At 51.7% G+C, this 128,629-nt stretch overlaps 3 protein-coding genes across 8 annotated transcripts; 1 reads left to right on the forward strand and 2 right to left on the reverse strand.

Moving 5' to 3' along the window:
* The first annotated feature begins 1,834 nt into the window (after positions 1 to 1,834).
* PIK3IP1 (phosphoinositide-3-kinase interacting protein 1) lies at positions 1,835 to 14,470 on the forward strand. Its single transcript, XM_036734285.1, has 6 exons — positions 1,835 to 2,097; positions 3,011 to 3,127; positions 3,928 to 4,071; positions 6,125 to 6,316; positions 6,440 to 6,518; positions 12,966 to 14,470. The coding sequence occupies exons 1-6, from the start codon at positions 1,989 to 1,991 to the stop codon at positions 13,171 to 13,173; spliced, it is 849 nt and encodes a 282-aa protein (XP_036590180.1). The 5' UTR covers positions 1,835 to 1,988; the 3' UTR covers positions 13,174 to 14,470.
* A 2,263-nt stretch (positions 14,471 to 16,733) lies between these two features.
* Positions 16,734 to 80,536, reverse strand: LIMK2 (LIM domain kinase 2). 3 transcript variants are annotated; one of them, XM_036741359.1, is made up of 16 exons: positions 80,378 to 80,536; positions 68,994 to 69,093; positions 38,920 to 39,055; positions 35,197 to 35,306; positions 34,668 to 34,856; positions 34,221 to 34,326; positions 33,527 to 33,726; positions 31,878 to 32,064; positions 30,712 to 30,798; positions 27,174 to 27,305; positions 26,616 to 26,672; positions 23,129 to 23,194; positions 22,308 to 22,482; positions 21,153 to 21,208; positions 18,692 to 18,849; positions 16,734 to 18,272 (listed from the first exon to the last, which is right to left on the reverse strand). In XM_036741359.1, the coding sequence occupies exons 1-16, from the start codon at positions 80,391 to 80,393 to the stop codon at positions 18,128 to 18,130; spliced, it is 1,920 nt and encodes a 639-aa protein (XP_036597254.1). In that variant the 5' UTR covers positions 80,394 to 80,536; the 3' UTR covers positions 16,734 to 18,127. The 3 variants fall into 3 exon arrangements, with proteins under 3 accessions (XP_036597254.1, XP_036597256.1, XP_036597255.1); XM_036741361.1 differs by lacking the exons at positions 68,994 to 69,093; positions 80,378 to 80,536 and adding an exon at positions 46,842 to 46,909; XM_036741360.1 differs by lacking the exons at positions 16,734 to 18,272; positions 21,153 to 21,208 and having other exon boundaries at positions 18,735 to 18,849; positions 80,378 to 80,461.
* A 5,980-nt stretch (positions 80,537 to 86,516) lies between these two features.
* RNF185 (ring finger protein 185) lies at positions 86,517 to 119,244 on the reverse strand. 4 transcript variants are annotated; one of them, XM_036760549.1, is made up of 8 exons: positions 105,716 to 106,021; positions 105,134 to 105,232; positions 99,585 to 99,814; positions 94,557 to 94,575; positions 92,831 to 92,943; positions 92,477 to 92,531; positions 90,545 to 90,662; positions 86,517 to 88,976 (listed from the first exon to the last, which is right to left on the reverse strand). In XM_036760549.1, the coding sequence occupies exons 3-8, from the start codon at positions 99,761 to 99,763 to the stop codon at positions 88,879 to 88,881; spliced, it is 582 nt and encodes a 193-aa protein (XP_036616444.1). In that variant the 5' UTR covers positions 99,764 to 99,814; positions 105,134 to 105,232; positions 105,716 to 106,021; the 3' UTR covers positions 86,517 to 88,878. The 4 variants fall into 4 exon arrangements, with proteins under 4 accessions (XP_036616444.1, XP_036616438.1, XP_036616448.1 ...); XM_036760543.1 differs by lacking the exons at positions 105,134 to 105,232; positions 105,716 to 106,021 and adding an exon at positions 119,112 to 119,244; XM_036760553.1 differs by lacking the exons at positions 105,134 to 105,232; positions 105,716 to 106,021 and adding an exon at positions 117,740 to 117,757.
* Between the last annotated feature and the right edge of the window lie 9,385 nt (positions 119,245 to 128,629).

Genomic DNA, 128,629 nt, shown 5'->3' on the forward strand with positions numbered 1-128,629 from the left:
GCTGTGTGGCCCAGGGCTGGGAGGAGGGATTCCCTGCTCTGTTTTAGCATGAGTCACAAGGTAGTTTGGGGTCAATCATTCATCTGTCTCAGGGAGAGAGGGCTTAGCTATGTGAATAACTGCTGGCCAACCTGGAGCCAAACCAGAAACAGAAGCTTGACCCCCAAATGCCAAAGTGAGGGACAGATGTCAGTCCCTGGAATCCCAGTGTCTAAGGGGGCTGGGGGGAAGCCAAAGGCTGGGACACATCCCTGGAATCCTAATATCTATGGGGGCTGGGGGGATGCTGAGGCAGGGACAGATCTCTGGAATCCCAGTATCTGTGGGGGCTGGGAGGATGCCAAGGCAGGGACAGATCCCTGGAATCCCAGTATCTGTGGGGGCTGGGAGGATGCCAAGGCAGGGACAGATCCCAGGAATCCCATTGTCTAGGGGTGCTTGGAGGACTCACGAGAATTGTGCCTTCCTTCCTTCACATGAATTCAAGACTTCCAGGAAAAGGTTTTTGGATATGCAATATACAGGAGTGGTTGCCAATGTGTATTTCGTAAGTATACTCCAGTCAAGGACCCCTTTTTCCTTTGTGCTCCAACCAGAGTCATCACTAGAACCCTGGGGTTAGCAGAGGGATACAGCTGAGCAGGATCACTATTTTTAAGACATGTGTCTCTGTGGGCACTGAAATAGGCCTGCAGTCAGTCAGAAAGCATTTATTAAGCGCCCACTATGTGCCAGGCACTGCACTAAATGCTGGAGATACGAGGAAAGGCAAAACACAGTCCCTGCTCCCAGTCGGGGGTGGGGGGGGGACACAACAGGCCAACCCCTACGCCCGGACAAGGCATAGATGGGACGTAGGGAGTGATCTCGGAGGGAACGCAGGAGGGATGAAGGAGGGCTGGGGCAGACTTCGTGCCGGAAGGGAGTAGTTTCCTCTTGGACAGGGAAACTCTCCATCCCCGACGCCTTCCCACCTTCCCGGCTTTCTGCTCCCAGACTCCCCTCCTTGCAGTCTCTGGGCCCAAGTGGAACATGATGCTGCCTCTCCGGACACCGAACCTTTGCCCTGGCGGTACTCCATGTTTGGAATATTCTGCCTCCCGGCTTTCCTGGCTTCCGTCAAGCCTCAACTCACATTCTGCCAACTGCAGAAGACCTTCGCTGCTCCCCTCAGCTGCTGGCGCCTTCTCCCTTCAGATTGCTTCTCACTTACTATGAATATAGCTTATAAACGTCATTATTCTCTCCTTGTCTCCTCCATTAGCCCTGAGAGCAGGGACTGTCTTGGGCGTCTCTTTGTCTCCCCAGAGCTCAGCACGCGTACACAGTAAGGGCTTAATAAGTGTCCGTTGACTGACTTTCTCCCTCGAGATGGCAGGGAGCTAATACTGATTCCTTATCGATCTTCTGTCCATCCCACCCCCACCCCAGTCCACGCACTGAACAGAATTGGCAGTTAATAAATGCCTGTTGTTGCTGAATCAGACCCTGTTGAGGACCTGAGTCCCCAGGGCGGGGATGTGGGGCTCAGGCTCCTTGGAGTCGGGGCACCAGTGGGCACTGCTCCCCAAGCCCCCGTTATTCTCCCACTTTAGCTGCGGAAGGCCGGGAGGAAGCGCCCTGAGAATGGGGCCGGCTAAGGCTGGACCAGAGCGCGTCTCTGGGGAGGGGGGAGGATGTTGGAGGAGGGGCGCAGGGCTGGCACCTGTAGGCCTCCTTGCGCCCCAGGCGGGGCAAGCTGGAGAAGCTAGCGCGCCTTAGGACCCAGAAGCTGCCCGGCTGCTGCTGCTGCTGCTGCTGCTGCAAACGCCCTCCCCTCCCCGGCTAGGGGGGAGGCTGTTTACCAGGAGAGAACAGCCCGGGCGAGCCTCGGACCGACCCGCAGCCAGTCCGCCGGCCGGCCCGCCAGGGAGCCGGGTAGCGAGCGGCCAAGCGCTTGGCCGAGGCAGCGTCAGGATCAGCGGCCAGGGCGCCCAGCCCGTCCGAGGATGCGCTCCGGTTCAACCCGGCGCCCCGGGATGCAGCCGCCCCTGCCCTGGGGGCCCGCGCTGCTTCTGGGCACCGCGCTCCTGGGCGCAGCCTCGGGCTCCCGGGGAGGTGAGCCCCAGTCCGTCCCAGCAACTTGCCGGGGAGTTAGGGGGAGGGCAGGAGGCAGGGTGGGGGGCGGCGGTGGCGCAAGCAAGCTCTGCGCTCTGCCTCTGCCCAGCCGTGGGCACGCTGTCTGCAGTGAGCGAGAGCAGCTCTAGCTTGGGGCAGTGGGCTAGGGGGGCTTGGAGGACCACCTTGGGTAGCCGGGGAGCAGCCTCGGGCTTGCTCGGGATTCCGAGCTGGGGCCGTGCCCCCTCGCTGCGAGCATCCTCCGTCTTGGCTCTCCCTGGCCTCCCCGGGGCACGGCTTGGAGATGCTGCCGCTGGGCTGGGAGCGGGTCAGGCAGACCTACGCCTCCCGATGTCAGCCCAGCAGCGGCCGCTTGGAGCCCTGGGCCGTCCGAGCCCAGGCGGCTGCCCCCAGCTCTCCGTCAGTCCATTCCCTCTTTCTCATTTCCTGCTGCGTTCAAAGGGGGGCGGGGGGGGGGGGGTTCCAGCTGAAGACTTTAGATGGGAGGGGGGTGGATTTGGAGTCATGCCTAGTTTACATAACAGGAACAACTCTGTCCCAGGCACTAAGGGCAGGGCGGGAGTGGGGATGGGGGTGGCTGGGAGCTGGATGCCCACCCGCTGACCAATATCCTCTAGGCTGCATAGACTGCTGAGAGATAGTCCACAGGCGCACAGTAGGCTTAGAGCAGCCAGGGCCGTCTTACATTTTCTATTTAGGACATATTACAGATGTGGAAATTGAGGCCCAGAGGGGTGCAGAACTGGACTAGTCCTATCCAGGTTTTCTGCCTCCAAAGTCGAGGTGCTTTACCCCTTGCTCTGCTGCCTCCGTCCCTGACCTGGGCACCATGGGGGTGCATCAGCTATTGGCTTATGCCTTCTGTAGATACCAAGGCTGTTCTTCTTAACAGGCTGCTTCTGGGACGAGGGGCATCTGTACCAGGCTGACCAGAGCTTCTCTGCAGAGGGACTGCCCTGCCTCAATTGGCAGGAAGTGCAAAATCAGGGGACAGAAACTCTCACCACTGGTGAGTAGGAGAGGGATGAGGAGGGAGGGTCAGTGGGGGAGGGATGAGTGAGTAAGGGGGTGGGCAAGGGGAGGGAATGGGAAGTGAGGGGCAGGCTGGTAGGTGAAGGGAGTGAAGTAGCTGGTGGAGGTCAAGGAGGGCCTGGAGGGGTGGAATGGGAAGTGGTTAGAGGAGTCATGAGGGTGGGGATGAATTGGGGAATTGTGGGGGGTAGAGTGTATGAATGAGGGAGATGAGCAGGCGAGCTGGGAGAGTGAGGGAAAAGAGGCAGTGAAGGGATGCAGGAGGTGAGAGAAGAGAATAAGGAGGTGAGATGGGTTCTGAGAAGAGAGAGAATATAAGAAAATGGGGGGAGTAGAGAGTGAAGAGCTGAAGGTGGGGGAGGAGGTGAGGAGTGAAGACTTGAGGGAGGGAAGGAAGTGAGTGAGCAAACTAGGGAGAAGAGGGAGGAGGTGAAGGAGAGAGGTGAAAGAGATGAGGGAGGAGGTGAGGAAGGAGGTGAGGGAGGTGAGTGAGGAGGAGATGAGGGAGGTGAGGCAGGAGATGAATGAGGAGATGAGGGAGGAGGAGAGGAAGGAGATGAGGGAAGTAAGGGAGGTGGGTGAGGAGGTGAGGCAGGAGGTGAGGGAGGTGAGTGAGGAGGAGATGAGGGAGGTGAGGCAGGAGATGAATGAGGAGATGAGGGAGGAGGAGAGGAAGGAGGTGAGGGAGGATGCGGAGGGAGGTGAGGGCAGCCCTGGGGGGGGGCATACAGTGCACAGGTGGGGGTCGGGCTCACCGCCCCTTCCCCCCCTCCCCAGGGGAGGCCCCAGGTCGGACAACCACGGGGGAGAACCACAGCTTCTGCCGGAACCCTGACTCGGACGCAGCGGGGCCCTGGTGCTACGTGAGCGGCTCCTCAGGAGCTCCGGAGAAGCGGCGCTGTGAGCCTGTCCCGTGCGCAGGTACCGCCGCCGCCCTGGGGCCGCCTCGGCCCCGCCCCACCTCCCACCATTGGCCAAGGTGTCTGGCCCCACCCCCTATGCCCGCCCTCGGGGAACTGCCCCGCCCCTCACCCTCCCCTTTGGCCCCTGCTCTGGTCCCGCCCCACCTCTGGCCCCGCCTCGGAACCCGCCCCCTCCGCTTCGCCATTGGCCACGGCTGTCTCTGGGCCTCGGCGCTGACAGCCCATTGGCGGCCGGGGCCACTCCCCATGAGCTCATCCTCCGCTAGCTGCTGGTAAACAAGTGTTTTCAAGGAACCTGAGCGGGCCTGGGACGTGGTGGGGAAACTGAGGCGGGGAGGGGCAAGGAAGGCCCCAGCTAGGAGGGAACCCGGAGCGAGGAATCCCAGATCTGGAGCTGGAGGGGCCCCAGAGACCCTCGAGACCAACCACTGTTACAGACGGGGAAACTGAGGCTCAGAAAGGGAAAAGGACTTGGGCGAAGTGGCAGAGCCAGGGTCCGTGACGCCACATTTTTACTCCACCAGGCTGCAATCGGAGCTGGGAGGGGCCTGAGAATGATCGTTCCCTTTACATATGGGGAAACTGAGGCTCAGAGAGGGGAAGCAACTTTCCCGGAAATGATGGTGTTGATGTTCGCTGTCTCCCAAACCATCCCCTCTGTGACCTCTAAGATGGTCCGCCCCGATGGGGAAGGAAGTCTTTGCTCTGACTGGACCCCGGCTGAGCCAGCTGGTGCTCTGGTCCTCACACTCCCAGCAAGCGAGCCCCGCCCCGCCCGTAGTCAGACAGTCTGGTGCCTTCTGAGCCTGGTTCACAGGGACCAGCTCCAAATGAGCGCCCGCCTGAGACATAAAGGGCGATGTGGTCAGTGAGTGGGGGAGCACGGGAAAACCGACTTGTGCCATCTACGGACTAGGAAGAGTGTGCCAGCAGAGAGAGACATAGACATGGTGGGAGGCACAACGGAGAACAAAGCCTGGCATAGCCCAGCGAGCTGGGAAAGGAGAACCAGGGGCCCTGGGTTTAGTGCCACCTCGCCCTCCCCCGCCTGGCTCCGGTTGGGCACCAACCCTTCAGGGGCTGTATCCGGCCCCAGATCTAAGCTGCAGACGTCCCCAGGGGCCGTCACATGGAGGAACCTCACCCTGGGAGGGGGCAGCAAGTGTCCAGAGTGAGGCCAATCACGTGGGATCACGGATTCAACCCACTCATTTGCAGTGGGGAAGCCTGAGGCCCAGGGGGCCGGCCTTGCCCCAGGGGCACACAGCTACTAAGAGGCAAAACCAGGATTTGAGCCCTGGTCCTGTAACCTACTACTCACCAAGGCAGCGAGTCACAGAATGAGTCGGCAGCATTTCCTAAGCACCTACTATGTGCCAAGCATGGTGCCAAGTGCTGGGGAAACCAAAGAAAGGCAAAAACATGGTATCTGGTAGCCTGTTGTGATCCCAGGCGAAGTGGCGCTTGGGAATGGCCGATTGTGCCGTTGGGTGGGAAGTGGGGAGGGTTGGCAGTAATGAGAAGAGCTAGCGTTTATATAACATGTCTAAATTTGCAAAACACTTTACAGACGGGATCCCAATAGAGGCCTGGGGGGCAGGTGCCGGTATTACCCCCGTTTTATGGGTGAGGAAACTGAGGCTTGCCCAGGGTCACATAGCTAGTAGGTGTCTAATGGGAACTGCACGAGGGATGCGATTTCAGAGCTCAGCTCTGATAGCTTCATGGAGCTGGGTAGGGTACATCCTCTGGAAATCCTCCTTTGAGATCAGGGACAGCTCTGACCGGTGGCATTCGTGTGTGTGTGTGTGTGTGTGTGTGTGTGTGTGTGTGTGTGTGTGTGTATGTGTGTCTAGGACATGGAGAATCCCCATGCAGCCATATCCCTTCCATCCCTCACATGTAGTGCCCTCTCGGAGGGGGTGCCTCCCATCCCCCTTTGCCCCTACCCTTCCCCTGTCTGCTCTGTTCCCCTCTGTAGGAGGGTTCCTGAGGCAGCCTCATCACTTGGGACATTCCCCTGATGCCCATTCTTCCTTCTTCCTCTCCAGGGACCCCTACTCAGGAAACGTTGCCCTTCACCACTGATGCAGGGGCATCTCAGGAAGGCCGAGGGGCCGAAGGGGAAGTCTTCGAGGTGGCAGACTCTCTGCCCTCTAACAGTGAGTCGGCAGCTGTGCAGCCCGTGATTGGGGTCAGCCAGAGAGTGAGGATGTCAGAGAAGAAAGACCTTGGCATGATAGGTACGCCCTGCCCCTCTTCTCCACCCTCCCAGGGTTCCCACCTCACCCCTTTCTGGCTGATGATTCCACTGCCCCTCTTAACTCGACAGAGGTGCTTATGAATGTCGCCCCCTTCCTTGGCAGGCTACGTGCTGGGCATCACCATGACGGTGATCATCGTTGCCATCGGTGCTGGCATCGTCCTGGGCTACGTCTACAAGAGGTCAGTATTTTATCGCCTGCCCCTCCCTACATGCATCTCTTCAGACAGGCTTGCAGGGTCATACGCAGAGTGGCAAATGACCACGGATCACAGGACCTGGGTTCAAATCCTGGCCCTGCTGCCTACTCCCTGCATGACCTTGGGGGGGGGAGCGGGGGTCTCTTCTGTTTCCTTCTCTTTAAGATGAGGACAATGGATTAAATTTGTACTAGGTACCTCCAAGGTCTCTTGCTGGAGGATTAAGGAAGATATCCCTGATAGAGGGACACACAAGTGTGTGTCCTCATGGCTGCTCGTCTGGGCACTCTGAAGTCTCCCTGGGGCAGCTGGAGAAGGTGGCCCCACCAGGCTGCCTAAGGAGGCCTGAACCAGCCCAGGTCAGAGATGGAGCCGGTTAGAGCCCCCGGCCAATCAGCAGTGGGGTTGGGTACGTGAGGGGGCACTGAATTTCCAGGCTGGATGATATAGGGAGACCCAGTCCTAGAGAAAAGCAGGGGGACATAATGTGAGCTCCCTGAGGGCAGGATTTTATTTTAAATTTATGTCCCAGAGAACGTGGCATACAGTAAATGCCTAATGAGTGCTCATTGACTTTAGGCAAAAAAACTGGCAGCTAGGAACATTGCACATTGCCCTTCACCGTAGAAGAACCGTAGAAACTGCATCTGTCTGGCCAGAGGGTCCATCCCAAGTGCAGATGGCTCCTTGCCCGCTTTTGGCATTTGAGGTTTGAATTTCTTCAGGGATAAGCTTCTGTTGGGCAGGGCCATTTGTAGTGTACAGGGTCGGGACACATCCCTTTTCCGTTCCCCAGTATGTTCAGATGAGATCTGGTTAAAATGACCGTCAAGGGCAGCCTGGAAAGGGGAGAACTTCCATGAGGGTGGGTGTGATGCCTGAAGGAGGTCCCTGCCCCGTGTGTCTCCGTGAACAGCTCTGTGCAGGAAAGCCTTCTCTGCCTCGAAGCCAGGGCCCCCACGGGTCCCTGCCCTGTCCTCCACCACAGGGCGCTGGAGAAGGGTGGTCATTGCATGAGGGGAGTAGACAGTAATAGGAGATCTGTCTGGGGGATGTAGTCCAGCCTTCATCGGTCTCCCTGTGGCCCTATTTGATGCATGATTATTGAGACAACAGGGCCTGCCCTGTACTAGGCACTGTGGGGGGAAACAGGAAAGAATAAATACCTGACGATTGCCTACAGGGTCCCTTGCCTCATCACAGCTTTTGCTGACCTCAGGGGCAGGATGCACAGGGGGTGAGGGGGCCACCTCAGCTCCCCCAGGCCTTGAACAGTGCCTGGCCCATAGTAAAAGCTTAATAAATGCTAGTTGAGTGCTTGAGCCAAGACGCCCCCTCCCCCACCCTTGACCTCTCTTCCTCCTGGGAATAGGATCTCCAGTGCCCTGGGGAAGGCAGTTGGCACCATCTCTGGGCTCAGTGCCTGCCTCCATTTTGTGCTTGCCACACCTTCATCCCCAGAAAGCTCTCTGTGTAGCCTTTAAGAGCCGTAGAACAGGAAATGAATTAAGAGTTCAGACACAAGCTCCTCCTGGGGCCGATTTGAACCCTTTCAAAGAGAGGGAAGCCAGGCTGCCCAGCCCACAAAGGTCACAAGCTCTAAGACCATCTGCTCTCTGCACATCCAGGGTCTGAAGGGCTGTCAATGGATGAGGGATTGGGCCGGTTCTGCTGGGCCCCAGAGGGCAGGAGGGGAGGCTTCCGGAGGACAAGAGCTGTCCCAAACTGGACCGGCTGGCTTGGGAGGCTGGGGGCTCCCTGACTTTGAGGGGCTTTCAGGCAGGAGCAGGAAGACCATTTGGGCAGGATTTCTGTTCAGGGACCGGAGGTACTGGGTCTCATGAGATAGCCTCAGGACTCCCACCCACAACAATCTGCTAAATGTGCTTTTTGCTCGATGGAAGTGGAGGGTCACTGGATACCAGAAACGATGATCGATCCTTGTTTTGGTTACTTTGTCCAAGTAACTGACCCCACTGGTTTGTTCCACTAAGTGTTCAGTCTTCCTGATTGGCTGTGTGTGTTTGGGGTCAGATGTTTTAGCGTGACAAAGCCATCTGGTCCAACTGACTTGTTTTACCGAGGAGGACACTGAAGCCAGGGAGGGGACAGCAGCAGGCTCCCTGACCCTGGGCTTGGTTTATCTAGCTTGGCGGTCTTTGAAGCTGGGGTTGGCTTAATGAGGTTCTTCTGCACGCTCTTCGGCCCAGGAAGGGGAAGTGAGGCTTGAGACCAGCAGGTTGGCTCCTTTGGCGTCTCTCCCTGCCCTGTGTGCTGCCTGGCTCCTGTTTCTGGCCCTTTGGCAAGGCAGGAATCAGGTTACTGCAGATCTGTGGGATGCAGCCTTCCACTAATTGGGAGGGTGTGGGCAGGCGGAGAGAGCCTTCCTCTTGAGACTGTGACCCTGGAAGAAGGGGGCAGGTGGCGGCAGGGGTCTGAGCCTCCCCCTGCCCATTTGTCCTGGGGTGGCCAGGGGGCAGTGTGCCTGGTAGAGGCTGTGGGAGTCAGCAGGTTGGCCTGGGTGCCAGTGCCTCCCCCGCCTCGCAGCATTCACCCAGCTGGGCAGACCTCCAGTATAGCTCTGGTTCACTGATAAGAGGCAAGGAAAAAGTGTAAGCTTACAGAGCTCCACCCCCTGAGGAAAGGAGGGAAGAGTCAGTGAATACAATATTTGTTTCTCCTTGGCCACAAGGGACTTTTGTTGCCCCCTGAGCCAGGCTATGACAAAGGAGGTTAGAGAGGCAGGGAGAAGCCAGGGGTCCTGTTATTTTTCTCATCAGGAGCTGCCTCAATTTCTCCACGTGAAACAGAGTTGGCTGTGCTAGGAAGCCTCTAAATGGAGGGCCCTGTCACTGAGGGTGTGACCCCCAGCACCTGGAGAGTGTGTCCGTGCCCCCTTGGGCTCCCCTATTTCTCCTGAGCATCACAGGCCAGCTCCAATGCTCCTGGGAGTGGGACAGGCCTGCCTCCCGTGAGGCATCCCTTTCAGAGCACAGGCAGGGGAGGAAACCTGCAGAGACTAGCAGGGGCAGAGATTACCGGCCGGCATTTGCTGTGTCTTTTCTGATTATTCCCAGTAGAGCCACCATACTCCAGGAACCAGGCAGAGGCTGTTCCAAAGGGCCAGCTGCCGTGAGGGAGGTAGCCTGGTGTAGGGAAGGAAATTAGATGGAGACAGGAGACTCTGGTGTGAATCTGCCCTCTGTCTTTTACCTGCAACCCCAGGCAAATCGCGCCCCCTTCTCTGGGCTTCAGTTTCTCAAGGGGTCAGACGTGATGATTCCTAGGGCCCTTTAAGTCTTGTGACTGAAAAACCAAAGCCTGGGTCCTTGTGGCAGAGCTTCTTGTAGGTGGGACTGACTGTGCCTTCCCTAACCAAGTCCCCAGTTCCTGCCATTGTAGCTAAGAAGGGAACTTGGAGGCCCTCCGAGCCCAGGGCCCTCCTTCTGCAGAAGGGTAAACTGAGGCCCAGAGAGCTGAAGAGACTTGTCTAAGGTTATACAGCTAGTCCTCGGACCCTCAATCCAGAGCGTCAGCTGCCGGCTGCTTCAGGCAGGCTCTCCCTGGGCATCTGCTCTTGGGAGTGGCTTAGCTTTGCATGCTTAGAGACAATTTTAACAGTCACTTCCACAGGGGGCTGTGGGACTTGGGGAGCTAATCCATGAAAGCCAGACCCATACAAGCCTGAGCAGCAACTGATGTCAGTAAAGAAATGTAGTCTCCAACAGTAGTGAAGATGGGCTGGCCCCATAGCAAGAGGGAGGGAAGCACCGTGGGGAGCCTTCCTGCCTCGGCCAGTGGATGGGCAAATTTAAAGAGGCCGTGGGCCAGAGGACATGACAGAGGAAAGATCCAGAAGAGGAAAGGTCCAGATCGGAGAGGTCACAGATCCTCTGGGAGTTATCAGAGTACACTAGACACTGATCTGCCACGAGGATGGGGAGGCTGAGGCCAGCACATTCTCTTCCTGGGAGGTCAGCCTGCTTGGCAAACCAAGCTACCACGGGGGAGGGGGGGGGGGGTTAGAAGCAGAAGGAACCTTAGAGAGCCCTTGGTCATAAGGATCCTAGCTCTGGCTCTGGAAGGGACCCCAGAGGCCACCTGGTGCAACCCCTCAATTTACAGCTGAGGAAACTGAGGCACAGAGGGACTGAGTGATTTGCCCAGGATCGCACAGTTCGTATGAGCTTCAGAGGCAAGACGTGACTCTCACTCCTTTTTCTGTTCCAGTCAGCCATCATTTATTAAGCACCTACTATGTGCCAAGCCCGATAATAAGTGCTGAGGAGGTACAAAGACAGGCAAAAACAGGGCCCTAAGTACAAAGACAGGCAGAAACAGGGTCGCCACTCTCAAGGAGCTCCCAGTCTAACGAGGGAGCTGACATGTAAAATAATTCAGACATATGAGATACATACAGAGATGACGAAGGCAATCTGAAAGGGAAGGCATTGGCAACGAGGAGAGCTGGGAACGGGTCTGCAGAAAGCAGACTGCTGCAAGTACTGAAGGGGGCCAGGGAAACTGAGGCGGAAGAGAGGGAGTGGAAGATCCCAGGCATGGGCAAGGGTGGGGGAGGGGGGACATACAGCCAGGACAGAGGCACAGAGTTGGGAGATGAAAATGTCACTGGGGCAGTGCAACATGTGGATGGGAACAAAGTGTAATAAAGCTGGCAAGCGGGGCGGGACGGGGGGGCGGGGCAGGTTAAATGCCAGAGGACTTTGATGGTGGAGGTGGTAGGGAGCTGACAGAACTCACTGAGATGCGTGTGTGCGTGTGTGTGTGTGTGTGTGTGTGTGTGTGTGTGTGTGTGTGTGTGTGTGTGTGTGTGTGTGTGTGAGAGAGAGAGAGAGAGAGAGAGAGAGAGAGAGAGACACACAGAGAGACAGAGAGATGGTTGGATCTACACTTTAAGAAAATCACCTTGGCAACCTAGAGAAGCGGGAAGGGAGGAGTCGGAGAGAAAGTGATTGCAACAGTATATCTAGCCTGGAGCTGGAGCTGAGTGAGAGTCCCACAGTCATCTCCAAAGAGCTCTTGGCCATCTTGAACTGGACATCCCAGACTCATTCCAGATGTCCCTGTGACTGTCCAAGGCACCACCGTCCCAACAGAAGGTGACTGCATTGAGGGCCTGAATGAGCACTGTGCCTGTGCGGTGAAGAGAAGGGGATGTAAATGAAATGCTGGGAAGGTAGAAACCGTAGTATTGACTGTGTAGGGGGGCTGCAAGGTGGGTGAGTGGGAGAAGGTCAGCAGATAGGGACAGCCTGACAATTAGAGGTGGATTGATTGAGAGGATGCAGAAGTCAGAAGGGGTTAGCCAGGCTCAAGGGCCATGGCAAGCTGAAGGACTGATACCAGAACGGAGGAGGAGAGAGCAGAGTGGTGGAGACGTGAATGATATGAGACGAAGCAAGAAACCTGTAGCTGATACGGAGCTAGGAGGGCAAAGTCCTTATGTTGGAGGACAGTTGGGAAGATCTTGAGAAACTGTTGGGTTGAATCTAAGATGAAACTGAATAGGGATCAACGTAAAGTCTTTGAATCGGAGTATATTCCAAAGAGTTGGTTTCCCAAGCACCAGACCAGAGACAGCTGGGATTTCTAGTGGACTGGAAACTTGGAATGAGCCCACTGTTTGTGGCAGCCATGGAAACTGAGATCCCGTGAGGCTAATGTCCGGGACTAGAGATCCCAGGGCCTGCATTCAGGGAAACACATTGAATTCTGGCTGGCACACTTTAAAGACGCTGAAGGCTGGAGAGAATCTAGAGGAAGGCAAACAGGACATGAAAGGCCTGGAGATTACGGCTTATTGAAGAATGGCTGGTCAAGTGCGCTGTTTTCTGGGAGAAATAAAAAAGGGGTTCTGTTTAGACCTGGAGGGAAGACTAGTCATGTCTGGATGTTGCAGTGAGCCATAGTGGAGCTTAAGAGAAAGAAAATTCCCAAGAATTCAGGCTCTCCAGAAGGGGAACAGCTGCCTCAAGAGATGGTGGGTTTTTGAGCAATGCCTGGAATGGGTGTGGAATACAGGGTAGAGCATTAGGCTTCCTTTTGCCCCCTTCTTTTCTTCTTTATTATAAGGATGGCTTCCCTTCCAGGCTGGGCCTTAAGGTTGTATCTGCTGTCTGTTTTGAGGTAGCAAGGCTTTCTTTACCATCACTCCTGTCTAGGAAGAGGTCCGGGGAGAGACCGTGGGATGGAGAGGTGACTCAGGGAACAGTGCTTTGAGCTCGAGGATGGGGACTGTTTGTGTCCCACACACTGACCACAAGGCCACCACACCCGGTTCTGTTTGTTGAGCTGGCTGGATGGGATGGCAGTGCCAGCCTCTGTGACTCTTGAGATAAGAAGTGAAAGAAGGAATCCGGGCAGGAAGCATGACTTGATGGTGTTTTTCATTTTCATTCTTTCTATCAGGGGGAAGGACTTCAAAGAGCATCGAGAACAGAAAACCTACGAGCGGGAGATGCAGCGTATCACCTTGCCCTTGTCTGCCTTCACGAACCCTACGTGTGAGATCGTGGATGAGAAAACCATTGTGATTCACACCCACCGGACTCCAGGGGAGGACACAAAGGATGGCAGTGCCCCCCTCATGGGCCAGGCTGGCACGCCTGGGGCCTGAGTTGGTGGCCAGTGGGTAGGAGTCCACACTGACGCTGACTTCCCAGGACAGCCCCGCCCTCCCAGAGACAAAGGACTAGAGGGGGCCCCTACTTCCCCAGTAGGGTCATCCCTTGGGGCAGGACTTTACTCATGGAGATGGCTGTGGCAACAGCTGTAGGGGTGCTGTCTGCTGGGACTTCCCCCAGAACTCAAACCGGGGACAGGGTGGTCTTTGTCCCAGTCTCCCCTTTTCCCTTTGTGCTCTAGAATTCCACATGGCCTTGGCTTCCTCCCTGTCCCCACCTCTAGAGGTGTGAATGGCACGTATAGACTGTTAACTTTGTATTCAGGAAAAACAGGAGCTTCGTTCGCATCAGGGTCAGTTGGTGAGTTGGGGCCTCTCAGCTGCATTTGTGGCCCCTTGAGGACAAGAGCTCAGTTTATTGCTTAGAGACACAGGCTAAGAGCGCTAGAGATGGAGGGAGGGTCAGGTCTGTTCTAGCGTAACTGCAGCCCAGGGCCAATTCCAGGCCCAAACGAAAAGAGAAGAAAATTTACTGAACATTCCGTGTAGCCTGAGGCCTGAGCCAGGTGCCTTAGGCCAACACAAGGGAGTCAGGCCTGGAATCTCTGGACTGAGAGATGACGTCAGGAAAAAAAGGACAGTATTTTAGGGATTGCAATTGTCCAAGGAACCAGAAATGTCAGTCAGCAATTCCATGGCTGGATCCTTTAAACATCCCCCAGGAGGTTACTGCAGAAGCTTGAGGGTCAGAGGAAAAGGAAATGCAGACGGGGGCTTACACAGCAGGGCTCTTTGGGGCTCGCCAAACTGTGCCCCCTTGCCCCGATAGCCTCTGAAAGTCCACGGCTGCACAGGACAGTGGGGGGAGAGATAGGCTCACTCCCACAGGGTCCGGGTCTCCAATCCTTCCTCCAAGTCTTTTGCGGCTTCTCATAAGGCCTTGGGAGGGAGGGACTTCAACGAACCTGCACCTGCTCTCTATTCCCTGAAATGCAAGCGGCTGTGCGTGTGTGTGCGCGCGCGCGCGTCTATGTGGGTGTGTATGTGTGTGTGTGTGAGAATGCACCAGCCCTGGAGTGGTGGGTGGCTCCAGTGGAAGGAACGACCTTGGCATCCATACGCCTGGCTTGCATGTGCATTGCACACCAGGACACTGCCATGTTAGTGGTTCTGACTTTTTTTTTAACCATTTCTGTGTGTTTTATATACCTCATTTTAACACCTGCACACATAGGCAGGAAGCCACTCTGGATTCAACTTGGTAAAAACACATTAAACAGGACAAAACTCACTTGTGAGCACTGTCAGCCTTTGGGTGGAACGCCCCGCCCCAGTGAGCTCATCCTTGGGAGGCGGCTCTCTGGTGACCTCAGAAGCACCTGCCTGACCTCAGGCTGTGGCCCAGAGTTGGAGTGCACCCCTAAGCAATGCTGTGGAGGAGCAGGCTGGTGCTTGAGCTCTGCTCATGGAGGGGAGGCCTGCTCACAAGGAACATTGAGGGTGTTGTCATAGGGGAGTGGCATGAACGCTATAGGAATGTGGTTCTGTTCATTGCTATGGGACTTGGGCCCTTCCAGCTCCACCTAGTGATCCCCTAGGACTCAGGGAGGGAGGGGCAAAGCTTCCAAGGATGGAGGGTCTGGGTCCGCAGGGGGCTGGAAAAGGACATTCTTCCCAGGGAAGCAAAGGTTCCACCTCCCCTTCTCCAGAGGCCTGGATTCTGGGGCATTGGCGCACCTAGGCACCTGGGAAGGAACTTTCCAAGGATTAGGCCCTGAACTCTGAGCTGAGCACTGCTCCCTGCATGGAAGAAAGGGGCAGGGGTTCTTCTCTAGACTAAGAGCTGTGGGACTTCCCATTCCTCTAAGGAGACCACCCAGTGAGTCTGCACTGTGTGGAGGCCATATTCCTTCACATTTGTGGATTGGGGCAGAGACAAGGGAACAAGCCTCTGTTGAGGGCCTGCTAGGCAGTGGTTACTGTGCAAAGTGCTTTCCAACTATCGTCTTGTTTGATCTTCTCAACAACCCTGGAACTGAGTAAAACATGAATGGATTTTATGTGACTCAGGTTCCAAGACCAAGACTGAGAACAGCTTTACAGAAATGGAGAAAAGGCTTCCTTCTAGGTGAGGCTGGGTGAGATGTGTTTATTTCATTCCATAACTGAGTGGCCACCATAGAATGTCAAAACTGGAAGGGGCCTTAGGAGAGATGTCACAGCTGGGAGGGGCCTGAGAACAGGGGCTGCCAGGACTGGGAGGGACCTGAGAACAGGAGATGTCAGGGCTGGGAGGGGCCTGAGAACAGATGTCAGAGCTGGGAGGGGCCTGAGAACAGGGGATGTCAGGGTTGGGAGGGGCCTGAGAACAGGAGATGTCAGGGTTGGGAGGGGCCTGAGAACAGGGGATGTCAGAGCTGGGAGGGACCTGAGAACAGGGGATGTCAGGGTTGGGAGGGGCCTGAGAACAGGGGCTGCCAGGGCTGGGAGGGACCTGAGAACAGGGGATGTCAGAGCTGGGAGGGGCCTGAGAACAGGGGATGTCAGGGTTGGGAGGGCCTGAGAACAGGGGATGTCAGGGTTGGGAGGGGCCTGAGAACAGGAGATGTCAGGGTTGGGAGGGGCCTGAGAACAGGGGATGTCAGAACTGGGAGGGCCCTTAGAACAGGGGATGTCAGGGCTGGGAGGGGCCTGAGAACAGGGATGTCAGGGCTGGGAGGGTCCTCAGAACAGGGAATGTCAGAGCTGGGAGGGCCCTTAGAACAGGGAATGTCAGAGCTGGGAGGGGCCTGAGAACAGGGGATGTCAGAGCTGGGAGGGACCTGAGAACAGGGGATGTCAGGGTTGGGAGGGGCCTGAGAACAGGGGCTGCCAGGGCTGGGAGGGACCTGAGAACAGGGGATGTCAGGGCTGGGAGGGGCCTGAGAACAGATGTCAGAGCTGGGAGGGGCCTGAGAACAGGGGATGTCAGAACTGGGAGGGCCCTTAGAACAGGGGATGTCAGGGCTGGGAGGGGCCTGAGAACAGATGTCAGAGCTGGGAGGGGCCTGAGAACAGGGGATGTCAGAACTGGGAGGGCCCTTAGAACAGGGGATGTCAGGGCTGGGAGGGGCCTGAGAACAGGGATGTCAGGGCTGGGAGGGTCCTCAGAACAGGGAATGTCAGAGCTGGGAGGGCCCTTAGAACAGGGAATGTCAGAGCTGGGAGGGACCTGAGAACAGGGGATGTCAGGGCTGGGAGGGGCCTGAGAACAGATGTCAGAGCTGGGAGGGGCCTGAGAACAGGGGATGTCAGAACTGGGAGGGCCCTCAGAACGGGGATGTCAGGGCTGGGAGGGGCCTGAGAACAGGGGATGTCAGAGCTAGGCTGCAGATCGCGTAACCCAAACTCCTCCTCGTGCTATAGGTGAGAGAAAGCCTGGTCCAAGGCCACACTCTGGTGGGTAGCTGGTGGCAGACGGATCTTTGTGGTCAGCAGGACCATCTCCAAGATTGTTTCTTGGTTCCCAATTGCCCAACCAAAGCATTTTCCAACAAGGAAAGCATACCCGTGTCTTTCTGATCCACAGCCCAAATAATTTTAATATTGGTTCCATCAGCTACATTTATTACTTCATTTATTGAAGTCGACCCAAGTGCCTGGCTTGGCCCTCCTTTTTTCACACTGGTTCTTGCCCTCTCGGGGGAAGGAGACAGTTCAGGCCCGTTTCCTCTCTTACCTGACTGACTTTCCTGGTCCCCACGCCACCCCCGGCCCACCACATCCTGCCACCAAGGAGTCCCCGGAGGCCTGCAGCCAATTACACAGCTCATTAGAAAAGTAAACTTTAGTCAAGAGATGAGAACCAGTTCCACAACTGATCAGGCCGAGAATCACTATTTCACATATTTCTGTCAACAGAGCTGACCCAAGAATATTAAGCGCATCCCTTCCCCCACCTCTCAGTACCCCAGCACCGCTTCCCTGACTGTTGGATATGGTGTCTGCGGGGGAGGTGCTCGGCTGCTCCTTCCGATTCATTTCTGGGAAAACCAGCCTTGGGCAGCAGTCACCATTGTGAGCTAGGGCGCGTGCCCTCCAGGCTGGCCGGGGACAGGGCACTGTGAGTTTGAGAGAGCAAGTAGGCCATGCTTAGGGGGCTCATTTCCCTCGCTAAGTTTAGGTGGGGAATTCGCCTTCTCTCAGCAGAGAAAATTCTAGGTGCACCCCCTCACCAACCCTGAAGAGTGTGGCAACAGCATCCATCATGCCCAGTAACAGGAATGTCCACCCTGGCAAGAGGCCATTATCTGCTAGCAGCTGGCACTAACCCTTGCTACCACCATAAAGGATTTTCTAAGTTCCCTCCTGCAGGCCTGCCTCGGGGGAGGGGGCAGCAACCACGAGTGAAGTTCGCAGGGCAAGGCCTGGTCTTCTCTCCAATGCCCGAGAGGCCGCCCTGCCCTCCCCGGGACAATGAAGGCTTTGGAGACTCTGGTTCTGCAACCAGACTTGCACACAAGGCAGTAAAGTCATAGAGATGAGCCCTTCCTACAGTCTGGGAAGTTCCCTGGAGAGCAGGGGCGGATGGAGCGGTGCCACAGCTGGCCACGCTTGCTCCCACACGTCCAACACGGCAGAGACCCGATCAAGGCACATGAGGGGGCCCCACGAGGAGACAGCAGGCTTCTGGGTGCCAGGAGCAGGGGCACTTCTTCACAGCTTGCAGTTGAGGGTTGAGTTTGGAGATGGTGAGGGGGCACCCTGCATGCCCCAGAGATCTATCTCCTGAGCAGTAGTGTTGGGCACGTTTTCCTCCTGAGGAGGGAGCAGACAATGGCTTCTTCCCTTCTCTCAAAGGGAGCCACAGATCCACAGGAAACCTCAGCTTGGCCAGTGCCTTGGAATGCCCTGTGGGTGGCTGGGGTGCCGTGGTTCTCTCGCCACACAGCCAGTGGCCTGGGGAAGCTTAGGAAAGGGAGTCTCGGCTCAGCCCGTACTGCACACTCACATCGTGGTCCAGCTCCTCCAGTTCCGAGGGCAGGGGGATCCCCAGCTCTCCCAGATAGAGGGAAAGTGCTTCAAAGGAATCTTCCAGTTTTGAGAATGGGGGTCTGGAAAAGAAAACAAATAGCAGCTCAGGGCCAGGAATCCTCCATGGTTGCCACAGAAGGCCTAGAAGACCAGAGTGTGACCATTTAAAGCTGCTTGGGTGAGTGGGGAGCTCCTAGTCTCATGGAACCCCAGCTCTTCCCATCTGCCTAGGAAAGGCCTGAGTTCCCTCGGATGCATCAGACCAGCCCACGATGTGATGGCCAAGCACATTTCTCAGAACAAATCTAGGAGGCTGTCCCCAATGTACAGGTGAGAAAGCAGGTTTGGCCAAGGTTATGAACCCTGGACTCCAAGAGCAGGGCACTCCCGCTCCCGACCTTGAGAGCCCAACAGGGCCTTCCAGATGAATGGGCTCTTTTTGGTAGTGAGTGCACTGAGGGGGCTCAGACTCTCAGCCCCCCTCCCCATCACCACTCACCTGCTTTCAGGCTCCAGTTTGCAGCAGATGGAAGCAAGGGGAAAGAAAGCTGGGGGACAGTCTGTGGGCACAAACTTCTCCCAGAAAAGCTTCACGTTGAGGCCAAAGTCCAGTGTGCGGGGGAGACAGTCAGGGTCAGCATACACCTGCCCGATGATCTGTGGGGAGACCCAGGGGAAGTCCCCAGCAGCAGGATTAAAGGGCAAGTTTTTTGGTGGATGGAAGTGCAAGATGGGAAGACTAGTGACACAAGCAGAGTCCCAAAGAAGTCTCTGTCCCCCTCTGGCCCATGTGTGATGCTGCTCCTCCCTGACACAGCCCAGCACTTACTCCTTGTGTGATGGACACACCATGGCTCTCAATTGTAGTACGAATCTCAAAGCCAATTCAGCCTTTAGGCCTAACTCTCTGATGTGACAGGTGCTGTGCTAGGTGGTGGCTAAAAATACAACAGTCGCTGCCCTCCAGAAGCTTACCTTCCACTGTGACAAGTACACAATACAAATGCTGTACCAAGAAATACCAAGCGATAAGTGGAAGGGGGTGTACCTGAGCTATGCTGGGAAGGAAGCAAGGAGTGCATTCCAGGCATGGGGGACCAGCTAAGCAACAGCTCGGAACCCCAAAGAGGGAGCAGCCAGCAGGGAGAAGGACTGGAGAGTGTGTGGAGTGCACACGTCTGGGAATCAAGACTGGAATGACTGGTAGGTGGGGGCTAGATGGTGGAAGACTGAGGAATCTGTGTTGGATCCTGAGAGGCAATGGGGAGCCAGTAAAGATTTCTGAGGAGGGCTGGGTAGAGGAGGCAATGGGGGTGGGGTGGGGTCCATAGGCTCAAAGGTTGAGAACTGAAAGGAGCCTGAGGGGCCTCTGAGTCCAATTCCTCCATTTGACACATCACAGCTTAGAGCTGAGAGGCACCTCAGGTGCCTCAGGTAGTAAGTGGCACAGAGGGATCGGTAGCCAGGCCCTCTGACTTCACACCCGGGGTTCTTCCATGTATCACACTGACTCCCAGAAGAGTAGAGAGACAACTCCAGTGCCAGCCAAGAGAAAGGAACACAAGAGGTGATGGGGAACAGAGATGGACTGGCCTTAGAAATGGAAAGAGAAGGAAGAGTCAAGGTGGCACACCTGGCTGCCTAGGAGGGCAGTGCCCCGGACAGAAATGGGGCCATTTGGAGGCAGCCAGTCAGCTCTTGGGGAGAATCGTAATGAGTTCCATTTTAGACGTGTTCAGTTCAAGATGCTTCCAGGACACTGAGGTGGAAAAGTGCAGGAAGCAGCTGATGATACAGGACTGGAGATCAGGAAAGATTTGGAAATGACTGGGATCTATGGAATCCAATGAGATCACCAAGAAGGGAGAGAACAGGGCCTAAAGCTAAGTCTTGGTGAACATCCAAGGTAACTCCAAAGGAGACTGAGCAGGAGAAGTCAGACTGGAATCAGTATGTGCCTGCACCAAAGCTGCTTGGAGGTCTGAGGATAACTGAGGACAGGCTATGGATTGGGCAGTTCAGAGATCGTGGCTAACATCGGAGACAATGATTTCCGTTGAGTGACTGATTCTGAAATTTGATTTCTAGGGGCTGAGAAGTGAGTGGGACATGTGAGGAAGGGAGAGGCAAGGGAAGCAGACACCCTTTCCAGGAGTTCTGTTATGAGCTGGAAAGGAAATATTGGATCATAACCTGAGGGAGATACAAAGGGGAAGGTCAAGAAGGGTGAGGAAGGCTTGAGAAGGCTTGTAGGTATCAGGGAAGGAGCTAGTGGTTGAGGAGAGACTAAAGATGAGAAACAGAGAGGGGGTGATGGAGGTGGCCAGCTCCCAGAGAAAGTGTTAGCTCTAGAAAGCTTAGCTCACCTCTGTATCACAGACTCAAGTCAAGGAGGAATGTAGAGAGGTTTGGAGGGGTGGAGGAGAGGGAGGGAGGGAGAAGGAAGTGTGGCTAAGCTGCAATGGAGACTGTCACCCAGGGGAGAACAGAGAGGCTGCCCTGGGGTGGTGAGCCCAGCCTTTGGAAGGTGGCTGGGGCAGAGCTTGGCCAGGTGTACCTGGCAATAGGACAAGGCGGCCTGGATTTTAGGGCAGCTGATAGTGCAGAGACAATGAGGGAGCATGGGAATCCAGGCCTCCCTGATTCCAAGGCTGGCAGTCCCATATCTACTGGGACACCCTCACTGCCTCCCATACTCTTCATCTTGGCTTCCCTAGCATTTAGCATAGGCTTTCCTTGTAATAAGAACTGTGGGCTGCAATCTGCCCCGGCAAAGAGAATGGCCATGTTGATGAAAGTGTGTTATTGGTGTCTGCTTCCACTACCTACATCTTGTCTGTCTCAGCAGACTCTAACCTCCTTGAGGGCAGGGAGTCTGTCTTATTCGGCTGCCCCAAGGAAGGTGCCCAAGCCAGAGTGTGCCCCTCACTGCGTCAAGCTGAGCTGGGGTGTGAACTCACCTCACAAAGAACTATTCCAAAGGAGAAGACATCCACAGTCTCATCATAGCTCTTTCCTAGGGGAACATGAAAGAGGAGGGGTGAGTGCTTCTTTCCTGTCTTCTGCAGCTAGGGCTGGGCCTGGGTTCAAAATAAGGGCCTGAACTCAGGGAGGCAGTGATGGCTGAGTGGCAGGGGCAAGGATGCCACAGCAGGCACCAAGTGACCTTGGTCTTGACCTTCAGACTAGGCTGAGGGGTGCTCACCAGGGCAGCAGAAGTCCTACACAACTTTCTTTAACAGCGGCCCCAAAGTGGCAAGGGCTTCTCAGAAGGGATGGAAATAATTGTTTCTACAACCTTGCCCATGGTGGGCAGCCCAGGTTTACACAGCCCTAAATCTTCTAATCCCAAGAGAATATTCTATAGGGACCAGGACTGCCTATTTAGGATTCTACCCTGGATGTGTCCCAGCCAGGGAGAAGCTCTAGGGCCCGGAAAAGTCGAAAGGAGACTCGGCTCAGAAAGACTCAGCCCTGGCCTGCCTGCCCCTGAGGGGCTTCCACAAGCAGGATAACGGGGCTGAGAATGTTTGCACTCCCTCCTCTCAAAGGGTTGGGACTGCTTAGAAATCTGCTGAGCCAGAGCTCACCTCCTTGGAATAGGCAGAGAGCCAGGCAGGCAGGCCGGCGGACAGAGATGGACAGACAGGCAGGCAGGCTGGCAGACTGACAGACAGGCAGGAAGGCAAACAGACAGACAGGCAGGCAGGCAGAAACAGACAGACAGGCCAGCAGACAGAGACAGACAGACAGACAGGCAGGCAGGCAGCAGACAGAGACAAACAGATGGACAGGCAGGCAGGCAGACAAATAGGTACTCTCTCTACCAGGCACTGGCAGAATGTAATGGAAAACAAACAGGATAGGGCTAAAGGTTTGAGGGTGGCAGTGGCTCGCCTGCCCATTCGGCTGCTAGAAGCTGGTCCATGATGGGGAGCCACATTCCAGTTTTTAGGGAGGTGAGGTGGGAAGGAATGCCAAGGATGCTTTGAGGGTGCTGTGGGTACAAAACCCATGTGGGCACAAGCTTCGGTTGCCAGGCGTGGAGGCCTCAGTCTGCCTGCCGTCTACAGCTCCAGGCCCTCCCATGGTGCTTGCCTGGTAGCCCATCTTACCGTTGAGCATCTCGGGGGCCATCCAGTAGGGGTTCCCCACCACCGTGTAGCGCTTTTTGCGGTCACTCTTGCGCAGGGTGCGCTTCTTGGTGGAAGCCTTCTCTGAGGAGGGCTTCTTCCTCTCCTCCACGATGAGCCTCGAGAGGCCAAAATCGGCCACCACGACGGTCTTGTCCTGTCCAAAGACACAAAGCAGGTCTGTGACTGAGCCTTCTTGGCAGCAGGTTTCCTAACCACAACAGCTCGGGTTCAGAGAGCACTGAAAGCACTTACAAAGCCCTCTTGGGGAGGTGGGCAGCGTCATCATTACACTACATTATTACTACTACAGATGAAGTGCTGGAGGCCGAGAGGCCGAGCTCACCCAAATCTAAGTGCTAAAGTCTGCTGTTCTTCCCACCCTATCTCACTGGCTGCCAGGGAACTCTCCAAAACAATGTGAGGGCTTTCTGCACGTGGCTATGGGCATGTAAAGAGGGCCCAGGATGATGCCACATCCGATGGGGGTTGGTGAAGGAGACCCAGGGGTGGAAATGGAGATGAGGGCAGAATCTGGGGAGCTCGAGTAAGTTTGGGAGAGAAAGGAGGAGAATGCAGGAGAGATGAGCATCTTAGTGGGGCCAAAAAGCAGGGTGGACACTAGAGGACGGCAGAGAAGGGAGCCGAGCAGGCCTGGCACACAGAGCCAGGGGTCACAGGGCTTGGCCTCTAGCTGAGAAGGGAGAGTGTCACATTTCCCCGCTGGAGCTGCACCCCCACCATGTCCCCCAGGGTGAGGTAGATGCCCACCAGGCAGGGTGGCTCACCCCCAGGGCACTCACCAGCTTGATGAGACAGTTGTGGGAGTTCAGATCTCGGTGAATGATGCACATGGAGTGCAGATAGGCCTAGAAGGGGAAGGAGCAGTGAGGAATGTCAGCGGAGGCCAGGCCCTTCTGGTCAGAGCTTGTCAGAGGCCGGCTCTCAAAGGCACGCCGGCCTTGTTTCCCGAGTGCCTGAAGTCTGCTTCTCTGATCCCCAGCCCTGCTCCCCCACAGTTACTGGACCGTGGCCTCCTGTGTCCAGCCAGTGGGAGGCAGGCCCCCATGCCCTCCCTGCTTTCCTGCTCCATCAGCTGCCTCTTGGGGATATGCTTCCTTCAGAGCCTTGGTTCCTTTGGGGGTATCCCACTCCTATTTGGGGGGATGCATGGCCAGACCTTGTGGAACAGTCACCCATTGGGCTGCTGGGGCTTGAGCGTCTTCTTCCAGGGTTTGAGCACTGCCAGCCCAGTCTCGTCCTCCCTCTGGGCAGACAACCTCACCAGCTCTTTGGCTGAGAAGATCCACAGGAGCTCTCTCAGCTTGCCCACCCCTTCTCAGGATAAAAAGGATGTCGAGTCTTTTTTTCAGACATGACATCCATCTCTTCTGAATATTTAAATGTTTTTAAAATTCTCAACTTAAATACCAAAAAAGAACATCTCCATACACATAGAAATAAAGGAAATGAAAGCTCCATTTCACCCCACTTGTTTAAAAAAATAATAATAAAATAATAATAATAATAATAAAATAATAAAATAATAATAAAAGCTACATGTCCCTTTCAAAGCTGTTTTGGCTGTCAGGACTCCCTTCGGTTTTCTGTTGTGAATTTTAAAACCTGTTCCAATGGGGCCTCACGTCAATAGCTTCCTTCTTCCCACTCTCCTCCAATGCCCCTCTAGAACAGGAGGGCTTCACGTGTGGAGCAATTTCAAAGGGTACAGGAATTTGGTTTTTTAAAAAATATTTTGATAAAGGTATTTCAGCAGTGGTTTCTTTAGGTGATACATTTAAAACCTTTCTTTTGAAAGAGGTCCACAGGCTTCCTCAGACGGCCCCAAAAAGGTACATCCTGAACCTCTCCCTCTCCCTGGCTCCCCTCCCGCCTCCACACAGGCTTGGGTGTCCCCATGCCTTGTCCCCCCCAACACCAGCCAGACTGCTGGAACAGGCTCCCAACTTGTCAGCCCACCCCCAGTGTGCTCCAAGCCATCCCCTACAGAGCTGCCAAAACAATCTTCCTAAAAGCAACAGCTCTGAATGTGCCAACGCCATTCCTCTGCTCCAGGCTCGCCAATACCTACAGAATAAAACGTCCCCAATGTCCCTTTCAGTCTGGCACCAGAGGGCCAGCCTCACTGGGCCAACCTTTCTTCATCGCCCTCTGAGCCTGCTCTCTGTCCCAGGCTTGTCTGGCCCCTTCTCCAGGGCTGGAAGGCCCCATATCTGCCTCTCTGCTGGCCATGGGCCTGCTGGTTGGCCTGCCTCTTTTTCCTCCAGCCCAGGCGTGGCCTCTCCCATGAAGGTCTGCTAGATTCCCTGGCACAAAGTGCCAGCTCTCATGTCTGGCTTCTCTCATCCATCCCGGCCAGAACCTGCCTCCTTCCTAGACTGAAAACTCCTTGAGGGCAGATTTGGCTCCTTTTCCTCTCTGCATACTTTTAGCACCCAGCAATGTGGTGGACCTGGGGCTGGCTGAAGGTGGGTTCTCCTCCCTGATATGCCCCTCAAGTCTCTTCTTCCTTTTGCCACTAAGTTTAAAACCATTTACACTGCTGTCCTCCTCATCCCTCCCCTCCATGAGGGCCAGCTCTTACTCAGGTCCCCCAGCCTTGGGTAAGGGGGGAATCAACACTCTCTGCTTTCACCACCCCCCTCCCCATGACTGACCCCCGAGCACCTCAAAATCTGCTCTCTGCACTCATGCTTTTGAAGTCATTTCCTGAACAGGCCTCAGCAGCCTCCTCATCTGCAAGGCCAGTTGGGCTGTCTGTCTGTCTCCCATGCTCCAGTCCTGCTACGCAGGGCACCTCAAAGTCAACATGTTCAAAACTAAACAGCACCACCCTCCCCCAGCTGCCCCAGGTCTGTTGTGGGCATCACAACTCTCTAGGTCACCAGGTGTGAAACGAATGAATCATCCTGGCTTCCTGCTCTCCGTTCCCATTCAGTGATTAGACCCTGCAACTTCCACGTCCTCCCCAACCCCATCATTCCCTTCTTCCGTCCTTTCTTTGACATACGCTCCATCAGTACCCTCTGTCAGAGCTCCAACTCAGGCCACAAGTCTCTTTGTCCCAACCAGATTCATCTACATCCTCATTAGCCTTCCTAGAAATAAAGTGCCTGCTCCGATCAGGTCATTCCCTTGCTCAACAACCTTCAGTGGCTCCTCTGGACGAGCCACCGAGCCCAGCATTCACAGCCTTTCTCATCATGGCCTCCAGCTTCTAGTCTAACTGGATTCTCCCTGCTCCCCAGACAAGGCTGGCGATTCTCGGCCTTCATTCCTCGGCTTCCTTCAGTTCTCTTACACAGACTGTCTTGGTCTGTCACGCCCCACAGGGCTTGTCAAAACCCCATCTCTCCCAGCTCAGCCCATTTAGCACTTCCTCCAGAAAGCCTCTTCAGCTTGAACCCCTGGAGCAATCTGCTTCCTCGTGGCACTTATCATATTCTCCCTTTGATCTGAGTTCTGTGTGGATGCGCTCTGTCTCCCTCCCTCTCCCATGACTGTGAAACTACTAAGTGATAGAGTTGGGACTGGAACCTACATCTCCTGATTCTGAGTCACTATGGAAGGAAGGAAGGAAGGAAGGAAGGAAGGAAGGAAGGAAGGAGAGAAGGAGAGAAGGAAGGAAGGGAGAAGGAGGAAAGGAAGAAGGAAGGAAGGAAGGAAGGAGGGAGGGAAGGAAGGAGGGAGGGAAGGAAGGAGGGAGGGAAGAAAGGAAAGAAGGAAGGAAGGAAGGGAGGAAGGAAGGGAGGGAGGAAGGAAGGGAGAGGGAGGAAAGGAAGAAGGAAGGAGGGAGGAAAGGAAGAAGGAAGGAGGGAGGAAAGAAGGGGGAGGAAGGGAGGAAAGAAGAGGGAGGAAGGAAGGGAAGAAGGAAGAGGGAGGGAGGAAGGAAGAAGAAGGAAGAAACGAGGAAGGAAGGAAGGAGCAGGCAATGAAGGAAGGAAGGAGGGAGGGAGGAAGGAAGAAGAGGGAGGAAATGAGGAAGAAAGGAGGGAGGAAGCAAAGAAGGAAGGAAGGAGGGAGGGAAGAAGGAGGAAGGAAGGAAAGCTGCAATGAATGCTGGGAGTCAAACCTGAGACCCTGTCCTTGCCCTTCGGGCGGTTCCTGATATCATTGCTAAGGGAGTGAAGTGAGGGAGGCCCAGAGGAGGGCAGAAAGTGAAGGAGAACTGGCCAAAGACTTTGGACCACTGGATTTGGTCCCACCTCTGAGGTCTCTCATCAACAGCTTGTCTGCAAGGAATTGAAAGGTGGCTCTGGACATACTCACCATCCCAGAGGCGATTCCTTTGGCGAAGCTGACCTTCTGCTGCCAGGGAAATGGATCCTGCAGGAAAAGAAGGACTGTTGGCACTAGGGGTGGCCCTTGGTGCCACACTGGGGAGGGTACATGGGAGTCGGTCTCTGTACCTTGAGTCCTAATCCCACCCAAGGGCTTCTGGCTGGAGGGAAGGGAAGCTGTTCAGTAACCATCTAGCCCAACCCTCTTATTTTGTAGGTGAGAGAGCTGAAGAGCAGGGGCAGAAAATGGTTTGAGATTCTCAGATCAGGCCATCTTGACCCTCCTCATTTGACACATGAGGAAAGTAAGGCCCTGAGTGGACTCAGTGACATTGGTACTTATAAACTTATTCGTTTTCCATCAGTGTTAATGAGTCCAGATTTGAACCTAGGTCCTCTGACTCCAAACCCACCACACACACCCTGGGAATGTGATGCCTGTGAGGACCCACCCCAAATCATGGCCATGCTCCTTGCTGCCAATGTGAGCTATCACAAGGAGCCCATTGGGAGCCCACCCATTGGAACCCTATCCCTCTACACTGACCACGCTGCGCAGGAAGTCCTTCAGGGTACCCCCCTCAATGTATTCTGTCAGCAGGTTCAGCTTCCTGTCCTTGTAGAGGACCCCGATAAACTTGAGCACATTGGGATGGTCCAGGCTCCTCATGACTTTCACCTGAGAGGCAAGAGAACATTACTGCTGGCGGGGCCTTGTCAGGCACAGCTGGGCAGAGAGCGGGCACCCCTTCTGCCTCTGGGGAATTGAGACAGACAAAGAAAACCAAGAGAGACTGTGAGAGTAAGCTTGGGGTCTGTTCTGTCCAAGGGACTCCCAAGTGGGCATTTGTATAGCATTCTAGAAGTTCTAGGCTCTTTGCCCTTGGGGAAGGGGGACAAGGACAGACAACTCTCCACATACATCCCCCTAGGGCCTCCAAGACAGACTGGATAGGTAGGAGGGGGCCCAGCGATAGGGGGGCTATAAAAGCCAAAGCCAGGGCTATGTACTTGGTCCTGGAGGTGACAGGGAGCCATTAGCGTTGACTGAATGCAGCTGGGGAGGAGGGGCAAACATGGTCAGACCTGCCACCCAGGATGATGACTTTGACAACTGAGTGGAAGAGAACTAAGGCAGGGAGACCTCCCCGCCCCCCTGCCACTACCAGTGGCCTACCGCAGTAATCCAGGGGTGGGGGTGTTGGCAGTGTCCAAGGGAGAAAGGAAGGAAGGAAGGAGGGAGGAAGCATCTATTAAGCTGCTACCATGTGCCAAGCACTGTGCAGAGTGCTTTATGAACAATAACTCATGGGATCCTCATGATAACCCTGAGAGGTAGGCAGCAGCTGTTCTGGTCAGGCCGGATTTGAGCTCAGATCTCCCCGATTCTCGGCCTAAAGCTCTACTCACTGCTCTGGCACGTCTATGACACGTTACAAAGGTAGAAGGGACAGGCTATGGGGTGAGAGACGGTGAGGAGCAGAGGCGGCCTCCTGGGCTAGGCACCAGAGCCTCTGGGAGGGCAGGAGAGGGGACAAGCTACAAAGCTCGTTTTGGGTACAGTGGGTTTAGGATGTCCACTGGACATCTAGTATGAGTTATGCCGGAAAGGCAGCCGGAGGGAGGGGCAGACTGGAGGTTGGCAGGGAGGTCAGGGCAGGATTCGAGGAGCCTCAGCAGAGATGAGGACGAAGTCCACAGAAGCTGAGGAAGTTGCCAAAGCAAAGTCCCCAGGTTTTCCCATGGCTGCTACCTTGTTGGCTTCTCCTTCAAAGTCTCCCTCAGGGCCCATTTCTAGCTCTCAGGGAAGAACTCACAGGCCTTAGCCCAGCACTAACATGGCCCCACTTCTGAGGCAGGTATCACCAGCCCTAATTAGAGTCCCTGGGAGATCTCAGCAGGCAACCACAGCTCTTCGTACTCACTCGGCCTGGCCCATCACTCCCAGCAGACTGTCCCCCTCTCTCACTTATCTGCAGCGTCTCTCCTGGACTACCAGCTGCAGCCTACACACATGACCACATCATCTCAGCTCCCCCATAACCCCTCGCAGGCTAAGCTCCCTCTCCCGTATATGGCTAAGAGAAGGCCGTTTACAGTAGGAATCTCCAGTTCACCCCCTTAACTCTCTGTTGTCTGACCCCCTCCCTCACTATTCCACAGCACTACTCCCTCTGAAGTAATCGGTGAGCTCTCAGTCGCTAAATCCAGTGGCCTTTTCTCAATCCTCAGTCTGGCCCTCTGTGCAGCCTTTGACGCTGCAGATCACCGTCTTCTCTCTAGGTTTTTGGGACACCCCCCCCCCCACCTCACCCCACCCCTCCCTCTCTGACTGCATCCAGGTCACAGCCTCTCACCAGGTGTCCCCCAGGCTCTGCCCTGGGCCCTCACCCTCTTCTCCCTCTATACTAATTCACTTAGTGCTCATCAGCTCCCACGGATTCAGCTCTCATCTCTACACTGATGGTTCGCAGCTATATCTGCCCAGTCTGAGCCTCTCTACTGACCTCTAGACCAGTCTTACCTTCACAATCGCCACGTGGACATTTCTGACTAGATCTTAAATTCAACATGTTCCAAACGGAACTCTTCCTTTCTCCCAAACCCTCCCCTCTTCCAAACTTTCCTGTTATAGTCGAGGGTACTCTCATGATCTCAGGCTGGCCACCCAGGGGGCATCTGGCCACCCGTCACTCCCTCTAGCTAATCAGCCACCAAGTCTGGTCATTTCTGCCTCCATAACCTCTCTCCACTACAGCCCCTCCTCTCCTCTTGGCACTGAGGTGCAGGCCCTTACCACCTCACGCTTGGATGATGGCCCTTTAGCAGGCTGCCCTCACTCGAATCCACCCACGCTTAGCTATCAGAGGCATCTTTCTAAAGCTCGGGTCCCTATTCAGTCAGCTCCCTCTCACCTCCAGGATCAAACAGGAAACACTTGGTTTGGCCCATGAAGCCCTTCTCCCACCTTACGTTACCATGGCCGAGTGCGCTGGGATCCCTTGACACTTGCCTTCCTGCTGGTCCTAGAGTCACCCCTGGTGGTTCCCCTGGCTGTCTTCAAGCCTGGGGCAATGTCCCTCCTCACTCAGCTCTGCCTACCTTTGGTCTCAACAAAGGTCCTGCCTTTGCGCAGTGAGGCCTTCCGATACCCCTCCTACCACCACCTTCCTGCCTGTCGTTTGTTTGTACAAAGGCATTTGCAGGCTGTCTCCCGTCATATTGGGAGCCCCTTGAGGGCAGGGCCTGTCTTCTGCCACTCTTTGTGTTCCCAGCTCTCAGCATGGAGTCTGGCACACAGTGGATGGTTAGTAACTGATCTCCCCCATATCCCCCATGTGTGATCAGCTGCCACATCTCCCTCCACATGGCCACATCTGTGCCCCTTTCTGCACTCACCACTACCTAGTTCAGGCTGTGATGGAATCAGCCTCCTAATTTGGTTTCTGGCTTCTTGTTTCTTCTCTTCAACAGTTGGCAATCGATCAACAAGCATTTATTAAGCACCTACTCTATGCAAAGCACTAAGCTAGCTATTGGGAGCTCCCTGTCTACTTGGGAAGAAAACATCTGCATAGAGAGGTGCCCCCAAAACACAAGCTGACACAAAGTAATCCCACAGCATTTGGGGGCTGAGGGCACCAGCAGCTGGGGATGGGGCAAGAAAGGCCTCCGACACCCAGGAAACAAGGGGGCATGTTCCAGGCCCAGCGGAGAGCCTGGGTGATGGCCTGGAGAACAGACCTGAAGGCCCCTGGACCCTACGGTGAGTCAGGCAGCACACAGAGAGCAGGACGGATGGATCCGCACTGAACCCAGCAGTTGGCCTGAGGGCAGAGTGGTCATCAGGGCTCTCTCCTTCCCCCAGTCCGTTTATTTATAACAGCATCACAGGCCTAGGGCTGAAAGTGGGCCTGTTCACACCTATAGCTCTCAGGATAAGAGCTGTTTCTTTGGTACCTCAGCCTTGCACACAGTGGTCACTTAATAAATACTGCCCTGAGGAGAGCCATTTCTGTCCTGCTCTTTGAACAGGTGGTTCTCAGAAGAGGAGAAAAGGTAGATTGTTTTCAGGGTCTCCATACCTCCGTTAGGAAAGTCTTCTGTGTCTCCTCATCACACCGGATTAACTCCTTCATGACCATGACTTTGCCAGTAGCCTTGTGTGTCACCTGTTGGAAGATTGAGGGAATGACCAGAGGAGTGACTCCGGACACCCCTGGGGTGCTCACCAAGACGGGCTTCTTGAGCTGGCTGGGCCAAGGGCCTTGGGGCTCCAGCTGGGAACCTCTAAACCAAGGCCTCCCAGGCTCTGAGTGCCATTGGGCATGAGTGGGCACACACATCCAGAGCCAGCACACAGGGAGGTTTGGGGGCCCATCGGGGAATATACATTTCTTCCGAAGAATTGGTTTCACATAGAACACCATGAACCAGAAGAGGGAAATGGGAAGCAAGACAGGATGGAGCGGGAAAATCCACGACGTGCCAAGACAAGGAGGGGTTCGAGCCACTTGGCAAAGGAGTGACTCGGAAGTGTTTGGGGCAGGGTCTGCAGGATAGCCAGGGAGTCAGGGAGGCACCATGCTTGCCTCTCCTTCCCTTCTCTGGGGACAAGATGCACTGAAGAGACGGGAATACGTTGCTTACCTGGCCCCACCTCCTATCTATGTGCAGAAAGGGAGGAGGAGAGAAACAAGTGTTAGTCACCTAGGCCACCAGCTGCTCCAGGGCAGGACCCATCTCTCACATCCCAACAGCCCCTCCAGAGTAGGTGTTTAATAAGTAATTGTTGATTTAATGGAGAGAGGATCAATGAGAACCAGACGCTGAAGCTGCCCTTGGGCTTAACTGGGCCTCTAGAGTCAGATGGGATGTGGGCACCCCCATTTCTAGGCACTCCATTAGCCTAAGAGGGGATTTACTAGCTGGAACCCTAAGAAACAAGGAAACCTTGCGGGGCGCCAAGTATTTGGATGAGAATGAAGGGTCAGAAGCTCCGCCCCATCCCCTCCTTCCCCGCCATGTCACCTCCCAGCAGCCTTTCCTTTCTCCCTCCTACAACCTACTCTTCATGCCTTTGCTGGGTCACAGATCTGGTTGTGTTACTTCTTAATGGCTGCATCCACACTGCCTTCCAAGCAGGCAAACCACTCCTCTCTTATCACACCCGAACACCAGCATCAGCCGATCGCCGCACGTTGGTTTAACTGAACTGAACACAGCCCACTGAGCTAATGGGTGTCCTCACCTTGATGGCCTGTCCAAAGAAGCCCTTTCCCAGGACCTCTCCATGGGTCAGGTCACAGGGCCGGAAGATCTGCTGAGAGTAGCTGCTTGAGCAGCGCAGGGATTCTGAGCGGCTGATGTCTCGGCTGAGCAGCAGAGGCTCCTTGGGGGAGCAGGGGCCCGGGGACTTGGAAATACTGTTACTTCGCCTAGGGAAGAATGGCCAGTGGGACGGAGGTTAGGGCCTAGGCAGGTGGGGCATGTGCTAGGATAACCACTGGAGAGATGGGGGAGGTCCAGAGACCCCGTGCCAAAGGTTAGCAGACTGGGACTCTGCACTGCCCGCCAACAGTCCTGATGTCAGTCAGAGCAGCGGGCTACCTGGGGGTTAGGGTTGGCATGGGGGGTTCTTCTGGAGATCTCCAAGCAGAAGCGGATGGAGCACATATCAGATACAGTAAAGTAGGGATTCCTCTCAGACATGAGCTCCTTCTTCTCCTACTCTCTTTATCTCAAAAGCCCAGGACATCAACCCCCATGGGGTCTTTGTCAAAGCCGTGGTAGCCTTTCTTACCAAAGCCAACCCCTCCCCATGGGTCCCTCACCCAGCACCCAACATCTCCACTCTTGCTACTGATCGCTTCTTTCCCTGCTGCTCTCAATCACACTCAAGTCTCTCCCATCCTTAAAAAGCCTCTGCTAGACCCAGCATCCCCTTAAGCTTATACCCCTCTCCTTGGCCCAGCCCCTACTGGCCTCACTTCCTCTCTTCTCACTCCTCAGCTCTTTAAAATCTGGCTTCTAACCTCATCTGTCACCTCAGCATCAGCTGTGACCTCTCCCTCTCTCCCACCCCCCATATCCAATCAAAACCCAACTCTTTAGCTTCTAACTTTCCAGCACTTTCTAGAACCCTGTCCCTTCTCTCCCCTCACCCAGCTCCCACCTTCCTTCGGCCCCCATTGCCTCTCACTGAAATTACTCCAGCAGCTTCCTGATTGGTCTCCCTCCTGTCCATACGCCACTACTGCCAGTCACTTCCACAAGCTCAGATCTTGACTAACTCTAGCAGCTCCCTCTGGCCTGAGATGAAATACAAATGCCTTCCTTTAGCTCTCAGAGCCTTTCCCCAGTCTCATGGGATCCAGCCAAACTGGCCCCCCCGCTCCTCGTCTGTGCTGGCCATGCTTCCTGCCTGGTACGACCTCCCTCCTCGCCTCTATGTCCAAGAGTCCCCCTCTTTTCTCCTGCACGCAGCCCAGCTTCTCCCTCCCTCCTAAACGACCCGGGATCTAGCTCTTTTGGATGCTTTTGTGTTTATTCACTTTTTATGTGTGTCCTGTTGTCTTCCCCATTAGCCTTAGTCAGCTCCGTGCAAGAAGGTATTGTTTCCTTCCTGGGCTTGTATCCTGGCACCGAGCTGGGAATAATCAGTAATACTCGTTAACTGATTGTCAATTGAGGACTTTGACCAGACGGCCCATGAGGTCCCTTCAGTAGCTCTCCAAGTCTCTCAGTGTGTGTATGTCCTGTCTAGAAGGCTCTTTGGCCCCAGTGGATCACACCCAGACTCTAGCTAGTTTAACCCCAAGCCTGCCTGCTGCTGCGAGAGCTCAGCTAACGAGGCTGCTACCACACTTCTAGAGAGAAGGGCCGCGCCCAGGGCCGCACCTGAGAGATCGCCTTCGCAGTGTCCCATCCAGGTTCTCCTTAACGTCCAGAGTGCTGCTCCTGGTGTGAGGGACCCCGACAGGCTTCATGTGGGGAGAAAGCCTGGAGTCTAACCGCAGGTGATCCAGGCGCTGGGAGACAGGGTCGTGCTCAATCAACAGCTGAAGGGTCTGGCTTGGCTTGCTGATCATGTCCTCCACCTGGAGGTGAAGGAGGCAAAGGCAGAGTGAGCCGCTGGCCTTCCAGGGAGGATCCCCTCTCCTCGCCTATTCTCTCTCTCTCTCCTCCCTCCACAGCTGGGCCGGCTAGAAGGAGGTGACCCTCTGCTTGGTCTCGCAGCAGCTGACCCTGCACTGTCTAAACAGGCTCCCTAGTGGCCTGTCTTCCTCTTTAGTCAGGTGGACGTGGGAAATCAACATTGTCTCAAGAGGAGGATCATAGGACATGAGAGCTGGAACCATCTAGTTCTCCATTTTACAAGTAAGGAAACTAAGGCCCATAGAGGGAAAATGACTTGCCCAAGGTCACAAACCTCTAAACCCCTACACTCCACCTCACCCCCATCTCCTTACCAAATCCAGAAAGGCTGGGGGGAAGGGGAAGAAGGAAGGACCAGGGAAACAGAGGGAAGCTCAGGATCTGGGCCTACTCCCTCACCATCAATTGGTCACAGTGGAAGGCTCCAGACTCATACCTCCTCTACCCGCAGGGTTCGGACAGGGGTCCCGTTGACTTCCAGAATCCGATCCCCAGGGTGGATGGCATTTCGGATGTCGGGGCTGATGTGCATTCGGCTGACCCTAAACAGAGACAGAAATGCAACAGGAGAAGAGGTCAGGGCAAAGCAGTCCTTAGGCCAATTCATGCAGATGCCATGCATGCTGATTGAGAAAGGGCCGGAGACGCCTGGGCATTTCTTTCTCTCTCTCTTCCTCTCCAGACAACATAGCCTGCCCTGTATGATGGTGTGACCCAACAGTTTGGGCCTACGGCCCTATTTTACCTTTCCTAAGTCCAAGGCCTAAGGCTGGCTGATAGACAGCAAGGGAAGGCAAGGAGGGCAGCTATGGGGAGGGATTCCACGTCAGGCAGGTGCTCAGAAAACCTCTAGGCCCACCTCGGTGGAGTCTCGGATACTCACTCATTCACCTGTACGGTGGTGGCATAGTCAGAGCAGCCACTTTCCACGGACACAGAGAAACCTCTCTTGCCGTCGGTGGTGGCTGGCATGGAGATGAGTGTGACTGAATAAGGCAGCTGGTCATGGGCAGACTCCGTGGACAGCCTCTCAAACATGGGCGTAAGCACCTCCTCATTGTAGCATTTGCCACTACACAGAGAAGACAGCCTATGAGCTAGCCCTGCCAAGCCCCAAACCCATCCCTCCTTTTCAGTGAAGGCTACTAATGACCTAGACCCTAAACATTGCTGGAGGGTCCAGGCCCTCTGCCGCCTCTGGATTCAGGCCTCCCGGCAGAAGTGGGCTGGGAAGTTCTGTTGTTATTACAACATATTCTCAATTGATTCTTAAAACAATTCCGGGAGGTAGGCAGGTCATTTTAGAGATGAGCAAGCGGGGTGGGGTGAGGCTCGTTCAAAGGCTACGTCCCCCCCCAGATTCTCTGCGACGACGTACGTATAACAAGTAGCACCACGTGCCATCGCCTCACCAATAGAGAGTGGAATGCTGAACCAGGGCATAGGCATCTCCATCTTCAATGATCACCTTGCAGCTCATGCAGGCAAAGCATTCTGGGTGATACTTGTATTCTCCAGCTACCTGTGTGGGGAGGAAGGAAGGGGGGAAGGGAGATGTGACAGGTCTCTTACTATCCAGGACACTTAATGGTTCCAAATGTCTTAGTGCTAGGAGGGCCTCACTCTAAGCTGTGTGCTTGGTATGCTGACCTCTCAGGAGCAGGCCTGGCAGCAGAGCAGGGCAGGACGCATCTTGTTCTAGCACAAAGACATCGCACGACATTCCTGCTCACTCCATTGGCCTCACTGAAGGGGCTCTGGCCCAAATGGAGGGCAATACCTACATCCTTCTACCGAGTCCCCAGTCTCAGCAGGAAGGGGCCTCAGAGGGCATTAAGATTAACCATGTCCTGGGCAAGATGCCAGCCTCTGGCCTCTCTGACAGGAACTGCCCACTAAGGAGAACTGGGGCTCCTCTGCATGGTATTCAAGGTGCCAAAGTACACCCCCCACCCCCCAGGTTCCCAGCTCTGGCCTCCACACCCCAAACTGTTGTGGGACTGGATCCTCACTCCGTTACTTCAGAGGCACTGAGCCCGCAGATGCAAAGCTCCAGGTCCCTTGAACCAGATTAAAATGGGATTAGGAACTGTTTCAAAAAATAAATAACAATACAACACAGCCAATGCTAGTCTGTGGTTTTCTAAGGCAAAGCATCCATTTTTATTTGCATTTGCCACCACTGCCATACTGCCCCTCTTCAAAGGTACTTGCCAGGTCATGCTGTTGGTTCATCAGTGTTGGTATTTTATCCCCTACTGGGGATTATAAACTTCTTGAGGGTGTGAATCATATCTTGGTTAAACTATTCTCCAGCATCAAATGCAGAGTGTCCCAAAAGTCTCAGTGCAGTTTAAAAGCCCCATTCAAACTTCTCTGGCTTTCGGGGCACATTCCTTTGCCATTATCCCCATTACCTCACCCCACCCCAACCATGCCACCTCCCATCTCAGTGCCTTTGTCCTGGCTGTCCCCCACGCCTGGCATGCCCTCCCCCTCTTCACCTCTGCCTCAGGAAGCACCTCAAGCACCATCTTCTACACAGTTCTCAAACATCTACTCAACTACTGCTCTTTTGTCCCCATCTCCCGCCGCAAGCTGGCCTTTTCCTGTTTTGAATTTACTCTGTGTGTGCGCGCGTGCACGCACATGCTTGCCCTCTTCCCTGTTAGCTCCCTACAAAGGGGTTTGTTTCCTTCTTGTCTGCATTCCCAGGGTCTAAAAGACCACGGTCTGCCACTGCATTGGGGCCATCTCCGGTCATCCTGATCGATATCTGGCCACTGGACCCAGATGGCTCCAGAGGAGAAAGTGAGGCTGGTGACTTTGCACAGCCCTGCCTCACTTACATCCAATTCACTTGCATGTCATGGCTTCACCTCCCTGATGTCATGGTCCTCTTTGAGAATGAAGTACAAACTACAACAACCACAACCCAGAGTCTAGCACAGTCCCTGGCACACAGTAGGTGCTTAATAAAGGCAGCAATTTTTTCTACATCTTTACATTTCCCACAGGGCCCTTTCTAGAGTCTGTACTTGAGGGTGAGCCATCAGACCTGCCCTGCCTGGCCCCCACCAACTGACACTCCAAGGGGCTAACAGACCTACACCCAGACACCCTCTCCAGATATGTCAGGAAGGGCAGCTGCTTCCTTTTCCTCTCTGCACCTTGAAGCTCTGTCTCCATGTTGTGGATGACCATCCCGAGCCAATGAAGGAGACAAGAACCCAGCAGAGAGAGCCCTGGCATTAGAGAAGCAAAAGACTTCAGTGTGGGGAAGGGGCCCTCCATTTTACAGAAAGAAACCGGGCCTTGGGCAGGGCGGAGAGCTGGGAGTAGCAGAGCCTGGGGCCCCACTCAGGCCTTCTGGCTTCCCCATCACCATCCCAGACTTGCGGAAGCCTGGGCAGAGACCGAATGAACCTCTTGGGTCTCCACTTTCTCATTTGTAAAATGAAAGGACAAGACTAGATCAGTGGTTCTTCTAACCTTTTTTGGTATTACGGATGCTTCTCAGAAATCATAGTTTTAAATACACAAAATAAACATCAAAGGATTACAAAACCAATCAATTCTATTAAAATATAATTGTCAAAATATTAAAAGAAACAAGTTTCTGGAGCCAGGTGAAACCCTGGACCCTCGGGTGCTTTAAATATCATCTCATCACAACACGGTGAGGTAGAAAGTAGAGGTATCTATTCCCATTTAACAGAAGAGGAAACTGAAGCCAGTGGTCAAAGTTCCATGCTGACTCCAAATCCAACACTCTCTCTATCTGCTATATTACCTCTAGACCTACAACCCGAAGACTTAGCAGCTGGGACTTCCCTCATGGTATATGATGCCCCAGCTTCTCTTCCCTTCCTGAGCTCATTAGCAAAGGACTCCAGAAATGCCAGAACCAAGAGGCTCGATGAAGGCCATGGGGCAGGAGCTGGGGATCTCCCTCCAGAAGGAAGCTACACTCCCTTGCTGTATATAACCTATTCTTTCCTCTTGGAGCCCCACCAAGGCCTTCCCTCCTCAGGGCCACTGCTGGGTGGCACTTCCCCAGAGATGGGCAGTGGAGGGGAATGGGGTTAAGGCCCTTGGAAGGGCCTGGGGCCCTGCCAACTGGCCAACCAGTACACTGGGCCAGAGCTGCAGCCATGCGCCATGGTGCTAGAACTAGGGTATCTGAACCCCGCTCGCCAGCCTGACTACTACTCCCTTCCAATCCCTGGCTTTGCAGGGCAGTCTGTTTCACATTCCCAAACCAGGAGCTCCCACTTAGGTAGTGATGCTGGCCTGGAGAAGAAGGTAGTCCTGTGCCATCTGGTGACGCTGGAAATCATGAAAGGCTGCTCACTGACTCCTGGCAATGGGAAGTCCCAAGAGTTCCCTCTCTGAGGAAACTCCCTTGACCAGTGCCCACCAGCATCAGATAGTCTTGAAGGAGTTGCATGGGTCACTGAGAGGTGAAATGCCTTCCTGTCCTCTGTCCCAGGAGGCCTCTGCCTGGTTCCCTCCCCCCCAGGGACTGCTGGCTGTCTATCAGTCCTGGCCTGCCCTCATCTAGCATGGTGCCTCCGTGGAGGGTCCCCGAAACCAGCAATGAACTCTGCCCTTGTCTTGACCCATTCAAAGTCTCTCTTTCCCTTCCGGGCCCAGCTCAGCTATCCCTGATCTTCCCAGCTGAAGGTGACCTTATCTTCCTCCAATTCGTTTAGCCCACGCGGCTCCCTCGTTTGCCCTGATCATGTTTATCTGGGTCTGTGTCTTACCCTCCCTTAGAGTCTAAGCTCCTGGAGGTCAGGAACTGTCATCTTGCTGTTTTGGGGATGGGGGGTGGAGTTGGGATGAAAAGGGCCTCAGGTATAGGGAGCTCAAGGCTTTGCACAGCTCCTCTCCAAGTCCACTCTGTGATAGACTTGGCCCCTTTATGCCACTGGGTCCTGGGTCACGGGGTTCATCCTCAGGCCTTTTGGGGGCACCCTATAAGGCCCATTTTTCCTTGGGGTGCTTCCCCTGAGTGGGAGAAGCCCCAAGTGGTGGAAGGGTTGGGAGGGTGAGAAACACACAAGCAATTGGAAATACTTGTTCAACTTCCTACAGTCCAGGAAAGGACTAAGGAAGAAGCGAATGCTTACCATGACAGGCCCAGTTGTGAGCAGTGAGCAGCCATGGCAGAATTCGCCCAACTTCCCCCAGTAATCCTTGTGGCAATAAAGCTTGCCATCCTTTTCGTAGTACCAGTTGGGAAGAGGATCCTGACACTCTGAACACCTGAAAGAGAAGATGAAGAAATGCTGGGCCTCTGTGAAGGCTGCCACCCATGACGGACGGCTGAACCTCTGGGTTCAGGGGATCAGTCATGGTTATTCATGTTTTCTCACCACACCCTGTGAGGTGGCCAGCACTCGGATTCTTTCCATTTTACAGAAGAGGAAACTGACCTTTGTCCTGGCTACATGGGCAACACTACTGGTGCCTGGCACACAGCACACAATGCCTGCTGATTGACTGACCGACTAGTTGAAATACACCTGGGTTTTCTGTCTCTATGTCCAGCATCGCTGGTGGAAAGACTGATTACATTCTCTCCAACTCAAAGCTAAGACAGAGAAAGGGGATGTGGTTTAAGGATTCCTCCTCAAAGGAGCCAGTGACTAGCCAGGGATGGCAAGGCCACAGCCTCGGCTCAGATGGTGCTAATTTCCACGGCACTTTATATGGCACCCATTCCAACATTAGCCTGAGCGCTGATCTTCTCTGCTCACATTCAGCTTGTTGCCTATTCTATTTCTTCAAGGGGTCGGCTCTCTCGGACCCACTTTATCCCCTTCACTCCAGCACTTGGTGCTCGTGCACATAGTAGGCTCTTCATGAATGCATCCAGCCACCCAGCAAGAGTCAACACGGATGCATCAGTAATCCAAGGTTGTGGGAGGAGCCTCCCTTGACCTTAGGCTGATCCTTGGACCACACAAGTTTGAGACCATACTCAAGGGCTTTCCAGCTTGCTAGGGACATGTGGTTTCTTGGCAGAGACTCCACAATGACAGGACCATAACCATGCCAATAAAGAGCTCTAGTGAAGGGCTTCAGATCACACAGATAGACAGAGACAGAGACAAAGAGAACTACAGATATTCCCTGGTGGTGGAGAGTGCAGGGTCACAGACCCCTTGGGAGATCTGAGGAAACCTACAGATCCCTTCTTGCAATATTTTAAATGCAAAAAATAATACATGGGATTGCAAAGGAGACCAATTATGTTAAAGTGTAGTCGAGAGATTAAAAAAATAAATCCATGGCCTCCCTGGATTATCTTCCCTCCCTCTTTTTGAAACTGCCCATTATCCTCTCCTTGAAGCCTAACCTCACATGGCTTCCTTTGGAGGCCTATGCAGTCTCCTCTGGGTGTGAGGGCTTCCAAAGCTTCCCTACTCTGCGCACAAGATCCTCACCCTCCTAGATCCCTTCAGCTCAAAGGCTGTCTCCTGGGAGAGGCTCTTCCTGATCCCCCAGTCTGGGCTTTCTCTCCTCCCCACCCCTCAAAATACCCTGTATCTGTTAAGATTTTCTATTGAATTTTGTGGGCATACCCTATTTACCCCAAGGAGAATGCACTCTCCTCAAGGGGAGAGACAGTCACTTCTTTGTCTTTGGCTCTCCAAAGCCCAACGTGGTGCCTAGAACACAGCAGGTGTTTAATGAATGCTTCCTGAACTGAACTGACTTCATTTCGGTCACCATCAGGACCCATCCTTAGCCTCTTCCTCTCTGGCTGAGCTGTCAGGAAATCTCAGAACTGAAAGGATGGTTAGAAATGTGATCTCATCTGCTCCTCCCAACAGCCCTGAGAGGGAGATGCGACTACTGTCCCCATGTTACAGATGAGGAAGTCGAGGCAGACAGCAGTGAAGTGTGTCGCCCAGGGTCACACAGCTAGGAAATGTCTGAGGCTGAATTTGAACTCAGGTCATCATGACTCTAGGCCTAATGTTCTATCCACTTTACCACCTGTGACACCCTCCTCCTCACCCCCCAAATGGTCATCTGAACTGGAGAGATAGACAGGTAGATGGACAGACAGACAGATATCTCAATGTGAGGGAAAGCTCCCATATGACCCCTCATAGTGGAGTTTTCCCTCACATTGCCTTTTGTTTCCTTACTCTTAGGGGTAATCTGGATAAACAGAGAACAGTCACAATGAACACCGAGGGATCCAGCAAGCATTTCCCAGCACCTCTGCGCTGCCAAGTGGAATGGCCTGCCTCTCCACGGACAGCTTTGAGGAGAGGCTGGAGGAGCGCTGCTCAGAGCTCAGCTCGGGGCTGGGCATGACGGGATTCTAGAATATCACAGCGTACGTGATGCTATGTGCTACGAGTAACCAGAACTCAAGGGCTGTTGTGGTTCATGTTCTCTGGGATCTGCTGGTCTAGCTGGGGAGAGGAAACAGCCCTGAACCAGTTAAGTCCCAATGAAAGGTTGCAGAAGCCCAAAGTGAGCGATGCCTAACTTTCTAGCCCTATGTCCCATGTTTCCCTCCATAACCCCCTTGATGCCGTTTCCCACTGGAATAAACCTCCTCTTCACCTATCCAAAATACTGTTCACTGTTCAAGGCTCAAACCCAACTCCTTCGAGACACTTTCCCTGACAGCCTTGAGGTTCTTATTGTACGCTGTATATTGTAGTTGGAGGACCTGGGTTCAAAACTCAGATGTCACTGCCTGGGTGACCATGAGCAAATTACCCGACCACAGCTTCTTCTTCAGTAAAATGGCTTCTCAGATCCCTTTCCAACTTTCAGTCTCATTCAACCCTCTTATTTGCAGGAGAGAGAGGGGGGTCCATGTGACATGCTCATTAGTGTAGCCAGGCCAGAGGCCTGGGACCTGTCCCACCCTCCCAGTGGTATGTGTGCAGGAGAGCCGGAGGGCAAGGGGAGAATGAGAACATGTCCTCCCCATCCACTGCCAATATCCTGCTTTTGTTTGCGGTAACCATCCCTGGTTGGGTGAGCCCCAGGCAGGAGGGGTGTCAGGGAGAGACGAGTACAGACAAGTAGGAGACGAGTCAGCTTGTTCTGAAAAATGCCTAGTTAAGAGAGTGGCATACGGTGTCTGGAGGTGGCTTTACCCAATGGAAGCATGTCCTTAAAGTCCAGATGAATGACCAGAGCTCTGAGCTAGCAGGAAGGAAGACGATGGGAGGCAGCCAGCCAAGGGACTGCCAGCTCTCTCCTGACCCCGAAGGCCTAAAGATAACTCCAAAGAAGGCCAGAAGAGTGTAAAGGGGAGGCTTCCTAATTAACCTTGGAATAAAAAGTGTTACTTCTACTCAAGTCCTTACCCTGGGCTCTCAAGGGCTATGGTCATTCAAACTAGCTAAGTCTTAGCAAGCCAGAAACATAGAAATCCTGTTCCAATGGCTCTGCACCAGAAGGCTGGCTGGTCACAGATAATATAGCAAGGAAAACCTAACACCAAGAAACAGACACAAGGGGTTTAAATAAAGTGCATTAATAAAACAAGCAGGAAGGGAGAAGGGGAAGACAGAAAACAGAAGAAAAAAGAGCAAGAGGCTCAAGATTTGGCACAGAAAGATGCATCAGTCTTCTTAAATTCTGCAAGTCCCTCTCAGGGAAATGATGCAATCCCTTTTGTGGGCCCAGCATTAGAAGGAGAGTTACTGACCAAAATGAACCTTAGAGGAGGGGGGCCATGGACCCCTTGGGCAATCATTCCAGTCAAGGCCATGGGCCCCTTCTCAGAACCATGTTTATAAACGCACAAAATAAAACAGAAGAGGATTGCAATTGCATTGAACCACGAGTTCAAGGCCCCCAGTGAAGAAGGCCGGACCTAGAAGGCCCACTCACTATGGATCCAGACTGGGCAGGGCTAACGTGGCTCCTCACGGCCAGATGGCCTGGGTCAGAGTCTAGGCCTTGGCTGGGGCTACACTAGTAACAATCAGAAGGGATTCCAAGCTGGCAAAGTGCTCGACGTACACCATCCCATCTGATGCTCACCACTACCCCATGTGGTCAGTGCGGCCATCATCATTCTTCTCTTTTTACAGATGTTTGTGAAACACCTTGAGAGAGGTGAGGCTTGTCCAGAGTCACCCAGCCTTGAACCTGAGGCCCCTGACTCTAAGGCCACTTGTCTACCCACTCTGAGGAAGGGCAGGAGATGATGCCCAAAGAACTGCCTTCCCTCTGACAACCATCCAGCATCTAGGCACCAAGAGAGGGTCACCACCTTAAGACATTCCAAATGGCCTGACACTCTTCTCAATGTCTGACCTCAAGTTCCTGTGACGGTGTTTTTAGTCTTCCTAGAAAAATCAGAATCCGGCAGGAATAGAAGCTAAGGATGTCCAGTATAAATCCACCGGGGGACTTCTTTCCCAGAACAAAGCAGGCAGGCAGTTCATTGGAAATCCCCTTTGGGGTCTGGGGGACAGGGGTCGGCAATGAATATGCCGAGGGCTAGCTCCTGCTCAGAGAGGAGAAAACTGTAAAGGATTTCTGGAGTTTTGAAAGATGGACCTCAGAAGTTACTATTTCCCAATACCAAATAGCTCACATTTCCATCAAGCTCTGTAGCTTTCCTTAGAAGAATCCAGTGAAGTAGGTCGCATAAAAGTGTTACTATTGACATCTTAGAGATGAAGAACCTTGGGAAGGCATGTGACTTGCTCAAAGTCACACAAATCTTAGACTGCCAGCTATGGACTGTGGGTTCAACCCTCTCATTTTTAGATGCCGAAAACCAAGCTCTGAAAGCCCGACCAACCTGCCCCCGGCCTTGCAGAGCCAGACCTGGGGCTTCCTCGGCCATCTTCCCTCCCAGCTGTTACTGAAGAGGGGGAACACCAACCAGATCCTGGGGTCAGCTTGTGGGGAGCCCTGGGGTGAATTCTACCGGTCGAGTGACAAATCCTGCTTTTAATTTGGGTTTTGTTCTTCAACAGAGACACAGCTTGTAATTACACCACCTGCACAGTCCAAATGGTTTTTATGGGGGGGATGGGTGAGACACCCAGCTATCCGGAGTAGAGTTGAGAGTTGGCCAAACAGGGTAATTACATTCCTTTAGGATGGAAGTGCAGTTCTGCCTGGCCTGCCCGCCCCATCCCAGCCTGGCTCCCTGGAATCTGCTTGCATCACTCCAGGGGCTATCCCAGCATTAGGGCTCCAGTATGGACTCTGGGACTTACTGGTAAGAGACAGCTCCCAGGGAAGGGGGCCCATGCAGAAAGACTTCTGGCCACCCCAGCTTAGAGAGCCAGCAATGGAGCAGAGGGTCACCTCCCCGCCCCCCCACCCCCTGGGGCCTGAGGAATTCAACAAAGTTCTGGTCTAGGGCTTTAGGGTGGGGGAGGGGATAGGTCAGGCTTAACTATCTCTGGCTTCCCAGCTGGGCAAACAGAAAGCCTGGGAACACAAAGACAGCCAGATGCCATTGAGGGTCATCACACTGAACCCCAATGTTCTGGTTTTGAGTTTTGTGGCCCAAGTTGCTAAGCTTCAACTTCACTCGGGTCTGAGGAAGGGCCAGCCTGGGGAGAGCCACAGATCCCACGGGACACTACATTCCTAAAACCTCTGGTAAAAGACCAAGGCCCCCATCCCATTCTCCAGAAAGGAGATAAACGCAAATGCTTGTTACATGCTAAGATCTAATACTATTTCTGACTTGCCTCAAGTTTCCTCAACTGCAAAACAGGGACAAAAAGGGCCCCTCCCTCCCAAGCTGACTTCGGGGACTAGATGAGGAAATATTTGTGAAGCGCTTTACAAACCTTTTAGTGTCCTGGGAACGCTCCCTATCATAACCCTGTGAGGAAGGGGGAAGGAAGCCCAACGAGCTAGGAAAGGATTGCCCTGGACCTTCAGCCTAGGTTAGAGGATCAAGGGCTAGCCCCACCCCCATTTTACAGAAAGGAAACTGAGGCTGGGGGGGGGGCGGGATGTGCTTGGATGAGCTACAGAGGTGGAATCTCCAGCTCTTCTGACTCCAAGGGAGCCCTTTCCAAGGGGACAAGGAAGGGATTTTGAAATCAGAGACCCCTAAACCTAAGCTACAAACTCCTTAAAGAACACTGAGACCCTTTCTCTCTCTTTGTTCTCTGGGACAAAACCCGTCCTCACAAACTTCTTAAGAATATTTCCTTTAGGAATTTCCTCTCTAGAGAGTATCCTGCCATCACCTCTGAGGCCTGGCTCAACAGACACACAGACACGTCCAGTCTATCAATCACTTGGAGGTCCTATCAGCAAAGCCAAACATCGATCTGATACTCCTGGCTGATAAAAGACCAGGGAGAAAAATGGCAACCTTATCTCTCCATGGGACAAGGAGGAAAGGAAGAAAACAAGTATTTATTAAGCACCTGCTGTGTGACAGGAACTGTGCTAAGTGTATTATAAATGTTGTCTCATTTGGTCCTCACAACAACCTTGGGAGGTTCAGGTGTTTTACAGATCAGGAAACTGAGGCAGATAGAAGTTAAGTGACTCGCCAGGTCCCACAGCTAGTCAATGTCTGATGCTAGATTGGGGGGGTCTTCCTGGGACCAGGCCTGTACTGCTGAGCTGCCTAGGCAAGAGAAGAAAAGGGGGTGGCGATAGGACAACAAGTGACTGGGAATGGAGGTCGCCTGGAAAAACTGACAAAGAATTGGATTTGGGATTCTGGAGTTGAACATGCCCCCTACCACCAGCATGCCAGGGCCACCTCTGAGGTACCTTCCAGGCTGAGATCCTATGATCCCAAACCACAGAATTCCAAGAGTACCTGACTGGCCACCACTGCTGTTTTGGTTCAGAGTTTAACAACTCAGAGTACATGTCGCCCTTTTCCTGAGGGCTCTCAGGGGTTCACCCTGCCTGGTGGTCAAGGTGGCCCGGCTTGATCTGGAGTAGGTGGTTCTTACTAGGCCAGCTGGGAGAAGGTGACTTGGCCACCTGCAAGGGAGAGGCGTCCCCAAACCTTCCCCAGTCTAAAGAAAACAAGCCACGCCCCAGCCAGGAACGGCTCCATTCAGAAGGCCCTAAGGGCCTGAAACCCCCATCAGCAGCCTCAATTCAGAGATGGGTGGGGTGGGGTAAGGTGTAAACCAGCAACGGAGGAAACAAGTCATACCTCACCCACTCCAAAACAGACCTGAGCCCCTCCCTACCCAGAGTTCCAAAGCGGGGAGAGGACCCGCCCCCAATCCTCAGGGTCACTTCCCCATAAAACAGCTAAGAAAGTGTGGGACTCCCTGCTGAGAACAACCGGGGGGGGGGGGGGTTGTGGGCAGGGGTACTCCCCAAACCTTTCAGATATTCTACAAAATGGCATGTAGAGTGAGAATGTGAAAATGCTGGCCCTAAGTCCTTTGGGTCAAGGATCACGGCCTTGTCAGCTCCAGGCTCGATTCTAACAGGCCATGAATGGGCCATAGCCATTCTAGACCCAGCTTGGAGACCTCTAGGGAATGGGAACTCAGCCTCTTCCCCAAGAAGCCTATTCCAGCTCTAAACCCCTCTACAGACAAGTCTTTGCTCAGCCATGCCCAGGGCTCCACGGTCATGGGGGACAGCACTGTGCTCAGACTCAGCAGGTTTCAGCAGGCTGGACTCTGCTACTGCTTCTCTGGGTGTCCTAGGGCAAGCAGCTTCCCCCTCTGGGGGAAATCTAGGGAGCACATTTCCTCCTCTAATCAGATTACCTCCAAGCTTCTAGGACCAGCCTGAAGGCGCTTGGGGCCTTGATGTGACCAATGGCTAGCTCCTGGCCCCAACGGAGACTCCCGGATTGACCAGCCGGCCACCCACATGACCAAACCACTCCTACAAGCTCGGCAGCAGGTACCAGGGCTCGGGCCTACCAGGAGAGGCCCCAGCAAGCATGGGGGTGACCTGGAGCACCCCCCCCCCCCAAGCTGAGACCCCAGGGGGCCTGATCGTGCGGCTCTGGCCACATGCCTGCGCCCCGTCCCCAGGCAGTCCCCGCCTGCCCGCCCCTTCCCACGGGCTGGAGAAAGCCACGGCGGCCACTCACCGAAAGGGATCCCTGGAAGTGAAGTAAGTCGGGACGGACCAGTAAGCGCCCATCTCCAACTCGCTCCGCAGGCTCGGCGAACCTGTCCCAGCAGCTACATGGCACGGCCCGTCCCTCCCTCACCTTTGCCTCCGGGGCTGGAGGAGGGCCAGGGCTCCGGGCCACCCGGCTGGGGGCTCATGACCCTAACCTGCCGCGCAAGGGCCTCCCTCGCCCCCTCGGGAGGTGGAGGGCATTCTCTTCTGGGCAGAGGCTGGCTGTCAAGGGAGCTTTCTTCTCAGGCACCGCCCCCTGACTCGTGGAGGGAGGGGCAGGCGGAGGAAGGGGAGGGGCTGCTCCCCAGGGAGGAGTGGGCTGGAAGGCAGGGTCCGAGAGAGAGCTAGGGAGAGGGGGAGCTTGTGGCAGGGAACGGGCTGGGGCTGGGGCCGGAGAGCAGAGCGCGTGTCCGCCTTCTGGCCCGCCCACCCCAGCCTGGCTCTGGGAACCTTGCACCACAGTCATTCTTGGGGCTCCGACAGGAATCCGAATGCTCCCAGCTCACAAGACCCTCGAGGCCTTAGTTCAGCAATCCTCAGTAAAGCACCTACTGTGTGCCAGGCACTGGGGCAGTTGCAAAGAATATACAGAAAACAGAAAACAAGAGGGAGGAATATATTGCGCCGCTTACCCAGGGATGGAAGAACCCAGAAGTCCAAGAAAGTTTTAAATCCCTCCCCCCATCTGGAAGGTTCTGAACCAAAGCCCCAGGAAGGGGCTGGGAATGGGAGTCGGGGTCACCCAGCCAGCCTCTTACTTACTAACACTATGACCCCCTGCAGGTTCTGTTCTCTCCCTCGAGCCTCAGTTTGCTCATCTGTGAAATGGCAGATTCACACTGGACAGTATCTAAAGCTCCTGGAGACCTCGCTTGGTCTGTCCTCAGTAAGGAACAAGACTATCTCACGTATCTATAGTTCTTTTAGGTCTGCAAAACATCTCCCCTCCAAAAACAACCCTGAAACGGCCGTGCCATGACCCCTGAATCGCACATGAAGAAACCAAGGCTCCTGCGGATATGCCGCTCCCAGCTGTCCAAGCTTGGACCCAAATCCCAGGATCCCTGGGGGAAATCTCCCTGCCTCAGTGACTGGATTCTGGTCAGCTCAACACTCACCCAAGTTAGAAGAGAACACGAGTCCTCACGCTGCCCCTTCACCTTCTAACCCCTAGCTTTACCCATTCCTCAAGGTTGTCTCCTTCCAGAAGCCTTCCCTCATCTTCCGTAGGTGGCACAGTGGATTCCGACTTAACTGACTGCCAGGCCAGGAGTCATGAAGAACCGAGTTCAAATCCAACCTCAAAAACTTACCAGCTGTGTGACCCTAGTCAAGTCACTTCTGTCTATAACTGTCTCACCTCTGCTTCTTTAACTGTAAAACACCTGCCTCCCAGGGCTGGTGTGAGGATCAAATATTTGCAAAGTTGTGGTTGTTTGGCCTTCCTTCTTAAAGAGGACCCATGGCATCATGAGGGCGATGCCTTCACTTGCTCCCGAATTGGATTAAAGTGAGGAAGGGCTGAGCGGTGGTCAGCCTCACTCTCCTCCAGTCACTGAAGTCCAATAGCAAGACAAAGGTCCAGATAGCTGGTGACAGCCTGGGGTGCAGTGGGTGACCTTGGCCTCGGTCCGTCTGAGGCAATGCCCGCTCCATGACTAAGGGCTGGGTAAAAGCCGAGACAAAAGATGGCCTGATTTACCTTAAGCTGGGGAATGGCCAAACCAACTGTGGAACGTGAGTGTCCTGGAGTAGGACTCTGCTGGATGAACCGAGAAGGTGACAAGCAGACACTCAGCTAAGTGTTTTACAAATTGTACTTCAAGAAATACGATGAAGACAGAGAAGCATGGGCAGATTTATATTAACCAACTGATGCAAAGCGAAGTAAGCGGAGCCAGGGAAACAACGTAGGCAATGACTGCAATCCCGTGAATGGGAAGAACAGCCCTCACAAACCAGGGCTAGATGGCCAGATGTTTTCCATAGCTTTAGTCTGTCTGACATTTTTCTTTGCTTTGACATCTTCGCTGGCTCTGATCTATGAGAATGGCCCCAATACTCAAGGGCAGAAACACCAAAGAGCAGGCTTCCTGAGGGGCTTGGTGGGGACAGACAGGCTGGCCTCATCCAAGGCCACGCCACAAGCCCTGTCTTCTGGGTTTCTCTCTTAGAATATCTGGGTCATTCTCAATGATCTGTAAAGTGCACAGAGCCTGGCACATGACATGGGTGCTTGATGAACGCTTAACCTTTCCCTCCTTCCTCTCGTCCCTGGTCTCATTAAAATTAATCTTCCCCAAATTCTTTGTTTTGAGGGATTCCTTTCTGGGAAAAGGGAGGGGGGAGAATACAGGAGGAAATTTGAGCATATAAAAACAAAAGCTATTAATCAAATTTTTAAAAAAATCTTCCCAGGCCTCCAAGGTGGAGTACCTTTTGGCTCTAATATTCTATGCCTCTGTACCCCTTTTTCTGAGTTGACACGTGGCATAAACAAAAAGATCCTTGGTCCCTGCAGACATAGTACTGCTGACATTCATATGGGGCCAAGGGTTATAAAGCATGCCACATATATGATCTCACGTGATGCAATGCTTTTTTATTTTAGCCCAGTGACCATGTGAAAGTGATGCACTTCTCAAAATCTCTATTTACTCAGCCTTCTGTAAAATGGGAGTGATAACAGATCCTTCTACTGGCTGTTAAGGAGAAAGAACCTTACAATGCTAAAGAAAAGTGCCTTCTCCTCACCATATTCTCACCACAGGGCAATGGACAGAGCCCTGCATTTGGAGACCAGGGCCTGGGTTCAAATGCTGGCTCCACAACCTTCAGCCAACTGCTTAGCCTCTTTATGCCGGTGTCCCTTGCTCTATGATCCTAGGGTTCTTACCTCCGCACGCTGCCTGTCTCCTGACACAGATCTTCCACACTTCACTAGTTATTTGTGCTATGGATGGCACATTCCTTCGGAGTGGAGATTATGCCCATTTCTCTCTGCACAACCTCCTATGTAGACAGATGAGTGCCTTGCACACAGCAGGCAACCAATAAACGTTTAACTGAGACACGGATTAGTAGAAAGAACACCTGGGTGGAGATTAGGAGACCTGGTGAATCAAACTCTCATGCCTCTATTGAGTTTATTCCAAAATAATTATGTTATCACACACCATCATCATCACTGAATGACAACCCCCTAACTCAAAGCTGCTTTCATCTTTTTAAACACCAACATTCTCCCAGAGATGCTACAGGGCTGGGGATTATGGGACTCCTTAATCTCTGAAGAATATGAATGTCGGGTGACCCAGAGGTCAGAGGTGAGATATCTGGTGGAATAAGCAGACTGATGTATTTTACTACTGATGGCCCGAACACAGGAAGTGGTTTAAGAGACAGTATCAAGGAAAGGTAGGCCAGTCATACAGGGAGAGCCAAGGAAAACAGGAGATGTGTTTTGACACTCCAAGGGCCACACTGGTACCCAAGAAAGATCCAGTCAGAAAAAGGCCTCTGGTGTGCTGAGAAAAATTTCCTATCAAGGACCTTTTTAAAAAATTGGTGGTGGTAGAGAGGGAAGGTTAGGGCCCCAGTTAATGAGTATATAGATCCATTAGAGTGGACATTTTTTATAATACTTAAAGGCTATCCTGATTGTTGTTGTTCATGTCTGACTCTCCGTGACCCCACTGGGGGTCTATCTTAGCAAAGATACTGGAGTGGTTTGCCATTTCATTTTTACAGATGAGGAAACTGAGGCAAACAGGGTTAAGTGACTTGTCCAGGGTCACATTGCTAGTGTCTGAGGCTGGATTTGAACTCAGGTCTTCTTGACTCCCAGCCCAGCACTCATCCACTATGCCACCTAGCATCCTGATAACCTGCCACTAATTTGTCCATGTGCCCTGAATGAAACCTTACGCCTCTCTGGGTCTCAGTTTCCTCATTGGTAAAATGAAATGTTTGAGCTGGATAACCTTCAGCTCTAATACCCAGTGTTCAATCAAACAGACTGACTCAAGAGTCCCTACTTCCTATGACCCAAGAGATCTCCCACATTCAGGGTCCTGGGTCTCCAAGACTCTGAGGGACACCCTTCACTGGAGGTAACAGCAGGAGGCACCCCAAGCTGGGAGGCCAGTCCTGTTCATTAAATTACTTCCTCAATCCCTCTGTAATTTGATCTAAGGAGACAGGGTCCCCACGTTAGGTCTGGAATTAGCAAATTCCCTTCTGCTGGTTCCATCCGAGTTGTGGCCTCAGGCTCTCCAGAGGTCGCCAAGCAGCCCTTGCACTGAGCCTGTGAGCATAATGCCTCCTGACACCTCACATGGCTCCACTCCAATAGCCAGGCAGTGAGCTGGTGTCTAGGAATGTGGCCCCTTCTTCCACAATCCCAGCTGTGTTCAAGAAGAAGGTCTGCAGGCTGCCCCAGTCTCTGGGACCAATCTCCAGCACAATCCAGATAGGAGAGGCAGGGAGGGAGAGAGGGTCCCTCTCCCCAGCACCAGTGGAAACTCCCTTTCCCTCAAAGAGGGGATCTTCCTCTGAAGCCCCTTCTGGATTGGATGGAATCCCTGTGACCCCAGGAAATCCAGACTTCTGGAGAAACCTTTGAAGATTTGATCAACAGATGTGATAAGCATCTTGTAGCTCAGGCTGAAGTGAGCATAAGCCATCCTCCTAGGCCACTTCCAAGAAGCAAAACCACCCAGGGAGCGGAAGAAGAGGTTCACCTGGAGGATTCCTGGAGGCTGACCAGCAGGAGAGCTGTCCAAGGGCCAAACCTTCCCTTTCCCCTGGAAGGTGGTCCTGGGGCCACAGGATAGTGGGCCTTACTTTCTCTCAGCTCAAGGTGAGCCACTTGAAAATGACTGCGGGGATCCAGAGACAATTATAGCTCTGATTTACTGTCGTTATTTTTTTAAAGCCCTGAGAGAAGCTAATCTATTATGCATTTCACAAGTCTGAAACCTGGCAGAGATTCAAGTAAACTGAAACCTGCTCCTAAGTCAGTGTACAGGAGCCTGGCAAGAGTGGTCCAGCTACCCATTATGAATCAATCACAAGGATTTATGAAGCACCTACTGTGTGCCAGACACTGTGACAGGTGCTAGGGACAAAAACGAAACAATCTTTGCCTTTGCCCTGGCTGGCTGTCCTCCACACCTGGAATGCCCTCAGAACCCCTCTTCCTTTAAGATGTGGCTCAAGCACCCCATCTTCTCCACCTCCACCCCCTCCCAATTGCTAGTACCCTCCCTTTCAAATTACTTTGTATTTAATGACTTTTCCATATGGGTTCCACTGTCTGTCCCATCAGAAGGCAAACTCCTTGGGAGCAAATGGGGATTGTTTCATTCTTCATACTTGTGTCCCCAGTACCCAGCATACAGTAGGTGCTTAATAAATTCTTGAAGACTGATAGCTGGTTGAGGGGGTGGCAGGGTGGAGCAATGGAAACAGAAGGGAATGGAGGCTTTGGGAGGAAGGGAGAGAAACCTGTGGGCTGGGGGTGATCAGAGGGTCAGTGGGAAATGACAGTAGGGGTGGCTGCACCATCACTACAACTAAGAGGTCACTTTTACATGGAATGTTAAGACTGCAAAGCCTCTATCTCATATGATCATCCCTGCCAGCCTGGGAGGTAAACGCTATTAGCATCATCATTTTACAGCTGAGGAAACATATATCGGCAATGCCCTCTCCATCTTCATCTGTTCAAAGTCTAATCACTACCACATCCTTCAAGGCTCAGCTTACAGTTGCCTCCTCCATAAAGCCTCTCATGATTCCTCCCCCCTCCCCCATCTCGGGTGGATTTTTTCCAATGTTGAAGTTCACAAAACTTTCCCAATGTCTTTAAAGTCTCCTCAATTCTTTCATAGTCTCATTAGTACTAGAATTCTTTGAATACATATGGCCTCTCTAAAAGCAGAGATACTTTCTTCTGTCTCTATCTCCTTCCCAGCCATGCCTAGCATGGTTTCTGCTCTGCTCTGATGAAATGTCCCATTGAGCTTGAGACCCTTCAGAGTGGGAACCAAATATTCAATTTCTTCTGTTATCTACAGGGTCTCTCAGTACATAACCCATTTTATAAAGGATACTGACTGATTGGAAATTCGGTAACTAATTCAGAGGGCAGGGTGGGGAGGAGGGGAGAGAAGAAATGAACTCTTTTCCCAGTGGGAGCCACAGTGCAGGGCTTATGAGTCTCCATTTATTTGATCCTAGAAGTGAGATCCACTGAAGAACTGTGAGCATGGGAGTGGCAGGGTCAAACTGGCATGGGGAATAATTTACCTGCCAGCTGGGTAGATGACAGATTGGAAAAAGAGGAGATTGGAAAAAGAAGAGCCTGGAAGCCAGGAGACTGTGAGAAAGCTATTGCACCAGTCTAGGTGAGAGATGAAGAGGGCCTGAACCAAGGCAGGGACTTTGTGAGTGGAAAGAAGGCAAAGCAAGAAGAAGACGCTGTAAGGGTAACATCATTGCATCTGCAAACCAAGCTAGCACACTGTTTTCGTAAAACAATGCTTTATGTACGTCACTCTCCTCAACTCTTTCCCAAGCTCCTTCCGCTGGCATTCTGGGCCTTCAGAATGTGACAATACTCTACTTCTAGTCAGGAATCCCACCATCTCCCTGGGCACCTGTAGCTCCTGCTAAACTGCAGCTTCCTTTACAAAGGAAAGAAAACCCAAATTTCTAGAGCCTTTCGTAAAAGGCTTTCCTCATAAAACAACCGTGAGATGAGGAATGTTATTCTTCTATCATTCTACAGGCCAGGGATTGACAGTGCTCCTTCCTTCCTGAAACTGCCAGTCAACTAATCACCTATTTACAGAGTGTCCTGGGCAGAGCCCTCAACCTGGTAGGGCAGGAGCTCTGGCAAATTCTGCATGCTAGAGGGGCTCCGCAGATGGTTGCAGACCCAGAATTTTCAGAGATGAAGGGGACTATTAGTCCTGCCCGTGTCAACTGTATTATTTGGTCATCCTGTCTCTGCTCTGGATGAGGGGAAGCCCATAAGCCCCCAGACAGCCCACTCGACCTTCGGGCAGGCCTAACTCTTCAGAAGTCTTCCCTTAAATCAAGCCTAGATTTGTCCAAAGGCAGCTTTACCCCAGAGAGCTCCCATGGTGACTAAACAGAAGAGTCTGATCCCTCTTCCACAAGACAGCTGGTCAAATATTTGGAGATGCCATCATACACGCCTTAATTCTTTCTCTTCTTTAGCTTAAACATGCCTACTTCCTCCAGCCCATCCTCTCTTGGCATGGATTCAAGGCTCCTCTCCATCCTGGCTTTCTTCCCCCTGGACACTCCCCAACTTAACAAAGTTCTTCTTCAAATATGGCACCCCAAATGGAATCCAACACTCTATCTGTGTTCTCTGAGGCCATGTGCAGCAGGCCTGACTTTGGAAGGACAGCTCTCTCAGGGTGGCTTTGTTGGATGCCCTCTCACCATCCTGAACTCTTCATATTCACTTTCTCACGGCATATGGCATACCATAATCCATTTAGCCACTCCCCTAGACTATGGGCATCTCCTTTATTTCCAGTTCTTTGCTACAACAAAAAAAGTGCTGCAACGAATCTTTCAGTGACTGTGGAACATTTCTTTCTTTCTTTAATATCCTTGGGGCATATATGCCTAGTAGTGGGAACTCAGAGTCCAACACAGAAGACGTTTCTGTCATTCTTCAGCATCACCCCATAGAACAATGAGCATGACGGCTTTTCAAAGCTGATCAGAGCTTTCTAATTGTCCTTGGCTTTTTGTGTAAGTCACAACTAACAGACATCTGTTCCTATACTCCAGACCACCGTGTGGTCCTTGTCTCCAGTTATCAACCCTTCTTGTCACCTCTTTACAACCAAGTTCAGAGTCCGAGATTCTAGATCTAGAGTAGTCTAGTCCAATGCTCTCAGTCTAGAGATGAGGAAACTGAGGCCCCGAGAAAAGATAGGACTTGTCCAAGGTTGTATCAGCTTCTTCTCTTCCATGTTTCTCTTAAGAGGACACATTATACACTTCAGCAATGAATACATCACCAATTGTTCATTAATGCTGGCGGCGTATACTCAGCACTTTCAGGTTTACGAAGTGTTTTCCTCACAGCAACCTGAGAGGTGAATGGTACAAGCGCATTTAGGGTTATTCCCTAAACTTATTCCCATTTTCCAGATGAAGAAAACAAGGTTTGCCCAGGATCATAAAGCTCCTTAAATATCTGGACGTCAGTTCTGCCTCCTCATCTAGACTGGAAGCTTCTTGAAGATCGACACCATGCCTCTTTCTTCTTTGCCATTGCCCGAATGGCTAAATCAACACCCAGCTTGGCTCTTGGCAATAAGATGAGATTGTTCCAGGGTTAGGGTAATGAACATTCAGTCTTTTCAGGGACTAAGGTATCCCAACGGAGCACACAGTATGCTAAGAAACACTGTAGTGTGATGGAAAGTGCATGGAATTTGGAGCTGGAAGGCCTGGTTTCTGATGGTGGCCCTGATACTTAACATTTTGGACAAACTAACATCTCTGGGCCTCAATCTCCTCATCTCATGTCTTTAATGCATGCATTCAGCCATTCAACAAATGTTTATTAAGTGCTCCCAATGTGTCAGGCACTAGGCTAAGTAATGGGGACAGAGAAACCAAAGTGAAATGAAAGGAAGGCAGCCAGGATGAAGAAGGGCCCTAAATTAGAGGCGCAGGAACATCATTAAGTAAAAGTACTGGGCCTGGAAAAGAGAAGGCTCAGGGGGGACAGGATAGGAGCCTCCAAATATTTGAAGGCTGTCCTGCCAGGGAGGGATTAGACTTGTTTTGGTTGGCTTCAAAGGGCAGAACTAGGAGCAATGAAGAGAAGCTGCAAAGAGGCAGGTTTAGGTCTAAAGTTAGGAAAAATTTCCTCCCCATTAGAGTGTTCCCAAAGAGAGGTAGTGAGCTCCTCTCCTTGGAGGTATCCAAGCAGAAGCTGGAGGACCATTGGGGGTAGGGAAGCAGCCCCTGCCCTCAAGAGCTTATAATTCAATGGGGCATACACACCTGTACATGCCTATACAGACAGAGCCTGAGGAGGTTCCTAAGCTGAGTTTTCAAAGAAACTTTTCCCTTCGACGAGGTCTTGCTCCTCCAGGCTCCCCAACCCCCACCTTTCTCACCAGTTTCCAGGCCTCCCAGTCCAGTAACTAAGCCCTGGAGGGTTTAACCCCTTCATGCCCTCACCAGCCTCAGTTTCCTAGATAGCACAGTATCTAGGTCCAGGCTCTTGCCAAGCTTCTCTTTATCCCCTAGATTCTCAGCAGACCACATGTGGTCCCCGGATTCCCTTTTCAGCTCTGAAACTACCAGATCAATGTTATGCTGGAATGGGGGCCAAAGCCTACTTTTCGGTAGCCCCACCCACTGTCCCTGTAGCTCCCTTACATGAGCTGTCTCCCCATCAGAATGGAAGCTCCCTGAAGGCTGGGCTGGTCTCCTGTTTGCATCCCAAGAGCATAGGGCAGAGTATCTTTTTGTATCCAACACTCAGCATAGTATACTGTACATGCTAAGCATCTCCTGGTGGGCCTCCAGCCTCAAGGCTACCCTCCATTTACTGTCTCCCTAAAAAGCTGAGTCTGACCATACCACTTCCCTGAGTCAATCAACTCTGGCAGCTTCCTCTTACCTCCAGGATCAAATATCAAATTCTCTATTTGGCTTTTAAAGCCCTTTATGACATGGCCCCTTCCCACCTTCCCAGCCTTCTCCCATCCTCTCTGTTCCAGGAGACAAAGACACGGGCCTCCTGGTTGTTCCCTGCACAAGACACTCCTCATCCCCCAGCTCTGGACCTTTGACTGGCTGTCTCCTGTCCTCCACCCCGACCCCTGCCCCCTCTTTATCTCTCCTCTGGGCTTCAAGTCTCAGCTAAAGTCCCACCTTCAGAAAGAAGTCTCCCAGATCCTCCTTAATCTTTGTTTTCTCACTAAGCTCATCTTCCATTCATCTTGTAGACATCTTGTTAATTGCAGAGGCATAGGGGCCTGGATCAGGGTGATGCCCTGTGAGACGAGAGGAGAGGATGGATATGAAGGATGCCATGAAGATAGAAACTCCAAGATCTGACAAGTGAGGGTAAGGTCAGAGTGACACGCAGACTGCACCCTTGAGTGAGGGAAGAGTAGTGCCCTTGACAGCAGTGGGGAAGCTTGGCCGAGGGGAAGGCTCAGGGAAAGGATTGTGAGTTCTGCTTCATAGCTACTGACTTTGAGATGCTGACAGGATGGTGGCTGATGAGGCAGGACTGGTACTGGGCTGACTCCTACTGAGCTTATAGGTTATGATAACCCCCCAGTGATATTTAACTTCACCATCCCCATCTTGTACTTGTGAAATTGAGTTTTTGCACATAAGTATGAGGTTTTACATTTATTCCTACTGAATTTTATCCTGTTAGATTCAATCCATGCTAGCCTATCAAAATCATTTTGGAACCTGACTGTCCTCTAGTATCTTAGCTATCCTTCCCGGCTTTGTGACTTTTGTAAATGTGATATACATATCATTTACACCTCTACCCAAGTCAGTGATGAAGCTATTAAACAATGGAGGGTCAAACACAAATCCCTGAGGACCTCCACTGGAGACCTCCTTCTGCCTGTGTGATGACTACAACCATTCTAAGCATCTGCTCTCACCCAACCAACCCTGAGTTCACATCCTGGTACCATCACCTTCTCCACACGAACAGCACAGACTCCTCAGCCAAGCGCTTTTTTCATATCTAGGCACCCTATGTCTACAATATTGCTCTCAGCTACTAGTTCAGTGATCTAGTCAAAAACAGGAATGAGGTTAGGCAGGGCTTCTAAAACTTCTTCCACTTGGGAGCCCTGCAGCACTTTTTAAATTGTGGGTCCTGACCCTGTAGTTTAAGAAGCCCTGGATGGAAGCCCCGCCGACTCTGGAATCACTACTTTTCTTTCTAGGTGGTCACTAACCATCTTTGGAACAATCTGTTCTAGACTCTCCCCAGGAATCAAAGCATTACTAGCCTGTCTCTTTAACAAAAACTTCCCTAAATCCCCAGATCCCTGTTTTGAAGTGGAGCAGGTACCTTATAGGGCAGGGGTGGGGAATATGTGGCCCTTTAGGTCCTCGGGTGCAGCCCTTTGAATCCAAACTCAGTCAAAGGGCTGCACTCGAGGACCTAGAGGGCCACATGTGGCCTCGAGGCTGCACGTTCTCTATCCCTGTTCTAAGAGAATTAATGCTATGAGGTGGCTTTCTCGATTCAGTAGAGGGGAGGTGACCCCGTTCTGGAGTCAGCAGGCTTGGGGCGGGAGGGTCAGCTTTCTTTTATGCTTACTAGCCCTGAGACCCTGGGTGAAGCCCTTAAGGAGGTCTGGCCTTGGTTTCCTTTTCTGTGAAATGGAGGTAGTAATTCTCATACTGCTTCCCTAACAAACCTGTCAGAAGGGAAGTGATCTAAAGCTGAGCCCCTCTGGGGTAAGAGGAAGAGAAGGAAGGGGGTTTAATGACTCACGTTTCTACACAACTTTCCCAAGCATTTTCCCCTCTCAATAACCCTGTAAGACATTGTTTCCATTTTGTGGATGAGAAAACAGAATCTGGAGAATGCCATAGAAAAAGGTTATTTGACAATGGGAGACCAAAATAAAAATGATAAAATGTGAATGCACAGAATCTCAGAGTCAGAAAGGATCAACTAACAGGAGAGGGGATGTTTAGCCTGGGAAAGACGAAGGCTCAGGCAGGCCAGGATAGGTGTCCAGCAGCACCTGCAGGCTGCTCACGTGGGAGAGGTAGGTAGTAGATTTGCTTTTCAGAAGGCAGACCCAGGAAGAAGGGAGGGAGGTGGCAGAAGCATATCTGGGCTCTAAAAAGGGAAGACTTCCCTAAAAGCTGCCCCAAGAGGACAGCGCAACCTGACAGGCAGTGAGTTCCCCACCACTGGCGTCTTCAAGCAGAGAGACTGAACATGCTAAGTACATGCTTAGTAGATACTTGTTCATTATTTGATTGAGTTTTCAGATATGGAAGGGACCTCAGAAATGATCAGCCCAACACTACATTCCTGGTTCATTTAAAATATGATTCAATTTACAGCAACTTTCCGGAAACACAATTATTGTATAAAACAAGAAAAAAGTCTTAAGTTCAAGTGTCTAAACCCAAGAAAAATTTGGCATTTGTCTGTTACTTTTTGGAATTACTTAGAATAAAAGATCTGTAATTTTAAACAAAATGTATTCATTAAAAAAAAAAAAGCATGGCCAGGATCAGAGAATGGACTTGACCAAGGACACACAGCTAGAAAGTCCTGGAGCTGGAACTGAAATATAGGTCTCTTAACTCCCACATCCATACTTTTCCATTCTAATGCTTCTCCTCATTTTCATCTGATGTTGCATCTTGAAGAGGTCTCTGGTTTTGCCCCATCTGAGAGCTCTCAGCTACCTCAGTTAGTAAGGAGAAGTGGCAGTTATGTGCCCACGGGCATATCTCACCAGAGTGACTGACCACGAGGGGGAACGAGATCGATTCCACAAACAAGTATTAAGTACCTACTGTTTTGTGTAGGTGCTGTATACCTGGCTACACAGCAATGAGCAAGGCAGAGAGAGCTGAACAGGATGTGGAGATAAGAACTGGCAGAAACAAGGGGCCCATCCAAGCGTCCTCTGCATGCTTCCCACATTCAGGCCCATCCTGGCCTAGCTACTCTCCCCACTCACTCCAGCTCCTGCTACTAAGTGGTGCTTCACCCAGGAGGACACTGAACTCTGTGTGTTCACTGTATCTGGCCCCCTTAGATCTCAGGCGTTGGGCAAGTGCAAATGAAGCCATTTCAGTGGAAACTTTCTTTTTTCCTTCCTGTTTCTAATTTTTAAAAGTTCATACAGTCAACTCTCCTTAATTTCAGAATGAAGGCTCAGGACCTCCACCTTCTCCTTCACTGCACCGTGGAGGTGACTCTCACTTCTTGGAAGCAATGCCCATGAAACACAAGCAAGTCAGATGGGTTCTGCCAACTTCTAAAGGCTTTGAGCACAGACCCAACACCCGGCTGCGTGCCTTGACTTTTGAAGAGGCTTGGAAAAGGGAAGAGGCTCACCAAAGGGCTGGCTAGCTGGTGCTGAATTTTCTTCGGCCTTACCAACTCAGGGAGACATGGAGGAGGCTCGGTTTGCATCAGGCACAGGGAGGGAGTGGCCACCCTGATGAAATCAAGTATTCGGTTACAAAGTAGGCCATCCTCTCACTTTCCCAAGACTCCAATGAAGGAAATGGGAAGGATTTGGTAACTGAAATCAGGGTTTAAGATGAGCTCAGAAGAAAAGAACCTTCAGGTCATTTTGAGGTGACTATAACAAGGTCATTTCAGCTGGACAGCAACAAGAGACAAAGATCTGAGTAGAAAGCCATCACCCAGTTTTTTCGGCAGGCTCTTTAGGAGATGTTACAGTATGAGCAGTGAACTTACCTCCAGGGAGGTTATCAGGAAGAGGTTGCCTGGGAGCCTCCTCAAATGTAGGTTAGGCAGAAAGAGACAAAATGACTGCAGCAAATTCTCCTTTCCTGGGGCAACGTAAGAAGGGGTACTTAGTGTTCTGAACTTGGAGATGGGAAGATCTAGGCTCCAAGCCCACTCCAGACATGATGTAGTTGTGTGGCCCTAAGCAAGTCACCTGGCTTCTACCTCCCTCAGTTTGCTGATCCAGTGACACAGCCTCCTTCCTGTTCCTCAAACAGGCCTCTCCATCTCCCAACCCGGGCCTTCTCCCTGGCTCTCTATGCCCCAGGCCCCTTCATCTCACCTCCTGGCTTCCCAGGCTTCCTTAAGTATCAGGTAAAGCCTTACCTTCTGCACGGAGCCCTTCCCAGTTCTCCTGAATGTTCATGCCTCCCCTCCGGAACCATCCCCAGTTCTCCCTGTGGATAGCTCATAGGTTCCTGGTTGTTTACATGTTGTCTCCCCATTAGACTATGAGCTCCTTGAGGGCAGGGACTGTTTTTTGTCTTTCTTTGTGCCCCCAGAGCTTAGCACAGTGCCTAGCACACAGTAGGCCCTTAATAAATACCTGCTGACTTGACCTGACTAGGGGAAGGTCCCTTTCAGATCCAAACCTATGATCCTAATTTACACTCCCAGCCCATTTATTACTATCAGAAAGCCCTGCCAATGGCACCACTCCTTCATGGGAACTTATATCATTCTGTTGACCTTCTATCCCATCTGGACAAGGCCATAGATAACTTTAGAGGCACAACTCTTATGGCCAGCAGTGCTTAGCAATACAGAATGTCAAGAAAACAGCTAGGTGGCACAGCGGACAGATAACTAGGCCGGAAATCAAGAAGAGGTGGGTTCCAATCCTGCCTCAGAGACTTCCTAGCTGTGTGGCCCTGGACAAATCATTTCATTGCTGTCTGCCTCAGTTTCCCCATCTGTAAAATAGGGATAATAACAGCCCCTATCTCCCACGGCTGTAAAGCATCTAGCAAAATGCCCGGCACACAGTAGGCGATATTTCTTAATTTCATTTTTTCTCTCCTATGTTGCCAATAGCAACAGACTTAATGATGCCTTGTGAATGGTGCTGGTTGTGGGGGCTGGGTGCAGTGGGGGCTCTGGAGTAATCAGCAGCAGTAGGAGCACATGTAAGCATCTATTTACTTAACAGCCACTGGGGGATGGTGAATGAGACCAAGTCCCCACTGCTCTAGGGTCAGTCTGCTCAGCACCTAAATTCCCAGAGATCCCCAGATCGACACACGGAGCCACATTGTCGGGTGAGAACAGCTTTGCAACAGCAGGGGGCGGGGCTGCTTCATGGAGCCCTGAAAGGCTGCTTTTGCCAGGGTGGACTGTAGGCCTGAAGGTATTTGGCTTAGAGAGAGAAGGGGCAGGCCCAGGAGCAGGGCTCTGCCTGGCTCTAGCCCTAAGAGACTTGGGAAGTAAGAAGTTCTCAGACACCAGGAATCTTCGAAAAGAAACTAGAGGACACATGCTCTAAAAGGGATTCATGCTCTATTCGGGAGAAGTTCTGATCTCGAGGTCCCGATTTCAGGGGTGTGTCCGTCTGGAAAAATGGACACCTTTATTTTCACTAAACCCTGGCTGAAACTGCATTTTCTTCAATTACTGAAAACCATGATTTTAAGCTGGGGTCCCTTGCCTTCCCTCCTCAGCCTGCCAGAGTCAGGGAGGTCTGACACAAGCAAGGTCACCCAGGGTCCTTCTGGCTCTCAGATTCTGCATCTGTGCCCATCACAAACTGTTGAAAATGGGAAGAGGCCTCAGAAACCATCTCCTCCAACCCCTAATTGTAGAGAGAAGGAAATGAGGGTCCCCATAGCCAGTGAGCCACTCTCAGCCAGGACCTGGGCCCTCTCCACTGGACCCTGGAGCTTCCCTAAAGCCAAGGATGGCATGTTCAGGATGCAAAGAATCTCTCAAAGTACCATCACAGCAAAGAGATTCTGCTGCTGCCACCACCATGAGCAAGCAGGCCACCTAGGCCTAGTTCTCTGGGCCCTGAAACCTGTTTCCACAGCCATGGAAGGGGATATGAGGTGTTCCAATCACAGCCCGATACACTCCTTCCACTTATTTGGGCTCGCTATTCAGGAGGGTCAATTGGCTTTCTGGATCACACCATGTGGGGGAAGAGTTTGTTGTCTGATACAAGCCCTCAGGGGAAAAAATGCCTCCCAAGAAAAAGCCCAATGATCAGGGACTGTTCTCTAGGGAGACGAGACCCAGTAAAGTGAGCAGTTTCTAAGCCCTTTAAAGTAGTGGATTTTCCTTCTGAAAACCCATGAGTCCTCAAGTCAGAGCACAAGAAGGTGTGCAGGGGTCTGAGATGAAGCAGAAGTTGTCTTTATCTCCTCCCTTGCCATGTCGAAAAGGCTAACGTGATGCAAGCTGACAAGATCCTCATCCAGGACGGTGCCAAAGAAGCTACAGGCCAAGATGGAATGACACAGCCAGCGACGGGGCCATCTCACCGGCAGACCCAGAAGGAGCCCCAAGCCCAGGGGCTTCCTGGCCCCTCCCTGGGAGAGGATGAGCCCCTGTTTGGGGAAGCTTCGAAGGAAAGAAAGGATGGCCAATCAGGCTGCCAGGTTGCCCAAGGGTGGCCTATAGGCTGAAGACTCGCAGAAGACTGTGCACACACCACCCCAAGAGCTGGAGGAGGCACCAAACTGCCTTGGATTAATGATGGGAAGGATCCTGCTCACAATCAAGAGGGATGCTGGGAACACGCTCCTAAGGAGGGCAGCCACAAACTGCAGCCCACTGACCTGAGCATGAGACTTTGTTAGTATTTTCTAAGAGGCAGGATTGCAGACGTGTCTGTAGACAGAGCAGGGGAGGAGTTTTATCAGATTAAAAACTCAGCAATTTACAGCCCCACCCTCCAACTAGGACAACAAAGGGGTGTGGGGATGGGGGAGGGTAAGTACAGGCCCCAGCTGGCTAAGCTTTGGCTGCCCGATGGGGCCACAGTACAGGGGCTCCCCACATGGGCTGCCTGGCCTCCAGCAAAGCTAGCCGGGGTCTCTCTGCTGTGGACAGATCACCCCCCAACACACACTCTCATCCCAGGTTGTCTTGGGCTCAGGCAAGTACCATACTTCCCTCCAATCTGTCCAAGACCTTATGGATGACTAGAGTCTAGGGGCTGGGGACAAGTGGGAGGGTGCATCACAAAGCAAATTACGAATTTCTACCTGAACCTGTGATTGAATCAGAGTCTGAAAGTGACAGATAGATTTAAAGGCAGAGAGGCTTGACCTTTTAGCTAGCATTAAGTAGAGAGGAGGAAAGGAGGGCCTGGGCAAATGAGTGTCTGGGCAAACACTGCTGTATTTCAGAAACCAGCATTCTAAAATACCTCAGGCATTGGGTCCCAAGGACCTCATTTTACAACCTGCCCCCACCTCCCCACCCAGGAGGCTGTTCTACACCTGGCTAATGTGCTATGTTATAATGCTCTGAATTGGTGTCTTACCCTCCCCACCAGCCAGTAAGCTCATGACAATTAGGGATAATGCCTTTTTTTAAATTTTGGATATTCCCCAGCACAAATGGGGAAGGACAGCAGTCTGAGAATTCTGGGTACCTTGTTACTTCTGCAAAGCTGAGTGGGACTGATGGAGCTAGGGTGTGGCTGAGTGAAGTGTGTATGAGCTAAGAGAGCACCCTTTCTGGCCTTGACCCTGAAGCTCTGTGACCCCCATCACTTCCCATCTCAAGCCCTTAATTCTGCCATCTGAGAGAGGGCAAAATGAGGCCTAAGGGGGGCAGAGATTGCTACACCCTCCAAGCCCCGGCGCCCTTCCCTCCTCCCCCCACCCTCCCCCTCCCCAGCAGTAAGAAAATGACAGAAGTTCCCAGACATGTCCAACCGAATCAGAAAACTTGACAGTCCCCTGCCCTCAAGTCTCTCTGCAGTCCTAGGAAACAAGAATCTCTGGCCTTGAAGAAGTAATTCTGTCTCCTCCCTCCGATGCCTTAGCAATGCACCCTGTGTCCTTGGGTACTAGAGGAACAGTTCCGGGGTGGGGGACTGACCATGAACAAACATCCTCAAACAAACACTGATGGAGCACGTGACCTGGGCAAAGCCCAGTACTGGATCCCAAGGAAAGGTCACACTATGAGGCACTGTCCCTGTCCTCATGGACAGTACAGGAACAATTATAACCCTATGGCCCAATACTCTGTCCTACCCGGCCCCCCCCAATACTGTCACTGAGCAGTTAGGAGGGGCCTGTAGAGAAGGCCCCCAGGACAGCTTCCCTCTGAGATGTGCTGACCTTATGGCAGCATGCTGAGCCTTCCAGAGCACTCTGCATCCCTAGGAGGGGGCTGCAACATGTCCTCATTATCTTCACTGGAAAACTGGGGACCAGGCTTAGGAAGGTGAAAGGAAGGAATGGCCTAGAGCTAGCTGGTGTTGGAGGGGAGAGACATTCCAATGATGCTCAGCGTCTCTCCTGATGCCAAGGTGAGTACTTTTTCCATGATACAAAACTGAAACAGAGTCCTATTGGTCTGTATCAGGGCCGTGGTGAGAGAAGAGAATCAATCAGCAGAGCTTTCATGGAAAGTTCTCATTTTACCTGGGCCATTAAGAGGATGAGTAGGCATCCCAGGCCCAGGGAACAGCATGAGCAAAGGCATGGAGGAAGGAGAGCATATGACATGGGAAAGGCACAGAGAACAGACCAGGAGCTATCATTCTGATCCATCTCCTATGCTGAAAATTTTATGTGGGAAGGTGCAGTAGAGCTCACTGATATGAACTAATATCGCCATACCTTCCAGGGCACTGAATACTTCCCCCCTGTACTGGGTCTGGAGCAGGAAATGCCAAGACATGTTTTAAAATAAGGTCAATTCTATCTGGGTTTCTAGATACCAGTGTTAATTTTTCTACCAATACAATAGGTTTAAATAAATAACTTAGTGACTCCATTTGTATGTCTGAGTTACTAGGTGACAAAAAAGGTTATATATTACTCAACTAAGGACTTTGGGCATTTTGCCCAAATCCTTTTTATCTACATCTCCTCCAGAGGCACGAACACTCCCTTCCACCTGGACCTATTCTATTTCAGAACAGTAGAGAAGTAGCACCTCTAACGGACTGATTTATATTATAGTTATCTATGTGTGTTACATCACCCAGTCACAAGACAGGTACTGGATTGCCTGGTCAACAAGCCTACTATGTGCCAGCCATTGGGCACTTACATTCTAATGGAGCAGAAAATACAGCAGAAAAAAGTGAAGAAATGCAAATATATGTCTATATTTGTTTTTATGTCTATGCACGTATCTATGTACACACATACACATACACACACATATATGGAGAGAGAAAGAGAAAGCCAAACAGAAGAAGAGAGATACAGCAGGAGAGACAGAGAGAGGGGGAAGGGAAAGAGAGAAAAGAGAGAAAGGAAGAGGAGAGAAAGGGAGGGAGAGGAAGGGAACAAAAGGGAGGGAGAAAGGGCAAGAGGGAGGGACAGGAAGAGGGGGAGAGAGGGAGGGGAGAGAGTGAGACAGAGAGAGGAGGAGGAGGGAGGGAAGGAGAGGGGAGAGACAGAGAGACAGGAGGAGGAGGGAGGAGGGAAGGAGAGAAGGAGACAGACAGAGAGAAGGGAGAGTAGTTAAATACAAGGCAGTTTGGTGGGGAGAGCCATAGCAGTTGAGGAAATCAGAAAAAGGTTTCTGTAGAAGATGGTGCTTGAGCTGGGACTCTCACAGGCAGAGGTAAGGAGGGAGGCAGTGCAGGCACTGGGACAGATGGGAGAAGAAGTGCCATGTGTAAGGAATAGAAAAAAAGGCAGCTTGGCCAGGTCCCTGCATGTGAGAAGGGCAGTAAGTAGTAGCCAATGGGTTCCCAAAGTATTTTGGGAGCTTCAGTCCAGTGAGAACCTATGGCACATCCTATGGCCTGGGCTGCCTGTGTGCAGGGCTGTGACTATAGCTCCCAATGTGTCCTCATCTGATGCTTTGTCAGTTGCCTGTTGCCGCAGGACTCCGAGGTAGGTAAAAAATAGTAAAATGGTATGGATGATGTCTTTTGATTCACACAGAAATTGGATTTAAGTGAGGCACAGCTGCCCAAAGTCGGCCTCACTCTCTCCTCCAGAGTCATCCCAGTCCAGCGGCAGGACAGAATCAAGACGAATGGTGATGGCTCAAGATATAGAGGATGACCTTGGTGTCTTCAACATCTAACCAAGCTCTAAGTGCTCCATGTCACCTTCAGCTCCAGCTGCCTTCATGGCTGTCGAAACAAACTGTTCTCATCCACCCATTTCACCAAGGAAGTCTTTGCATGGTTGGGGAAGACACTCCCCTAACTCGCCGAAGGGGCTGATAGCTCTCAGTTACCCTCACCCTGGTTTAGTCCATCTGCTGAAACGGTTTGCTGGAGCGAGGCCATTGTGTATGTTACAGCTTGTTGGAGCCACAGGCAAGACTAAGGGGACGGGGAAATACCCAAAGTGGAAATCAGCCCTGAAAAGATGCCAGTCTTCTCTGAACATACCCTACGTACCAGGGAGACCAACTAGGAGGCTGCTGCAATTATCTAAGCAAGAGGTCATGAGGAGCTGAACTAAAGGACTGCCCTGTGAGTGGAGAGAAGGGCAGAGGCCATGAATGTGGGCAGCTGATTGTCTCTGTAGGATGAAGGAGAAGGAAGAGTCGAGGATGATGGCCCACTTAAACCTGGATGGGGGGGGGGAGGAGGGAACAGGGAACAGAGGTAGGGAAACCTAGGAATGGAGAGGGTTTGGGAGGACAGAAAAGGAGGGGGTTTTGGATTTGTCTCCGGAACATCTCATTTGAGAGGTCCAGCAGGCAATGGGTGATGAGGGCCTGAAGCTGGGGAGGGGTGGTAGGAGAGGGAATAAGCGTTTGTGCACCCCTCCTACGTGCCAAGGACGGTGACAAACCCTTATAAATACCATCTCTTTGATCCTCACAACAACCCTGGAAGGAAGGAAGGTTACTACCATTCCCATTTTACAGGTGAAGAACCTGAGGCAGACAGGGGTTAAGGGACTTGCCCAGGGACACCCAGCTCTTCAGTTCAAGGCTGGTCTTTCTGACTTCGATGGGCACTCTATCCACTATGGTGCCCCTTAGCTGCCTAAAAAAAAGTAAAGGCGATGGATAGAGAGATCTCTGAGAAATCCGTGGAGAAAATCCGGGTTCATGGAGACTGCTGAAGTCACCCTGTCCCTCCGTCTTCCCACTCTGCCCTACAGCTGGAGGCCCTCTTACACATTCTGCGAATCAGGGCTACAACTGAAGGTACCCGTGACTGCCAATTCACTCCAGCAAAGGGACCGTGCTTCATGTCTCTGCCAGGGTCCAGCACTCCAGAGTCTCCGAAGCTAGGGTGAGATAGGGTCCATGTTCAGGACTTGGGGCATTGGGCCTGATGACCTCCTAGTTCTACACCCTCTGGCAGGTGCCAGGCCATTTTTCTGTGCCATCCAGCTTACCCAGAGCAAAGTGGAAGCACCGGGAAGTGGGAAAGCAGCAACAGCAGCAGCAAAAAACAAAAAACAAAAAACCAAGCCAAGTGGCACTAATGTGTTCAAACAGCCAGAATGCCAGGAAATGGAGCAAAAAGACAGCACTGGCCTGGTGGTGGTAAGGGTTAGCCTGGGAGTGCCGAGGAAGCCTGGCTCCTCTCCCACCCTTCTCCTTTCAGAGGCCCCGGTGGCCCTGGCAGAGGTGAACCCTCACAAAGGCATGCACTGAGAAAGGGCTGCTGCAGGCTCTTGGGCCTTCAGCCTCACAGGCAGGCTCCACCCTGTGCTCAGAAATTCATGCTTGCCGGGAAAGGGAGCCAGCAAGAACTCGGCAGAACCCTCCCAAGCACCTCTAGGAGGGCTGCCCTCCTGGCTTCCAACACATTAGTTTGAAATCCTCAGTGGTAGCTTAAAAAAACAGATCCCAAGCTTAAGTACAAGTCACTCAGCCCCCAAGGCAAAACTGGGGGGTGGGGGGTAAGGGGTAGGGGCAGCCCTTTCTCTTCCTATCTAGTTTTTGAACTGCAGAGTGCTCTGTGGGGACTTTTCATCCCTCAGAGTGGTTCTTGATGGTCTTTTTAACCTGATCTCACCTGGTGGTGCAGTGGATACAGTGCTGGGCCAGAGTCAGGAAGACCTGAGTTCAAATCCTGCCTTAGGCATTTACTAGCTGTGTGATCCTGGGCAATTCACTTAGCCTCTGTTTCCTCACTCCCTCCTAGGGCAGTTGTGAAGATCAGATAATATTTGTAAAGTGATTACCATAGTACCAGGCACATAGTAGGTGCATATAACAGTCATCCTGATTGTTACTATTATTAGAATATCTAGGAACATGATTTGTTCTGACAAGCTCTGAGCCACAAGGGCTGGTCTGAACTTGACTCTCCTAAGGGTTTATGCAGACGTGAATACTTCTTGCTTGAGAGGGTAATGGGAAAGAGTGCCCCCGTCCTTTCATCAACGTCTGCACAGCCCCTGGGAAGCCTGTCCGCCAGGCTGCTGACGGGTCACTTACCGAAAACACGAAGTGTGCCAGACTTCATTCACTGTCCTATACAGTCTCTGGGCCGGGGGGACGTAGTCGCCACATCCTCGACATTTCCAGGTGTCTTCCCCTGCAACAGAGAAAGCCGACTCTTTTAGCTAAGAAGCGGGATGGTGTTGAAGGGAAAGCACTCAACTGGAGGCCAGAAGATGTGGGTTCAAGGGTTGGCTTCGACTGTGACACTATGCAGGCCACTCGACCTCAGTTTCTCTATCCGTAAATTGGGAATAAGAGGACTTTGTCTCCCTCACGGGGCTGCTGTGAGCCAAGTACTCTGTCAACTCCAAAGTGCTTGAGTAAAGGTTCAGACCCTGTGGGTAGTGCCCTGCTTCACCAGAACAGGGCATCTGTTTGCTGACTGAGAGCCTTCCTTGTAAACTAACTGTGTCTGGGAGAAAGAGCTTTGTTTGGGCTCTAGACTGAAAGCCAGGGCCATATTGGCAGGGACAGCTCCTGAATGTTGTTAGACCAGCAGGGTGGATGAATAGACAATGAACAGCCCGGCATTTCAGGGATGCTTTAGAGCAACTGGGGGCAGCAGCTGAAGGGACCGAATTGCTCACAGTATCCCTCATTGCTCCTGGACAAGCTAGGACAAAGAAGCCGGAGGAGGGCTCTGAAATACCAACTCAGCTCCCTGGACCACAACGAGCTCAGTCCATGCTGCCCCAGACAGCTCTTCAGCTCCCCTTAAAGTGACACATGCTTACAGTGAAGGGAAAAACCCAAACTCCAAGGAGGAGTACATTTGCAAAATCTCATCAGAAAGACTGCTAGGGACCAGAAGGGAGAGGAGCCGGATGCCAGGCCAGTTCAAGTTAGCTCACCTCTGCCCATTTAACTCTACATCAACAAGGAGATTGATGTGCAGTCAGCCGACGGATCGGAATTTCTATAACAAATGAAAATCACAAAGGCCTTGGGAACCTGTGTGTCTATTCCAAGGGTGAGGAACTTGCGGCCTCAAAGCCGTTCGGCCCTTTGACTGAATTCAAACTTCACAGAACAAATTCTCTTAATAAAAGAACTTGTTCTGTAAAACTTGGACTCAGTCAAAGGGCCACACTTGAGGGCCTAGAGGGTTCCCCACCCCAGGTCCATTCTATCAATGCTGGAATCCAGCCTTTCTTATTCCTCTTAGGGAATTTTCCCTCCAGGGCTGATGAGTACAAAGATTAGGTTCAGCCTAGCTTCTGACCTAAATCAATCTTATCAATCTTGATTACCAAACAGTCTAACTCACCAAATTCAGCTCTGAATAACTTCTGTAAGAAATGGGAGGAGGAGTTTTGTTTCCACAGAACTAAAGGTGTGCTTCCCTGCCCTCCCCCACCCCAGCTTTAGCAGAGACCAGGCCTCAAGGGTGGTCTGGTGAGAGGTCAGAGGCTTGTATGCATGTGCATACTTTTTGAGAAGGCAGTCTAGGGAATTAGAGAGGCCAAACCCACTTGAACCTGTTCAAGCTTATCTAGGGTCTGGTCTTGGTCAAGAATCCAGGCCTACAGATTTGCATCATTTGCATATGTTAAAGAGGGAAAGTAGGGGAAGTAAAAGAATATAGTTTAATCCTAAACTAGGACAAGGAAAATATAGTTAACTTCACTTTTGCTTCTGTATCCTTATTATCCTATTTATGTAAACTGTATAACCTAGGAAAACTATGTAAAAAACAAAGATTGTAAACTAACCATGACTCTAGCAGGAGTGGAGGGAATGGTTACCCCTGCTCCTGCAGCTGTATCAGTGTGAGTGTTCCCGCGAGCACTGCACCCGCTCCCGAGAGAGTGTAATAAAATGCTTTCCTCTGCCCACTCTGGTCTTGAGTTCTTTGGGTGTGAATGGGCAAATCACATGGATTTTCCTAGGGTCAAGTGAAGGGAAGCGACAGGCAGCAGAAGCTTGCTGGGCTTACTCCTGGATCTTGTCTTGGGGTGTCCTGTGATCCCCACTGCAGTGTTAAGAGGGCTACCACTCTGGATTCCCTTGGGGAACCCTGTGGTCTGCACGGCCTTCTTAAGGGGACATCACTTAGGACTTCCGGCCCTGTCCTGGGAGCCTTGTGATCTTACCGCCATCCTAAGGGGCCATTGTTTGGGTCTTCCTTAGGGTCTGACCCCTAGGAGGCCCTGTGATCCCCACGGATTAAGGGATGGCTACCACTTGGTCTTCCTCTGGGAGTCCTGTGGTCTGTACAGCCTTCCCTAGGGATTATCACAGGGTTCTTCCTCAGGACTTTGGCCCTGCCTAGGAAGTCCAGTGATCCCCAAAACCACGTTTCTCACACTTTTAGCTGCCCAAAAGAGCCCCTCTGCTTCAGAGGACAGAGATTTGCTAGCAGGAAGTACATCAGCGCTGCCTTCCTTGCCATCCCGCCATGTTCCCAGCATGCACCATGTTGTCACTGTTCCCCTACTCTGTCCCCACAGAATCCCCATCTACCCTTTCAAATGCAGTGAAAACCCAGTCTCCAGGGTTCTCAGATTTCCCAGCTCTCAATACAGACCTTCGGCCAGTGCAGACTCAACCTAATTGACTGTTTCTACTTCTACACTTGTCCGATCAAGAAACTTAGCCTAAATTAAAAAAGGCTAAAGCAGGAAGACATGATGTAAGAACCCTCTTCCACATGCTTGGCCAGTTCCTACAATCACCCTTTATTCACAGATTAACCAAAGCACAGCCAGGTTCGATGTGCTGAGAGACAGTTTAGGTAAGACATGGCTTCTGGAGGTCACAAACTAAGACGAGGCTAAGACTGAAGCTCAGATGACCAAAATGTGCAGCATCATATGATTCGTACACTATGAAGTAGAAAACCAAATTCTACCTGAGGGCCACTGGTTGGAGGAGTACCTGGACATGTGCGGCCTGGGCAAAGAAGGCTTAGGGGGCCATGAGGGAGGGGAGAAGTTTCACATGCTGCATTCCAGGAGGACTGGGCAACCTGTTACCTCCTGTACATTTATATTAGGGTACCTTTCCCTGGGCCAAGAGTGGGGAACCTGAGGCCTTGAGTGCAGCCTTTTGCCTGAATCCAGATTTTACAGAACAAGTCTTGAGGCCGCACTTAAGGATCTAGAAGGCCACATGTGGACTCAAAGCCACAGGTTCTCTGTGCCTGTTGGCCTGGGCTATTTCCTAAGCCTGGAATGACCTCCTTTCCCCATCTTTACCTGACGAACTCCTATTTCTCTCCTCCAGGATGCCCCCCCCTCCCCGGCCCAGCCTCTTTTCTACCAGCCAGTAACCAAGTAACAAAGGTCCTCTCCTTCCAAGGACACTTCAGACTCAGGGAGCTCAAGGACCTCTGGTTCCATGTGTGTGGGCAGATCACACTCCTCTAACCTTTAGGATAGGTCTTTGAGGGACAACGGGGATGAAAAAAATCATTACCAGAATCCACAACAGAAGAGTCACGATACTTTATAGTCACACTTGGTGTTGGCATCTCTAACAGATTAATGGTGGGCAGGAGAGGGAGGAAGAAGGAAGGAGAGTCTTCTGGTAGAGTAGTTTTAAAATCAGGCTCTTAGTACCCATCTCCCCATTATTACCAACACAAAAGGGAATAAAATTGGTTTCTAAAGTGGGCTTTTCTGGGCATGCCAAGTTCTCCTAACATGGAGTCCTGTGTGTCTTGTACCATGTGGGTGGGGGCAGCTTCCTTTGATTGGCTCCCTGTGTCCTTTGATGTGGGCTCTCTCTGCTTTTCTCTTATGGGCTGTATGCAGGGAGTAAAGAACCCCAGGGAGAGGGGAAGGGAAATCCTCCCCTCATCCTACTCTTTTATCCCAGGCTCTGAGGAATGGGCCTGGAGGCTACTTGTTTGGGGTCTATGTTGTCTGTTCTCAGTTTTGGGAGCCAGGGGGGATCCTCCTGGATCACGAGTTTGAGCCATGGAGACCTTGGAGCCAGGATGGGGAGGAGGGTGGTGCAACAGCCAGCCTGATATAGAAGCCAGGGTGCCTGGGACTTGAATAGGGAACCATCATTTGTCTTTGTATATCCTCTCCAGTGTTTCAAAAGTATTTGAGAAACTTTTGGCGAACAAAAGAATGGAATCTGTCTACTGGTTTGGTGATCAGGCATTGTTTAAAGATGACCCCAAGGTCTGGAGCCTTAGTGACTGGCACTATGGATAGAAAAAAACCTGAAGCCAAAATGGCTTGATAGGGAAAGATTGGGGCCTGAGGGGCTGGTGAGGAGCAGAGCAGAGGAGATAACCAAACAGATTCCACAGCAAACAATTCTTAGTGAGTAAGAACGAACTAAAAGCTGGATGGCTTAGAGAGGTAATGAACTCCCCCTCCTTGGAGGCACTTGAGCAGAGGCTGGACCACCATTTCAGGCCCAGCCCATCAGGTACTGGGTACCTTATTATGATTGGGCCTCATTGGCTGCTGAGGATTTTTCCAACATAGGACTTCTGAAATTTCTGTGACATTAATCTGGAACCTGAGTGAGAAAGAGGTCTCAAGTAGAGACTGGGGAGATATTGGGCTAGACACAGCAGTTGAAGCCATAAAAATGGGCTTGAGTTACAGTCATTTCCCACTAAATTAAAAAAGGCTAAAGCAGGAAGACATGATGTAAGAACCCTCTTCCACATGCTTGGCCAGTTCCTACAATCACCCTTTATTCTTGCAAATTTGCAAACATCCTGAATCTTTAGAGTTGGAAGAGACCTCCAAAGTCTCACCCTGAAGCACGAAACCCCTCCATAGCCTTCCCAAGACCCTGCCTCTGCCAACATACCTCCAGGAAACTCACCAGCACTTTGGCCCCCAATTCTATCCTTTTTCCAAGCTTCCCCCTCATTTCTTTTTTTTTTCTCTATTCATTTTGAACTTACATACAAAAGGGGGAAAAAGCATTTTCAAGTACACAGCACAACACAAAAAGAGGATTCAATATGAAACCATGAACTTCCATTTCACACTGTTTATTCTTTCTGAAAAACTATGTAATAAATACTATACATCATTTTTCAAAACTACCCTGCTTTTCTGTGTTTCCTTTTGTTCTCTGCTGTACACTTATTTTAATTTTTTTCCTCCTCCCTTCCTTTCCACCCTGCATTAGAGTAGGCTACCATCTCTCTCTCTCAAACTCTCTCTCTCTCTCTCTCTCTGTGTGTGTCTCACACATACACACACACACACACACACACACACACACAAAACCAAATTAAACATATTCCTATTTATCAGTTCTTTCTCTGGAGGTGGATAGCATCTTCCTTCATTGGTCCTTTGTAGTTGATATGAATATTTATAATACCCAAAATAGCTAGTCATTCACAGTTGTTCTTCGACAATATTGCTGTTACTGTATATAATGTTCTCTTGGTTCTACTCATTTCATTCTTCATTGTTTCATGCAAGTCTTCTGGTGCTTTTCTAAGATGGAGCTCATTTCTGATAGCGCAGTAGTATTCCATCATAGTCATACGCCACATGCGTAGTTCAGCCATTTCCCAGTTGATGGGCATCCCCTCCATTTCTAACCCATCTCACTATCTTCCAGGTGGCCAAGTTTACAACCTTGAAGTCATTCGTGACTCTTCCTTTTCCTTTGATTCTCATGCCTAATCAGTCGCCTGGTCCTGCTGGTTCCACAGCATCTCTTCTCTCCACTCACACAGGCCTTGTTTAGGCCCTCAACAATTCTTGTCATTGCTCTCTTCCATTTACTACCATCCAGCTCCCAAACTGGTTTCCTAAAATACAGATCTGACCATGTCATTCCCTTACTCAAACACCTCCAGTGGCTCCCTCTTGCTTCTAGGATAATATTCAAAATCCCCCGGTCTTTAAATCCCTCTACAGTCTGGCTCCCACTTCCCTTTCTGGGCTTCTTTCCACATTCTCCATTCCAATCAAACTACCCTTCCAGCTGTTACAAATACAAGACATTCTATCTCCTGCTTCCAAGTGGTCCCTCATGACGAGAATGAGCCCTCTTCCATCCCCTCTGGCTCCCAGAATCCCTCAGGCTCAGTGGAAATGCTGTGTTCTTTCCTGGAACACCCCATAAGCATTAACTCTCTTCAGATGTGCTCTGCATTTGCTCACTTGTGTCTTCACTAGAATGTAAGCTCCTTGAGTGTGAGGACCATTTCATTCTTGTCTCTGTGTTCCACCATCTAGCATCAAAATTGGCACATCCCAGGTATTTAATACCTGCTTGCTCATGTCAAGTTCACAGGGCTGCAAGCAGGCAGACTGGTTGGCTAGAAAAGTGTGCCTGCACAGGCATGATGTGAAACAGAGCTTCCCTGGGGAGGGCTCTAAGAGCCAGGCTGAGGACTCTGTAGCTTAACCTTGATGTAGTGGGAGCCACTTGGGATTTCTGAGCAAGAGGGTGACATACACTGTAGAGCCTGTGCTTTGAGAAAAGTGGTGTGAAGCTTGGATTGGAGAGGGAAAAGCTTTGAAGTGGAGAGACCAAGCTACTGCCATGGCCCGGGGAAGAGGCTATGGTGGCCTGAGTTTGGGGAAGGTCAAGGTGAGGAGAGAGGACATGGACTGAAGAGATGTGAGGGCAGCAGGATGAAGACTTGCCACCCCACTGAATACATGCAATAAGGACGGCTTGGAGGATGTGAGCCCGGAGTACTAGAAGCAGGGTGGTGGCCTCCACAGACACACAGAAGTTTGGAGGAGGAGAATAATAGGCTCCATTTTGGCCTCCTGAGTTTGTCCTTGATGAATGTCAGAGATGTCCAGCAGGCAATTAAGGCTGGACTAGAGGCAGCCTGATGCAGGGGATGGAGAGGCAGTGGGCTTGGGTTCAAATCCTGACTCTGTGACCTCAGTAACTTTGACCAATAGGTCACAAGGCCTCTGGTCCTCAGTTTCCTCCCCTATAAAGAGATCAGGCTAGATAGTCCTTTCCAGCTCTAGATCTGTGGTCCTCAATACAGATGTGGGAGTCTGTGAGATCACCAAGACAGGAGGCAGAGGAAGAGAAAGTAAGAGGTTCCTGAACAGTCTTGGGGGACACTCATGTGAAGGGGGAAGCAGAAGGTGGGTGATCCAGCAAGGGAGATGGAGAAACTGTGGTCAGAGAAGCCGGAGGAGAGCCAGGCCACGAAGGCAGAGGAGAGGCAGGGGTAGCTGCTGGAAGGTCAAGGAGGGAGAGAACTGATGTTATTTTTTAAAAAGATTCTCACTTTTATAATTTTGAGGCTCTGATCAGCTTTCCCTGTCCTGTTGAAGAGTGAGGCTCCTTAACTAGGTTACTGACAGCCTGCTCTCCTCAGCCCACAGCTTCAAGCTGGACAGAAAATCCCAGGCCCTGAGGGGCCAAAACACTGCAGAACCTGGTTGAGATGGATGAGCAGTGTTCCTTCTCATTGATTTCAGAGAGATCACTGATGCTTCTCGAGTTCCATCAGACAATAAGAGCCGGGGACAATTCAGTTCATGAACAACAACCCCAGTAACTGCTGGGCCACTTGGGAGCTGGGGAGTCAGGTGTGTGGCTCCAGCTCTGGGATGAACCAGGAAACGGAGGGGGAAGGGCAGTGAGATAGTGAAGGGAGAGCAGAATACCCACTCACCAGAGGGAGGGTCATGATTAACAGGTGTTCCCCATCCCTCCTTCTTCAGCCTGAAGCTGCTTCCCAAGGCTTGCCAGACATCACTGAAGGTGGTACAGGCCAGGCTCCTCTCAGCTTTCCCTCACTGACTGAAGACAGAAAGGTTTCACTCCAGCTGCTGCTCTGCTCTCTCATCTTTCCCCATTCTAAATTTTGCAAAATAGTAGTTTTATTTATGTTTACATCTCAGTCATTTCCAAATCCCAAATTTAATTAAGAGAAGTCTACAGTGATTGAAAGTGATGGATATTCTTAAACCTGCCCTGGGATCGGCACAGTGGTGTAGTAGAAAAAAACTGAACTGGGAGCCACAAGACCCGGGACTGAGTACTGGCCCCGACACCTTAGGCAAATGAGTGTGCCTTTCTGAGACTCAGTTTCCTCATCTGTAAAATGAAGAGGGTTGGACTAAATGATTTTAGAGTCCCCTCCCAGCTTTGCCATCCCCTGCTCTAAAGCCCCTCCCAGCCCTGACATACCATGTTCTTCTAAAGCCCCTCCCAGCTCTGACATCCCTTGTTCTCAGGCCCCTCCCAGCTCTGACATCCCTTGTTCTCAGGCCCCTCCCAGCCCTGACATTCCCTGTTCTAAAGCCCCTCCCAGCTCTGACATTCCCTGTTCTAAAGCCCCTCCCAGCCCTGACATCCCTTGTTCTAAGGTCCCTCCCAGCTCTGACATTCCATGTTCTAAGGCCCTCCCCAGCTCTGCCAGTCTGTGTTCCAAAGGCCTTCCCAGCTCTGACACGCTGTATTTATATTCAGGGAATTGGAATGAAGCTATAATCATGTCTCTCTAAAGCCCAAAGAGGGCAGTCTAAGTTCTAAAAACAAACATACTGTAGAAAAAAAAGCCAAACTCTCAATCTGGAGTTCTCATGCTACTCCAGGCTCTGATTTCCAACCCTGGAAAGCAGCCTGGTATGATGGAGTCAGGAGAGACCTAAGTTTGCCTTTAATGTCTGCTAGCTGTGTGACCCTGGATTAATTACTGAACCTCTCTGAACCTATTTCCTTCTCAGTGAAAGGAGTAATAGCAGCAACCTGACAGGTCTCATGTGAGGGCCCAATGAAGTCATATACATTAAGGTGCTTTGCAAACTTACTCTGACTGTCTCCTCACTCGTGGCTATGGTTCGCATTATCTTCTATGGGAGATGGACCCAAAGGAATCCATTTCCCAGCACCTTTCATTCAGAGTGTCAAAGAAGAGAACTCCGCAAGCTCAAAATGAATAGTGTTTCAGCGTGAAGACTTTCCTCTCTGGAAGGATGCTTCCGGGCAGAGAGACTCAGCAAGCCAGAATCCTTCCAGGAGATATAAAAATATCCCCGAGAGACTAACAGCCTCCAGCTGTTGTTTGCCCTATCCCTCACTAACTGAAAACCCAAAAGATAAGGAACATCTTTCTACAGAATAATGGTGGATCACGGAGGGAGGGGAAAGAGGACTAAGAACGGTGTCACTCGAACAAAGATGGTCATTTTGGGGCAAGTGCCAGGGGCTTGATGTGATGCTCTCTTCAGAGTGGGTTCCCCTCCTTACACATCTGCATAGCCTCCCAGTGCAAAGCACACGGCCCTCCTTGAACGGAAGGAAGGAAATGAATACTAGGCTAGACAAACAGGAGCTAAACAGGAAAGAATCCTCACGATCAGTGATGCAGAGAAAATGAATTCAGAATGTGAAAAACACCATGTATAGACCTGTTCAAACCTGATGGCTGGCCATCTTGTAGCCAAATATCCCAATGTTCTTGGAGTACACAGCCCCTCCCCTCCTGCCACTTCGAATCAGGGGTCCAAGTGCCCGTCTGGCTGGTCCACTGCCATCCCACCATCACCACCAGAGGCCAGTCCCTCATCAGCTCTCCCCTGTTATTGCTGAGTCCTATTTGACTCCTGGTGACCCCAGATGGGGTTTTCTGGGCAGACATTGGTTTGCCATCTTTACCAGTGGATTAAGACGAACAGGGTGAAGTCACACAGCCAGTGAGTGTCTGAGGCTAGATGTGAATCTAGGTCTTCCTGAATCCAGGCCCGGCGCTCTAGCCAACCTAGGCTAGTTTCTCAAATAGTCTTCCTAGGCAGTTTCAAGGAGTCCAAATGCTTTCAAACTATCCTGCTGACCCCAGTCAGGGTCATTTTCCTAAAACCCGGCACTCTTCTCCTCAAAAACTGACTGGCTCTCCTCCAAACTCCCTCCTTTAATAGAGAAAATTCAAATTTGGCAAGTATGAGATCATGTGACTGCGCTCCAGTATTCCCACACGAGAACCCTCAGCTCCTGCCAAAGTGGCCCGGTCTGTGTCTCCCAGCCTCAGCCTCACTGTCCTGTCCCTGCCGCTCCCCTTCCAGGCTGGGCCCAGATCGGCCTATACACCGTCCTCAGGTCCGTGACCTCTCGCTCCTCTGAACTCATCCAGCCCGAGATCTGGAGCTGGAAGGAGGCCCCTAACGTTTCACTGAGGAGGGGTCCAAGAGCCAGAGAAGGCGAGGGGCTTGACCCCCACAGGCCTATTCGGACTCACTGCCCGTACTGTTTGGCTGTCTGGTGACCCATCCGCCGAGTCCCTGGCTCCTGGACTCAATCAGTGGGTCACACAGCCTGGGCCTTCTGGACCCGACTTTCTCCTGGGGAGATCACATCGCCCGGCACGAGTAAGGAAACACCGAGATCACTAAGCCAACAGCTCGGCTCATTACGTAACCTATTAGCGGGTGGGCCGGAGGACTCCCAGGGGCCCGGGCAGTCTGCGGGGCAGATCCAGGGGCCTCCTCCCTCCCCCAGGAGCACGGGACCGGGGTCATGGTCCTTGACACATTAGGGCTGGGCTGGAGAGGAGGGGCCGGCCCGCCTCGGCCCTCGCCCTGGACAGCTTCTCCCCCTCCCCATCTCGGAGGGAGGCCGAGGCCGAGAAGCAGGAAGCCCGCCCGAGAGGCTCGGGGCCGGACAGGCAGGCGGAGGACCTCTGACAGCGTCCGGCCGCTCAGGGTCCGGCTGGGGGGGTGGGGCTCGGGGACCGGGGCCAGGAGCAAAGGTGCAGCCCCGCAGCCGAGGGAGCCGGGAGAGGAGGAGGATCGGAAACCATCCCGGCCTGGCCATGCCCCGAGGAAGTGACCGAGCGGCCCGGGGGGCAGGAAACGGGAGCAGCCGGTCCGGGACGGCGCTCCGGGGGCTGCTGCCCCCCGGGACCATCCCCGGGGGCAGGAAGCAGCCGGCCGGGCTGGGGCAGCGGTGACCCGGCGTGGAGCGACCAGCCTCAAGGACTGACCCCCCCCCCCCCGCTTCTCTGCAGCCACGAGGCTCGAGGGGCTCCCCTCCCCCCCCCCACGGCAGAGAGGCCCCGGGGCGGGGGCGCCCGTACACTTGAGAGGACGCCCCCCATCTCCCGTCCCTCACTGCTCCCTCCAGCCCACAGGGGCGCCCCCACCTGGGGAAGCGCGCACCCCCACAGCCCGGGAGCACCCCCTGGTCTGAGGGGCGGGACTCGAGCATCTGCCTCAACGTCCCCCCAAGCCTCCTCCTCCCCGGCTCCTTCCAGCCGAGGCCCCCATCCCGGCACGCCCTCGGCCCTCCCCTCGGACCCCCGACACCCGGGGTCCTCCAGCCCGGCAGTGCCCTCCTCGGCCCCTTCCCCTCCATCTCCCTGCAGGGCAGGGCAGCACGCACAGATTAGGCGCCTACTGAGTTCCGGGAGCGGTGCCCATCCCCCTCGGGGGTCCCGGGAGGAAGGCGGAGGCAGCGGGACTCACCGGACACCCCGTCCATGGCTCCCCGCCGCGGGCTGGCCGTCGGCGTCCTGGAACTCTCTCGGCCGTTACCTCAGGCGACAACTGAGCGCGCGGAGGGCGCGACGGTCCCGCCTACGGCGCCCCGGGAGGGCCAAACCGCACCTGGCTCCGGGCGCCGCCCGGGGCTGCCGCGCGGCCCCGCCCCTCCGCCGGCCCGAGACCCCGCCCCCGGGGTCTGGCCCCGCCCTCCCCCCGCTGCCGCGAGGCGCAGCCCGCCCCCTACGCAACGAGAGCCCCGCCTCCCGAGAGGTGCTCGGGAGGCCGGCGCTGCGGGACCGCGCCCCCTAGCGTTCGCACGGCGGCATCGGCATTGTCCTTGCGGGTCGAATCGGCACGCAGAGTGACAGCGCCTGGTACAATGCCTGGCCCGCACTGTGCGCTTAATCAGTGCTCGCGGATTGATTGATCCAGGTGAGAAACGTGGAAGGCATCTGAGTGACCCCCTCATTTTAGAGCTGGGGAAGCTGAGGCCCACTCGGGTCCAGGTCTTCTGCCTTCCTTCTCGAGGTGATGGATGGATGCTCCAACCCGTAGGCACACCCACCCGTACACGGACTCTCCTTTGCACAGCTCAGGGGTGGGACAAGCCAGGGGCAAAACCAGCCCTTGAACCCAGGCCCTCCGACTCCAAATCCAGCCCTCCTTCCACCCTTCATTAGCAGTCCCTGCATTTTAGGGAGGGGGCAGAGGAAGTGTGTCCTATCGAGGACTCAATCAACAACCCTTTAAGCACCTGGTCCTAAGGATGCCAAGTGAAGCTGGAAGCCCCCGCCCTTAAAAAGCTTCTGTCCTAACGTATACCCACCTAACACGCGCCAGATAGACGCGAGGTCTGCCGGTGAGTCCACGCACATCGATTGAGCAGCTGTTCCGTGCCCCACGCAGGTGCTAGACTCCGGGGATGCAAAGAGACAGAGGACGGACGGACCTGCCTTCAAGGAGCTCGTAATCGAGTGGGGAAAACAAGGACGCACAGACGGGACCCGCTGAAGATCCTGAGCAGAGACAAGGGCCAGCTGGGGAAGGCTGCCTGCGGAAGGCGATCTTAGCCCGCACTCGAAGGAAGCCAGCGGAGCCGGAGAGGGGAGGGAGAGCCAGAGAAGATGCCCAGGGCTGAGAGCACCGAGGGGATGAGGACGCGAGAATGATGAACCCGGATGACTGAAAGGAAACAAATACAAAAGAATACTGAGTAATCGCAAGAGTCATAACTGGAAGGCTCAGCAAAGGCCTAGGGACTGTGCTCTGAAGGAAGCTAGGGATTTTAGGGGGGCAGCTGGGCCTGGAGTCAGGAAGGTCTGAATTCAAATCCAGCCTCAGACGGGTACTAGCTGTGTGACCCTGGCCAAGTCACTTAACCCCTATTAAACCCCATGGACAAAGTCCACGGGGTCACTCAGAGTCGGACCGACGGAGTAACAAGGAGAAGGGATTTTAGGAGGTAGAGATGAGGAAGGAGGCGTTGCAGATAGGAGGAGGCCGCTTCTACAAAGCCGTGTTGATGGGAGATTGTCCCGTGGGGACTCACAGAGGGAAGGAAGGCCAGCTCGGCAGGATCCCAGAGCGTGGGAGGGGAGCTGGAGAGATGGACCGGGGCCACGCTGTGAAGAGCTTTAGAAGCTCAGACTCAATGGAGTTTATCTTTCCTCTCAGCGGCTGCTGGCGGAGACTCACAGGTACTTAAGGAAATCTATTATGATGGATGAACTCCTGGAATTGGGAAAGACTTGAGGCAGGGAAACCAACTGGGAGAGTGTTACTGTATCTTAGAAGTCAAGAGGTGCCGAGGGTCTGAACCAAGAGGGAAGCTGTGTGGCTGGAGAGAATCGGATTCGACCGATGCCAAGCCCAAACTCAATCCTCCGGCTCACCATCCATCCAGTGATTGGGTTTCCCTGCTTGCACACTCAAGGCCCCCGCGTGGAAGTCAGGGGTCCGTGAATAGCAGGGGTATTACTGTAAAGGAGAGGGGTTGTTTCTTGGATCAACGTCTCTCAGGGCTAAATTGGGAAGACTAATTAAGACCCTGAAAGACCAGATTCAGAAGTCCACTTTATCGCCCTTGGTGCAAGTTCAACCTGATGAGTTGCACGTGGGAAATGTTATTCCGGGTACAAGCAAAATACATTGCTTCCCCGCCTACATGTTCCATTCTGTGATTTCCCAGACACGATGCTCCATCTCTCACCTCCACATCTTTGTCCAAGTGGTCCCTCCTGCCTGGAATGCCCTCCTTCCTCACCTCCACCTCCTAAAATCCCTAGCTTCCTTTGGAGCACATTTCAAGAGGCTCCTCCCACACCATGCCTTTTTTGCCCCCCACACTACCCCCTGCCCAGTTATTAGTCTCTCTCTTGAAATTACCTTGTATTACTTTATGACAAGTGTATTTGCTTACATCCTTCCAGTCAGGCTCCAGGACCGAGGCAGGCTGAGCCAAGGACAATTCTGTTTCCTTCCCACTCTGACCTTCTCATCAGAGCCAGATGGAACCGAGTCAGCTGTGGCTACAGCATCTGGTTCCTGATGTCATCCTCCCCATCACACACGTATGAGCTCCCAGTCATTCCCAGCAATAATCTGTGCCCGGCGGCTCCGTGATCCTGGAGGAGGTTTCTGATTTTGCTCGGACATTTGAACAAGCTGTCTGCTTGGACTGTGACCTTCTACTTCAGTGTGAGTTCATGGAAAAAACCAGGAGTCTGACGACCCCACCCCCACCTCCAGCCCCGGCCACACTTCCTCGGGTATAGGAGCTTCCCTTCTTTCGAAGCAAAAATGGGGCTCAGGCCCCATCTCCTACACAGTCTTTCCTCATACCCCCAATTATTAGCTCACTCTCCTCCTTAAAAGTACTTTGGATTATTTTGTCCTGGAAGCTGGTATTGAGCCTGGAGTCAGGAAGACTTGAGTTCAAATCCTGCCTCAGCCTCTTACTAGTGGTGTGACCTTGGGCAAGCCACTTAACCTGTTTGCCTCAGTTTCCTCAATGGTAAAGGGGGAGCAACAGCCCCTCCCAGAGTTGTGAGGCTCAAATGAGATCATATTTGTAAAAGTGCTTAGCACAGTGCCTGGCACATAGTAGGTGGTCCCTGGCATATAGTAGGTGCTCTATAAATGCTGATTCCCTCCCCTCAAGGAGCTTACATTCTATAGGGAGAGACATGCACACAGATGAAGTGAATAGCAAAATATATAGGGTAATTTTGGGGAGTGAGATGACAATGTATTCACCTGGCAGATGGGGCCATCAGTAAGAGATGGAGATAAAGAGGAAGCTTATCCCAAACATGGGGGAGTGTGGAGATAAAAGACAGAACGGCATGTGTGAGGAATAGCTAGCTGGCTTGTGCTGGGGTCTGTACCATGATCGGCCCTGTGTCTCAGCTGCAGGGGAATCAACAAGGAGGCTGCCATAATACTCCAGGCAAGTTGTGATGGACTGGGGTCATGATGGCAGTGGGAGCGGAGCGGAGGGATGGCTACAACAGACTGTTGTGGAGGGTTAGTGGGACTTAGCAACTGTTTAGACCGGGGAGTGAAGAAGAACCAAGAGGACTCTGGGGTAAGGCCCTAGAAGGCAGCTAGCTGCCCAGGCAGGCTGGTTCAGTTTTGTGTCCCCTACAGCAGTCATGGGGCCTCCCTCCCACACCAAGCACCTCATAAATTCTTGGTTTTGAACCAAAGGTGGCAAAGTACAAATCCAGATGACACTCTGCCATTATCCAATGTTTAGGGAATGCAGGTGATCCTTTTTCCCTTCCACCTACCTGGTTCATGCCCAGAGGAGCTAAGTGTCTGGGGACACTGGGCACAGGTGGATGACCTTGCTGACTGTAGGGAGGGGTGAGAGTATCACCCTGTGGCTCTCTTCCCTTAGCTGCTGGGGAGGGTGGAGGTATGCCTCTCTGCACTCCAATCTGCCCTCCATTCAGCCATTAAAGTGATTTTCCTAAACTGAAGGTCCGATGATGCACCCCCATCCCCCCCACACCCCCGTGAACTCCAGTGACTCCTTGCCTCCAGGATGCTGTTTGGCATGCAAAGCCTGTCAAAACTCAGCCTCCTCCTACCTTTCCAGGTTCTTTACACCTCACTCCCCAACACGTACTCTTCGACCCAGTGACACTGGCCTTCTGGCTGTTCCACAAACAAGACCCTCCATCTCTGAGCTCTGGACATTCTCTCTGGTATTCCCCATACCTGGAACCTCATCTCTGCCTACTGAGTCCTTGGCTTTCTTTAAGACCCAACTGAAATCCCATCTTTCACAGGAAGTCTTCCCCAACCCTCCCCCACTTTAAAAAAAAAAAGCATTTTATTTCCCCCCAATTACATGTTAAACATCCTTAAACATCCGTTTTTGTTTTTTGAGTTCCAAATTCTATTTCTCCCTCCCTCACGTCCCCCTTCCCTGAGACAGTAAGCAATCTGATATAGGCTACATATGCACAATTACGTAAAACATTTCCATATTAGTCATTTAGTGCAAGAAGAGAGAAAAAAGGAAGAAATAAAAGAAATAGAGAAATAGCATGCTTCAGTCTACGTTCAGACATCACCAGTCCTTTCTCTGGAGGAGGACAGCATTTTCCATCACAAGTCCTTTGGCATTGTCTTGGAACTCAACCCCTCTTAACTCTGGTGCCTTCCCTCATTTCCTCTTTATCCTGTACACAGCTTGCTTTCTATGTATTTGTTTGCATGTTGCCTCTCCCATTAGACTGTAAGCTCTCTGAAGGCAGGGACTGTCTTTTGCTTCTTTCTGTATCCCCAGTGCTTACACAGTGCCTGGCACATAGCAGGCCTTTAATACTTACTGACTGATGCATTCCAAATTCCACGGCCAGCCGCAGAACCAATAGCCAGTTCTCTTGACTTCAAATCTAGGGTTTCCACCATTTATACCACTGTGTCTTTTGGTAGATCACCTGATGCAGGCCAATTGCCCTCTCTGAGTCTGTTTCCTTCTCCATAAACTGAAAGATTAGACTTCAGCTCCATCAGGTGACATTCTATGATCTGGTTGTATTCCAAAATTTACATTAACTTTTGCCATCAGAGGAGAGCAGAAACAGGTTCCTCAGAGAACTGCTCTGTATTAATAAAAACAGCAAATATCCACTTTTTGCTGGCTTCTCCCCCATTTCCTATAACATACTTACTCATGAAGACCAAGAGAAGAGGGCCTTGGACATATGTAGTAGGTGCTTAATAAATGCCCACTAACCAAGGCTCACAAAAACATCAACGAAGTTGACAGCCGAGTAATTGTAATGATTAGAAGGTGGGGGCCCACAGACATGAAATTAACTGTTCCCTTGACCCTAAGACTTGGTGACTGTGGGCTGGTTTTAACTGGTTTCTTTATTCTAAGAGAGAGCTTTTGGGGTGTACTTGGGGGGAGGCATATATCCAAATGTCAAAATGACTGTAATGTAAAAAGAACCCCCCCCCCAACAATTCAGCTTATTTGGTAAGTAAATGTTTGCTGAACTGCACTGAATTAGAAGCTGGCTAAGGAACAAAAGGATGACAGTCAATGCTCTGCTTTGTCTTAAAACCACTGGTTAGCGATCAGGTTTGTAAGTGCATTAAACCCATCTATCACATGTGGCACCACACCCTGCTCCTGGTTATATGGATGTCCCCTCAGAAGAACCCACTTCTCTTCTCACATGAAAGGCTTGGGTGGATTTGCCAATAGATAGCACAAGGTCCTAAAGAAAGTGTATCAGTGTCTGGAGCACAGGCTCAGGAGCTGTGAATAAACGGAACCTCCCTCCCCTCCAGGCCCGTAAAAGGGGGTGGCTAGACTAAAAGATGTCTAACAATCCAGGTGCCTATACTTCAAGGTGTAGGAGCCCAGGAATCTGACCCTTGGCCCCTAGTCAAGGTACTCTTCAAACATAACATGTCAAGGGTAGGGCTGATGGAAAACTCTAGGCCAGAAAGTCAGCTCTTGCTGATCTAACTCCAGGCTGATGTCTGCAGGCGGCTTTCAGATGCTCTATGATATCACCGAAGAGGGAAAAGGGTGCTTTCCAGAGAACCCCACCTGCCTCAGCCCTTTCCTAGAGCCAAATCCACACCCAGCCACTTTCAATGTAAAACCATTTATTTTTCTTCTAAATCAAATCACTTTCACAACAGTGAAAATTAGTAACTGGAAAATGTATCTCAAGGTACATAGTGTCATTGATGGTCTAACTGTGGCCAGAGCACAGTCCTAACTAATACAATGGAATAAAAGGGAGGAAAAGGGTGAAGAACTCCCAAAGGAAGAAACGCATTAACTTGGAAAAGAAGAAGCTTAAGGTCATTGAATGGCCAGGTAGAGGTGAAGGAGCCTCTAGCCAGGATCTGAGCCAGTAGGCCCAAATTTGGTGGTGCTGCTGCAGCCTGCTCCTGGCAAAGGCAGGTGAAGCTTACCACACCTCAAAGGAAACAAGACAGGGGCCCAATTCTGATAACCTTTTTCCATCACTGTTTTGTAGATTCCAAGGGATTTCTCTTTCTTAATCAAACTGCCCTCCTCCTGCCTCTCTCTCACAGGCAGGATAGGGCACTGCACCAACACCTGGCCAGCACCCAGTCCTGAAACTTTGGGCTTTAAGATCTGAGGGCAGCCCCAAGCCAGGGGATTTTTTTGGGGGGGCTAATCGAAGGCCCATCTCAGGTTGGGGGGCCCCAGGGGGACAAGCTCCTTGATTACACACACAGATGCCAGTCAAGCATCAGGCTCCATGACCCTCTCCATCTCAGACTTGGCCTAGGTGACAGCACCAGAATACTGGGTTCTGATCATTTCAACACTGGTTTGGGCTTTGCTGAGTCTGAAGATGGAGAGGGGAGCTACAGGGGAGGAGAATGGCTGTAGGGGGGCATGTTCATTCCCTTTTCCTGGTCTCTTTGGACTGAATGCTTGAGCCTGCCCCATCCCCAAAGCAGGGAGGGATTGAATTCCTTCCAGGGCCTTCTATCTCCAGAACAAGGAGCTGGGCCAGGGAAGGCAGGCCTCACAAATAGGAAGAGACTCCCAGAGGAAGCCCAGGGCTGGGTTACCTCCAGTGCACCCAAAGACATTTTGGCAGGTGGAGACATAGAGACAGCTAGATGGACAGATAATTAGACAAGATGGTACATCATGAGCCGTTCAGCGCCCTACCTTCTTATTGATCAGATTCAAAGAAAAAGCACTTTTAAAACAAGAAACCAAATCAATGATTCTACCGAGGTACCTTTCTTCCCAAGATTCTGAATGAAGAGGTATGAGGAGGGAAGGAAAGCCCATTAGTGAGTCTAAGGCATCTCTCTCCCTTCCGGAGGCAGCAGGAGTCCCCTAAGCCTGGCAGGCAGCAGAAAGCATCTCTCTTAATAGCGTATATCTGAGAGGTTCTGGGGAATGGACAGAGCTCATCACTTGGGAAGCCCAAAGTGGCCTGGACCCTGAATGACAGCTACCCTCCTGCAGCATCTGTGCTGGGTTAGCTGCACGAGTCCAGCCAGGGCTGCCACTGAGTCAAACTACACTGCAGGGCCCGAAGGCCCCAGACAGAAGCTGCTTCTGGGAACACCTGTTTTCTTCTGGGAGAGATGCAAATAACCGAAGCTTAATCTTGAAAGAACATTAGTGGCTCAAATCTCCCCTCACTTTTAGGTTTGTCTTTAGGGCCTGAGGAAGCCTTCACTACTACTCCTCCTGGTACAGAGAAGCCAGCGAGGCTACAATTCCCCAGGAAGAAGGGGACGGGAAGCCCATGAGCAGAGCTGGCCGCTTCTACCAGGGAAGAAGGTGGCCAAGGCCTCTCTGAGGCCTGAGACCTGAGCCCAGCAGAAAGCCAGAGCGTCCAGGCCAATCAAATGCGCCGAGCTACCAGAGATGCCTTGTGCTGATTCAGACAGCGCTGCTGCCTGCCTGCCCCCAGGCTCATCTGAGGAATAATAAAAAAGAGCAGGGAGGAGGATGGGGATGGGAGGGTGGGTTGGGAGCAGAAGGTGAGCCCCCAGCCCTGGCATCAGGCTGTTGTGTGCATAGGTGGTCCACACATGCAGTCAGGAATGGACTACTGTTGGACAGTGTTTCGCAGAGTCTAAGGAGATTAAGTCTACAGTTCCAAAGAATACCATTTGGTCCTTCCCTTTACTTTTGTGATGTATGCAGATCATAGCATGGGGGCTGGCTTGGGGTCTCTGAGCTGTTACACTGCTCAAACAAGGCCCAAGGCTGGAGTGGGACCACACTGAGATGCGGACGACTCAACCAAGATCTAGTTCATTTCATTCCAAAGCTCTGCTCCCGGAAGCCAGGGTCCTCCCTGGGTCTCTGACCCCACTGATTCCTCGGCCCTGGGGCAAGCTCAGGAGCCAGGCGGTGAGGGGTGCAAAGGGGGGTTGGTGAGGGTTTGGTAACCAGGTCAGAGGCACTGCTGCTGCTGACTACCCAGGCCACAGACACATGGTTATGCGATCAGAAGCCAAAACATGATCACCAGGGCTACAAACAGGAAAAGCCTTGACAGGAACTGCTCATCCACGTATTGGGGAGTCCCAGGAACAGCTGTGAAAACAGGAAGGAGCATGGTCGGTCAGCAGCCTCAGGGCTTGGGCATTACTCTAGCTGAGTCTCCTGAGGACAAACCCCTTCCACTCCACAGGACCCCCCAATGGTCTGCTTGCCATCCAGCAGCATCCTGGATAACCCCTTCTACAGCAGAAGTGACCTTGGCTTGAAGACCTCTGGTGAAGGGGAGCTCACTACCTGCCAAAGTAGCCTAGGAAACTCCGTGAGGGTTCTAACTATTAGGAAGCCTTTTCTTGAAATCAAGACCAAAATTGCTTCTTTATAAATACAATCAAACACCAAGAACCATGTGAGAATCAGGAGAATCTGTTTGGATTTCGTGTAAGATAATTTTCCATGTCAGCATAAAGAAGAGTTGACAAAGTACTGGCTCCTGGAGACTGGCCTGGGAATAAGACAACAATCCAGTCATGCTAATGAGACCTGGAGGTTGGGTTTGAGTCAGGAAGGGCCAGATTCAGCTCCTGTCTCTGGCACACACTGGCTGTGGGTCTAGGGGCATCACTCAACGCCTTGGCCACTGGGGAGGGAGCCACCATACTACGAGATCCCCACCCTGGTGAAATCACTGGTCTGGAACAAGGAACCATCACCATGAGCCTCCTTCCCTAACAAGGTACACAGGACTCTGGGCTCTTACAAGTTACACCCAGGGGGCCCAGGCTGAGGCAGGAAGGCCTTGAGTCCAGCCCAAGGAAGGTTTGTTGGCTGTGGACCAGCCTGGCTATGTGCACCATATTGGAAGGTGATGAAGGCCACCTGTTAAGGGAAAGGGGGCTATACTGTGCTTTGGTGCAAGGGTGGGATACCTGGGACGGAATCCAGGCTCCCTGCTATCTCAGCACTGAAGGGAGACCATGGAGCATGGAGCGTCTGCTGCTTCCTAGTTGTGTGACCCTCAGCCTACCTTGAGGAACACTTCAAGGCCACACCGAGGCCAGCTCACAGGAGGTACCACACATGGAGGCTGGCCTTACACCAGTGACTTCCCACGGCGTGCCTGCTCTGCTCAGGCCAACCATCAGGTGTCGGAGTCCCCACCCACCCACTCAAGGCTCACAGCAGGCACCCAACGTGCAAGCTGAGCTTTCCAAAAGGTAGAGGAGAAAGTGTGCTGGATTTGGAGTCAGGGACCTGGGGGTCATATCTGGCCCATGTGGCCAGGAACCAGTCCTCCAGCTTCCCTGGGTCTTTGACTCTGGTCTGCCAGATGAGAGGGCTGGTGTGGTAGAGGTGATGGACCAGGGAGCAGCAGGAAACTTATTCGTGGGACAAACCCAAGGGAAGGAAATTGTTTTGGTTGATCCTGCATGTATTATGAAGGTTTGGGTTTTCTTTCCTTTTTCAATTAAGAAAAGGAGGGGGGGCTGGAATGTAGAGTGTGAGAAAAATTGATTTTTATTCCCTTAAAAAAAGAGAGGGTTATGCCAGATGAGTTCTCAGGTCCCTTCCGGGTCTAGGCGCATGTACTAAACAATGATTCAAAGGACAAGGCCGGACAGCCCAATTAGGAATCATCAGATTGTTCAGACAGATGGGCCTACCTGGAGGAGGCCGCCCATCATTTATGTTAAATGCTGTGGCAAAGATGCCAAAAGGAAAGGCTCCAATCCCAAAAGACATCTGAAAGCCACCATCTCCAAATCCAAAGCCTTGAAATCCCTGGTAGAAGAAAAGGAAATAAATGAAGGAGATCTGGCAGCCCAGCTTCTGCCATCCAGCCTGCTCTGCTTCTCATGAGCAGGTCTTGTCTCCCCCTCCCCCACCTGAGGCTCCCGGCCCTCGAGCTGCCACCCGATGCCAGCCTTCTGTTGAGCATTATTAGTCTCACTTTACAGAGAAGGAAACAGGATAATCTCAGAGGACACCCACTAACTGGGTGATCTGTGAGAGCTGCTGCCCACATCCACAATATACAATATGGAGATGCAGTCATTTGGCGGGAGGTGGGTATCAGAAGAAGCCTTGAGTGGGCATTCTGGGCAGGGCAGACTGCCTGGGCAAAGGTGACATGACTACATTTGAGGGTGTCACTGATCTCAAAGCTCTGCTCAAAGGCCTTTCCTGTATCCCTTGGCTAATAGGGCTCCCCTTAACTCCCCCCCCCATTATTTTGTATTTGCTTTGTGTCTACACCCAATAGTGCTCACTAGTCTCTGACCCTGTCCTTGCTCCTGACAGAATGTAGGCTGCTTGAGGGTGGGCACAGGGCCTGGTTCACAGTGGGCCTTTCAGAAATACCTGCTGCTAGGCTGGCCTCTTTTCCTGCCCTCTCCTTACCACCTGCCTCCTTCCTGCTCATTAGAGTGGACCATGGATGCAGTCAGACATGTGGCCAACGTCCCATAAACACCAGTGTTCCTCACACAGCCTGCAGAGCTGGGTGGCATAGACCCTTCCATGCTTCCCCTTCTCCCCTTTGGATTGGGCCAGCCCTACTCAGACTCCCCGCCCAGCAGTGCTGGGGTGCTGGTCTAAGGGATGGAGGCACAAGGCAGGCAGAAGCCTTGGAGGAGCCATGAGCTTTAGGGGCCCTTTCCAGTTCTGCCCATCAGAGCCCGAAGGGTTCACAAGAGGCTGGGGGCCCATCGTTGCAATGGTGACTGTGGCAGAACTGAGAAAGTCCTGTGCAGGGTCCCACTGGTCAGTGGAAATGGGCAGGGGAAGTAAGGGAAGGGAGCCTTTGTGGGGGAGGAAGAAACAAAAAATGCAAGCGAATCTGAGGTGATAAAGGTGCTCTCTCCCCAGATGGCTGTGGCCTTGCTTGGGTCTCCAATGTTCTCTTTACACAAGATGGCGCCGGTGCCTCAGAAGAGGCTGGCCATGTGCTGTCATGCATGTGTCCGTGTCAGAGAAGGAGCCCCTGCACCCATGTTCTTTCCAAAGCCCGAGGAGGGGGCTTGTACCAAACTGCCCTGGGGAGCTGCAGCACCTATTAAGGTCCATCAGCTGATTTAATAACAGTGCAACTCTCTGGGGAAGGATCAGCAGCAACTCTCCACCCCCTGCATGCTGAGTTGCCTCCTTGTCAGAGCCCAGAGGGAACAGGGGGCAGCCTGACATGAGTAAGTGCAATGATTTCATCAGGACCTGTTTCCTCAGGCAGCCTACCCGCCCCTCTGTAAGGACTTCAGATACTGGAACCAAGCTTGGGGGGCCTGAAGCCCCGAGGGCCAGGCAAGGATGGCGGGGGGCCTGCACCGAGAGAGCAGACGTTGGACATGCTGCTCCCTAGTCAAGGAAAGCTGAGCCAGATGAAGATTTCCTGGTGGAATTCTCCAGACTGGATTCTAGACCCAGGCAGTCTGGGTTGGGAGAGCCAGAAGGCCTGCTGGGGCCGAGTGCCAGTTCTGCACTTGTGGAGGCAGCCGCTGTGGGTGGCCCACTCAACCTCTCTATGCCTGTAAAACCTATCAGAGGTTGAGGTGAGGTAATGGATTCAATAAAAGAGATCGTCCTAAGGATGACGTCCTTACCCCTCTATTTTCAGGCTCTGGTCTCTGTCCTTGAGGTCGGGGAGGTGTCTTCTCTCTGAAGAATAAAAATGGTATGAGGTTTAGATAGATTTTAAAGTCAGGCAGTGAACATCACTGTGAATGCTTCAGGCCGTCCTTGTTTAAGGGTCTTTCTGGCTTCCCCAAGTATACTGTGACAATGCCTTAGCGTGATGTGATAGCCTCGTCACCCCACCCAGAGCAGGAGGGGCCGAGGTCCAGAGGCCCACCACCTCTGATGGAGAGGCCGGGGCGGGGGAGGTGGATTCAGCAGCAGCATCCCAGGGAGCGGTGGGGCAGTCCAGCGAAGAGGGGGCTGACTGGGGGCATCCTCACCTGGGATCCTGCTGCCCGGTGCTGCCCCTTCCATATAGAGGGATTACTTTATCTCGGCTGATCCCGGCTTTGCATACTGGGCACACCTGTCTGTTTGGTCTGGTCTCCAACCACTAAAAGGAAAAGAGAAAACAGACTAACCCCAGGGCCCCAATGTGGGCATCCTCCAGCTCCTCAGCCCTCACTCTGCCACATGGATGGGACAGGGTCAGACCTGCCCCAGTCAGCCATGTTTGGCTACACCTCTCTCGTTCTGCTGACAGAAGGAGCAGGGGAGCATGGACGAAGTGTGCAATGGGCTCACGTGGGGAGACCAACTCCCTCAATCTCTCCCAGAACCCTAGTCCTCCTCCTTTCACCCTTCCCTTCTATAAATCAGTGCTGGTCTTTAATAAAAGCAACAATTAGGAGAACTCATATGGCTATGCCACTCTAAGGCTACAAAATCCTTTCTTCCCAACATCCCTGTGAAGTGGGCAGTAGCTCAGTTTGGCTCCTTACCCTGTGGGACCTCGGGAAAGTAGGATACAGGAGCTGGCTCTAGGCCCTCAGGGATCCTTACTTTAGAGATAAAGAGATGATAAATCCAGGGACACATACACACGAATGAGGGCTAACAGAACTAGGGAGGGGCAGGGGCAGAGTCTGGCTGTCACTTCAAAAAGAAGCATTCTGCTTGGCTCCAGAGGGTAGAACCAGGCGCAATGGGTGGAAGAGGCAAACTGAGGCTGGAGACGAGAGAAGCTCCCTAACAAGGAGAGGCCGGAGGACAAAATGTCTCGGGGGTCCCTTCCAACCCTGCACCTCCATGACTCATGCCTTGTTTCCTTTTCATCCTTTCCCTCTCTGTATGGGAGCTTCTTTCAGCACAGTCGCTCAGAGCCCTGGCCTCCCCTTAGCAGACTGTAAGATGTCAGGCACTGCAGTAGTGGTGCCCGCATCCTGGGCCTGGTGGATCATCCCAGGGAGGTGGGGGGGACGAGGACGGTGGTCAGCGGCCAGATGTCCTCAATGTGCTCCTCTGGCAGGGCCTCAGCCGCCTGCGGCATGGGATGGCCGGGGGACCCTCAAGCGCTCCAGGAACAGTTCTTTTTTTGGTTGCAGCTACTGTGGGAGAGCCTGCGGACCATCCTGAACATAACCTAAGTGTCTCCTGTGCTGACTCTCTAGGCCCTGTGGCCCATAGGCCACTCCAAGCTAACCAATCACGGATGCAACATCCTCTCTCTCACAGCCACACACCGGCTGTGTGACCGACTATTTCTGACAGCAAATGCCTAGCACTACAGCAGCCTGACTTTTTGTTGGTCCAAATTAGGTTCCATAAACTCTTAATTCCAACCACACGTTTCTCCTTCACAACCTCTTCAGGAAACCCAGAGGCGAAAACAAAGTGGAACTTCCCTAGCACCCCTGATCCTCACAAACACTCCTGTGAGGCAGCAAGCCTAAGAATCATTGGACCCATTTGAAAGGGCAGAAAACTGAGACCCTGAGATGAGGAGACCTGGCCAACAGCACACTAGTTAAGTCACAGATTGGGACCTGAATCCAGGGCCGCTTCCTCCTTAAAGAAGGTTCCCTTTTCCCGTTCAGTGAGCATCTTCTGATTGAGTGGAGGAGCCCAAAGGGGAGATTACCATTTCTGACAGCAGCCTCGGGGACAGTGGGAGTTATTGTGCAAGAAAAGGTGATGAAAGGCAAGGTAAAAAGAAATGCGTCTTACCTGATGTAAACAGGGCCAACTGCAGGTGTCCCCGGGGCGAGCGGTCCAAGGGAAGAGGGGGACAAACAGAAAAAGAGTGTGTTAGCAACAGTGCTGGGCCAGCCGGGCAAGCCCTGCCCTGCCCTGCCCTGCCCTACCCCCACCCCTCCATCCCTGCCCCCGCTCTCTCCTCCTCAAAGCCCTCAGAACCACATAACTGAGTCAGCAGGAACCCCCCCCCCCCCGGCCAAATGCAAAATCAGGAGGGGAACTGGAGGCCACACAGCCCGACCCATACTGACAGAGACCCTCTCTCCATACCCATCCACGAGTGTCCTGTGGCCCCACTCTTCAGAGGGGCCTATGACCCGCCAAGGCAAGCCATGCTGCTTTGGGATGGCTCCAATTATGAGGAAGCTTTTCCTTACAGACTAAATTGGCTTTTCTGTGTCACCTCCACCGACAGCCTCTGGTTTTGCCTTGGGTCAAACAAAACACGAGTCTAACCAATCCCTCTCTGACATGAGGTCCTCAAAGTATTGGAAGGTGGTTCTTGGGATCATGGGCTGGGTGCCCCACTCCCAATACCTTTCCCCTGGTTCCTTTGCTCCATTCTCTTACATAACCGCCCCCCTCAGGGCACTTTCTAATCTGTCAATGGCCTTCTCCAGGAGCAGGGCTCCAAAGGGCCTACCCAGGAGGGCAGCAGGCACGACTGCTCCTCGTTTAGGCCCACATTTGTTTGCGGGATGCCACATCTTCCTCTTTCCTCCTCATGGACCTGTGGTCTGCTTAATCCCCCAGATCCTTTCCCCTTGGCCCACTGGAGGGTCGTGAGGACCTTCCACCTTGGACTTGGACCTCTGTCCTTGTCACACCCATAACAGGCCTTTCCATCTGTGCCCCGAAAACTTCACCTGTTGTTCTGGCCTATTAAGCCCATTTGGGATCCTAGTGCTGCAGCTAGCCAGGCCTCCTCAGCACTGAGCTAAGGGTGCCTTTCTTTATCTAATCCCTGGATAACAGCGTTGTCACATACACAAGGCAAAGCACAGATATCTGGGGCAATGTAGCAGTAGTAGGAGGAAGAGTGGTGATGGTAGTGGTCGTAGTGGTGGTGACAACCACCACCACCACCACCACCGGTACCACCACCACCTCCACCACCGGTACCGGTACCACCACCACCACCACCACCACCACCACCGGTACCACCACCACCACTACCACCACCACCACCACCACCGGTACCACCACCACCACCGGTACCACCACCACCTCCACCACCGGTACCACCACCACCGGTACCACCTCCATCACCGGTACCACCACCACCGGTACCACCACCACTGGTACCGGCACCACCACCACCTCCACCACCGGTACCACCACCACTGGTACCGGCACCACCACCACCTCCACCACCGGTACCACCACCACTTCCTAACATTTATATTGTGCCTACTGCGTGCCAGGCGATATTCTTGGTGCTTTACAATTATCATCTCATTTGATCCTCAAAACAATTCTGGGGGGAAGGTGCCATTACTGTGCTCGTTCTATAGACGAGGAAACTGAGGCAAACAGCAGGTAGGGCCTTGCCCGGGGTCATACGGCTAGGGAGTGTCTGAGGCTGGATTTGGACTCAGTCTTCCAGACTCCAGGCCTGCCGCTCCACCCCCCCCTCCCCCGGCCACTGGCTGCCTCCCTTCCTCCCAAGCTGATGTGGCACCGCTCGTGATTCCTCTCAGGTCCGTTGCCCCCTTCCGTCACCACCCCTCCTGGGATCTCTCATACCTCTTAGTGAATTCCTACCCATCTGTCACTCTCTCCACGACAGCTTTTCCCCTTCTCATTAAACCATAAGCTCCCTGAAGGCAAGGCCTGGGTCTGTGCCCTTCTCTCACCCCGGCAGGGAACCTGGGCCCTGCACTAATTCCTCTCAGAACCCTGGTTCCATGAGCAGAGGCTTCCCCTCCACCAGGACACAATGCAACTTTTCCATCTCAGAGCAAGGTTAACAGGTTGGTGAAGCCAAGAAAATGTAAGCCCTGGTGGCTAGGCCTGGCATAAAGTAACTGCTTAAAAAATGCTCGCTGATTGATCCGTGGGCACTGAGCCGGTCTGTCCTGGGCCCACCCCAAGCCAGGGCACAACCTGGAGAAGCCCAAGTTTAACGGAGACATCAGCGAGGGGACCCAACCCTTGGGAGGGGATTACAAAATGTGTGGCACTGAAGTTCCCAGTGTTAGAGAATGTGCCAAAAAGCAGGGCCTCCTTGGTGGGCTCTCACCTGGCCCCGACTTGTACAGGCAGGTCCCCGTCTCACCAAACTGCCAGGAACACCTGTCAAGAGCTGGACATTTGGGGATGTGGGCTGGTTATGTGGTTTATTCCAGTAGTAAAGGTGGATGGGGCTCTCTGGACACAGATAACTGGCGAGTGACCATAGACCATAACTAATCCAAGGCACCCTTTTTCCAGATAAAGAAAGTGAGCCCCAGCAGTGACTTGTCCAAAGTGACAGGCCTCCAGAGCCCAACCTGGGCTCTTTCCAGTCTCCAACCCCACTAAACTTCCAGTTGTGAACCTTTAACAACAAGAAGCTCATAAGAAAGGACCATGACAAAGTCAAGGAAGAAACAGACGAGTCAGTTCTTCCCTCTACCCTTAGTTTCTTCATCTGCAAAATGGATCTAATGCTACCTACAGGGCTTCCCTGCCACCATCGAGGCATGGGAGGGCAGGCCAAGGGGCCACGCAGAAGCGGGAGCTCTCCTGCTTCCAGCCTGACTCCTTCCACCAGCGGTCACCCGGAGCCAAGCGGAGGCCCCGGGCCGAGTCAGCAAACTCTCCCAATCACTCCTGGAGAGGCCCCAAACCACAGTAGATCAGTCCCACCCCAGAGCCCAGCACAGGCTCATTCCCTGAAGTTGGGGAGGAAAAAGGAAGTCTAAGGAAGGACAAAGAGAACCAAGACTTGCCTCATACAAGCTGGCCTTTCCTGTTTTAAAGCCTCTGTTATCATAGAGTATCACAAAATTCACAGAACAATATGTAATTGTTTTAATTCGAGCTTTGATACCTTGGAATGAACCCTAAAACTGTCCCTGTTCCAGAATATCACTTTTCTAAGGCCACTGTCCCACTCAAAAAACTTCCATGGCTCCCAGTTACCTAACCTGGGAACCAAAACGCCAAGGCCACCGGCCAGGTTTCAGGGCCTTCCTACCTACCTGAACTTATCTTCCACCAGTCCCCACTAGATGCCAGCTGAGGTCCAGCCACGCTGTGCCTGGAACCCAGGAGACACCTAATAAATACTTCTCGTCCCCTGACAGGCTCACACAAATGGGCTGGGAGGCCTCTATCTTCACTCAGATTGTAAATGATGTAAAGCATTTATCAAGTAACACCCATGGGCCAGAGCACTGGAAGGCAGACAAAGATGGAAGAAGTCAGGCAGTATCCTGCCCTCAGAGAGTTTATGCTGTTAGGGGCTGGCCACAACACCACTGGCCGAGTGCCCCCTGATGTTATGGGGAGGGATAATGGGCAACAGCAGCCGGAGAAGGCTGCAGTCAGCAGACAGGAAGGTGGGCTTCCTGCCACAGAGAACAGCAAAAACATGGAAGCCACATGTGTACAGGAGAAAGGAGTTTGGTATGAATGGAGGGAGTGAGAGAAATAGGAGGCAGAAATTTTATTTAATATTATTTAATAGGTAATACAGAATCATTGGAAGGTCCTGAGCAGACATAATTGTATCCATGTGCAAAGAAGAGTAATCTGTGCTAAGACAGATGAGGAGAGGAAGAAGGGCGTCTGGAAGCCTGGATGGAAGGTGGCTACAATAGTGTAAATGGGCAGTGGTGAGAATGGCATTGGGAATAAAGAGGAGGGGAGGGAGGGACTCCAGAGAGCGCCCTTTCCTTCCCTACTTGGAAGGCCCTCTGTCACCCCCCTCTAGCCCCAGCCCAGGGCAGAGGAGGCAATCCAGCACAGCAGAGAGAGCGTTGGCCACATGTGCCCTGGGCATGACCCTTCCTATCTCGGGTCCAGGATCTGAGATCCTGATAGCTGCTGGCTCCAGCCTCCGGTGGGGGCTCTCAGAGCTAAGGCCCCTCTCTAAGGCTGCCCACAAGCCATGGCAGAGGGAAATCTTCACAAACCAAACCAAACCAAGCTGAGCCCAAACATCCCCTCTTCCTCCAGGAAGCCTTCACTGACCTCTGCTCCTCTGCTCTCCCTATCCTTGGACCTCCGAGAGCATTGACATAGACTCCTAGCCTGGCAAAGCAGCGTCGAGTCCATGCCCTTCACTTTTGGTAAGACCTGAAGGCCACAAGGATCACGTGATGCTCACGTGACACCAACCCGCACAGCTCAGCGCATTCCTCACTACTACGCCTGTGGTCCTTTGCCACAGAATTAAGCATACACCACTGTATACAGATCACATATTCTGCCTTCAACAAGGGAACCTGAACACTTAGAAGCGCCCACTCTTAGGGCCTCCCCCAGCTCCTGGCATGTCTGAGCACACAACGGGCACTCAGAGGGAAGACTGCCCCCAGGAAACAATGGACTGTGAGCCCCTCTTCTGACACACTGAGACTCCTCTGCTGCTGCCCTGGAGTCTCTGCAGGGGCAAAGCTACAAGAGACAGGCCTGATCTGAAGAGGACTCTCCTTGGCAGACCGGACGCCCTGATTGACACTGCAGGAATGAGGCCGGGCCTCCAGAGAGGCAAATGTGCTACTTTAACCAGGCCTTTTTGGAATGTCCAGTAAGGAACCTCCTTGGACAGGGTCTAAAACAGACCTGCCTGACAGGCATGCCATTGAAAGAGAACCTAGCAAGGCTCCAGGTTAGTAACTACTGACATTTATAAACATCCTAAGATTTACAAAAGGCTTTGGTTGTGTTGGGTCACTGCGGCTGGCCACAACCATCCCCAAACCAAAGCTTGAGAGCTCTTAATCAGCCCGGGTGGGCCACAGGCTTCCTGGCCTCCCCCCCCCCCCGGGGTCCAGTGGCAATACTGACCAGAAGAGGTGACCACAGAGGCTGATGACAGCGTCTTTGGCTGTGTCTAAGCAGATGTTGCACTCAAAGGTGCTGTCCTGATTGCCGTTTTCACCAGGGCCATTGCTGCTGCTACCGCTTGTGCCCCCTGCACTCGAGTTCTCGGGGGACGTCGAGGTCGTGGGCCCTTTGCTGGCCATTTTCAGCCATCCACAGAGAGCCAAGGCCAAGGTAATCTTCCAGCTGAGCTCCTAAAAGGCAAAGAGATTTGGCTTGACCTCTAGTACTGCCAAAATCTTCTCCCGGACCCAGGGAATCAATGTGTCTGTAGCTGAGTCCTGCCCCACCCAAACATGCTAATACTGGAACGACAAAAGCCAGAAGGCCCAGGGCAGCTGAAAACCTCGGGAAAGACCCTGGCATCACTACATCAACCCAAGAGAAAGAGCTGACACTGCAGTCTCATCTGAGCCTCCCAACAACCCTGTGAGCAAAGCATTCTGCTGAGATGGAGAAACCTAAACTCGAATGCAGTGACTCGCCCACCCCTGGTCATTCAGCTAGGTGTGACTGAAGCAAGGTCTGGACCCTATTACTCCTGCCCCACACAGGCAGCCATGCCCAATGAGAAGAGTTGTCCAGAAGGACAGTACATGTAGGTCAGGATCTCATGACTGAAGCCAGAGGAGAGAGGAAATCAATGACACCACCCCATCTCCAACCAACTTAACAACGAAAACTGGCCCCCACCCAAGTGGCTATTTCAGGCAAGGCCAAAATAGCCAACTTCTTTATAATCCACCAGATGCTTCCTTCTACATTCCAAAATGCCCGGTGCAGGGTCACGATGGGGCCACAGCCAACATGGGACCCCCAATTCCAAAGCCAGTATGCTGTTCTGCCCAGTACCACCCCCATTCAAAGAAAGAACCAACAGAGAGAGCAGAGCCACAGATCCCAGCTCCACACACACACACACACACACACACACACACACACACACACACCCCTCTCACACTCTCACTCACTCACCACTAGATGACTGGGGGTGGCTTGGGTTTCAGCTCCTACAGCAAGAAAGGCTGCCCCTGAATCCCAGGTCTCTCCCTCACGTTGGTTGATTCAGACCCTGAGAGCCAGCCCCAGAGTGTCAGCAAGCATCCCTCAGCACAGACAGCAGCACAGTGATTCGAGGGTACAGCAGGCTGCCTTGCTCAATGCCTTTTCACTTTGTTACATCATTTTCCATGAGGTCCCAGAAGGGCTGAGAGCAGCAGCTCCGGGGCCATGCGGCCAGGCCCCACAGGCCGTTTCTACCAGCCCAAAGACAAGGGCTCATTTGCTTCCTGTGGCCCCCTCCCCACAGGCCCACAAGGCCTGTCTCCCTCATCATACCCGGTCACATTCACTCCTATCAAGAGCCAGGTGATGGGATTCTCTGGCAAGGTCACTCATCCCTCACATAAACCAGGCCTCTTTGCGGGGGCAGAGATACAACCAGGTGGGAAGGAGGTGGAAAATGCAGTGGGGTTTCTCTCCCTGCCTTCCCCCCCCCATTTTTTAATTTTCATTTTTTCTTGTGAAGGGAAGAGGAGAAAATGGTCTTCATGGAACCATTTTTCCTCCAGGTTTTTTAGGCCTTCCCACTTCTAGGCAGCTTCACCTTCTTTACTCAGATTCAGGGGAGGCTCCTGCCCCCAAGTCAGGAAGCTCCTGATTGGGTCAGAATCCCCTAGGCTAGCCTAGGATCCTGCACTCAGTTGGCACTTACTAAATGTTTACTGAATCGAACACAGCTGGGCACGTCACTCTTCGTTAAGCGTCTGAGTCAAGTCCCAATCTGTCAGCCTTGACTTCAGGTGGCTCCACAGGTGATGACCCCCTACCTTCCTCTCTGGCCTCATCTCTTGCTCCTCCCTCCCCTCCACACAAAGAGCCCACTCTGGATCATGACTCCTGGGCCCGGAATGCCCTTCCCACTGCATTCCCAACATCCAACTCAAATTCCATCGCCCCATGCCATTGGCAGGCCCGCCCCGGCTCGGAGTTCATTCAGCACCCTCTGCTCTGGTCTTAGGGCACTCATGTATTATTTTAATTCAGAGTTATTTACTGATGTGTCAGATGAGAGCATGTCACTGGCCTCTGCACCCCCCAGGGCCTGCCTCTGCACATGGTCAATGTTTACCAAGCCAGATTAATTCGTTTTTTTCACTCAGCAAATTCAAGTTGTCCCAAGAGTCTTATTGCGATCCCAAGCCTCTATTAAAGCTTAAAATGTCATGACCCAAGACTTTTGAGATGCTCTTTGTGTATCTGTTGGGTCCCCGCTAACCCTAACACACTGGGTGAGGTACTGTGGGTGACACGTAGGCCACTGATGGCAAGACACCCGGCCTAGGAGGATACGGATCATTAGGAAACAAGGCAGAATGAAAACGGAGCTTCGGAAGAGGAAGAGACCCCACACAGGTGGCAGAACTGAGGAAAGCTTCATGGAAGGAATGTTCTATCAGGCAGGCCTTGGAGAAGGGAAGACATCCAAAGCAAAGTGAGAACCAGGAGAATGGTGTCCACCGTGAAAGCAACACTGTTGGAGGATCAGCCGAGATGATCCATGGGATTCACAACGGACTTGGAGAGCAGCCGAGCGCAGACTTGCTCCACCCCACCCCCCAACCTCCACAACTCGGCTCATGTGGAAACACGTTCTGCATGACTTCACATGTATAATGTGTATCTTACTGCCTGCCTTTTCAAATAATGGGGGAGGGGCAGAGAGAACTTGGAACTGAAAAAGCAAACAAACCCAAAAACCCCAAGTAGAATGAGGACGGTAGATTTTTCTAGGCCAAGACAGCAGCACCTAAAAAGTGATGGAATCCTACAGAAACACGGAACATAGGCAGACATATGCAGACCCACTTGATAACATTTGTAAACCCCAATGCCCATGTAGAGGAGGGGGCAGAGTTTGAATTCTCCAATCCAATCCACATTTATTAAATGCCAACTATGTGCCAGGAGATGAGGTAAATACAGGGGACAGGATTAATAAAAAGAAACAGTCCCTGCCCTCCAGGAGCTTATAATCTAAGGGGGGGGCACCCACAAAGGAGGCAGGAAAGGGAGGGGAAGGACACTAGGGGGCTGAACCAGGCTGGGCAGCAGAGGCAGAGTGGAGGGAGCTGAGAGTCCAGGTTCTACCCTCTATAAAGGAAGGCACTGGCAGAAGTTTGGTCCCGCCCTCCAATTCAAGGGCAGAGGAAGCTAAGGCTGAGGGAGGGTCAATCAAGGCTTCAGTCAGCTGCTCAAGGGCAGAGTATCTACTTTAATATACAGAGATAAGTCTCTATCTCGATCTGATCTCTCTGTTTAGGTTGTTCTCTCCCCCTCCCCCAGGCTCCTGGAAGGCAGGGGTTGCTTCCTGTCTTCACATCCCAAGTGAGCAGGGCCAGGCAGAGTGCCTGGGAGATGGAAGGCATTTACTGAATGCTGGTCTTGTTTTGAACATGCTAAAGATGCTTAGAGATTTCAAAAAGGTCTTCCAAGATTTCAAGTTCTCCAAACCTGGGCTCAAGAGGGAAAAAGACCCAGGCAGTGACGTTTATACATAAAACTTGGGACCCAGGCCCTACTCAGAAGCAGAGCTCACAGAATCTGTGAGAACACAAGTAACCGAGGGGTTCTCAGATGGCCACTCTGGGACCACTTGAACTCGGAAATCCCTGGAAGAGAAGAAAAGAGGCTCACAGGCATTACGAATTGAGGTGTTAAATAAATTAAGCATTAGCAGAAAGAAATCAAGAACTGGGCAGGCTCCTTGGTGCCACCGGTGACTGATTAGAAGACAGCCGCCCAGCAGTAACTGTCTATTCATTCTGTCCTGCACTAGGCAGGTTTAGAGATGGCTGGAGACAGAAGAGATCTCCCTGACACCCCTAATCCCACAGCTGAGAGGGGACATAACTGAGGCCTGAGTTTTCCATTCCTCCTCCGAGATCTAAATTAGGGGGTTCTCAGTCGGTTGAAGGGAACATGGAGACCACCTTGGCACAGAAGAGTGTAGTAAACGGTGGCTAAGTTCCCAGGCCGTGTCACCCACAACACCTTGGGCTCTTGGCAATGTCATGAGTATAAAGAATTCCTGGGGTGCGAGCTCTTGCAGACCAGTGACCCATCACTTCCCGCTCTAGCAAAGGGCCCTGGTGGTAGTTAAACAGCTCCTGTGTGTCAGCCTGAGGACCTGAGCCAAGGCCTTGCTTCCTCCAGAGATCCGGACTAACTATAAACAAACAGAAACCTAAGCTCAGGATCCCAAGTACAAAGGGCCAGGAAATTAGTGAGCAAAGTGGAGAAAGGGGGAAGAGAGCAGGGAACCAAGGAAGAGGGAAGGGCCAGGCCAGGCCAAGCCAGGTGAGAATTTCTTAACAGACCAAGCTGTCTGTGGAATCTTCCCCAGTCCCTCCGTGCATTGCTCTGCTACCTGCCAGCTAAGCATTCAATGCTCGGGTACCTTCATACTGTCCTTTACAAGCTTCCTACTGTGGCTCCCCCCCAGGGCGGCCCTGACTCCCCTGATCCTCTCCCAGGGCTTCTTAACCCTGGTTAAGGCCTATGAACTTTTAAAAAATCTCTATTTTTTAAACCGCATTTGACTACAGGTTTCCTTTGTCATCCAATGTATTTTCTTTTATGCATTTAAACACGATTGAGAAGGGGCCCCAGGCTAGTCACCAGGCTGCCCGCCTGAGGGGTCCGGGACCCAAGATTGGTGAAGAATCTTGTTCTGTCCCAAGAGGAAGGCCTCGGTGGAGCCAATTTCATCATTTATAGGAGGAAACTCTCTTAGTTCCTCTTGTGCAAGATGAGAGAGATGATGCAGACTCCCTAAGTCACTCCCAGCTCCTTCCCATAACCCCTTCTAAGGCCCATCCAGTGTCTAAAGCTGCAAGTTATCCCCTGACAACAAGTTGCAGGCTCTGGGGATATGCTAACATGATGGGGTTGTGTGTCAGTGGCCACTTCCATGGGGGTCATCACAAGCAGGGCCTTGGGCCTAGCGACAGATTTCTTGCACAACTGTTCTATATGGCTATTACTGTTGGGGTGGAAGTCTCTGCTCCATGAGTCAGGCTACAAAGGGCACTCCTTTCAAATCAGGGGCCTGGGGCCAAAGCCTGCTTTCTAGTTATGTGACTGTGGCTAAGTCTGGGCCTCAGTTTCCTTTTCAGACACTCAGTCCTAAGTCCCTCCCAAGCCCCCCACCCTGGGAAGAGCTGGTGTGCACATCATACTTGGGCAGTGTGAGCTGGGGAAAGGCCTGAATCTGCAGGCAGGGAATCTTCTTTCCAGGACTCACTGGGGCACTGATTAGCGAAGTCACTCCCATGTCTCCTCCAGCACAGCTCCCTCCACTGCCAGAGTACAATGGCAATAATACCCCCCCAGCTACTCCCGCCCCCACCTTGCCTCTGGTTGGCTTTGGGCTCTGTGGAGGCCTACAGCCCAGGGATGGACAGCCAGTGGCAGGCAGCAAGCACTCTAGAGAAGAAAGGACTATCACATGCCTGTCGGATGAACAGGGTTCCTTACATCCACATGGGGAAGACAGAAGAAATGCATGTACTTGTAGATATCGCTGCTGGCAAATCCAGATATGCCCCACCCTGCAAAAAAGGGTGAGAGTCAGGCCTGTCCACCGATGTTTGGGTCAATCTGGCAAATCATCCCCAATGAAGCAAGGGGCAGCCAAAGCAGTGGTGACTCAATGCGTGTGCACCCTTCCATGCAACACCGTCTCTACTCTGTCTCTGTCAGACAGACACACACACACTCATGTAACCACATGCGTACACACTCACACGGACACACACAAACATACACAGCCCTCAGCGGACTGCCTTCAGGAACTGTCAGGGCAGAAAAAAATGTGGCACTTTCGGGAGGTGAAGACACTGGTCCTGCTGGGACTCTGACCAGGCCATACTAGGAGTCTGAGGAGGCTGGAAGGCCCAGCAACAACAGCTGAGGAAGGTGGTGCGGTAGAAGGAGCCGAGAGAGAGAGAAGGCAGGGTTTAAGCACGGTCTCCACTGCCTGTGAGCTGGGCAGAGCGTCTCAGGGATCTATTCATAGTACAGAAGGTGCTAACCTGGATTAAGACAGGGTGCGTCCTCATTCGATGACATCCCAAGGCCAAACTCTATCCGTAGCTACGCAGCGCTGCAAGGGCCTGGGAGGCAGTTACAGTGCAGTAGGAATATTTAGCGCAAATATTTCTGTCCCCATTTTACAGGTGCAAAAACTGAGGCTGAGAGGTGAAGTCATGCTATCTATTAAGTCACTTGCCCACGAAGTGTCTGAGGGTGGATTTGAACTCAGCTGTTCTGACTCCAAGTCCTTTACCTTCTCCATACAATACAAGCTTCTCACACTATGGGCAATGACTAATGGATCATCTTTGGGGGGGGGGGTGGGAGGGAGGGAGGGAGAGAGGGAGAGGAAGAAGGAAGGGGGGGGAGAGAGAGAAACAGGAAGGGAGGGAGGGAGACAGAGACAAAGATAGTCTGAGAGAGACAGAGAGAGACTGAGAGGAGACAGAGAGAAAGGGAGGAGAGAGAATGAGAGAGGGAGAGGGGGAGAGAGACAGAGAGAGAGAGAGAGAGAGAGAGAGAGAGAGAGAGAGAGAGAGAGAGAGAGAGAGAGAGAGAATGCCTAAGGATGGAAAGGACCTGTCCAAGGAGCTAAGAGCCTTGGTTCTCTTGATTCCCTGTCTGGGTCTCTTCCCATCAGGAAATGCTGCTTATCCAGGTCGGGTATTTGTTTTTCTTTTGCTGCTCAGTGCTATGCTCAGAGGTGGCCTCCCCTCCCTAAACTGCTTTCAGAAAGTCCAGTGTTAGAAGAGGCGTGGTCCGAGTCAGGGCTGGCTGCCCACTGGCCAGTGATACAGGAGATGGGCAAAGTTCTGATGGTCAGACTCCATGACCTCTGACGTCCTGCCTGAGGTTCTCTAAGGTACAAAACAGCCACGTCACCATGGATTATGGATTTTAACAACTGATGCAGTTGCATTAAATAAAAAGAGACATATTTCCCTAGCACCTTCAATAAGTGACTAAAAAAAGGCAAGAAATAGCACAAACACTTGGGTTTGCTTCAAATTCTGCCTTTACAGAAAGCACAAGAGAAGACAATGCTTCCAATGACCAGCTACAAGCCCACAGCTGGGTAAACGCCCATCCCTGGGGAAAAGCATTTCCAATTAATCCTGTTTCTGTCCCAACCTGGGATTTCCTTGGTGTGAGGATGTCTGGGGTGGGGCCTTCTGCACTGGAATATAGGGTCCTACAGAGTTACCTGGGGGACTGCAAGGTAAAGTACCTTCCCTTCTATGGTCACATGGCTAATATGTGTCTGAGGCAGGCCTCTGGTTCAAGGCCAGCTAATCGGTCACTCTTCCATGCTATTTCACCAGGAAAATAGATAAAGCTCTTCAAATGGTCAGAACCAAACTCAATTTTGGTGGCAGTTACTTCATCTGCCAGGCCTCAGTTTCCCTGCCTGTAAAGGGAGGGGGCTGGACGAGCTGCTTTTGATGCTTCCTTCCAGAGCTGACATTCGATGATTCTGTGAACATTCTCTAGGCCTGACGAGAACGCCATTATCACATGGCAGTTCTGGAATTTTCAAGAAGAGCAGAACATTGGTGCTGGAAGGGATCCTGGGGGCCACCCAGGACCTCAGAGTTTGTTAAGATGGGTGGCCTCTAAAATGTCTGATGCGACATCCCTATCAGTAATTTTTTTCCCTTGGTAAGTATTTGGGGGATAGGGGTGAGAGGAAGGTAAGAAGGGTTGGTGATTTTCCCCAAAGGCGTCTAACACACCTGCTACAGTCAGGGAAAGGTTAGAACTGCTGCGGGGGCCATTAGAAGGAAGAAAGGGACAAGTTACCTCAAGGGAGGCCTGGGTGCAGTAGGGATATACTGTGCTATAATGGGAGGAGCAGGGCAGGTATAGCTGTATTATTGAGAAGCCCCAGGATCTGCTCCCTCAGGGATGGTGGGGCAGAACCCATCCTTCCACCCTCAAACCAGCTTGGGTCAAGTCACACCTTTTTGGGGTCAGGTCATGGCCACCGCCAATCTAGACCAACTCCCCATTTCTCAAATATGGAGACCATAGCCTGAGAAGGCTTATGCAACATGTGTCAAGTCACACAACCAATAAGGAGAGGCTAGAACCTGATTCGGCCCTGCTGCACCAGCTCGCCATAGAAGTGACAAGCGGTCTCCCCCTGGGGTCCTCAGTTCCTCCTTTGGTCTCAGTGATCTCGAAGGTCCTACACCCCTCTATTACAGAGTTGGAAAGGACTTCAGAGGCCTCCTTGGCTGTCCAGAACCAAACAAGAACCTTCTCTACCACACACCCTACAAGTGCTCATTCAACCTTTGTAGGATGGATCCCCAAGGAAACCTACCATTTTCCTCTCTGGAATGGGTTTAATTGTTGGAAAGTTTGTCCTCAGTGCCAGCCTCAATGTGCCTCTTTGCCCCTCCCCTCAAGGCTCACGGTTCTGCCTTCTGGGGCCACACAGAACACGTGACAGCCCTTCTAAGACTGGGGGACAGCACCTGTCACATTTGGTCCTCGATTTTCCAGGCTAAATATCCCAAGCTCCTTCAGCCAAAGCTTTCATAACACGAGCCTGATGCCTTCATCGTCTGGGCTGCTCTCCTTTCAATATCCCTCAGTTTATCAATGGGGGAAAGAGGGAGGGAGGGAGGGAGGAAGGAAGGAAAAGGAGGAAGGATGTCCAGGGTGCACAGAGACCATCACTTCCACAGGTCCACACACTCTTCTCAGCAGCCACATTCCACTGCTGAGTCCCACTGCTTTGTAGTCCATTAACAGGCCAAGCTTTCTTGCCACACCTCCCCCGTCTGGTACTCAGGAGCCGATTTTTGGAGGCCCAGCCGGGGGCTTTGCATTTATGCCTCTCATTAGATTCCATCTCCAGTCTGGTCTCCTAAGATCTTTCTGGACCCTGACTAGTAGCCAGCAAGACAGGGTCCTTCCTCACTCTGGGTCTTCCAGAAGTGGCTAAGCCTGTGCCATCTACACTTTCATCTACTGGATCTATGGCGTCTATGCCTTTACCGTAGTGGCTGATAAAAATCAAACTCCACAAGGCCAAAACATCCCTGGAACACTTGGCCAGAGACCTCATTCCAAATGGATGCCGAAGGAGCAATTCAGAACCCAAACTACCTCTCATCTACCTCAGCTCCAGAGACTCATGCTTTGCTACAATCTAGCCAAAGTACACCTACGGCATCCCCAGCTAAACCAGTTTAGTAACTCAGGCACCAAAGGAAGTGAGGAGAGTCTGGAAGGCTGTGTTCTGGACAAAGCCAGACTGGCTCCTTGTAAGCCCACCTGCCTTTTCTTGATGTAAACTTCCCTTAATTGTCTAGAATTGTGCTCGGAACTGACTTCACACTCACCGGACAATAGTTGGCAGACTCCATCACTCAATTCCCTTTTCTGGAAATCGAGACAATTGCTCACTTCTCCAGGCTGGCAGAACCCACCAGTTCTCCATTATCGGTCCAAGATCACTAAGCATGGTCTCCCAGTCCTCCAGCATGTGGTTCATCTGGTCCAGGTAAGTAATCCTGCAAGGGTATCTCCGAGCTCCTACTCATCCCCCCCAAAACAATCTGGGCACTGCCCTGTCCAGTTCTCTTGACCAAGAATGCAGAAACAAAGAACTGCCCAGCTCTGCCTTGTCTCTGATCCTGGTTCCCAGCAGACCTAGCCCTTTCTTTGAGCCGAGCACAGTACAGCTTCGGAAACCCTGCTTTATAGGCCCCGGCTCATTTGGCTCCTTAGCACTCATGACCTGACTTTTACAGGACCACACTGGAGTGTTTACACTTTTATCTGGCCTACCAGCCACCTTCCTTACACACCTCTTGTCTAGCTTGGTTGGTGAATTCCTCCTGCATCTGATGGGTCTCTTTGGATAATGCCCCCTTCTCCTCTATATCAGAATCGTTTCTCTTGGCGTCTTCAGGATTTCATTCTGGGCAATTTCTCATCCTTTCCTGAACTGATTTTCCTACAGAATTTCAGACCAAGGGATTCCTCCTGATCCTTTCTCTGCAGCTTCTAAAATCCACTTTCCCCAAATCTAGGACGCATGCCGTATTACAGGCCTTTCTTTTCTTTCTCTACCACAGATTCTGAGATAGAAGGGTCACTTCCCACCAACATTCAATCCAATTCAATCAGCATTTATTAAGTGCCTACAGCGAGGATACAAAAGGAATCTACATCCTTTTGGAAGGAAGACAATGTGCATACAGATAAGTAAATGAAAAATAAGTGCAAAGAAGTCCGAGAGTGTGGAGGGAGACCTGAGGGAATGACCCTTAAAAGGAGCTGGAGGTTCCAAGACGGTAAGGGGGGAGGGAGAGAATTCACAGAAGATACACAGATTGTACAAAGGCATCTGGAGGAAGGACATGGCACATTTCTATCATTTTCACTTTTGTAACCGTTTGTTCCTTCCTGGTGAGAAGCAGATCCAGAGAAGAATTTCCCTGTCAATTCTAATTCTTTTTGAAAGATGAAACTGTCGTTAAGGAATATCAGGAAATCATTAGCTGCTGTTTGGAGCAGATACTAGGCTAACTACAGTCTGCCCATCGCTCCTCGATGGTCCTCTTCCAGAACTATATTCCAATCATGTGGCTCATTCCAACAAATAGTGATACTGCTAATGTCAAATATTCTTCCAAATGTTTGGGTCTCTAGCTCATCTTGCTTGTAACCCACACGCTGGGCCACAGATTTCATCACTGACTCCTTTTTCTTGATTTGAAATCTCTCCTGCTCTTCAGTCACTCCCCACGCCTATGGTACCTACACAGCTTGGTGCAGAAGCACAGGTGCTTTCTCCTTCCTATTTCTCCTCTAGTTTAAAGTCTTTTTGATTAGATTTTTTCAAGACCCGATGCCACAATAAACAAGTGCTGGTGGCAGACACAATCAAAGAGGTCATTGCAGACAGGGTCATCTTTGTAACCCATTTCCTTTCTTCACATTCCTCACCCAAGGTACCACCCAAGGGGCAGAGTCCTTAGGAAATGCAGCCAGGAAGGTGCCCAAACTTGAAACTCAATTGTTCCTCTGTGTGTGTGTGTGTGTGTGTGTGTGTGTGTGTGTATGTTTTAATAGAGGCATATCTTGAAACCTCTAGTGCACCTTCCCTCCAATGCATCATAACAACAAGGAGGCAAACCTGGGCTCTGAAAGTCTAGGCCAGGGGTAGGGGACCTGTGGCCTCGAGGACACATGTGGCCCTCTAGCTCCTCATGGGCAGCCCTCTGACTGAATCCAAACGTCACACAACACTGAGTCTGGATTCAGTTAAAGGGCTGCACTTGAGGACCTAGAGGGTCACACGTGGCCTTGAGGCTGCAGTTTCCCCACCCCTGGTCTAGGCCATTAGGCTGCAGGCTCTGGTGGATGGAAAGCTTTGAGTAGAGGCCAGAGATAGGACCTGTGTCTGTCATCCAAAGCCACAAACACAGAATCACAGAATCTGGAGAGCTGGAAGGACCCTCAATAGCCATCTGGTCTAAACACACAGGAAAGCAATCTCTGCTGTAACCTCCTCAAAAGGTGCTTCAAACTGGCTAAGGTTCTCAGGGTACCCTCTATTTGGCCTTGAAGAAATACAAGAAATCCTCAAAGCAGTCTTTGTGTTACAGTGGCATTCCTCTCATCCCAACCCTGCCTGCACCCTCTTCCTCAAATACTATGCAACTATTTCTATCATATGACCAAGCACATACTTAGATCTACCACTTGTTGTCTCTCCAGCTCCCATCCCCCCACCCCTCTCCCAATCCCCAAACTGTAAACTCATTCCTCCTTCTAAAGGGCTGAAAAAAATCAAAGGCCTGGCCTAACTTTGTTTGAAGACTTCCAAAGAGGTGCAAACTACCTCCTTCCAAGGCAGCCCAATTCCCCTTTCTGGACAGCTTTCATTGTTGGAAAGGTTTTTCAGACAAGCTACGCTCAAGTCTGCTAGTGATGAATTTTCAGTTTATTAGCATTTTTACTAACATTTACTGTGTGTGTGACCCTGGGTGAGTCACTTCACCTAATCTGCCTCAGCTTTCTGAACTGTAAAATGCGGATAACAACAGTACCTATCTCACAGGGTTGTTGTCAGTTGTGAGATATCTGTAAAGCACTTAGCAGTGTGTCTGTCACAGAGCAGGAGCCCTACAAATGCTCATTCCCTTCCTTTCCCGGAGTGCCTACCTGTAAGGCCCAGTTACAGAGCAAGGTCCAAGGGCGGAGAGGGGGCCGTGGCAGATAACTACAGAGTAAATAAAAGTAATTTGGGAGGGGCAGGATGAGCACTTAACAGCTGGGAGACAACAGGAAAGGTCTCCAGAAGGAGGTGGCGCCTGCCTGCACTTTGAAGGAAGTGAGCAAACCTAGGGACCCTATGAAGTGAAGATTAAGAGGGAAATGGGCCACAGCAATTTATGAAACTACTTACCAGGACACAGTTGGTCAAAATCTGGGTTACAAAAGGAGTAAATATACAAATGAAAATCCTAGACCCTTGAAATACTGACCATCTATTTCCTCAAAGGGCTGCCCCTACATTCTTGTTTTTTGTTTTGTTTTGTTTTTGGCAGAGCATTTGGGGGGTTAAGTGACTTGCCCAAGGTCACACAGCTAGTACATGTGTCAAGTGTCTGAGGTCAGATCTGAACTCAGGTCCTCCTGACTCCAGGGCCGGTACTCTACGCACTGCGCCACCTAGCGGCCCCCTAGATTGTTATTTTTTAAATGTTAATTTCTCCACCATTAAACTAAGGCCAACCCACCTAGCACATGGATAAAGAACAGGCATTTCACAATTTTTTAAAACGTTGGCAAACACAAAGACGTGCTATAGTCAGGCAGGCAACCAAATGACAGTAACATTTTCTATTTTGAGAATCTCAGGTGATGTGCTTGGCAGGACGCAATGCTGTGAAATCAGCGAGGGGCACAACTTTCAGGCCTACCGTTCCCGTGAGTGCACGACTGTTAACTTCTCTACTGAGTGTATCACGTATCTGTGTTTGTGCCTTCTCATCCTCCAAAGAGCAAGAGTTCCATGAAGGAGGCTTTTCTATCTCCTTTAGCATGTAGATGCCTAATAAACATTGGTTGGTTGGTGGTTGTCCTTTGTACTGGAAGAGGACCAAAATGACATCACCACGCCGGAGTCCAGTTTCAGTGTGTCTGACTGGGGCTGATCAGATCAGGACCAGCTCAGGATGCTCTACCACAGGTCGGGCCCGAACAGTCCATGTGAACACATGGGATGGATTCCCTAAATGGGCACATCCTGCGTTTCCTTTGAGCTGTTTCATTTCTGTTTTGCTCATGGAGCACAGCACCTTCTCTGATGCGGGCACGCCATGCTGAGCGGTCCAAAAGACATCACTCATCCCAATAAACATTAACTGAATAGTGAATGAAAATGATTCTGGGGTTATATGTAGGATAGATTTATAAGCAGGATAGCTATTTGAAGACCTTAAAATGTTTAGAAAATTAAATACTAGAAGCACTTTTCAGCAGAAAATACTAACATTTTTATGGCATAGTTGAATATTAGAGGTCAAAATAAATAAACATTTGCTGAATGAATAAATCAAAACACTTTGAGACCTCAGTGAATTTCAGACCTGGAAAGGACTTTAGAATGGGATTAACCTTTTGTCAGCTAAACTTAAGCCTGAAGAAGAAATGGCTGGCTCCAATGCTGCCGTTGGGTGAGAACTGAGCCAGGCCTGTGAACAAAAGTCTTTATTTAAAACATGACAGACACCAACAAGGTAATGCCAGGAATAATGGCTAGAAAACACGGCATGGTTCTGACCTGCTTCCAACCCATTAACTTTTCTCCTAAAAGGAATTAAGACTTCCATGTTCAAAGTGTCTTCGTATATATGGAGGACATCAAATGTTCTGGCTCCCCGCCCAAACCATCCAATGGCTCCTGTATCACAAGGGATCCTTCTCTAACGACATGATTGTCATTTAGGACATGCTCAGTGTAAAATTCTTAATATAGGCCAAGAAAAGAGACCAAAGGCTGAGACTGAATGCTTATAGCTACTTTGGAGTCTGGCCAATCAACCAGGTCAAAACTCACCTTACTATACTCAACTTACATCTCTCCATCTTTTCACCAATAACATAAGGGATTTTGTTCAAATCTAGGGAAACTCTATCTGGGTCATTCTCCTAGTCTTCGAGGCTGGTAATCCTGCCAGAAAAAGAAGCTGAATTAGTTTGGCATGATGTATCCTTGCTGGTGCCCCGCCGGTCCTTTGTGGTCACTCCTGCCTTTTCCAGCTGTTCTCCATCCCTTTGATGATTTATTTTAGAATTGTGCCAGGAATGGAAGTGGAACTTACAGCTTCTTACTTTCTCCCCTTGATATCTGCTCTTCCTGAGGCTTGGGTCCCATCTGCATTCTCATCACTGACAGCAGCTCAGCATTCACATGTCATTCCTTTCAGGCCGATGACCTGAATTCCCCAAGGCTCTCTGACTGTCTAGGTGAGCTTCCATACTGACTTCTCTTTAAACGACTTCTCCATTTCCATCGCTGCACATCTACTTTTCTTTTTATTTTCAGAATTTCCTGCTTGGGAGCTTGCCATCCTTCCCAGAATAACTTCCTTTACAGAACTTTGGTCCAAGGAGTAAATAAATGATGAGTCTTTGTAAGCACTTCTGGGCCCAAAGCACTCTGGATATAAATAAAAAATCAATTCAGCCTCTCCTCTCCAACGGTTCAAGGGAGACAACACAGCTACGAGGAGTCAGCTACAGGACAGATGCGAAGCCCCAGGGGTCCTTGGGATGCAGAAGGCCAGATGGCAACTCCTGGGGCCTGCAGGTCCAATGGGGAGGCCCAGGGGTCTGGGTTACAAGTAACTCAGTTTGGCTGGAGCACAGAAGGGAGATGAGGCTGTAAAGCAGTCCCTCCCTCCCCAAACCCTGAGTGTATTTCACATGCCTGGCTAGCCTCCCTTTATCTACTCAAAAATTCTAAAATGGAGCATGGGTATTGCTGCAGCTTTCTACTACACCCTGGCTTCTCTGAACCACCCCCTCCCCTGGCTGATCTAGTTCCTAGCACGGATGGTGACGTTGGGATGACTAGGGAGCTCATCCCTGTACCTCCCTCCAATTATGCAGACTGCACCCCATCCACTTCTTTTAATCCCTTGCAGCTCCTGCTCTGGCTCTCTTGTAAATCCTCCATGCAGTAGCCAGCCACCCACCATCATCATCATTCGACATTTCATCAGCCTCAGTCCTCATCGGTATCCTCAGTAGCCTTTACCTGGCAGCAAACAGTCCTTCCAAAGCCTCCATTGAAGGAGGGGGTCCAGGCCAGCCGGCTTTTCACTTCCCACCCAGATGTACTCCTTCCCCATCCTGCCTGCAATGGACACTTTCCCTCCCACTGACTTCCTGTGGTGGGTTTTCTTCCTCATTAGATTATAAGCTCCTTGAGGGCAGATACTATCATTCTTTTTTGTATTTGATCCCCTACACTTAGCATAGTGGCCTGGCACATAGTAGGTGTTTAATAAATGCTTACTGACTGACCATGATGTAGACCTTCCTCTATATCTCAACAGTAAGGGCATCCATGGAGCAGGCAGGCTGTGTTACCCCTTGGCCACACTAGTGACTTGCCTCCTTCCTCTTCCTTTGGATGATACCTTTTGTGCCACTTTTTATGAGTAAATCCTCATTGGTAATATGCTGCACACCCTGCCTACACTCACCACGTGATCTTGAATTCCCTGGAGACTGGTATACCATGAGCCACAACCTTAGAGCACCACTATTGTTGGTAAAAGGCTGGCCTTTGCTTCAGGGACATGTCTGGGGCCGCTGGACACACCTCAAAATTTCCCAAACTTAATCCCACCTCTTTTCAGTGTCCTTTTCCATTATGGACGCTATTCACGGTCAGTCGGCTGCATAAGTCCAAGATGCTACTGAATCAGCCCTATAGGCTATTCACCCAACCGAATATCATTATCCTAACAACAGCCCTTCTGCTTGGTTTTCCACTGTAGACAATGAGGTTTTGATGGATTAGGGACCTCATTTAAGAGGTTCTGTAACGGTCTGAGGCTTGGTGTCGAAAACACAATGTCATTCACAAACAAAAGCATGGGACATGTCACCTAGTGCCTCCTTCTTCCATCTGGATTCTGTGCTGGAGATGGCCAACACACACCTGTGGTTTTTATGCCTCGCTGGATAGCAGGAAGTGGGGGGTTAAATAGAGTTATTTCTGCTATTAGATCTTTGAGGGAATCTGGTATGATTTCAGTCTACGCTGGGATACACCTAGTTGGCTGCTCTCCTCAGATTTCTTTTCATAGTCCACTCACAAAACCTACAGAGAAACCCTGTTAATCAACTGTGTAAAGATGTCATCTGCTCCAGAATATTCTTTGCAAATTCCTACTTGTTCTCTTCTACATCATGGATTCTACATCCCAGCTACATCACGGAAGCCCTTAAAATGTGTCATGTATAGATTATTCTCAGGAAGATTTTTGTAGACATGGGCTAGCAGGCATACGGTCAGTAATTGATGATCTTTTCAATCATTCATTTGGGGTAGTCACGATATCTAATTTTCCCCAAGTATTCAGTATTCTCCCCATTTTCAGATACGCTGAAGAGGATCCTTCAATGCCCACAAAAATGTTGCCTCCCTGTGGATAGGGTCCAGCTTCCTTGTATTACCATCGGCTGGACATTTGCTTCCTCACATCAAGGACTGTGATGTTCAGAGTCTAAAGGGGGAGGAGGGGCAGCTAGCCAAGTGGTCTTGGCCAAGTCCCTTACCCTGTTTGCCTCAGTTTGTAAAAGGGAGAGAATAAGAGCCTCTCCTTCCCAGGGTGGGGGGAGGTTCAGATGAGATAATGATTGTAAAGTGCCTGGCACCCAGGGAGTGGGACAAAAATGTTAACTGTTACTACTTTTTTTTCAAATGCAGTGGCTCTGTAGTTTGTTAGAGACCTTTCTACTTGTCCTCCCTTTGCTCTTTGCTGAGTTTCACCCTCTGAGACCGTGAGGTTGGGTCACTTGTGTTTCTCTCTCTGTTCCCCTTCCCCAAGCTTCTGCACCTCTGCATTTCTTTACATATATTCCTAATACACAATGATATTCCATACCGACCCGGGTTTGTCTATGTTATTCCTTCTGAATATGGTACATCCTCCTAGACCTACTTGGTCAACCTTTTCCCACCATCATGTTTTACTCAATTATAACCCTCTAGTTTCCTGGACTCCTTCCTGTCCTCTCCCATCCATCCTTCACACAGCTCCCAAAATACTCTTTCTAATGCTCAGCTGTGACCATACCACTACTCTGTTCAAAAACCTTCATTATCCTCAATTTTCTTTAGGAAAATTTTAATTTAAAAGGGACACAGAGACAAACAACAAAGCAGTCCTTGCTCTCATAGCATGTGGTTGATCAGAGACAACAACATATACAAAGATAAATAAATACAGAAATATAAAAAAGTAAACACGGAGCCCTTTGGAGTGGCAGGTGAGCACCCCAACAAGTGGCGCCAGGCATCAGATTGGGAAAGGAACCTGAGCCAAACTGGAATCAAACCAGGGACAACTCTGAGGTGACAGGAAGCATGGCGGCACCTTCCCCAGAAACGGGCAAGCTCAGAAGAGGGCTGGGGTCAGTTCCGCACACACTGGGTTAGAGCAGGGTGTGGGTTCTTGATTTCTCCAGCAGGGGAGTTGTCAAGGGAATGGGAGTTTGGGAGAGAAGCAAGAGTGGACAGAACACTGAGGCCCTGAAGGGCCTCCCTCCACGCTGGTCTCTACCTGATCTTTCTGCCTCTGCCTGTCTGCTATCCCTCCCTCCCTCCCCTTCCTTCATTCTCTGTTCCAGTCTAACCAGACAAGAGCTAGCTGTTCCTGGATCTCCCCTGCCCTCTCCCACTTCCACGACTCCGCAGGCAGGTGGGTCCAACCTGGGAATGTGCTTCCTCCCCTTCACAATCCTTCCAGGCCACCTACCTAAAGCGGCCAGCTCTGCCCAGCGGCTGCCCTCCTCTCCTCCAGGGATCCCCAAGAACTTTGCCCCTGCCACTCCTTCCCGATAACGTCTATCAGCACACCTGAGCGGCCTCCTCCTGACCCCAGGGAACATGGTCAAGGCCCCTGCCTTTTCCTCTATCTCCGCACCCCCAATGCCTCCCTCCTAAGAACTCACTAAACCTCCGAAGCCCGGGCACGAATGGACGCTCTCTCCCTGGCCAAGCCACGCTGGCTCAGAAGAGAGGCGGTCTGTCTGGGCTTCTCGTCCGAACTCGGGGGATGGGTCACAGAGCCCGGGGCTGCGAGTGACCCGACCTCTGACCTCCGGTCCCTCCGCCCAGCCCGCAGCGCCTGGCACCAGGTGCGCCCCCGACGCCTGCTGACGAGGGCACGGACTTGACCCTTCCACGCTCGGCCTCGGGGTCTCCCCCCATGCGGACTTTACACGAGCTCCTCTGAGGCTCACAAGGACCCTTCGGCGGAGGCTGTGCAGGGACTTTCATGCCCATTTTGCAGATGGGCAAAGAGATAAAAGGAAGGCGGGAGTCCCCCACTGCTCGAGCTCAGGGTCACGTCTGCACTGACCACAGCAGGCGCAGGAATAAGACCCACTGTGAGGTCAGAGCTGCGGCCATGGCTGACCAGCCTGAGAGAGCGCCCCAGGCCAGCCCCCTCTCATCGGCGGGGCCCTGGGGTGAGGGGATCAAGTATCACCCGGGGAGCAGTAAACATCGCCATAGGCGGGGAGGGGGCGTCCGGGCCCAGGGATTGCACAGCGACCGCGCAACTGCACAGTCCCATGGGGCCACAGACACACTGCCTCAGCTCAGGACCGGCCAACAAGCTTCATACAGCGCATGCGCAGGGAAAGGCAAACGGGTTCAGGACCTGACGTTCTCAGCGCTCTTTGTACGGCGCATGCGCAGGCGGAATTAAACGTGTGCAAGAGCAGACGCGCTCATCACAAGCAGCGCACGCTCCCCTGATCGCGAGCGCATGCGCAGTCTCGTAATAAGGCATTCTAGCCACCGCCTCTCCTCTTAGCGCGCCTGTGCAGTGGAAGGTTATGGAGGTGTGTGTCACGAACCCAAACAGTCCACTAAAAACGAGGGCTTTCCCCCCAACCAGCCTCTATGGCGCATGCCCAGTAGCAGGTTGAAAGCGCATACGTCCCGAAGAGTCAGACCCCCCACCTTCCCTTCCCTGCCACGGCGTCTGCGCAGCCGCAACCAGGACCCGGAGAGGAGGTCCCGGCCCGCTCCCTCCCCGCCCCCCAATCCAAGGCCAGGCCCGCACCCTCAGTGAGTGCGGGCTGCCCTGGAGCGCCGAGGGCCACGGGCCGCCGAGGTACCTCAGCGCGCGCTCCGCTCGCTCGCTCCGTCCACCGCCCGTCACGTCAATCAGGCTCCGGCTGCGGCGGCTCTGGAGCCTCCTCCGCAGGATCCCGTCACCTGACGCAGGGGATGGGGCCTTCGCGAAGGCACTTCCGGTCCGCGCCCGGAAGGGAACGGCGGACACCGTGGGCGGGGACACCTTCGGCCTGACGACCAAGGTTCCGCCTGCGAGCAAAGCACGTGGGGTGCGGAAGGGGGAAGGACAAAACACGAAATGTCAAGGCTGGGAGGGGCCGCAGAACAGGGAATGTCTGAGCTGGGGGAGGGGCCTTAGAATGAGGCATGTCAGGGCTGGGAGGGGGCTTAGAGGATGTCAGGGCTAGAAGGGGGCTTAGAACAGGGGATGTCAGAACTGGGAGGGGCCTTAGAATGAGGAATGTCAGAGCTGGGAGGGGGCTTAGAACAGGGGATATCAGAACTGGGGGGGCCTTAGAACAGGGGTTGTCAGAGCTGGGATGAGGCTTGGAACAGGGGATGTCAGGGCTGGGAGGGGCCTCAGAACAGGGGATGTCAGGGCTGGGAGGGGCCTTAGAACCAAGGTTGAGGCGGTAGGTTAAAATTAGATGCCAGAAGACTCCAAATACCAGTCTGAGGAGTTCGAGTTCTATCATAGAGGCAATAGTGAATCATCAAAGGCGCGTGAGGGTGTGCCATGGTCAAACATGTCTTAGGAAGATTATTTTTGTAGCTTTGTGGAAGATGACATGGAAGGGGAACAATCTGAAGGTGAAAACAACCACCTGGAAGTGAGTGAACTAGTCTAGGCAAGATGTGATTACATCTCAGGTTCTTTTCCTCTTTCTTGTAAAACTGTCAACTGAGTGGGGGGCCGGAGGGAGCATCTGTCCATAGGAGGCAGAGGCCCCAGAGGTGGAACAGGTAGGAACAACCAGCCTACCCAGAAGTGCATCGGCAGGTAGATTCTGACCCTGGCACAGAAGCATAGATTAAGCTCTTACTGTGTGCCAGGCACTATGCTAAGGGGATGCAAAGAAAGGCGAAACCATGGCTTCTGTCCCCAAGGAGCTCACAACATGAAAACGGCCTTGTACGTAGAAGCTCGTCAGTAAGGAGGATTTTGTTATCCTTTTAGAGCTCAGTTTCTCAGGATCCACGGCCATGGCAACGTCTAGTTTCCAGGTGTTAGGTAATAACTCCCAGAACAGTCTCCAGGATCCTAGAGAGTAATTCTTAGACTCATAGTGACAGACAGTCCTGAGGCTGCGCCATGAGATTTGGGGGTGACATGATTATTACTGCACTTGCACAGAGTGATGATATTGCTGAAGTTAATCTATGAGCTTAATGTTGGCAAGATGCCTTCTTTGTCCGGTGCCCTATAAAACAGGTGGGCATCGATCAGTGGAAATCCATGGGAATCCACAAGGAAGCCATGGAGAAGCCATGGGTAATGCATAAAGGAATGCATGTTCCTGCCTCAGGCGGCCCCCATTGAGGAGGGGAGCACACAGAGCTGTGCTTGTCTCCATTGATGCTGTGGAGACGTAGGGATAGTTGCCCCACTCCCCACTTCGAGAAGGGCTGTTAGGGAATGCTGTAGGAGTTCTTCTGAGAAGAGGAGACTAGAATAAAGCTTGCTATTAACCCCTCTGAAGCTGTTTTCCTGTCTGACCAGATCAAGAGTGAACCTGTTAGAGGCTGGAGTCCAGAACCTCCTGTGTGTTATCAGTGAAACAAAGCTCTATGTGGTATAAATGGGAGGCAGTCAGAGCGAAGGCACTCTCAGTGGACGGGATCCCAGGAAAGGCCTCTTGGAGATGGTGAAATTGAGCTGAGCCCTGAAGGAAGCTGGGTGCTGAGTTGGAGAGTCCAGACTTGGGGGAAAGCCAGTGAAAAGGCATGGAGTTGGGAGTGTCCTGTGTAAGGGAGAGCAAGAAAGGAGGGAACAAGCCTTTCTTAGGTGCCTCCTCTGTGCCAGGCACTGTTCTCAGCCCTTTACAACGATGATCTCATTGGACCTTTACATCCCTTAGGACATACATGCTACAATTATCCTCATTTTATTTGAGGGAACTCAGATAAACAGAGGCCGAGTGACTTGCCCAGGGTCCCACAGCTGGTAAGTGTCTGAGGCTGGATTTGAACTCGGTTCTTCGTGACTCCAGGCCCCATGCTGTAATCCACTGTGGTGCCCCCCTTGCTGCCTCTAGGCCAGCATTGCTGGGGCATACGGCCCCAATTCAGGAACTGAAGCTGAAAAGATGAGTAAATTAAAAAACTCACAAACCAGTATTAAAAAATTGCCAATTTAATTCTATAATGACTGCAAACAGACTGAGGAAAGACGGATATTCCGCAAGGTCTCCATGAATACCTAGTGAAAAAGAAGTGATATCTAGTGAATGCCTAGTGAAGTAAAAGCTCTAGTCCAGAAGGAAGATCCACCTTCCCTGTTACTGTGGAGGACACCACTCTCCTCCTAGTCCCCAAAGGTCACAATCTAGGGCTTGTCCTGGGCTCCTCACTCCCTCCCACCTCTCCCCCATCCAATATGGCGCCAAGAATAGAAATAGAAAGGAATGCCTGCCAAGTTACACAAATCAAAGCCACAAATGAACATTATCCACGTTGTATTTTTATTTATTTTGTTAAACATCTTCCGATAAAATTTAATTGAGCTCAGGCATCATTTGGGAGTTTGGCAGGCCCAGTGGCCACAAACTTGACACCTTTAGCATAGAGGACTCTCAAGTATTTCTGATGAAAGGAACAACACTGAGAAGGAACTTTGAAATAGAAACTTTAGAACAGTAACACCAGCAAGCATTTAGTAAGCAATTACCATGTGCCTGGTACCGTGCTAAGCGCTGGAAATAAAGATATAAGAAAAAGGGAGGTACTGTCATCCTTTCCCCATCACAGTTTCAGTGTATTGCAGGTTAGCATAAAAAATTAAATGGGAATTTTGGGGGGAGTTTTGTGGAAGCCGCAGAAGACACAGAAAAAGTTTAGAAACTGAGAAGTGCGTAAAATATATGTATAGTATTGTGTAATGTCAACACATTTTATCTTTTAATACCACAATAATTAAGACTTCTCGGGTACAAAAGGAGGGCTAAGAATTTTTATGTGGATTTTTCTGGATCCTGGGGCACTGTATTCCCTGCCTTTAAGGAGCTAACATTCTAATTTTGAGAGAAGACAACAGATTGAAGGGAGCTGAAAATGAAGGTGGAGTAGATAAGTGTCCAAGTCCAGAGTGTTGGGAGTGGAGCTGGATGAGGAATGAGAGTGATCACAGCTGGCCTGGGCACTTCCTCGAAATGGAGGGTCTGGGGAGAATTCATCCATGGGAGGAGGTGGGGCATAGGGGCAGCAGGACCTTCCAGAGCGACTTCACTCCAAGTTAGACTGGAGACTCTCCACAGGACTCTCAACCATGCCGTAGAAACCTCCTCACCCTGCAAGCTCACTCCACTCCTGGACTTTACATGTTGGAAGTACCCTCTGCCCCTTCAGCCTCTCTCAAAAGGGAGAATATAGGATGTTTCTCCCCCTCTTTCTGAAATGTTCAACCTTTTCACATCAACTGATTCTTTCCTGACTTCAAACATTCCCAAATCTCCCTCATCCTTAAAACATCTTCACTGGTTCCTACCATCCCTCCAGGCTATAGTCCTATATCTCTCCTTTTCTCAGATTCCTTGAACAATTTTTCCACACTTGCTGCCTCTTCTCTCTCTCTTCTTGCTCCTCAACCCTTTGCAGTCTGGCTTCCAACCTCATCTCTCAACTGAAACTTGAAGTCATCAACCCAAGTTATCAGCTGTCTTACAGTTGCCAAATCTGATGGTTTTTTCTGAGCCCTAAGCCTTCTTGACCTATCTGCTGCATTTGTCATTGGATTACCCTCTCTTCAATATTCTCTCCATCTTGGGTTTGTGACACTGCTCTCTCCTGACTCTCCTACCTGTTCGACCTCTCCTTCTCAGTCTCCTCCATTGGCTCAACTTCCACATCCACATCATGCCACCCAACTGGGGGTGCCCCCTAGTGTTCTTTCGTGGGCTCTCTTCTCTACATTCTTTTTCTTTATAACTTCATCAGGTCCCATGGGTTTAACTCTCTATGCAGGTGACTCACAGGTCTCTACATCCAATGCCCATCTCTTCCCTGATCTTCTATCCTCCATCACCTATTGTCTATTGGACTCTTCAAATTGGACACCTCAAAGACGTCTTCAACTCATGTTCTTCCCCTGAACTTTGCCTTATCTCTATTGAAGGTACTACCAGCCTTCCAATCTCCTAGGTTCAGAATTCTGACATTAGCCTCCCTCTCCTTCACCCCATATATCCAATTAGTTGCTAAATCTTTCTCTTTCAGCCTTCACAACATCTCTTGAATACCATGCCTTCTCTCCAGTCACACAGGCACCATCTTAGTTCAGACCCTCATCATCTTTTACCTAGAGTTCTAGCAACAGCCTCCTATTATACTTCCTGCTCTGCATCTCCCCCACTCCAGTCCATCCTACGCACTGATGCCTCTCCCTCTTCCCCTCTTTCCCTCCTCTTTCATCCCCCTCCTTTCCTCCTTCCCCCACCTCTGTCTTTGTCTCTGTATCTGTCTGTCTCTTTCCTCCATCTACTCTCTGTCGCCTGGGATCCAGACTGATACTTAGCCCGCTTCGGAAGGTCACTCTTTGGGGCTGGGACTCAGGCTTTGAGGTGCATGATAGTCACACTGGGAGAAGGCTCTGAGAAGGCATCAGAGACCTCATCAGATTACCCTGGGCTTCTCTGAACCAGGTCACACAGGTCTTAGGCAGGAGGTTTGCCAGGCTGCTGTCTTGGAGTTTCTCATTTGCTCTGGGTGTCATTAGATGGTGAAACGACTTCTCCATTTCCATCTCTGCACATCTACTTTTCTTTTTATTTTCAGAATTTCCTGCTTGGGAAATGTTGGTGAAGCATTCCTCCCTCTTCTTGTGAATTTGAGACCAAACAGTGTTGGGTTAAAAAGGTCTTTAGGTTCATCTCTAAGAAGATGCAAAAGATAGGGTGGGGGGAAGGTGAAAATTTGGACCTTTTATGAGAGTGACTGAGTATATTAGGAGGGCAGAGTTTATAATTTCAAAGAGGATCATATATATGTCTGAAAGGTTCAGAACCGCTGGATATAAGAAACTCTCAAAGTAGGAGGCAGAAGAATTAAAGCATATATTTAGGCTCCACAGTAACCAACCCATGAACCAGCATCCCCATTTTGATATATTGATCAAAAGCTTCCAGGCCCAATAAGTCTGCCTCACAAGAGTAACCAGGAGGCCACAGAGAAGCATGATGGTGTAAAGCAAAATCATATACATGCTTCCCCTCTATGGTAAAAAGATTACCCACTGGCCTCAAGTCCTTGTTCAGCTTCCTCCCGTAGGTCAGCTCTGCTACCAGCAGCTCCTGCTTCAGCTTCGGCTGTGGCTGTAGCAGTCTCTGGCTCCAATGGAAGCTGTTTTTAACCATCCGGCTTCTTCGGGCGTGTAAGGTACGCTGGGGGAAAGCACAGGTTCTTTCGATCAGCTTAAGCAAGGGAAGCAAGGTGAAGGGGCTGACAAGCTTGCTCCAATCCAACATACAAACAGCATTCAGTTAGTTCAGGGGAAAAAGCCAAACTATTCAAGGGCACTTGTTGACTAAGTGTTAAGGAGCCCATTTTTGGTTACCAACACACTGAGTATTAAAGTTGTACCTTTTAAATTTTTACTTTTGATTTAGATTCAGTAAATGCAATTAACCTCTATGCCTATAGAGTAAATTCAGGGCAGTTACACTGAGGAAGGAAAACAATATGGAACCATTGGATGACAAGACACTGGCCAGTTCACTTAGGAGTTGGTAGATACTCAGTGTCCTTGTTAGGACTCCAGGAAGGTGTCTAGGGAAGAATGGACCCTGGTGGCTCAGGCCTGGGCAGGATCAGAGGATTGGTGCGTGCCAAGAATGAGCAAACTGATAGCTCACTCTTGTAGCGCCTCCTAGTGGCTGGGTCAGATGTGGCACCTAGGACAGTTGCGCCTGCCATGTTCTTCAGTCCTAGGTGGAATGTTGTCCCTGAGCGGGGAGCAGGAGTCAGAGTCAGGCTGTCCAGCCTTAAGTTTGCAGACTTTATTCTTTTCTCCTACAGCATTAACTCTTTCCAGTTCTGCATGATCTTTCAGAGATTGCCGTATTTGCTTAGCAGCCACACCTGCTGGTTCATTCAGTCTCCAAAGCTGTAACTTTTGTCTGGGCCTGGTGCCTTGAATTCCTTTAGGGCAATGTCCTCTTACTGTCTCCTTACCTATCTTAGCTATTGATTTCCTATTAGCCAATTTTGTTCTCTGCTTTACAACCCAGAGATCATTTTTGGCAGAGAAAATAGGAGTAAACTAGCGGATGAGTGGCTTTGCCTTCTGTCCATTGTACCCCAAGGGTCAACACACTGGTCCCAGTGAGTAATGGAAGTGCTCCTTCCCCTCCTTTGCCATTACAAACTTTCTTTCTGCCTCTGTCACTCAGTGCCCTCTTCTCAATGGGGTTCACAATCATACGAAATCATCATTTCAATCCTGTTGTCTCTACTGGCTCCCTGATGATTTCTCCTGCTTTCTCAAGTATGGGCCAGATATTCATTTCCTCTGTATACTTAACACTCATAAGTTACCATTGATAAAGACCTAAAATATGATCCAATAACTCCTAAGTTCTATAATAACTCTTCTTCCCAGAAGAGTGGATAGGTTAATACCTAAGAGGAGGTTGGTTGGTTGTTGTCCTTTGTTCTCAGAGGACCAAAATGACATCACTATGCTTTTTTCAGGGCTGCTTTCCACCTAAGAGTAGGTTGGTAGGTAAAACATCCCAATATAAAACATTGTCTAGGACTATCACTATACCTTCAAACTTGCATCATCACCCAAACAAGTCCCTCAAGGTCCATGCCTGCTGGCAAGCCAGGTCAAGGCATGGGCCAATCCTCCCATCTGACAGCAGTCATCTTCTCCAAGGAGGATTTAATTGCAGAAAGCTCCTCCTGCTGAGAGTCAGGAACTTCTGATCTCTCAAACTCATGAGGTCACCAGCCTCAGGTTGAAAATGTTCATCTCAGGACTGCTTGGTCACCTATACTCAGGGAAAGAAATATAAGCAGAAGAGGTAGCCAGGGGCCATGGTTATAGAGGCAGTACATATGCCCGCTGCCATGGCTCCTGGGAGGGCAGAGAGGCCCTCCCCCTACCATAGGAAGTCCAAGAGATCCTCCACAGAGTAGTCAGTGTAACTTGTATGTACCCTGGGATGGCAACCTGAAGGGTTAGGGTATCTCTCTTCTCTCCTGCCAGTAGTATGTTCCCCCTTTATAGTACCCCAGTTCCATTTAATCACTTACCCTTTTCCAAGATAGGAGCAAGAACTAACATATAAACATTTTCCCTAACACCTCAGAGGCATAATCTTCTCTCTACCACTTTGGTGAGGGAGGTAGTAGTAGGATTAGGCCCATAATTTAGTTCAGTTCCTAAATAATATTGGTCCCCCCAGAGTTCCTTCCAAATGAGGCATGACTGATGGGTGAATTCTTCTTCTGGGCTGGGGTCCCAAAGGCCTCTCCCAGAGATCTCTTCCTTCACCCACCTGGGTCATGATGTTCCACTGGTTGAAAACCTGCCCTAGATACTGAATCCCAGATTCCTGTGGCTCACTCTCCTAACCAAGGTAAGAGACTCCACTCCCTTCACCAAGAAGGCCAAGGACTAGGGCCCATATCTTGGGAGCCGTATGACCTCAGAGGGAATAAGGCTCTAAGGACCTTCCCCTTACCACATCATCACTATTCTTTTGGAACATCAGCCCCCTGTCACCTTCTACTCAGCAGGAGAGATTGCATTAGCTAAGCAAGCTAGTGGGGTCTGCACAAGCGCTAGACTCCTGTTACATCTGCAGATGGGAACAGAGGACAAGGGCAAAAGATGTTTCTCCCCTTTAGAGTTTACTGAGCTTTTCCTTGTTCAGTGGCCTAGACTCTTTGACAAAGCCCCCTCCCCCTGGGGCTGTCATGGGGAGGAAGGGATTGCTGAGTCACCACAAAAATTGGGAGCTCACAATGATCACAAAGGGAGAGCTTATCTCTGCTCCATACATGTTCTATGGGTCTGCTTTCCCCTAGTTATATTCACCCCCACTTAAATTTTTGCTGTTCTCAGCAAAATTACTGAACTACATTTGGCCACATCCCCAAATTCTGGAAAGTTCTTTAGAGATTTTGGCAAGCTCAAGTGTTGTCCTTTTGAGCACCCTCGCTTTAAAAAGCCTTAGCAAAGCCCATGTGGCACAATTCTTAATTGTCTCCTAAATGCCAAGTAAAGAGTTTCAAATAGTTAATTCAGCATAGTTCTAAGATAATCCCCAAATTAACGAACCTTTGTGAGAGCCAGGCCTAGCACAGCTGGTTGGACTAGAGGCTGCAATCCCTCCAAATAGAAGATAGGCAAATTCAGCAAACAAGGGGCATTTGGCAAGTTTATCATAGATCCAAGGTCTGTCCCAACCCAAGCAATGAAGAAAGAGCAGCCATTAAAGCTGAATTAGAACTAACAACTAACAGCCCCACCCCACCCAATGGGGGCGGGGGCAAAAAAGTTTCTGAAAGGAAATTTCTAGTGCCAAATGGATTCCCAACCCGGAGTTCTCCAAACAGGGATTAGAGATTCCCAACTTTCAGGGTTAAGTACCCCTCAAACCCATCGTTGGCTCTCTTCTGGCGATCAGGCTCCTTAAAATTTCTCCCTGATTTTCTCTCTGTCTCTCTCTCTGCTGCAAGATACCATGGCTGGGATGGGGGATGCAGAAGAGAGAAATTCCTCCCGTTGCCCTCTAGAGGAAGTTTAGAGGTCATGCTCCACAAAGGTGTTTCCCCACACACACCTCAACTATGTTTCCAAACTGGCAAGTTTGCTTTTTTTTAAGGGTTGCTGCAATTGTGCCTAATCCTTAATCAACCAATGGCAAGCTGGCCCTCTAATTCCATTAGGGACAATTCTTCATGGTTCAGGGTTAGACACATTAACACTTCATACCTTTGTTACCAGTACCCATCTATGATCTCATCAACCAGACTGCTGGGGGTGAGGGAGGGGAGGGAGGGGAGGGAGGTAGGAGGGCCAGAATCTGGTTAGGGACTCTGTCCTGACCCCTTCCACTATTTTTGTGTGTTTGTGTGTGTGTGTGTGTGTGTGTGTGTGTGTGTGTGTGTGTGTAGATAGATAGAGATAGAGTTTCAAAAGGCTTTTATTTGTGACTCCCCAAAAAGCAAAATATCAGAAAACAGAAAAACTATCCACTGCAGAGACAGCCTTCTATAATTAAATATATATGTATGTGTATGTGTGTGTGTATCCCTTCCTTTCCATATAGTATATATGCTTTCATCTTTTATTTTGAACATTTAAGGGCAGGTTTCCATGTACAGATTAATGACT

The sequence above is a fragment of the Trichosurus vulpecula genome, chromosome 1, assembly GCF_011100635.1.
Source record: "Trichosurus vulpecula isolate mTriVul1 chromosome 1, mTriVul1.pri, whole genome shotgun sequence".
NCBI lineage: Eukaryota > Metazoa > Chordata > Mammalia > Diprotodontia > Phalangeridae > Trichosurus > Trichosurus vulpecula.

Bases quoted from the DNA above. Each gene is read 5' to 3' on its own strand.
- PIK3IP1 (XM_036734285.1), top strand. From the start codon at position 1,989: ATGCGCTCCGGTTCAACCCGGCGCCCCGGGATGCAGCCGCCCCTGCCC. The intron at 4,072-6,124 runs GTACCGCCGCCG...CTTCCTCTCCAG, and splicing joins TGAGCCTGTCCCGTGCGCAG to GGACCCCTACTCAGGAAACG. The intron at 6,317-6,439 runs GTACGCCCTGCC...CTTCCTTGGCAG, and splicing joins GAAAGACCTTGGCATGATAG to GCTACGTGCTGGGCATCACC.
- LIMK2 (XM_036741359.1), bottom strand. The intron at 34,327-34,667 runs GTGAGTATCCGA...GTCTCTGTTTAG, and splicing joins ACCACCGTACAGGTGAATGA to GGTCAGCCGAATGCACATCA. The intron at 21,209-22,307 runs GTAAGATGGGCT...ATGTTCCCCTAG, and splicing joins GGCCCCCGAGATGCTCAACG to GAAAGAGCTATGATGAGACT.
- RNF185 (XM_036760540.1), bottom strand. From the start codon at position 105,742: ATGAGGACGCACCCTGTCTTAATCCAG. The intron at 92,532-92,830 runs GTGAGGATGCCC...TTTATTCTTCAG, and splicing joins ACCGGGCAGCAGGATCCCAG to AGAGAAGACACCTCCCCGAC. The intron at 88,977-90,544 runs GTAGGCCCATCT...CTGTTTTCACAG, and splicing joins TGATGGGCGGCCTCCTCCAG to CTGTTCCTGGGACTCCCCAA.